The 140,692-nt window shown below is 40.7% G+C and overlaps 10 protein-coding genes and 2 long non-coding RNA genes across 26 annotated transcripts in view; 6 read left to right on the forward strand and 6 right to left on the reverse strand.

Annotated features, from left to right (window-relative positions):
* Positions 1 to 1,509: 1,509 nt before the first annotated feature.
* Positions 1,510 to 6,610, forward strand: LOC120740433 (tubulin beta-4B chain). The gene is made up of 7 exons (XM_040042831.1): positions 1,510 to 1,702; positions 1,862 to 1,970; positions 4,059 to 4,169; positions 4,439 to 4,683; positions 4,765 to 5,087; positions 5,170 to 5,514; positions 5,596 to 6,610. Exons 1-7 carry the CDS (start codon positions 1,646 to 1,648, stop codon positions 5,741 to 5,743), a joined length of 1,338 nt encoding a protein of 445 aa, XP_039898765.1. The 5' UTR covers positions 1,510 to 1,645; the 3' UTR covers positions 5,744 to 6,610.
* A 5,464-nt stretch (positions 6,611 to 12,074) lies between these two features.
* On the reverse strand, positions 12,075 to 40,378 carry LOC120740417 (zinc finger MYM-type protein 4-like). 3 transcript variants are annotated; one of them, XM_040042802.1, is made up of 29 exons: positions 40,108 to 40,378; positions 34,497 to 35,127; positions 32,211 to 32,263; positions 31,987 to 32,136; positions 31,421 to 31,484; positions 30,912 to 31,108; positions 30,657 to 30,781; positions 29,400 to 29,634; positions 29,076 to 29,291; positions 28,277 to 28,427; positions 27,982 to 28,097; positions 27,529 to 27,882; positions 27,294 to 27,444; positions 26,767 to 26,942; positions 26,498 to 26,669; positions 26,196 to 26,309; positions 25,835 to 25,878; positions 24,472 to 24,604; positions 18,803 to 18,918; positions 18,601 to 18,712; positions 18,263 to 18,514; positions 17,799 to 17,875; positions 17,236 to 17,368; positions 17,003 to 17,154; positions 16,793 to 16,907; positions 16,348 to 16,605; positions 16,142 to 16,253; positions 15,992 to 16,060; positions 12,075 to 15,668 (listed from the first exon to the last, which is right to left on the reverse strand). In XM_040042802.1, the coding sequence occupies exons 1-29, from the start codon at positions 40,144 to 40,146 to the stop codon at positions 15,518 to 15,520; spliced, it is 4,668 nt and encodes a 1,555-aa protein (XP_039898736.1). In that variant the 5' UTR covers positions 40,147 to 40,378; the 3' UTR covers positions 12,075 to 15,517. The 3 variants fall into 3 exon arrangements, with proteins under 3 accessions (XP_039898736.1, XP_039898735.1, XP_039898734.1); XM_040042801.1 differs by having other exon boundaries at positions 18,803 to 18,915; positions 26,196 to 26,315; positions 40,108 to 40,377; XM_040042800.1 differs by having other exon boundaries at positions 26,196 to 26,315; positions 40,108 to 40,377.
* Positions 40,379 to 41,591: 1,213 nt separating this feature from the next.
* adprs (ADP-ribosylserine hydrolase) lies at positions 41,592 to 47,234 on the forward strand. Of its 2 annotated transcripts, none has more exons than XM_040042833.1 (6): positions 41,592 to 41,619; positions 44,257 to 44,353; positions 44,963 to 45,170; positions 45,260 to 45,447; positions 45,772 to 45,872; positions 46,546 to 47,234. In XM_040042833.1, exons 1-6 carry the CDS (start codon positions 41,607 to 41,609, stop codon positions 46,923 to 46,925), a joined length of 987 nt encoding a protein of 328 aa, XP_039898767.1. In that variant the 5' UTR covers positions 41,592 to 41,606; the 3' UTR covers positions 46,926 to 47,234. The 2 variants fall into 2 exon arrangements, with proteins under 2 accessions (XP_039898767.1, XP_039898766.1); XM_040042832.1 differs by lacking the exon at positions 41,592 to 41,619 and adding an exon at positions 42,243 to 42,602.
* A 698-nt stretch (positions 47,235 to 47,932) lies between these two features.
* Positions 47,933 to 74,924, reverse strand: zmp:0000001267 (b(0,+)-type amino acid transporter 1). 6 transcript variants are annotated; one of them, XM_040042828.1, is made up of 7 exons: positions 70,045 to 70,908; positions 59,989 to 60,529; positions 54,686 to 54,819; positions 48,718 to 48,847; positions 48,500 to 48,624; positions 48,295 to 48,382; positions 47,933 to 48,218 (listed from the first exon to the last, which is right to left on the reverse strand). In XM_040042828.1, exons 1-7 carry the CDS (start codon positions 70,200 to 70,202, stop codon positions 47,988 to 47,990), a joined length of 1,407 nt encoding a protein of 468 aa, XP_039898762.1. In that variant the 5' UTR covers positions 70,203 to 70,908; the 3' UTR covers positions 47,933 to 47,987. The 6 variants fall into 6 exon arrangements, with proteins under 6 accessions (XP_039898762.1, XP_039898757.1, XP_039898761.1 ...); XM_040042823.1 differs by lacking the exons at positions 59,989 to 60,529; positions 70,045 to 70,908 and adding exons at positions 64,519 to 65,219; positions 65,475 to 65,650; XM_040042827.1 differs by lacking the exons at positions 59,989 to 60,529; positions 70,045 to 70,908 and adding an exon at positions 73,118 to 74,924.
* On the forward strand, positions 49,215 to 51,193 carry LOC120740444. Its single transcript, XR_005697366.1, has 3 exons — positions 49,215 to 49,457; positions 50,643 to 50,737; positions 50,870 to 51,193. It is a non-coding gene; the product is annotated as an uncharacterized LOC120740444 (long non-coding RNA).
* On the reverse strand, positions 52,208 to 53,402 carry LOC120740446. Its single transcript, XR_005697368.1, has 2 exons — positions 53,025 to 53,402; positions 52,208 to 52,349 (listed from the first exon to the last, which is right to left on the reverse strand). It is a non-coding gene; the product is annotated as an uncharacterized LOC120740446 (long non-coding RNA).
* A 115-nt stretch (positions 74,925 to 75,039) lies between the features above and the next one.
* On the reverse strand, positions 75,040 to 89,339 carry utp25 (UTP25 small subunit processor component). Of its 2 annotated transcripts, none has more exons than XM_040042813.1 (12): positions 89,157 to 89,339; positions 86,464 to 86,503; positions 84,976 to 85,183; positions 84,666 to 84,893; positions 84,418 to 84,506; positions 83,285 to 83,695; positions 82,954 to 83,170; positions 82,670 to 82,872; positions 79,355 to 79,537; positions 79,074 to 79,183; positions 78,700 to 78,945; positions 75,040 to 75,517 (listed from the first exon to the last, which is right to left on the reverse strand). In XM_040042813.1, the coding sequence occupies exons 1-12, from the start codon at positions 89,255 to 89,257 to the stop codon at positions 75,262 to 75,264; spliced, it is 2,292 nt and encodes a 763-aa protein (XP_039898747.1). In that variant the 5' UTR covers positions 89,258 to 89,339; the 3' UTR covers positions 75,040 to 75,261. The 2 variants fall into 2 exon arrangements, with proteins under 2 accessions (XP_039898747.1, XP_039898748.1); XM_040042814.1 differs by lacking the exon at positions 89,157 to 89,339 and adding an exon at positions 88,636 to 89,123.
* A 5,414-nt stretch (positions 89,340 to 94,753) lies between these two features.
* Positions 94,754 to 99,258, forward strand: LOC120740499 (transmembrane protein 151B-like). Its single transcript, XM_040042902.1, has 2 exons — positions 94,754 to 94,906; positions 96,403 to 99,258. Exons 1-2 carry the CDS (start codon positions 94,829 to 94,831, stop codon positions 97,531 to 97,533), a joined length of 1,209 nt encoding a protein of 402 aa, XP_039898836.1. The 5' UTR covers positions 94,754 to 94,828; the 3' UTR covers positions 97,534 to 99,258.
* A 1,990-nt stretch (positions 99,259 to 101,248) lies between these two features.
* On the forward strand, positions 101,249 to 106,089 carry tmem151bb (transmembrane protein 151Bb). Its single transcript, XM_040042201.1, has 2 exons — positions 101,249 to 101,462; positions 104,648 to 106,089. The coding sequence occupies exons 1-2, from the start codon at positions 101,385 to 101,387 to the stop codon at positions 106,055 to 106,057; spliced, it is 1,488 nt and encodes a 495-aa protein (XP_039898135.1). The 5' UTR covers positions 101,249 to 101,384; the 3' UTR covers positions 106,058 to 106,089.
* Positions 106,090 to 109,028: 2,939 nt separating this feature from the next.
* On the forward strand, positions 109,029 to 112,542 carry mtres1 (mitochondrial transcription rescue factor 1). 5 transcript variants are annotated; one of them, XM_040042202.1, is made up of 4 exons: positions 109,029 to 109,264; positions 110,951 to 111,395; positions 112,013 to 112,085; positions 112,159 to 112,542. In XM_040042202.1, the coding sequence occupies exons 1-4, from the start codon at positions 109,198 to 109,200 to the stop codon at positions 112,339 to 112,341; spliced, it is 768 nt and encodes a 255-aa protein (XP_039898136.1). In that variant the 5' UTR covers positions 109,029 to 109,197; the 3' UTR covers positions 112,342 to 112,542. The 5 variants fall into 5 exon arrangements, with proteins under 5 accessions (XP_039898136.1, XP_039898137.1, XP_039898138.1 ...); XM_040042203.1 differs by lacking the exon at positions 109,029 to 109,264 and adding an exon at positions 109,918 to 110,034; XM_040042204.1 differs by lacking the exon at positions 109,029 to 109,264 and adding an exon at positions 110,041 to 110,275.
* A 194-nt stretch (positions 112,543 to 112,736) lies between these two features.
* On the reverse strand, positions 112,737 to 119,134 carry bend3 (BEN domain containing 3). Its single transcript, XM_040042200.1, has 4 exons — positions 118,968 to 119,134; positions 116,742 to 116,796; positions 116,445 to 116,623; positions 112,737 to 116,365 (listed from the first exon to the last, which is right to left on the reverse strand). Exons 2-4 carry the CDS (start codon positions 116,791 to 116,793, stop codon positions 114,140 to 114,142), a joined length of 2,457 nt encoding a protein of 818 aa, XP_039898134.1. The 5' UTR covers positions 116,794 to 116,796; positions 118,968 to 119,134; the 3' UTR covers positions 112,737 to 114,139.
* Positions 119,135 to 129,785: 10,651 nt separating this feature from the next.
* The window catches only part of pdss2 (prenyl (decaprenyl) diphosphate synthase, subunit 2), a 33,549-nt gene continuing 22,642 nt past the window's right edge, over positions 129,786 to 140,692 (reverse strand). The window contains exons 4-9 of one of the 2 annotated variants that reach the window (XR_005697293.1): positions 139,142 to 139,216; positions 136,272 to 136,445; positions 134,497 to 134,628; positions 133,419 to 133,454; positions 130,963 to 131,094; positions 130,005 to 130,113 (exon numbers count right to left, since the gene is read on the reverse strand). Coding sequence is in view for 1 of the 2 variants with exons in the window: in XM_040041807.1 (XP_039897741.1) it covers positions 129,958 to 130,113; positions 133,419 to 133,454; positions 134,497 to 134,628; positions 136,272 to 136,445; positions 139,142 to 139,216 (573 nt within the window). In the remaining variant the exon portion in view is untranslated. Of the gene's footprint in view, positions 130,114 to 130,962; positions 131,095 to 133,418; positions 133,455 to 134,496; positions 134,629 to 136,271; positions 136,446 to 139,141; positions 139,217 to 140,692 lie in introns of both variants that reach the window. The other variant, XM_040041807.1, reaches the window with a different exon arrangement.

Raw genomic sequence — 140,692 nt, forward strand, 5'->3', positions numbered from 1 at the left:
TCCTGTTACTAAATAATGTGGTAAATTATGGCTTCTCTGGCACTTCATTGAAATTGTTACAAAGCTATTTGACAAATCATAGGCAGACTATCAATGATAAGGCATTTAACATGTGGAGTACCTAGCTGTTTGGGGGAATTATTATTTTCAGGTCGTTTTTATGAGCTTTCATTTGTTTTAAAAACTGGCTCAGATTCTTATGTATACTGATGACTCAACAGTATATGGATCTGAAACCTCAACTGATCAATTAAGCTTATTAATGCTTAATGAGTGACTGAACGCTGTAAAAGATGCGTTTATAATATTCCTACTAAAAAAAGAGGAGGCAAAACTGTTATTATTATTAGTGTATTAGTTGCTTTTAAAATAAAATACGTATATTGATAATACTGTAAGTAAAATAGGTAAAGGTCTGTCAGTGATTAGAAGAAGTGTACAATTAATGACACCAGAGTTTATAAAGGAGGTTCTAAATGCATTAGTGTGATTATTGCTATGTAATCCATTCCAGTGCTTAGGCAAAAGAAATTTTAAAAAATGAAATAGGTTGGCACTTTTTACAGTTTATATTGCACATCCGATAACTAAAGAAACATATCTGTTAAAACCGTATTAGCAAAATCAGTATGAACTTGGCTGAAAATTGTTTGGATAGTGAAGACAGCTGACAGGCAGTCTGTAAAAAAAAGTATTTGCCCCTTTCCAGATTTTTAAGTTACCAGTTTTTTTCTTTTTGTATTTTCTTTTATTTTTTGCATATTTGTCACATTTAAATGTTTCAAATGCTTATCCTATTTTTAATATTAGAAAAAGCTAAAACTCAGTAAATACAAAATGCAGTTTTTAAATGATCAGTTTCACTGACTCGTCTGAAACTGAGTGAAAAAAGAGCCAAAGTCCAAATAAAATTTCCTCCAGAAAGCCTGGAAATGTAATGCTCAAGATGACTTTTAGAAACACACAAATGCCTGGCTCCTTGGAAGCAAAGTATAAAGAAATGAGGGATGACTCAACACCTTTCCACAGTACTGTCAAAAATAAAATTAGAAATGCTCCCACATCGTCATAAAACCTGGTATTTAAATTTGAATTACTTCCGATTGAATGACTGAATGCACATCGCACTGTAATTTTATATGTAAGCCAGAAGTTAGAAAGTGCTCTCGCTGACTCTAAAATATAACGACTATGTCACATGGTAACTACAAACGATCGCCTCCTTTGGCGTTAAGATTCAGTCTCCATATTAGGTTTCATGTCGTGAGCTCGTGTATCGGGTAGAAAATGAAGTTGATTCTGAAAAGTCTTTCCTGGGTTTGTTATTCAAACCTGAGTGACGCGCACGCAGAGCTTTTGCGCGTCTCCAAGAGACGCGTGGTGTGCTGAATGTGTGCGCCGTTCTCTCCGTGTTACCGAGGTAACGGACCTCCTGGGATCGCTATCCAATCAAAACCCGAAACCAAGGTGTTTGGGCCAATCCGATTCCCAGTCTGTTTTGTTTGACACTTAGTTCCTCCAATTGCTTTCTTGGTGTCTCTATAGCTGGCAACGCTCCTACCTTCTCAGGTTAGTCCGTTGTTGGTTGAGCGCTGGATCAGTGTCTACGCTTGGCTGTTCAGAAGTTTTTCATTTCGACCAAAAAATGAGGGAAATAGTTCATCTGCAGGCCGGCCAGTGCGGCAACCAGATCGGCGCGAAGGTGAGAGTGATAGTGGTTTTAAAGTTGAGTTTGAGTGTTTGAAGTTCGAGTACGCGGGCCGCTAAATTAAATTAGCGCCAGAGCTAATCATAGCGCAGCTGAGTTTGACTGAGCCGACTGATTTAATCGTTTTATTCCGTCCCTGTGTGTGTGTTCTAGTTCTGGGAGGTTATAAGTGACGAACATGGCATCGATCCCACCGGGACTTACCACGGAGACAGCGACCTACAGCTGGAGCGAATCAACGTGTACTACAACGAGGCTACAGGTTAACTTCACACTGCACAGTCTGATCTAATTTCTGGGTGAGCTGAGGTAATTCAATAGCCAGCAGAAACCTGGTTAATACAGCCACCGTCCAGTAGGGGGGGCATTAATCAACCCCCCCTTTCAGAGTCAGGGGGCTTTTTCTTGGCTCTCCTTCCTGGTTACCGTCACTCAGTTTCCAAGACAAAACAACAAAAACAAACCCTCGCCTAGCAATGGTGCCCACAAATTAGACTGTTCCCGCTTTAAGTCACACTTCGGACTGGGATAATATTATCACTAAGTTAAAGAGTCAAAGCATTAAGTATGTTCATGCAGTTTATGACAAAGTAAAGTTTTTATAGTTAAGTACAGTAAGTATGTGTATACTAGTTTCTGCAGTGGGTTTGCTCATGTCATAGTCTGGGTCATTCTACGGTGACGTCTGTCTCTACCCCACCCCCGGCCTTTGCAGAAACATTTTAGGGTTGCAGTTTGTTTCTGTGTTTAAAATAAACATGTTATTTAAACAGTTCCTGTGCTATCAGTTTGGCAGTGTTCGTTTTTAATCTGTCATAGAGTGGCCAGAGCACCACAGTCAGCTATAGCGGCTAAGCACTGTGATTTCACATAGTTCAGAAGTGAATGAATGAATAAATAAATAAATAAGTTATACAATAGACACAATACACACATAGAAATGTAAGATATGTAGAACAAATATAAAATGTATAAAGAAAGTAATGATCCTATGAAGTTGCCTCACCGGTGTTACTGTGGAAAAACTGCCTATTATGAGTTCACTTCCTATTACTAATTTCCTTAAGCTCTGTAAAGAATTCATCATACCACCTCCCAATTTTGTGAGCACAATATGACAACGTGGATTTTATGAAAGGGACTATTAAAAACAGCCATTACTTACTCAGTAACACCAGTGGCTCCTATGTTCAGAGGAACTTTTTGCATAAAATATTTGTATTTTATGCAAATGCTAAGTTTTTTTTATCATAATGAATCCTCTTTTTGTCTGGTATGGCTTAACTGAGTAGCATGATGATTAATACGTTACTGGTGTTACCGTATGGGGTTTATTATTTCTGTCACATCAAACTGATATGATAATAATTTCACATCAATTGAATTTTGTTACAAGTAAGAGTTAAGATATAAAGGATTACATCACTTCTCATTTTTAATTGTTCTTCAAATTATTTTTATTGTTATAGCAAATAAACAATTCCATGAATGGACAAATATTGGGTCACATTTTAACAAACAAAACTGATAATAATAATAATGATAATACTAAGAGATAATCCCCAGATCCATTATTATTGACATTCTTCTGTCTGAAGAGAATTGGGACCAAGTATTTAATTAAAGCGTTTTAAAGCAGTCCAAAGAAATGTTCACATACCTTCAGAAAACCTGGAAAATTTAAACCGCTTTTACCAAAGTTGCTCCTTTGGCAAACACCACTTACAAAAGAATTCAAGTAGATGTAGATAAAAAAAAAAAAAAAATTTTTAAATCATTAAACTGTCTTTTGATTTTTTTTTTAAAAATTCATAAATGAGCAAGTTCTATAATGTGGTTTAGGGTTAAATATTTTAAAATAAATCAATTTTAAGATCTTGCGCTATCTCAACATCAGACCTTTCTGTAGAAGGACCCCTCTGTTTCTTTTTACTTTTTTCTTTTTTTAAAAAGATTACACCAAAAGAAGCGTTTTCTGGGTTGAAGATTTGAGAAATTTAGATGGTTACTGGTAATTAAACATATCTGTCTTGATTTGAAAAAACAAATTAACAAATTGAAACTGAACATGTTTTGGTTTTTTTTTTAGTTTTTCTAAATCATAATATCTTCTGGTTGTTTTTGGTGTGATTTTCACCTCTTGTTAAAGTTTTTTTTCCTCTGTAGTTACCTGTGATAATTTGGGCTTTATTAGTTTTTGTATTTATTTGCACTTCGCGTAGTTTGCTGATGGAGCTCGGAGGATTATTAAGGATTTATAACTGATATTAAACAGGTGCCCTATCCCTAAACCAATTATATAATCTTGAAGTTAAAAGTGTGGCTTTTTTTGGTCATCTGTCTTCACCAGGTGGGAAGTATGTCCCTCGTGCGGTCCTGGTGGACTTGGAGCCGGGCACAATGGACTCTGTGAGGTCCGGCCCCTTCGGTCAGGTGTTCAGACCTGACAACTTTGTCTTTGGTGAGCCTTTGAAAGCTGAACATTCATTCATTCATCATCCTGGCTGTAGAAAAGTAAAATGGAAAGTATTTTGACCAAAGAAAAAAAAAATCTGTTTGTTTGTTTTAATTTGTCTGTATGTACTTATTTGTTTGTTCAAAAAAAACCAGTGGAATAGTACGTTTTCAAGTGATGTTTCATGTTTGGCTGCTCACTGTAAGTAAATTGTGTTTTAAATATGGAAATGGAGTCAGTGGTGTCAGATGCCTATATTTGCTTGTGACACACAGGTCAGAGCGGGGCAGGGAACAACTGGGCTAAAGGCCACTACACTGAGGGGGCGGAGCTGGTGGACTCAGTCCTGGATGTGGTGAGGAAGGAGGCAGAGAGCTGCGACTGCCTCCAGGGCTTCCAACTCACGCACTCCCTGGGCGGAGGTACGGGCTCCGGCATGGGCACGCTGCTCATCAGCAAGATCCGCGAGGAATACCCGGATCGCATCATGAACACTTTCAGCGTGGTTCCCTCCCCCAAGGTCCGTATTCGACATCCACATCATTCCAGATTAACTGTGTGGGGCCCTGCCCGCCCTTAATGGCGCCTTCTCCTTCTTCAGGTGTCCGACACGGTGGTGGAACCATACAACGCCACCCTCTCCGTCCACCAGCTGGTGGAGAACACGGACGAGACTTACTGCATCGATAACGAGGCCCTGTACGACATCTGCTTCCGCACGCTGAAGCTCACAACGCCCACCTACGGCGACCTTAACCATCTCGTCTCGGCCACGATGAGCGGCGTTACTACCTGCCTCCGCTTTCCAGGCCAGCTCAATGCAGACCTGAGAAAACTGGCCGTGAACATGGTGCCGTTTCCCAGGCTGCACTTCTTCATGCCGGGCTTCGCACCCCTGACCAGCCGTGGCAGCCAGCAGTACAGGTTAGAGCAGCCGAATGCTGTTAGCAATGCCTATTTCGAGTTTGAATTAAATCTCAACTAAAGTATCTGTTCATTTTCCTAGGGCGTTGACCGTTCCCGAGCTAACCCAGCAGATGTTCGACGCCAAGAACATGATGGCAGCATGCGACCCACGCCACGGGCGCTATCTCACAGTTGCTGCCATCTTCCGAGGCCGCATGTCCATGAAGGAGGTGGACGAGCAGATGCTGAACGTGCAGAACAAGAACAGCAGCTACTTCGTGGAGTGGATCCCCAACAACGTCAAGACGGCCGTCTGCGACATCCCGCCGCGCGGCCTCAAGATGGCTGCCACATTCATTGGCAACAGCACGGCCATCCAGGAGCTGTTCAAGCGCATCTCTGAGCAGTTCACCGCCATGTTCCGCCGCAAGGCCTTCCTTCACTGGTGAGAGACACCCCGGTCCGTTTGTAGCCTGAGTGCATGCCCTCATGCGACGTGTTAATCACCTCACCGCTTCTGTTTCAGGTACACGGGCGAGGGCATGGACGAGATGGAGTTCACGGAGGCCGAGAGCAACATGAACGACCTGGTGTCCGAGTACCAGCAGTACCAGGAGGCCACGGCCGAGGAGGAGGGAGAGTTCGAGGAGGAGGGTGAAGAGGACATGGCCTAAAAATCAGCACGGCTCTTCTTTTTCTCCCTTTTCTTCTTTCTATGCAACAGTTTCAGGTCAATGCGGTTCAGACGTCAAGAAGTTAAATAACTTTTTTCTTTTCTTTTTTTTTTTAAGAACAAAAGTTGTCATATAACACCAAGTTATTTAGAGCGTACAGGTGATCTCCACGCTTTTATGTGTTACATGTTGGTTTTTGTTCCCCATCTTTAAATATGAATGTTTTCAGCCTGTTCTTTCTTTTCTGGTTAGTATCACCTCATCATTGCGCTGTTTCTAAATGGATGGTGTTATTAAAGGGAGCCTGACGCTTATTACAGGAGGTGTGATCAAAAAAACTCCATTTAAAAAAGATGTAGCAGTAAATAGAACATTAAATGTCCTGTTTGTGTAGATCACTTACCCTTTGCACTGTTTGATGTCACCACAGATTTTGAACATGACCCAGCTCCAGCTTTAACATGTACTAATGAGAGAATGTAACACTGACTAATTCATGGCACTTTCTCGCGATTTTTAACACTTAATGTTTAATGTAGAATATAATTATTTTTGTTTTAAGTGAAATTAAATATTTAAGATTTATTCTAAATGAAAGAAAACACTGAGAGCGTCAGGAACTCATCACTCCCACCTAACTTTGTGTGCTTGTTCTGATTTTGTAGAAGAATTTAAATAAAGTTTGTCTTTTTTTTTTTTTTTTTTTTTGTAGAGGGGTTCAGTACAGCCATGATATTTTTACATTATCATGAGCCATCTTTCTGCTCATATCCCTTCTATCCTAGCGTGTGACATCCAAAACTTCCTCAATCTGAAATTGCGAATTCCCTGTTGGGGTTAATAAAGTTTGGTGCTACATATGGTGGATTACTTCTACTTTTGTCTTTTTGTCTACTTAAAAACAAATGAGTCAGATGTGCTCTTGGCATGATGAGTGCAGGTGTTTGTGCAGTAGTACAGTGGGGGTAAAGATGAGCCATATTTGACTTCACTTTTAGCAAAGAAAACATTTAATATTCCGAGTTTTTATACACACATGGCTGCTGACTAAATTCCCTTTTTTAAAAAGGAAAAAGCTAAGTTAAATTTAAGGTCCAATGTGAAATATGTGTGTATTTGATTCTGGCCTCTCTAATTACTGGTGGCTCGTTTTGAATCATAGAACTAAAAACAATGGATATATTTTACAGATGGATATATTTATGATTTAGCATTACCTTTCGCTAATTTTTAACAAATTTCATCATTTTCACAGAATGCTGGATAATTGTAGTTAAATGTTTATATCTGAATCACTGGTTAGTCTGATGTGGCCAAGTCTGCTCATCTCCTGCTGTCAAACTTAAGGGGTGGAGTGAGGAACAAAATGCAGACGGGGGAACAAAGTGGATGTAATTAAGAGGAGATGATAGCAGCAGTGAATGAGGAAAGAAGCAGAGAGCTTGGACATAACCAGAAAATGCAATGAGTTGAAAGCTCTCTATGTAACATCTTACCTAGCCTTTCCAAGGCAGAAACACCTTCCCGTCTGCTGTGCTCTGGGAGTTGGACACTCACACACATCCTGAGCTGCTATGTCAAGGCCCTTGGGGACGGTTGCTATGGGTCGCTCCCCAGCTGTGACAATAAACAGGCTCTGCTGTCCCCTTAGGAAACACGTAACATTTGTCAAAGTGGGAGAGCAACTGAAACTGCTGCAGGTCTACTTTCCATCATGAACACTGGCAGGTAATGGTAGACTTGAGCCAGGGACTTCAAAACAGCTTGCTCTGACAGCAATCTGGGAAGATTGTACAGAGCAGGCGTTTCAAGAGGAAGCTGGCCAAGTACCAGGGGCTTCTGGAAGATCGCAGGAGACAGAACAACTAGAAAACCCACAGATCAAAACACCTGGTGCAGCAGGTGTAACTTAAATGAGACATTTCATCCTGTCTGTGTAAATGTGGTCAGAAGTTTATATCATGAGTGTTTAACAACTGCAGATTTTTGCATCATCAGTTCAACCAACTGTACATAATTTGATGTTATCCCTGCCATGAACTGGAAACTGCTGGAACTCCTGCATCTCTGTCCACAGAGAAGCGAGTTTAAAATCTCCATTGATGGAGAGGATGCTGGAGAAAGGTTTTATGATCAGGCGAGACAGAGAGCTTTTTGGCCACTGTGCCAAGTGATATCTTTGGAGGCGTAAGTGAGGCTTTCAAATCTAAGAACACTGTGAACTGTCAGGCATGGTGGTGGTAGCATCATGCCAGTGGTACTGGTACATTACACAAAAGGTATGGAATAATGAAGGAGGATTACCTTGTAATTCTTCTGTTTCACTTTAAATCAACAGCTAGAAATAAAATCTTGTTTTACATCATGTATGTTTTATAACATGTATGCTGCACAATCGTTACAGAAATCTGTAAAATCCCCAAAATAACACAACATTCACGCTCATGACAAGTGGATGTAAACTTCAGACCACAGCTTTATATATGTCAGTCAGTTTTGGTGCAAAAGATTTCCCTGCAACATTCAGAGGTCTTTTTTTGTTCTAAACTACGGCTTGACCCATGTTTTTAGATGCATACTCAGATATTTTACATCAGGGGGAATTTTGCATTTGGCGATAACCTCTGGTTCAGATCTGTTCATGCAAAATAAAAGCTGCTTATGTGAAGTTTGTTTCCTCGTCCTGTCCGGACATGCCACAGATTTGATCTTTATCCACCTTCATCAGTATAATGGCTACTTTCCTTTAACCCTTGTCCAGCTGCACAGCCACACAGCTAACAATAGCATGTTTTTGTGTGTGTTTGAATAAAGCTCAGTGCAAACACTCATCCATGTCGGTATTTGACTTCATCTCTCAGTCTGCTTAACCTGCTATAATTATCATGGCCAGAATAATGCAGCATTGTGAAAAGTTTACAGGAAATTTTGCAGTGTGTCGGGTAAATTAGAGTAAATATAATGAAAGACTGAAGAGAACAAGACAAAATTCAGATTTGCAAACTGTTTCTTTTGAAAACTGGGGGAATCTAACTGCATTTGATCATGAGAAGATTTTACATCTAACTAATTCAAAGGGATTTATCAGAAGCCACTGGAGAGAACAAGATACCTGCCGATTGCAGATGAAGGGAAATAATCCTGAATATTTAAATGACAGATAACAAACAAATGTCATTATGATTGGACACTTCCTGGTCCTGTTTCTTTCCTTTACATGGAACTAAAAAAAGAAAATCAGCAGCATGCACATCATTTACAAAGTTCTCAGCTCTCAGTCCACAAACTGCTCCCCTTTTTTCCTCTGGTGTGCCTGTAGTTTCTGCTTTTTATTCATATATACACAGGAATGATCATGAATGCTTTCAAACCTATACAGTGGGGCAAAAAAGTATTTAGTCAGCCACCGATTGTGCAAGTTCCCCCACCTAAAATGATGACAGAGGTCAGTAATTTGCACCAGAGGTACACTTCAACTGTGAGAGACAGAATGTGGAAAAAAAAAAATCCATGAATCCACATGGTAGGATTTGTAGAGAATTTATTCGTAAATCAGGGTGGAAAATAAGTATTTGGTCAATAACAAAAATACAACTCAATACTTTGTAACATAACCTTTGTTGGCAATAACAGAGGTCAAACGTTTACTATAGGTCTTTACCAGGTTTGCACACACAGTAGCTGGTATTTTGGCCCATTCCTCCATGCAGATCTTCTCGAGAGCAGTGATGTTTTGGGGCTGTCGCTGAGCAACACGGACTTTAAACTCCCGCCACAGATTTTCTATGGGGTTGAGGTCTGGACTGGCTAGGCCACTCCAGGACTTTCAAATGCTTCTTACGGAGCCACTCCTTTGTTGCCCGGGCGGTGTGTTTTGGATCATTGTCATGTTGGAAGACCCAGCCTCGTTTCATCTTCAAAGTTCTCACTGATGGAAGGAGGTTTTGGCTCAAAATCTCACGATACATGGCCCCATTCATTCTGTCCTTAACACGGATCAGTCGTCCTGTCCCCTTGGCAGAAAAACAGCCCCATAGCATGATGTTTCCACCCCCATGCTTCACAGTAGGTATGGTGTTCTTGGGATGCAACTCAGTATTCTTCTTCCTCCAAACACGACGAGTTGAGTTTATACCAAAAAGTTCTACTTTGGTTTCATCTGACCACATGACATTCTCCCAATCCTCTGCTGTATCATCCATGTGCTCTCTGGCAAACTTCAGACGGGCCTGGACATGCACTGGCTTCAGCAGCGGAACACGTCTGGCACTGCGGGATGTGATTCCCTGCCGTTGTAGTGTGTTACTGATGGTGACCTTTGTTACTTTGGTCCCAGCTCTCTGCAGGTCATTCACCAGGTCCCCCCGTGTGGTTCTGGGATCTTTGCTCACCGTTCTCATGATCATTTTGACCCCACGGGATGAGATCTTGCGTGGAGCCCCAGATCGAGGGGGATTATCAGTGGTCTTGTATGTCTTCCATTTTCTGATGATTGCTCCCACAGTTGATTTTTTCACACCAAGCTGCTTGCCTATTGTAGATTCACTCTTCCCAGTCTGGTGCAGGTCTACAATACTTTTCCTGGTGTCCTTCGAAAGCTCTTTGGTCTTGGCCATGGCGGAGTTTGGAGTCTGACTGTTTGAGGCTGTGGACAGGTGTCTTTTATACAGATGATGAGTTCAAACAGGTGCCATTCATACAGGTAATGAGTGGGGGACAGAAAAGCTTCTTAGGGAAGACGTTACAGGTCTGTGAGGGCCAGAGATTTTCCTTGTTTGAGGTGACCAAATACTTATTTTCCACCCTAATTTACGAATAAATTCTTTACAAATCCTACCATGTGAATTCATGGATTTTTTTTTCACATTCTGTCTCTCACAGTTGAAGTGTACCTCTGGTGCAAATTACTGACCTCTGTCATCATTTTAAGTGGGGGAACTTGCACAATCGGTGGCTGACTAAATACTTTTTTGCCCCACTGTATAAGATGATATAAAGATAAGTTAGAGCATTGTTTTTGAAGTCAAAGTAAAGCTGACTGTTTGTTATCTAATGCACTGAGTTTATTTGATCTTTTTTCCTCTCGTCTGTTTTTTTTTTTAAATCCAGTTTTGGGATTTATCAGCCGTTAAGGTGTCTGCCTCCTCTTGAATAGCAGGAATGCCTGTTTTCCAGAAGTCATGAAACCGCGACTCCATTATGCAGCTGACCCATGACACAAGGATTTAGTAAACATTAATCGACCTTCTGTGCCTTACCTTATTTCCTGCCGTGTGTATACCAAACAAACTTGAAGCAGCTGTTTCACATACAGACACTACTAGTCGTGCCTGTTTTGTTTTTCCATATAAACCACACTGATAAGCCACATATGTACGCTCACCACTCACTTTCTAGTACTTGCTTGGACACTGTTTTGCCAGGGCCACCTTAATTATTTGCGACATAGATTCAACAACGTGCTTTTTGGTCCATGTTGGCACAACAGTGTCACACAGTTGCTGCAGACTTGTCAGCTGCTCGTCCATGATGGGAATCTCCTGTTCCACCACATTCCAAAGTTTCTCTATTAGATTGAGATCTGGTGACTGTGGATGAAATTTGAGTACAGTGAACTCATTGTCATGTTGAATGAACCAGTTTGAGATGAGTTGAGCTTGAGTTTTCCCACCGGGTGCAGCTATCAGAAGATGTGTACACTGTGGTCATAAAGGGATGGTCATGTTCAGCAGCAATACTCGGGTAGGGTGTGGCGTTTGAATGATGCTCAGCTGATACACAGCGTGCCAAGAAAATAGCATTACACCAGGCAGGATGGATCCATGCTTTCATGTTGTTCACATCAAACTCTGACCCTACTGTCTGAATCCGTCCATCCATCCATCCAGCAGAAATCAAGACCCATCAGCTCCGGTAACATTTTTCTAATTTCCTAGAGTCCAATTTTGGTGAGGTCATGTGAAGTCTCACCTCAGCTTATATTTCTTAGCTGACAAGAGCACTGTAGCGTGGTCTTCTGCTGCTGTAGCTCATCTGCTTCAAGGTTGACGTGTTTTGTGCATCAGAGATTCTTCTGCATACTTAAGTTGAGTCGAGTTACTCCTCTGACCTCTGGCATCAACAAGAGATTTTCACCCAGAGAACCGCCTCTCACTGGGTATTTTCTCTTATACAGACCATAAAACCATGGAGACTGTAGAGCCAACACGTCCCAGCAGATCAGCTGTTTCTAAAATACTTAAATAAAAATAAAAATACTTGCATCCACCTGGGACCAACACCCAAGTCACATGTCCAAAGTCACTTAAAGAAATAAGAATAAGTAAGAAACATGATGGATTTTGTTTTATTTGTTGTCATTTTTTAAATACTTAATGGCAGTTCAGCATTTTGTGCATGACATAAAACATCACACCATCTTTGGGCCTCTTCTCACTGAAAAATCATGAGGAAAGAAAAAGAAATAAAAAAAAGGAGGTTTCAGACAGCAGCTGTAATATTGAGACAGTAATATTTCATTTACACCAGCAATGGTGACAGTTATGCTGTGTGTGTGTTAATTCACCATCAGTAAACACTGTAAGTGCTGGAAAATGTCAGCGAGTGGCTAGTTTACACCGCAACATCCATCCATCCATTAACAAAAAGAACATGAGTAACAACGAAGGCTGTACGAACGCAACTGCTCCCCGACGTCCACAACGAGAACGAACAAATTCATATTTTCATTAGGTCAACAGAGCAACACACCCCAGTTTATCCCAGAGGTTTTCCCTAAGTTCCTGCTCAAACAGCAGAACTGTGAACTGCTCATGAAAGGAAGAAGCAAAATACAATCAAAACAATTGGGTTTAGGCCTAATAACGTCCAGCATGTGGGGACACGCCTGGGTGTGGCAACAAAGATAAAACAACCACAGAGTTCATTCCTCATCAAAAGTCTCTCACAGAAAACCGGAATGACTCCAAACAAAGAAAAGCACACATAGAGTTTAAAATACAGAAAACCTCTGGTTTAGGAGTTAGTAAGAGTACTTTTGATTTGTCTGCTGCTCTTCTAAAATCTGCCAACTCCTTAAGTTGGGAACCAGCTGGTGGGAGTGAAAAACAAGAAGGACAGAGGGGATAAAGTGGAGAGGAAAGAAAGGAGACAAGGGAAAGTCAGCCTCGGGGTTTGAGAATTTAGCCGATTATATACTCGTAGTGAGCCGTTCACTACAAGAAGGAGACAGAAAATATCAACGGATTCTCCTACAGCACGGAAAATGGAAAGTTCATAGCAGTGAAATAAGGCCACATGGGACATATATATGAATAAATAAAGAAATGGGGGAACTATATCATATCTGATAATTCATTAAAAAAAGAAGAAAAGATGAGAGGCACTGTGCATTTTTTGCTGTTAACAGAAGGATTACACTGATCAATATTAAAGGGGACCTATTGTGCTCTTATAGGGTTTTACAGTAGCGGGTTATTATTTTAACGATGGCCAGTCTGTGTGTGCAAGATTACGAACCCAGTGAGAGCAGAAAGCTCTGACACAAGCTTCCGGCTGTGAAAACAGAAACTCCGCCCACTTTCTCTTTACAAGGAGCTGCCAATGAGAAGATAGCTGGGCTAAAGGGGGAGGGGCTACTTGAGCAAGACAGAGATGGCTTATTTCAACCTGATATCACGGTCCACCATTTCTCGCTTTTCCTCTCCAAAAAATGAAATGTACACGCATGCAGAAGTTGCAGTAACAGCAGAGGGAGATATTTTATTTCAACCAACATGAAAATAATCATGAGAAAGTTTTTAAACAGACATTATTAACACATTTACATGTATATACATATTAGCCCCCGAGCTAAATCGATTCTAAAGATTAAGGATCCTGGTATGTACTTCATACTTTTCTTGCTCACTACCGACGTTGTGGATTTAAATACATTATCTCCCCCTGCTGGTAATGCAACTTCTGCAGGTGTGTCCATTTCACATTTTGGAGAGGCAAAGCGAGAAATGATCAAGGTGGTCCAGCGTCTCTATTACATGTTTTGCTTTGAAACTGGGTTGCTTACTTTGAACCACGAATCATGCAAAGCTATTTTAGTAAAGGAGCAGAATAGGTTCACTTTAAAGTTTTAATCAGATCTCAACCATTAAGAGTCATCCACATCCAAAGTGATGGGTATGATGCGGGATTTACACTCGACATGTAATGCAGTTTAACGGATTAAAATACAAGGTGTGAGTAGAAGGTCTGTCCATAAAATATATTAAAAAAACCACACCTGACATTTGGCCCATCTGCCCTTCAAAGTTTGAATTTTGGCTTTTCTTGGATCTCTCCCTGGAAGTCCCGTTATTAGCTTTGGGAGACCTCGAAACTTTTGTGTCAAAATGAGTTGTTGAGGAGAGCTCGGTGTTCAGGTACAGCCAATTTTCAGCTGAAAACTGAACGCATCAGGTCAGGAGCGAGTTGGACTTTTTAAGGCAGAGATATTCACTGTGAACTGCGAATAGTTCACACGGCTGCTGTAGACTTGTGGAGGTGTTTGCAATGGGCCTAAATTTCATTTATTTTCTCTAAATTTTGCTATTTTTAGTATAGCACATTTAGTACATTTCACAATTTCTTCTGGAAATTTTTCCATTTTTGGGACATTAGGGGCTGAAATAATGCATAAAATTAAATTTTAATCCTAATAATCACCTTTCTGTGAGTATTTGGGATGTCAAGGTAACACCTCCTAGGTGAGGTGCGCCAGGCATGTCCTATTGGGACGAGGCTGTGGGATGGACCCAGAACACGCCCCAACTCCAGTTAAGCTGGAGGAAGTGGCTGGAGAGAGGGAGGTCTGGGTTTCTCTGCTTAGGCTGTTCCCGCCACAACCCGGCCCTGGATAAGAAGAAGAACGACAGATGGCACTACAACCAGCTGCTTTGAATACGGCGAGTATGTTTTTTTTGTCTAGCAGCAGGTGTAAATAATTATTTTAGGGATTTAGCATGTGCACCTCCAACCAGTTTCTGTACAAATGGATAAACACTTTCCAGGTGGACTGAGACCATCTTTTTGCTGTAGATCTGTATCAGATGTGGTAAAAATATACCTCATAACGAGAAGAAACAGTTGCAGAAACTTCTGGATAAATCTGAAAGCGAGTGGCATCATTCACCAGTCACGCCAGCACAAGCTTTGCTCAGCATCCGCCCTTGTCGTCACACCCAGCGCTCTGTGACTTCATCATCTTCCTCAAAATTAAGTTGTAGGGTCACTGAGGGACAGAACGGGGCTTCCAGGGAATGATCTGGAAAAAGCAGCCCCTTTAACTGAGGGGCAGCAGTGCACAAACACACAACAGTATCTGCTCAAAATGCTGTTATCGATCATGTGACGTGTTGCCAGAAAGGCAACCTTCTGCGTCGGGTTCACTATTCTCCACAAAAAGGGTTGAAGCAAAAAAAGGTGACACTAATAAGACAACTCAGATGGGCGTCACCTTTCACCAGTCTGTATCTGAAATAAAAAGCACATCTGACGTCCCGGGCACTGAAAGCTGTGTGAGAGATTCTCTTTGTCCTGCCTAATAACATCAGATGTTTGTAAACTCGTTGTGCGTTTCTGTGACTGCTGCTGAGGTAACAAACCCGAAGCGTCCGTTCATCGCGTCTCTGTTCGCTCCGTTTCCCTGTCAGCCTCCGTCCGATGTGACCGATGAGCACAGTTTTAATTCAGGGAACAGGTCCCAGAGGGGACTCTGAGCGGGATGAACGCCGCTTGGCATCACTGTAATCCGCCACATTCGGCAGGCGCAGACGAGGATGCGAGAACCACTGCTTCCTCTTCCTGCTGAACCTCTCTGACAGCCAAGATGCGAGTGAGCATGCTCTGTAGAGTGGCGGCATCCAATGGCTGAGAAGTGTACCAGTGGGGACTGTTGAGGTTAAAATGGAAATGATAAAAAACATTATTTTCACTTTACAGTGTCAACATAAAGTCTTTTCTGTTTTCTGATCTTTGTGAAATTTTATGGACAGAAAATTTCGCATTTTTCACCTCAAAAAAATTATGGGAAATGACAAGGAAATTCTGTGTCGTTAGCTTGTGTTGATCACACAGCATTGAAATGCTTGCTGAAGTGTTACTTTTGTAGAAAATACAGAAACAAAAATAACAAGACACCCATAACCAATTCAAGAAGCAACGCCTACACGTATGGTTTCACAGCTAAGCTCGGGGTAATAACGACGCTCTGACCTGTGTGTGTGGACGTTCTGTTCGGGCTGCAGGTAAAACATGTTGGTCTTTTTCTTCACAGACTCTGGGCTGTGGTGCACAAAGAAAGTAATGCGCTCAGTTTTCATTCCTGCAGCAGTGATTGCAAGTTTGTCTGTGTGTGAGTCTCACCATCTGGAGAGGTAGAACTCATAGAGTCGGACAGGACAGTGCAGAGGGTTGGTGACGTTCTCCATCATCTCCAGGTCCCCCTCGTTCTCCGTCTGCCTTTTTCTGAGTCGTTCTGGACATAACGGGACACAAAAACCCAGCTGATCTCTACTTCTGTGCATACTTTAGTTAAAGTCATTCACATGATTTCAGTCAACGACGCCCACCTGTCTCTTCAGAGCTGGGCGCACTGGCACTGCTTCTCTGGAATTGGAGGTAGTAGACTTTGCCGGCTCGGCTGCAGGGTTTAGAGTGGCGGGTGAAGTTGGAAAAAGACAGGCGCTGGTGCTTCTCCACGGTGTTGAAGTGGAAGTATTTGGTGCAGAAGAAGAGCAGCGTGTTGAGCAACACTATGGGTGAATAGGCGCCCAGCTGCTTACACTCCCACAGGTAGGACTCCTCGACACGGGAGGAAACAACGCCACCTGGAGGAAGAGAGATGTCTGGATCTTTTTGTTTGCTGGTTGGTGCTTAAAGCAAGATAAACATACTGTAAATATGTATCAAGATAATACCCTAGAGTGAATTAATTCTTATTTTTGCTACAATGCTATGTCTATTAAAGAAAATAGATTAGGAATAATTGAATAAAATCTATTTTATTCATCGTACCACTAGGTAGTAGTTTTGGTTTCCAGAGTTGAAGCATCCCAGAGATCTCGGAGGCAAACTGATTGTACAGCTGGTCGGTGAAGATGTTCTCTATGCGACCCATCATAAACAGATGCTGTCCAAACAGAGAGGGTGGGGGACAGAGAGGGTTGTTTTAGGAGAAAAATAAAGAAACATGATGGAAACCAGTTGTGCAGTTTTTGTGGGCACCTGTTGTATCCCCAGACAGAGGTAGAAGATGCTGTCCGGGCTGTAGGGCGCTCCGTTGGGCCGTCGCACTTCTTTGATGAAGCAAGACAGACCGAAGCTCAGCTCAGCGGAGTTGCAGTCAAGGACGTCTTCTTTCACTTCAACTGGATCGGCTGTTACGGGGAGAATGAAGGTAAAGCGCAGGCAGTGCAGATTAAACAGAAAATTAATCAAGAACGAGGAAAAAAACTCACATTTTTGTGGCTGCTTGTTGCGTTGCTGGACCCAACTTCTCCAGGCTTTAACCCCATACAGGTGGTTCAGTTTGGAGGTGGCGGAAAGTGCCATGGTTGTGCCACGCTCCAGAGAACCAGTCCTCCTCCGACCCTGGATAGTTGATGGGAAAAAAGCTTTTTATGGCCAAATTAGGTGCATTTTAAACATCATAACAACATAACATGGAAGTACAGGGAAGCATTCTTTGTTTTGAGTCCTGGTTTTTGGATCAGTAGGAGTTTTCAGCAACATAATCAGACAGGGTATGGGGAAATAAACCCCGCCCCCATCCTGATGGGTTCTCTGCCCAGTGCCTCCACATTTAAAACAATTCCCTAAGCACCCTTGACTGGCAATAGTGGAAATAGAAGCGTGGAAGATTTGTTATGCTCTTACAGTATAATTCAAAACATACATGATTAAACATAGCTTAGGTGATTTTTTTGTTGTCTTTTAAAATATACAAGTAATAAAATAAGCTGGCAAATTCCAAAGTCCATCATAGGGGGAAAAAAGAGACTCGTGATCAATTATGTCGTACCCGTTTCCGGCCGGACGAGCCCTCTCTGGGTCTCTTCACTCCTCGCTGTGGAGCACATGACTTCTGATCCAACGACTCTGCAAAAACAAACATTTCCAATTATCCTGCTTCTGTTGTTAGTGGATGATTTTCATCTTTCTTCTGTATTAATTCTATTCTTTTATTAATATCTATTAATCATCCACAATTTCTAGTGGCTTAATGTTCACCTAACAAGCACAGGATTCCTGGTTTGAGTCTGGAAGGAGAAGCAGCTTAAAAAACATAAGAAAAAACCCTCCAAAATCAAACTTATGGAGCTATCATACTGAGAATTTCTGTTTTTATTTTTTTTGCTGTGCTTTTTATATTTTATCTTGTCTGTCTGGATTTCTTCTTGAACTTAGAATATACTGCTAAAGCAAATCTGAATCAAGTATATGTTATGCTTTCTTCAGCTGACTATCAGTGATGTCACATCTCACTAGAAGGGAAGTCATTTTCCAAGTCCATCATCGGGGAGGTTGGTGGTTGATCGTCGGCACAGCTGGCAGGAGGGTCGGTTGTCATTTGGCTCGTCTCTGGCTCTGGATCAGCTGCCTCTGGATTCTTCTCTGAAGTCTGAGTAAGTGGTAGGTCAGCTCGGTCTTCTTCTTCCCTCAGAGTTTCCCCGTGATGAGGGATTGTGGGAGCGACCACTTCAGACTTCATGTCTCCACTCTCAGAGGTGTTCTGGTCTAGAGCAGTCACATACAAACCCAGAGGATCATGAAAACACTGCTGGAAGTGTTACATCTATTAAACCCAGGATCAGAACGCTCACCTGCACCGGACTCATCTCTCTGCTTTTCTTCCTCCACCAAAGAAGCCTCTGACTGGACAGCTGCATCTTTCGTGTCCTTGTTCAGTGGTGGAACCATCATGGGTACTGGAACCTTAAAGAAAAAACATGGAAAGAAGTGTTTGATTTACTGAAACGATTATTTAAACCTTATAGATTGTGAATATAAAGTAAGAGGACCTACAGGAATGGGCATAGGCAGTGGAACAGGTGTGTGCTGGGAATACATGTTCATAGGCACTGGAATGAAGACCGGCACTGGGACTGGAACCATTAACACCTTCACATTCTCCTCTCCTGCTGCCAGAGGAGGATGAAAGGGAGAAAAAGAAAGAGTTAATCCTGTTTTTATGTGAAGAAAATGATTTGAAGAAGAGGAAAATTAAAGGTGAGACAGAGGAGTGGGTCACTGTGACATCACAGGTCAATTAAACAAACTTTACAAGAGACCAAAAAGTGACAGTTTGGGGTTAGCCAAGAGGAATAAAAGTGGACCTCTTAATACTTCCCAGCTCCACATTTTTATTCCTGCACTCTACTCGAGTAGTTTTCCCATGATTCAGGGTTTGTAATAATCATTTTTAATCTTAGTCGGGGCCTCATCTTAACCAGCTGTTTGTGCTCCTGTCTGATGAAATTGATAAAAAAAAGCTACCATTAATTTTTACTGTTTCCCCATACGATACTCATTGCACAACTAATAAAAATTAATCCTCTGAGATTACTGAGCTTACAGTCACAGTCAGACTCTAAGGAGCAGCTGTTATTAATTCACTCCAGAAAGGGATCAGAAGTAGGTGTATGTGTGCAAAAAGGTGGCATTTATTAATAAAAACATGTGAATGAAATAAAAGGAAATCCTGCTGGTGCCAACATTACTAGCTCCTCTGGACCTAACCAAACTGTCTTTGCTACTAGCTGATCATTAGGATTATAGGTGACCCACAGAAACCAACAGCAAAAACCACCCAACTGACGGAGTCGGCTACAAAAATAACAGAGAAAATCTGGGATGTGGACACAGGGAAAAGCGGAAAGAGAGATTCCTTTCACAGTCTTATGGTAAAAGGTAAAATGCTACCAATGTGACACCAAAAGATCTGCTGTTTGCAGAGTCTTCTGATTTATTGGAACAGCAGTTTTTTGATTTTTCTGATAAACGCAATAACAAACACGTGGCCAGCAGATGTCGCCACTGAGATGTGACTAACTTTTCTGATGGAGTGTCAGGTCACTCCATCAGAAAAATTTGATTTCTCATCACTGCTCCTGCATTTTTGAACCATCAGGGATGGCAAATAAAGCCAGCTGCCTCATGTCAGGACTCAGCTGACATGCATTTATCATCAGACTGAAAAAAATCCCAGACAGCAATAAACCTTCACATAATCACAATAAATGTAAGACTTTAAAACCTTTCTTAATATCACTTCAATGATTAAATTGATTTGGAAATAAACATCAAATGTTGATGTCAGTTCAAAATGATCATTCTTTTGGTTTCATTTCAGAAAAATGTCCAAATGTTTTTATTTTTATTAAGAAAATAAGACCATCGTGAAGTCCCACCGCTTATTAAAAAAACCTCTGGCGTGCATGGTTTGCTTCACTGACATTTATCATTATTTTGGCATCCTCACATATATGCAGACTGTACTTTTTAGATGTTTAAGATGCATATTTTATCAAGACACTGTTACTGTTGATTGTTTTATACCTGAAAAACAGCCGAGAGGACCCAAATGTGCCGAAAGGACGAAAACAAGAGACCTGTAAGTCACCTGCAGCCACCTCATTAGGTGGAGAGGAGTCTAGGTATTTCACCTGAGTCAAATATCAGATGCTTTGTGGCATTTGGGCCACAAAACACCTCCTGTAACACATGTCGATCCCAGCAGAAGACTTTGGGCTCTTAAAACTATTAACTGCCTTAACTGAGCCACAATGTTAAGAGTCTGAGCTCCATCCTGATCATTTTGTCAGCATTTGTTGGCAAGAGGCCGAGGTGAGGGTCAAATATGTCTGTCATCTTAAATTTGTACATGTCAATAAAAAAAAATAAAAAGAAGTAATAAACCATCACAACTGGGCTTTTTTTTTTTTTTCGCAAATATAATTTATTTGCAGTCCTTGCTTTCAACCAAAACTTTCAAAAAACAGAGAAAATGAGGAGGAAATGAAACATGCAGATGCACATACAGCAAAGTGGAATAAATATTAAAAATAAAACAGTGTACAATGGGTCATTAAATAAAGTTCAGTAATGTTACACACAGCTGGAATCAGTTCGACTTCAACTCAAGTCAGAATTGAAACCAAACTTGGTTCGCGAGACTGCATCAGTAGTGAGGTAATTTTCATGAATCACACATTCATATCAAACAAAGTGTAACAGGATATAAAGTTAGACTGACATCAAATAAACGAATGAATGAGGTTTGCCAGACTCGAGACCGGTCAGACATTGAAGTGAGCGCAAGTTTTACCCTCAAAGATGAACGCCTACCTGAGGTTTCAGTTGGGGATTTACCAACCTTCAACTGCTCACATACTCCAGCTGGATTTTAATAGATTTCCTCACCTGTAAAAGGGGGATCTGTTGTTTTTATAATTCAAGTATTTAATGCCAATGCTTTAAAGCAGATGGTTGTAGATTTTTACTCCGGGACTCTACCAAAGTAGCTTTGCATGATTCACAGTTGAAACTAATCCCCATTTATCTTTTACTTGGCCTGGCTGCAGCCCCTCGCTCTAGCATCCCTCAGAATGTAGCCGCTTTAGCCCCTCCCCCTCCCCTCTGATCTTAACAACAGATGGGTGGGGTCTGTACAGAGCTGAGAGTTACAAAAAAAAAAAAAAAAAAAAAAAAAAAGCCTGAAACTTAATGTTTCTTAAGAGCAGTCTGAAGCCGGATGTTTTACTTGCAAATAAACTGAAGTCACGGGCTGTTTTAATTGTGAGCATCCACAGTTGTTACAGTATATATAGAAAAGGGTAATAGGTCCTCTTTAATGCAGTCACCATCCTACACAATAAAACCACATGCCTCCAAATGGGGTATCATCTTCATGAGAAGCTTATTGAGAAGCTAGAAGAGTTTAAAAAAAAAAAAAAAGACCTTTCAGCTTATAAAGAAGAAAAAAAACTCTCACATCACAGGAAATGGAGGAATAGTAGTATGGATGAGGGGCCATCATGAATAATAATTAAAAAGGATGAAATTAAAATTAATAACAGGTTTTAATTATTTGACACAATTCTTCTTCTTTCTTTTTTTTTTTTTTTTTTAAACGAGTAAGGTCAGTGACTTGTCTTTTGTTGATCTCTTGCAAACACCCACCATACAAACTAAATACTCATAGCGGAAAGAAAATACTCAGCCATGTGATTAGGTCATAAATATTGCTGTCTTTACTTCATATAAAAATACACAGAAAGCCCCTTTAAGTGCATCGTTTCTTTGTAGTGCCAGATTACAAGTATGAATTCACAAAAGTACTGAAATGAGGTTTTTTTGCCTTTGTTCTTAAGGCTCTGGAGGTAATCATAAACAACAAAACAATATATATATGAAGTAGTGTGGAAACATCAGTTAAACCCTGTAGTTTTCAATCTGTGTCCGAGCTCGGGGGGGAAAGGGGAGGAGGCGGAGGAAGAGGAGGAGAGCGTCTCACGTTGGCAGATCAGGAGGCTGTGGAGAGAAAAACTCGGGTGACACACTCGACCCTCTCAAGAAGTCAGCTGGAAAATGCAAATTCATTTCAACAAATCGCGCAAGCACAACATTAACAGGTTTAAAAAACAAACATACAAAAAGGGCTGTAAGTTGTTGTAAGACTCACAAACATTCACACATGCTGAATGCACAAGCTTTATTCTTTACATGTTATAAAGCAGAAGGGAATTTGTGTATGCTCGGAAAACTCACCTTCAGTTTCCAGTTCGGGAATCACTTTGTAGATCAGTCGGGTGTGATAGAGCTCGAAACAGGGCACGGGGCAGAGGCTGGGCTCTCCTGAACACGTCTTACAGTAATACGACGTCTGCCTGCCCGACAGCTCGCTCCTGCTCTCACAATCTGTCTTTTCAAGCTGCTCCTCCTCCTCCTCCTCGTCTTCTTCTTTTTTCTCCGTCTCCTCATCCTCTGCCCTCTTCTGCTTCTTCTCCGCTCCCTCTTCTTCCTCCACCCTCTTCCTCTTATGCTGTCTGCAAACCTTGCAGTCTGAGTAAGTCTCTCTCTTGCCCAGGAAATGGCGCCCGGTTAGACGCGCTGGCAAGCCATCACACGGTTGCGTTTCTTCCTGACATTTTGGGCACGGTTGCAGTGGCGTGGAAGCTTGAGCTGACGGTTGGTCAGACTGCGAGGAGCTATCTAGCAGAGCTGGTGCAATTGTTAAAAACAGCTAATTGTGAGCAAAGATTGAAGAACAAAAAAATATCAAAAAAGAAACACCAGCTGTGGACTGCGGGAACGCTGCTGCTGAGCATAGGATTCATTTTTATTTTAGGTGCATGGTGTTTAGATGGAGCAGTGACTGATACACATAAAATGCCAAATCTTAGTGAATGATGGCACAAATGGTAGCAAGTCTATCAGAATATTAGCCCACTGAGCTAAACTTTAAATAAATCTAAATAAATTAAAAACAAAGAGGAAACTATAATAGTTTTAGTCTGTCTGATGATGCTTCAGGGAAAGTGTTTGTTGAGACTTGTCTCAATGTCTACAACACTTTCAGTTCAGTGTTTTTATTATAATGTCTGTGCCGCCTCTCATACACTGAAGGACTGAAACTGAAACAATAAAAACTAAACCCAAACTAAATATTTACAACAATAAAATCTATAAGAAAATCAGCCAACCTACAGTGGCCCTGAGAGGTCGAACAGGAACTTAAGAAAACACCAGCAAACAAAAATGTTGCAAAACAACAATACACAGAAAAAAATAGAAAAAAAAATTCACATTGGGTTTTTCTATTTCCATTGTGTTTTATGTGATTCTGCGCCATTTGCTGGTGTTTTCTTAACTTGCAGTGTATTTGACGCCTCAAAGCCACTGTACGGATCCACTATGGAAAACTTGCAGAAATGAAATAAAACTGAAAGCACAAAGTCAAAAACATAAGAGTAAAAACTAATTAGAAAAAACCTTGGTGCACTCACAGTAACAGCATTAAAAGAACATGATTATTTTTAATATTGTGAATAACTTTTATATTATTTATCTTGATTCCCTTTTTTAAGTTTCACTAGGAAAAACAATTTTATTGAGTCATACTGGTTTCTCTTTTTTGTTAACATTTCATCTTACAAAGTTGAGAAAATTAAGCTGAGACCCTGATGTTGACTTATATAAAATATTCGTTTTATGTGAGGCAGACGTTTAATACATAAAATATTGATTCTCTGTCTGTTGTTGGCTGACAGGAGGAATAATGCTGATAAATTTAACACTGGTAATGCTAATGGAACAGTTTTCCAGTAAGAAGTAAGGACACTGGGATTCATAAATATTTAAATATATGGAAAAACATCTTTTAAATTATCTAATCATTGCTGTTGACACAAACATGCAAAGCTGTGACTTGTAAAACACCCGAAATAAAGACAATGTAGTAGGTTTGTGTAAAAATAAACATATGTCCATTTAAAAACTTCCAGAAATTTTTTTTTTTTTTTTTAAAGGTACATTACCGGTACATGTTTGTTAGTGCACTGTGTATTCACCAGGTGTTTGTTGCTGTGCTGTACTGAGTTTTACTGTCAGGAAGTTACTGAAAGTGGTGCAGCTCAGCTCCCAAATCTCACTAATCAACAGGCAAAACATGTTGAGGTGATTCCTGCAATTACCTCCTGATTCAGTGGAAGGCAGCTGGCACATGCTCTCTTGGTCCATGGTGAAGGGCCTGCAGAGAACGGACTTGTTCTTCATCTGACGCCGACGGGATGAAGGCACACGCATGGCATCGGTCTGGGTACTGGCCTGCATATTAAGTATCAAACAGTAACAATAAACGAGGCGGATCTGACTCATAATCATACATTTGTTACAGTGGACAGTTTCTCCAACAGGAATCATTTGAATGTCAAAAAGGGTGCCATTTTTTTTTAGCAGTCTGTGCTGTTTGACATCAGATGTAAATCTTGAGGCCACCTTAATGTGAAACTGCTCTCTGCAAGTCCAAAGATCAGGTTTCAGCCTTTCTGAACTACAGCTCTATTAAGAATAACAATGGATACTGGGGCACCAGTTTAGCTCACAGGTTGAGCAGATGATCCTCTGCGTGTCTTCCCCACTCTCTCCCCCCTCTTCACTCACTGCATCATTAAGAATAGGAATGGATACTGGAGTCACTCGGACTGCATACTGACACTTAGTTGTACAGTGTGAATACATATTGTTTGATCTCTGTGGACTCTCTTTACACAGCATGCTTGAAATATGATTACAAATTTTGGGTGAAGTATCTAAGATGCACCATTTGGAGAAAATCTTCAGGTAGTTTCAACAAAACAGTTTTTTTTTAATTTATTCTTTTTTAGATCTCTGAGGTCAATGAAAAATGCAAGTGACAGGTGATGTCGCCGTGGCTACAGCCATTTTTCATACAGAGTCTGCTGAGGTTAATTGCGATCTTTGCAACGTGCTCGGGAAGTTGACACTTGAGTACAGAATGCCACAGAGTAAAGAAAATAAATGAAAATGGACCCAGTAATATACTGTGGAGATTAGGAAATTATTTTACTGTTACTATTCACAACCATTATCATTACTATTGCATTAATTGTCATTTCATCAACGCATTTATTGAAGCTGTTGAAGTTACATTAAAGTCTGTATTTCAGGTGTTAGCATAATCACATAATAATCTTTCATTGCAGGTGCAACTGTAATCATTTTATGCATTATACACATTGCATTTTTGTGCTTATTAAAGAGTTGAAGCTCGGTCAGTTAATTGATGGTCAGAAGCTTCGGGCAGCGTGATGTCCGGCCGATCTATTGAGTAAAGTGGCTTAGAGCTATGAAAAGAATATGCTTACAATGCATATACACCACATATAATCTAGAAACAGAATAGAGGCCTGTGTGTATTTAGCAACCTGCTGCGTTGGAGTTTGCCTGGTAACAGATGACAATTGATCCTCTCTAATAATGTCAGGCAAAATCATCTAACCTGAGAGAACAAATACACACAGAAACAGTACATACGTGGTCGAGATTCTTGCCGTCTACATTGGAGGTCGGTAGAGCTCCTAAAACAAACAAACAAACAACAAAACCCCAATAATATGGTTATAATTAATAATATGATAATATGAGATCTGACATCACAAACACAAACCTAAATGACTTTAAATATTATCAGTTGCTTTAGCGGTAGCTATCTTTATTAAATATCTGTACTGTGCTTATTATAGAGAAAACATTTACATAAGAGAGCTTCTCACTTATTGCAAATACTCACTCTAGAAAGGATAAAATGTTTAAACACCAAATCTAAAGACACTAAATACACAAAAAATATTAGAATATTAGGACACTGGTTTTATGGATGTGTGCATGTACTAACCAGTCAGAGTGGTATCTGCTGACACGCTGGGCTGTGTGGCGGAGCCGTTGGCCAATGAAACGACGTCAGCTATGACTGGATTCATCTTTGAGGAGTGGTGGGGTTGGGTTGGAGCTGGAAGTAGAGAGTGAATGCAATCCCTTCACCCAGATGCTTCAGTGTTTACCACGCAGACCTTACTTGGTTTGTTTTGATTTAAACACCATTTGAGAAGCAGCTCTGTAGCTTTCTAAATTTTTGCAGATTTGAAATAATTACTGCGCGTGTTCATGTGCAGCTTTACAGTTTTGAACATTGTTTACCATATGGTGTCTGTGGCGCCGTCCCGTTACTGCTGCTGTGTTGGCTCGTCTCAAAGTGAAGGTGGCAGTACTGCTGTAGGCAGGGCAGGTTGCAGAAGTTACGCACCGAACCCAAACACTGCAGCTTCTCCGTCATGTAGCCCTGCTTCCTGCAACTGTCACACCGACCCATCTGCACCAAGACATAGGAAGACACGACCACATTCAACACGCTGCAAGAGGCATTGTGTGGTTCGGTGTATAGTGCAGTGGGGCAGCCGTATTCTCACCCCGTAGTAGAGTACAGTGTACTGGGACATGCAGTGGGGTCTGCAGAACTCCTCCAGCTTGCCTCCGTAGTGACTGTGCAGCATCTTCTGTGCAATGCCAGAGCAGTAGGTGCAGGGACGCCAGACATGCTCCTTGCTACGAGAAGTCAGGTCATGCTTGAAGAGCAGCTTACAGTCTGGAAAACACAGCAGGAGGGGTATTACCTCAGCACTACTGCAAACACAATTAAGCAATCAAATCTGGAAATTAAAACAGAGAGAAAAGCTAGAGAGAAAATTCAGATAGTTCCTAAGAGATAAGAATTATCTTGTACTTTCAAAATTACAAAAAAAGTCCAAGTAGATTGTGAGTTAGAGTTTGAGGGTTAAAAATAATAACCGAGATGACCTCTGATGAGAAGGATTTGCAAAGGATCACAGCAATAGAGCGGCACATGGCTGAATTATGTTTAGTAACCAACATGACGAAACTTGACTAGCATCAACAGTGTAGAACAGGATGAGGGCCATCTTTGAGCATTACTCACTTTCACTGCAGAAGACCAGGTCCTGCTGGTTGTAGACGATGGTGTCAAAGATCACCTTGTCCTGCTTACACCACTCGCACACAGCAAGGATATTTTTCTGGGTTTTATACTGCTCACAGCACATCTTACTGCAGAACACAGAAATTCGACCCTGCAGGCAAAAACAACAACTAGTATATTCCTTTTTTATGGTCCGGCACTGGTCATGCAGAAGGATATGAGTGAGTTTACTTACCTGGTGGCTGAATAATAGTGGCTTGGTGTTGAACTGTTTGCTGCACTGGTGACAGGTCAGTTTGGAGGTGTCACCTAGCCGGCCCTCTGCCAGTTTCATTGGCTGACCGGCCTGCGTTTGTCCTGGCACAGAAGGGGAGGAGGAGATGGCCGGATGGGGAGGCACTAGTGGGGGCACTGAGGTATGACTGGGATGATTGCCTGGATAGGGAACTGAGGATGGGTAATCCTGAGGGACGGGAGGGACTGAGCTGGCTCCGGCAGAAGGCCCCGGTTTGGGGGCATCTCTGACGGAGGGGTCCCTGAGAGAAGAGGCTCCATTGGTCAGGTCTGGCTGGGATATGTGGCCAGATTTCTATGAGACATTAAGGGAAAAGAAAAAAAAAAATTACAAGACGGCTTAGACCACCAATGTGTGCCATCTTTAATTTTATTAATGCCACTGTTGCTTTACCCTGAAGATAGTCACACAGGTGTAGGAGCAGAAGTTACGTATAGTGCCATCCACCATAGCAAGGTGATACTGAGGAACGGCGGTCACTTTACACAGGGAACATGGGAATGGAGTACCTGCAAAAAAATAAAACAGTCATTAAAAACAAAAACTTGAGATTTTTCCTCCAATGGAGCCAGGAGGCTAACTAATTATTTTCTATTCTGCATGGTATCTTAATTTGTAATAAATATACTGCTGTAAACCCTGTGCTTGTGACATGACCCTGACACATGTGGACGCGTGTGTGTCATACCAGTGAGATTATGCTGAGGTGGTCGACTCTGTTCCACGCAGACCACAGAACAGTAAAGCTGAACTTTTCCCTTCTGGTCTCGTTCCATGATGGTTGTGGACACGACCACTGTCTTGTGACAGTACGCGCACTCTGTTGTCTTTCTACAGGTCTGTGGAGGAAACGATACGAGGGTGCCGAGCATGATTTTTCTGACATAATGAATAATGAGAACAGATGCATGCATATATGCACACAGAAGCAGCAGCTGTGCTTGCGAGGCGAGTCTGTGCTGCTCCCATTTTGCTCAAAGAGACTGACTATAAAACATTTTGTTATGAAAAACACTTTTTTTTTTTTCTTTAAAACTAAGAAGTTGGATCGATTATTGTAACTCCCGAAAAAACTTCACACTGCCCAGGATAGATCCCCCTTTATATGATACGACAGGGCAAACCACTGAACCACCCAAGTACGCCAAAACATCAATTCAAGTCTAGCATTCATAAAGCATATATCTTCAAAATTCAGCAGGTTCTGATAATTTGGACACATATGAGAGGGCACAGCTGCCCCTGAGCAATAAGGTGGCAAAAAAACAAAAACAGGTTTTGTTATAAATAAACAACATGCCTCTAAAAAGTTAAATGTATAGAACTGTATCTTATTCTTATCTTATTCCAGTGTTTTTTTTCCTAATTTTTCTATTTGACATTGCACTGTCCACTTTCTGCTGTAACAAAAACAAATTTCCCACGTGTGGGACTAATAAAGGTTATCTTATTTTATCTCATCTTAACTGATACAAGGATATTAATACCTGTTTGTAGGTGCTAATGCAGGTGGGACCACAGAAGTTGAGCTGAGACTTCTCGATCGTGAGCGTCTGACAGGAACCTGATTTGGTGTTACAGTAAAGACCGCAGCCTTCGCAGCAGTTCATAGCTAACTGACGTATCTTGCGCCAGGTTACAAAGCAAGCATCGCTGCAGAGTCTGTGTAGGCGGCCTTGATGGGTGACCTCATGCTCAATTGGCTGTAGAGATGATCACAATCAAAACGTGGAGAAGCAATAAATACAACCAAAATGAAGAGACGCTGACCTAAAATTGGATCTTCATGTTACACACGTGAAGTCTTTTACCTTGTTGGAGACTTTACAGACACTACAGAAGGGTCTGTCAGTCTGGAGCTCTGCCGGTTTCTCTGGCGGCTTCTCTGGCTTTCTCTCCACTTGTTTATCAGCCCATTTGTCAGGAACCTTGTCAGTCTGTTTCTTCTTGTGTCTAAAGACGGACAAACAGAACTGGCCGCAAAAGTGCATGAAGGTGCGGTCGTCTGCTGGGATCGTGATCATGTCCCTGGGCTGAACAATCTCCCTGCAAAGAGTAAAATAAGAACTAAAAACAACACAGACTCAAAATATCACCCACTGTCATAGGGCCTGAGTAGTCCTGCCATTGTGGATTGCTAACAGGAAGTTTAAGCTGTTTTGAAGGTCAGTGCATGAGCTGGACAAAGCATACAAAATATACAAACAAATTGCATAAAATATAACAGCATTCATATGTAACCCTCAAAAACTACTGCTTATGACGCTGCAGAAAAATGAGGATTCAAAATTCTGACATGTGGATCCCTGTGCTGGTTTAAATGGAATAAATCAAATCTTTTGATTCACAGGTAGCACCGGAAGCCCTTTTTTTTGCAGGCTTGCTGTCCAAATCAGAACAAGGACCATCACTGCCACCTAAAATCATAGATTGAGTTTTAAGTTTGTCCGATAGCTGAATGACATCAAATGAAACTGGAGTAGCAGACCCACAAAGACCAATGAGACTGGACGGAGCAACAACTGAAATTTTAAAATAAAAGTGAGGGGGCTATCTTTTTAGTAAGATGATCATGTTGCTATCGCTAAACCCCCTGCCGCCGCCCTTCTGAAAGATGCTACACAGGCTGTGTAGCATACAATAGTGTAGTGTACAATCCTCCATCAGGGCTTTGGAGAATATCAGGAGGTGCAGCTGCAGCTCTGTTTTCAAAAATCTGACTGGAAAAAAAAAAAAAAGCTCAAGTAAGCACCTAGTTTAAATCTGCTTACTACAAATTTGACTGTTAGGTGACAAATTTGGCATTTTTTTAAACAGTTGTTTACATTTATGTTGGTTGTTTAAGAAAACCAGCTGCTCCAAAGCAATGTGAAAATAGAGGCAAAGGGAGAAAGTTATGCTATGCACTAAATGGTCTCACATTTCAGCGACATTTAAAAAATTTAAAAGTAGATCATGTAAAATAAAGTAGCATTTCGTTAGACTCTCAAGTGACCATCCGTATACGGTTTTCATAGCACCACAAGGCAGTGAGTTCATATCGATGCCCAGTGGAAACAAGTGTGTACCTGTTGCACTGGAAACAGCATCGGTTTTTAATGGGCAGAGGAATATGGCCCGTCAGACATACAGTGGAGCAGAAGAGCTGCGTCGATCCTTTTCTCTGGAAAGCCGTTTGGCCTTTCAGCAGAACCTGAAAATGTAAAGTCACATCATTGTACATATTCTCAGCAAATAACAGCATTAATAAGCTAAATACAGAGTTACGTGAAACTTTTCAAATTGTAGTTTTCCTTTAACAATGTGCATTTTTGCATTAATACCTTAGAGCAACCGCTGCAGCGAACGCTACCAGGAACTGGGGGTTGTGGTGGGCGCGGCGGTATTGGTGTCAAAGCTGGTATTGAAGTTGGGACTGGAACTGGAGGTCTGACGGGGAGGGAAGCCATGGCTTGTATGACAGCTCCTCTACCAGGGATAAAAATGGCAGTCGGAGTCGGGGCTGGAACCGCTGCTGGCACTGAGGTGGACAAGAGGTTAACAAAGCCATCAGGCAGATTTATTAACCCTTAGATAATTTGCAGATTTTTCCTTTCTGCCACTAATCCGTGGTTTATCATTAGGTCCAATTTCAGGCCAATTTTCAGACCAAGATCTTCTTTGGTTCACTGAAACTCTATGGTGCATTATTACCAGGACTAATAATAATAATAATAACAATAATAATAATAATAATAACACAATTTGAATTCTTGTTATTACAGTTAAAATCAAATAAACTACAACATAGTGTATAAGACATCACCACTAATGTTAAAACAAATGCACTCACTGGTAGGAGAGGTGAAGGTGTTGCCTCCACCTACGGAGAAGACAGAGCTGATCCTCAGCTCCTCCTGCAACAATAAAACAATAAGAAATCAGACTGCACATTTCTGTCTGTCTTTCATACTGCTATAAATCACATCAAAAAGGTCAAAAGATCATTTATTTAAAAAGACCCTCAGAATCAGCCATTTTTGGTACAATAACTTCAGTATATTTAATCAAGGCAGGTAAAATTTGATCTTCATGCTGTGACTATATAAGAGGATAGCATATTGCTCGTATGCTCCAAAATGCTGAAAAACATGACTTAAATTTAAAAGCACACAATTTTGAACCCATGTCACTGCACTTCAAAGGCCTGCAACTGTGAAAATATTAACATAGTGTGAAAATAAAATTTGACATGTTATTGTGCAAAAGCAATCGGCTGATTCTGAGGGGACTGGGTGGGATATTTTTAAACTTGACGACCGAAATAATGAGTCTATGTACTGTTATGAAACAATTTAGTCTGTTAGCAGCTTCAATCCAAATACAGTGAGGTAATCTTTAACTTCTCTCTATACCAACCTCCTGGTGTTCGAGCTCCTCTTTGATCTGTCTGATGGAGCTCTGAGGCAATAACGCAGCATCGTAGCCTTCATCAATAGGCTCCTCTTTTATATTCACACTCGGAGAAATCGGGGGATTGCTGTCCTCCACCGGAGCTGCCTCTGACGTCTGAAATAATAGAAAGCGTCCATAACTACCCAAGCTGAAAAGGCAGTTAACTGACAGTGTTTTCCAACCCTCACCTCTCCCTGCTGACTGTCTTCCGTCTCCTCTGTTTGGTTCAGGACGCCTGCATCTAAACATGGATAGGGGAAAAAAGCAAAACAAAAACGGCATGTATTATTGTTTTCGTTATTTTTCTTTAGTAAACACTTTAAATAAGTTGGAACAAATATGATCTGCAGAGGAAATAGATGCAAATCAAGATCCTTTCCAGATGGTATTACATCCCTTTCTGCTTTTGTAATCAGTCCCAACACCACTGTCTGACAAGCAGCCTCAGACCATGACGGAGCCTCCACTGTGTTTCACAGATGGCTGTAGACGCTCTGCTGTACCCGTCTGATGATTTGAGCTAAAAACTTCAAATGTGGATTCATGACAGGTTCTTGTTTAACTTCTCTTCTTTCAGAATGGCTTGTTGACCGGCAGTACTTCCACTGAGAGCTTCTGTCAGTGCATTACCCGATACCAACAGATGCTAAATTCTAAGATTTTCTGAGAAAAAAAAAAAAAAAAAAACCAAAAAGGAAAAAAAAACAAATTGAACAATAAAATGCATGCTAAGATTTTCATTAAACCCCTGGAACTTCACAAAAATAACAAATTCTGATTCATGTGGTATTAACATTGATATTACATTAAATCGATATGTTGTTGGTCACACACAGGAACTGACTGCCACTTATTCTAATTGTAGCATGGGCATGCACTTGTTAAATTAATGTTTTTGCACTTTTTTACTCTCTATAAGGTTACATTTAATTCAACTGAATTATGGCACCAAATCACAACGAGTCAGCTCCCCGGGCGCTTTATATTGTAAGGTAAATACACAATAACACAAAGAGAAGCCCAACAATCAGACAACTCTTTTTAACAGGAAGAAAAGTCTGGCAGAACCAGGCTCAGGGAGGGGCAGCCATCTGTTGCAACGGAGTGGGTTTGATTGTAAGAAGGAATTCAGTATTCATATTTTTCATATGTACGTATTTGCACTGTGTGTACTTCACAGGTTTTTTTTTTTTTTTTTTAAATCTGTGACACCTTTTGAAACCATTTTCACTTTTCTTTCAGGACATGTGCAGGTTACAACTTCTAATGGCTCAGTGGATCTTAAATGATGATCCAAGCAGATGGTAAACATCTTTATTTTAGTCCTTTACCTCACTGCACAGACATTTCCCAAATTCTAAATCATTTAGTAGAATTAGAAAATAAAGTGAGTCTGAGCTAACCTCATTCCTGTCTTCACATTTCTGAGGTACATCTGCAGAGCAGCTCGCCGGGATTCAAATCATTTGTCTCTTGGACTAAAAGAAGTAGGCTTCAAGGAGAACATCCTGCACTTATAAGGCTTCTCTTCATGCTGTCCTCTTTAAAGAAATAGCTGGTGTTTCACTCCTGTTAGCTGCAGACCTGCAGGCTTAACAGACTTTTCTGTGCTGGTAACACGTAACCTCTGTTGCTTTCGCCACTTTTCGGCCTCAAAAGTCCCCAAATCACTCCAAGTTAGTGAAGGTTATGAAAGTTGGCTGCTTCTACACTTGAGAAGCCCCATCTATGTGCTGTTAAAACCGTCAGTCTGCAAGTAAAATGTTTTGATTTCAAATAGTCAATCTATTAAATTTCAAATGCTGCCATTCATTCTTTTTTAATTGTCAAGTTTTGTGACGTAATCAGACAGTGCTGCCAGATTGTGAGCTTTTCCCTCCCCTTGTTATTAGAAATGTGTGTGACATGACATGAGCCTACACATCACTGTATTTTTATTTATATTCTTCTAAAAAGTATTTATTTAGGACTGCCTTTTTAAATTTTTAATGCAAATACTACAGCCTCACTTTAATGTTACTATTTTTCTTGTTTGTTTTTTTTTAAGTTTCTCGTTTTTACTAAGCATACTATTTATATGGTATTTTAAATTACTGAATATTTGTTTGCTTTTCTTACTTTTTCTTCTAATCATCTGCTTATAATTGCTTCACGGATGAAAGACATCTAAACTGACCTGCATATGCAGTAATAACATATTGTTATTGTACCTTACACTATTAAGTGCCTTCAGGCGACGATTGTTGTTATTTGGCGTTCCACAGATAAAGCGGAATTAAATTGACACCATTGTGCCTTCATGAGGGTTGTTTTTACTTTTATTAAGCTCCACCCTTGACTCAAAGACCGTTTTATGAGCTGAATGGTACGCTCTGTGACTAACTGTATAAAAACAGTGGAGTAGAAATTAAAAAAAAAATAAGCAAACAGATGAGTCACTAATTATCGTGTCCTTCAAAAATAAGCAGCGTTACCTCTGCTGTTGTCTTGTGACGAGTGAAAGGTGTTGGCGGAACCGGTGCTCCCTGCCCTCTCTTCTTGCTCCTCCTCCTCTTCCTCCTCCTCAGCCTCCCCTACTTTTGGCTCAGAACCAAAGGTATTGCTCGGAGCTTCGCTGTTCTCCTGCTGCCTACCTTTCCTGCCGGCCTTATCCACGTCTACATCCTCCAGGGTGCCCATGGGCAGGGCAAAGTGCCAGTCTTCATCATCTTCCTCCTGCCCAAATGAAGGAAGGCCATCCAGCGCGTCATCAAAAGCCGCTGCCCCGCTTCCTCCTCGTCCACCTCCCCCTTCGCTGGTCCCCATTTTAAAAGAATCCTGTGGGTTAGAGGTGGGCGAGGCAATGCGAGGAGGTGATGACTCGGCCGCCCCTTTGTCTGTCCTTTCTTCTTTCCTGCTGCTGTTGCTATCCTCCTCCTCTTCCTCCTCCTCCTCCTCCTCCTCCTCCTCCATTGGTTGTTGTTCCTCTTGTCCTGAGGTTTGGTCCACTCCCTTCGTCTCATCCTGTCCACCACTCTTGGAAGATGCATTGGAGCCCCTGGAGGAGTCGGCGAAGTCTCCCAACCCCATCACCTCGTCAAACACCCTGGACATGTGCTCCTCATGCTGCAGAGGAGAGAGATCATTATTATTTCTCATTTCACATCCATATACAACACAACTTTTGACAGATAAGGGCCAAATATGTTCAGTGGAAACATAAAATACATCCTGGATACAACCCCAAATTGGATAATTAGTTAAGAAACTTGATACACACAATCAAAGATATAATTAAGGCATCAAGTGCCATTTTAGTTTAACATACACCAGTTTTCTGACTAAAAACACATATTCTAGAGATAACCAAACACGTAGCATGACTGCCTGCTGGTGTCTTACTCGAGTTAATGCATTTTTCTGTTATTTCTGCCAATCTTGAATAAAGCACAAAGATGTTTTTAATAATTCATTAATCTAAAAACATCTAGCAGGGAGTCAGTCCCCAGAGACTCCCATGGTAAGAAAATAAACTCTTGATTATGACTTTAAAAAAGTATGAATTTCTATACAATAGACAATAAAACATCCAAGCAAATAACAATCATTTTAAAGAAAAATACAAAAAAAATCAACGAAAACCTGCCTAAGATGATAACACAGACACATAGGTCAAAATTAAGACCCAAAAAGCATATGGACACCCAGTGGGACCCTCAGAAAACCTGGCCATGAAATCAAAAGTTATCAGACCCGTGGAGCTGTAGCCCAAATCTGATAATTTTACCTTGTAACTGGGACGAAATGTAAAGCTTGATTTTCAGACTTCGCTGGTTTTGTTGGTAAAGACCATAAGACACTTTACAGCACCCACTGAGCCAGCGACCTCTTGACAGCAGTATCTTACATTCACCACAACCAGTGGCCTCTGTGCGCACACACAGGAGCTTCTGTTGTAGTTTGACTATGCCTCAAAGATCTACCTATTGTATGGAAACACACATCGTCAAGGCAGCATGTCCCATTTTTAACCGAGTGTTATGGGTTTGTGGGGAAAAAAACAAAACAGCCTTCCCTGCAAGACGAGCTTAAGGACACGTGCCGTTTTATTTCAATTACATATTATCAAAACTATTTTTCGTAAAAATTTACATTTCAACTTTTTAACTAGAATCAAGAGTAAATCATTATATTCTGGAATGAGGATTATGTTGAGCACACCCTCTGCTGGGCTCCAGGCTGAATTGTGGCACATTTCTGTAAATAAAATAACAGGAACTGAAATGGCTCCCCTACACTGGCAGACGTTTTATCTAATCACTCTTAAAAATGCAACCTTCTCATCACTCTCTCTCTGTGAGTGGAGATGTGACGCTCTGAGGGTTTTCTTGATGTTACTCACAGTTATGGACCTTGTCCTGGTCTTTCTGGGTCTGCCCGAGCGTCTTCTGTTCTCAATAATGAGGCCATCATTTTTGAACTTTCTGATAATATATTGAATTTTGGGAGGACGGGACATTGATTTGTTTGCTAATCTGACGAACAGAGTGTCCCAGTGTGTGCAAATAAACAATGCTTATTCGTTTCTCTGCGCACACCTCACTCATCTTTACCATAATTTTCTTTTTGTTAAATGGGAGTTGCTTACCAGTTTCATGGTAGTTTATAATGGATGAACAAGGCCAATTAGCACAGAGTATAAATACCTGGCTCTTGCAGAACAACCACGGGTGAAGATGATCACACTGATGATGGACCACACAAACAAAACTTGTTCAAATACTTTTTCCAAACTGAGATCATGTTTCTTTTGTTCCTAAAAGAGGAGGAAACGTCTTCACCTTAATTTAAAAGGTATTATTTAAAAGCAGTCTTAAATATTCAAAAAATAAGCCTTAACAGCAGCTTTTTGAAAAAGCATTTAACTACAGTAGGGGAGTTTACATCCACTCATCATGGGTGTGACTATCATGGTAATTTGGGGGATATTAATGATTTCTTATTTTTGACAGGGTTGAATAATTGTACAGCATACATCTTTAATGACTTGAATGAACAAGAACACAGAGTGCACAGTTTTGAATGAATTTTTGATTTTTTTCTTAGATACACATCCACTGGAATGTGTTTAAACGTCTCTTGGCAAGCTGCAGTTCTAGTAGATGCTTTAGGTAGTCAACCACAAGCTTTTTTATCTGACCTCTCTTCTTAGCAGAATTGGTAGAGTTAATTTAAATGTGCTGATTTGCTGGCACAAACTCTGCTTTTTAAGTGTAGTCCACAAATTTCCAATAGGATTGAGCTCGAGGCTTTGGGAAGGCCATTCCGAAGTTTAATATTAGCCAGTTTTATCAATTCTAAAACCAGTTTTGATATGTTTAGGATTGTTGTCCTGTTGGAGTTTGAGCTGTCTAGCTGTTGAGTTGAGGTGAAGTTGAAGACTTTGGAGATAGTTCTCCTTCATCCACTGTTTATGTAATGTAGAAGTAACTATATAATTAATTGGGTTAAAGCACTTAATTAAAAGTAGTCTAACATAAATGTAAATGCTGTAATTTGATTATTTTAATAAACCATGTAACTTGGATGGATTAGATGCTGGCGTGACCACAGTGCACACGTCTACTGTTGCTCACAGTGGTCCAAGGGACCTCTCAGGGAGTTTGTGTGTTCGCTCAGACATGTGAAAATTAGAGGGAACATCGCACCGGAGTATATTCTCGAGCATCTCACACTTCTGATAATCAGTTGTCTGCTTAATGTTTATTCAGCTGTGTAAAAACTATAACTTTAATCTCAGCCAAACCGATTTACTCAGGAGCAAATAAAATACTGAAGAAAGCCAAACTTATTGTTTTTTAAGATAACTTAAAAATGAATAACATTTTTAAGTTATCTAAGTGACTTATATATCATGTTTAACCTGAGTAGCGAAAGACAGCGGTTGGTTTGAAAACGATTTGCCGGGAGTCCGGTGTTCTCACGGGCTCTAGTGAGCCTTAAACCCCGGCTAGCTATCGAGCTGGTGGGTAACAGACGTCTCCGAAAATGTCGGGGGGGCTTTTGAAAATATGTGGTGTCTTGATAAACTGAGCAGATATTTGAGATTTACACAGCTACATTCTTGCCTGAAAATATGTTAAACGTTTATTTTGTGACCCAGAAAGTATAATAAGAGTAATATTAAAACTAACTAGCTTCCGCCATTGTTGGAAACCGAGCAGGGCTGTGCTATGAATTCTGGGACACAGCTTCTTCTTCTTCGGGGTTTAACGGCAGCTGGCATCCTTGTACATGCAGTGCTGCCATCTTCTGTTTTAGTCCGTTATTACACTCCTAAATCCTACTACTTATTCAAGCGTCTTTTTGGATTTTACAAAGCTTCAAACGACGCGTCGACTATTAAATTAGTCGTCGACGATTTTGGTAGTCGACGTAATCGTGACTAGTCGGCTAATCGTGGCAGCCCTAGCTGCCACACAGTTGTAGTCAATCATGTATACTAATGAGAAGTTAACAAACATTGGCCATGTCAAGATAAGAACCTTCATTTATAGAACCTTCAGCACCACTCACTTAAAAGATGGAAGTGAGTATATGTATAAATTTGACCCTGAATGGATTAGAAAAAAATCCAAAATACATTAAGCTTGTGCACCCAATTCTTGGTTTTTAAAGTCATTAAAGATGTGTGCTGTACAGTCATTACATGCTGGAAAAAGAACAGTTCAAAGAAATACTTAAAAATCCCCAAAATATCATGAAATTTATGCCCATGATGAGTCTATGAAAACTTGTGACCACAATTGTATATGTGGAGTTTACAGGTTGTAGGGCTAACTTAAGTCAGCTAACTTGGGCTACATCCACGTTCGAAGCCATTTGCTCTGTGTTTGTAGTTTTGAAGCCTACGCCTGGTTGCTTGTGGACCTCCCCCTAGATTTCGATTGATTAGGCATCCATCAAATGTAACAACCAGGTCACTCTTCAAACAGGAGTATCCTGCACTCACTGGTTGTCACTTCAATCGCTCGCCGGGAAGTTGATTTAAGTCAGTTTTGGATTGTGCCTACAACGTATAGTCAGTGGTTATTTCTCCTGCAGTCATGAATGTCATTCAAATTCCTGCTGCAAACTTCTTCCAGTTTAGACATAGCTTTAGTTAACAAGCTGCATTTATATCACATAACTGCTAATGACCAGTTCAATAACTCTGGTTAGCTAAACCTGTTGGGTGGCTATACCCTTAACTCCAGTATCCAGGTGGAAAAATACTCTGTTGCACTTTCTTTATTGAGGGGCAAACTATGTACAGTTGCAAAAAAAACATGGAGTTCATGGCTCTTTCGAAGGCGGCCTCAAGTGGCCATTAGAGGAACTACATTTTTTGTCATGTGGCAATCAAAAAAAATGTACCAGAAAATCCCCGAAGAGTACCAATGCTATAACTCTGGTACCTGTATATAAATGTAATAATATTTTCCTGCTTCTAATCTGTTAATTATACAAATATCATTAAGACCAATGTGAGTTAAACGTTAGCTTTCACGTTTTAGTGCCTTTTTAAAGGCTCCAGGCCTCATGTCTAATTATTAGTTGTATGAAAGAAGGGGGGGTCCCACCAAACTCCATTTAAAATTCAGCCATATTCTGAACTCACTCATACTTTTGAGTTCAGACACACCCCAAAAAATAATGTTGGTGATGGCTACACTCCTCACGCAAAAAACGGCTTTAATGTAGCCACAGATAATTTCAATACACCCCCCACTTCTCATTATTCTCAGCAGTCCTGGCCGATGCTACGTGGACACTGCTGCAACCCAAAAGTTGGTCTGCGGCTGGCTTAATAACAAGCTCCCGAGGTGCACATCAAAGGCTCGTGGACACAATGTTCTCAACATGTTCGTTTGCTGCTCTGCAAATTCTCGGCATGCATCAGCACTGAATAGCAAAGCAGCAAGCTAGCCGCTAACACTAGCCTGAATGTGCGAATCTCGACCGGCCCACAACAACTAAACAACACAGTGTGTAGCTGGATCAGCTAATCCGTTTAGCGTCCAGTTGAGTGCCGCTATAACTACAGCCTGGTTGTGAATGCCTTACCTTTAATCGTTTAAGTCTATATTCCTCCGAGTCCGCCATGTTTTAATTATGCTGCAGACGCCGCGCTTCGCACCCAGCCGCCTACCTCCTCTCGGGGTTATGGGTCATGTATGTATGCAGAGGATGCTGCAGTTCACCGAGGAAACGAGCGGACCGACAACAGACGCAGAGGAGTTCACTTCGTAGGGAAAAAACTTGTATATTAGGCTACTTTTAAAGTGAATCCAAAGACTACTACAGAAGAAACAAAAGTACTTTCATAGAAGAGATGTGGGTTAAGATTACCTTAATGACTAGATAAGCGTTCCCTTCTTTTTACTCCTGAAACTGTAAGCATCATAAATGTCAAGTAGCGCTGCGCAGTCTTTTCTTATAAGCACGTCTTGAACTTTACTTTTTAATACTCAAACTCACACATCAAGCACTTGCTTTTTAAAAAAGCAGTCTCCATGGCCAATTTTTTTATTGCTGCTATTTTGTGGTGATTACGGTAAACCCTGTTTGTAAGTGACTATGAAATGCTGCATTTCTTACTGAAGATAAATGACAAGCGTTTGTTTCATCATTCCTACGCATCCTCCATATTCCTTTCCCCGAGTTTGGTAACACAGTGGATATTTATGTGCATGTGTCAGTATACTGTCAGGTGGGTGACAAATTAAAGAACCTGATCCTTACAGTGCAAATCAGCGCAGAGTCGTTTTGATTGATCACCTATTATTAATGGAGAATCACTCCCAGGATTACATAAACATGATGTGAATGATGTGCCACGGCCTTCAGTCTCCAGCTGTCAACCCAGTTTTACATTAATAAGAGATTTTGTTAGAAAGCCCTTTCGACCACCATCATCAAAACACCAAAATAAGGAGATATCTGTGGAGGAATGGCGTGAAATCACTCAGATAATTCTCCACAGACTTGGACAGTCAGTCCCCAAAGGAGCACCGAGGCTTATCTGGAGGTGCACACCTTACTATAACAGTTCTTTCCTTAAAGTTGCCCTCTGCAGTTCATCCTTTCAGAGGTCGCATCTCCTGTCCGACAGGGGCGAGCTATTTAAATGTACGACCCTACCGTAAGTATTAGTGTGTTTGCGCAATATATATATATATATATATATATATATATATATATACTGTAAAAATAATAACGGTCCTTCCATCTGGTAAAGAACAGCTGAGATTGTGTAGGAGTATGATATTTTAAAGTGTGGATGTGGAGTTGTACAGTCTAATAGCCACAAGTAGAAAATATCTCATGGGCTAGAGTGAATTGTTCGTGATGCTGAGGAGATTCTTCAGCATCCTCCGCTCAGACACCTCTACCATCTCAGGTACCACTCTCAGAACTAAACCAGAACCTTCCTAATCGTTTTGTCTATGTGTACTTCTAGATTTCAACCTCCATCAGTGATACAGCCAACAACAGCAGAGCTGTCCAGAAATCTTTGTAGGTGGCACAAGTCTGATCTGTACCTTGAGTCTGAGGTGTAGAAGATGAAGAGAAAAGGTGATTAGACAATTCTCAGTGGTGCTCCTGTGCTGTTCAGTATGCTGCCTGAGCATACTGATGCAATCTTATTATACAAATGCATTTTTAAAGCGGTATTTATCAGGAAAACTAATAAATAAAATAACTGTAATAAATTAAATGAAAAAGAAAAGTGAGCAGAGAAAATGTTTTTGTAGCTATAACTCAGGGCAAAGCCTGTAAACTTTCAAAGCATTTTAATAATTAGATCTAGCTTTTATGTCCTGGTGAGCCCCAATAAGTATCTAGAAGTTTTATTTAAAATTTTGATTTGATTATGATTTTCACTGTTGTTAATTTCTGTATTTTTAAAAAGGCCAGTTCTACTATTGTTAATGTCTCGCTCATGTGGCTGTTGTCGGTAGTGTCAGGTGTCTCTTCTGTGAAGTAAATTGCGAGCAAAAAGACACGGACCAATTCTTTGTGAATACATGCTTGGTCAATAAACCTGATGCCGATTAAGAAAAATACTGTATAAAGTTCATGCGCATTTATTATAGCAGTTTCGGTATACGTTGCATAGAAATATGTGAACTAGATCAGACTCAATGCTGTCGTCTAATGGAGGTTTTCTCTGCTTGGCTGCACTTCTATGTGCGAACTTTCACCGGGGGTCAAACGGTGATCTGAACGTTTTCCGGAAGCCGTGCAGAGAGAGCTTCAGGTCGACGTTTGTTGTTGTTGTGGATTGCTTTGGATCCGCTCGCCAGCTGTCTGGGAGTAGGGTCAGCGGAGAAACGAGCAGGCGGAAGTCATTTTCCCCGTCGGATGAATGGCAGTCACGGCGGTGAGAGCGGCGGCAGCCGCGGGAGGTCCGGCGTCTTTGTCCCGCTTCAGGGGAGCGCTGGTCGCGGGTGTGCTAGGAGACTGTATCGGAGGAGAGTTTGAAGGGGCGGAGGAGGTTCCCATGGAGAGTGTGCTGCAGCACCTCAGCAGCCTGGACGACGAAACTAAAGGAACAAGTCAGTGAGAGGAGGAGGTGGTTTCATAACAAGCCCACTGCACCGTGAAGCAAAGCTGACATGCAGAGTAGCTTAAAGGGATCAAAATGGTTTGAAATTACCAAAGACAGAAAGAAAGGGAAAAAAAAGATCACGTCTCAAACCGGCAGGGGTCTCTCCAAGGGGGGGATGGGGAGGCACTAGCCCCCTGAAATGAAAGTTGCTCTATAAGACACATTTGCTCTTACATTGTTTTACCATGTTTTGTGTATGATTATGGTTCATAAAATAAATCCAACCTATTCTGGCTAACTTGTCAACCAATCAGCATTCAACTGATAAATAGGTCATCTGTGTTTACCAATGTGCAGTTGGAATTTTGGAGGACTGCATGAGGGCATGTTTGGGGAAGCTGTCCATGTAGAAATCTGTATGGAAACTCGCATACCCAATACCGTAAAATATGCATAAGGTACCACCAGAAGCAAGAGCCATTTCCCGCAACCTTCTATAGAATAAGAAGTCTTTTGGAAACTCCAGGTATTGCCCCTGGTGGCTGTTAAATAGAGTGCAGGGTTAAGGCTGGGTTAAGGTGTCTCTTTTTAGACATGGAACCTAATCTTTGTGCAGACAGATAGGTGGTTAACTGTCAATTGAATTAGCTTGCTATCCTATCTGCTGCTTCACCATTTCATCTGTCATTACTGTGAAGATAAGGTGAAGAATGAGACTTTGAGATATTCCTCAAGCTTCTGAAACCAATAATGCATAGCTTAATTATAACAATTTTCACAAAAATCAGATCTGGACTGGCTGGGATGGGCTGGGAACAAACAAACTACAAAAATAATAATAAAAAAAAATTACAGGGTGTAAATTGTGCCGGATAAATCTTCTTGTCCTTAGCGGGCGACCAGCGGCGGTGGTCTGCCGCGCAACCAGAACGCTGCTGTAGGTGCCGCAGGTTCTCTTGCTTGACCAACGATTATCTTCCACGCTTTTCGATCTAAGGCGATGGTTCTTGCCTGCTCGAGGTCAAGTCGAAGGGCCTTCAAATCATCCTGGATTTGTTTCATCCATGTCTTCTTTGGTGCATTTCGATGCACCCTCCAATCGGTGGGGCGGGTCAACTAGAGTAGGCCATGGGGGTAGCGGCTTGGCAGCTAAATAGTTACTTAAAATAACTTCAATGTTATACCGTGTAACATTCAGATGAATATGCTGCGGTTAGATTGGAAAAGAACACTTTAAATACCCCAGCTCCCTTCAGAAAAAGGCCTAAATGTTGGCAGACATGACTTTAAGTAATTAAATAATCTATATTTCCAGCAACAAGTGATATACACATTAATGAATCTATAATTACATCCACACTGTATTTCTATAAATATGCTTGGTTATAGTTCATTTAAATCTTATATGAGTAACAGGGGGAAGTAAATTAAACTATTAATTTTTCCTGTGTAAACAATCACCATCTGTAGATATGTTCATTTTATTATCCGCAAATTATATTGGTGTCTTTGTTGGCTAACGATTCCAGCCAGTCCACTAGATTAGGCGATAAAGTGATTACAATTTCAGGATGATTAAATTGGTGTTAGCTGTTTATTTCCAGTGCGGAATTACTGTTATTATTTGTTAAAATGTGTGTATTTATGTTTTTGTGTTTTAGGTATCCTTGAATACAGTGATGACACAGCCATGGCACGCTGTGTGGCTCAGTCTCTACTCACCAGGACTGGCTTTGATGAGCACGACATGGCTCGCAGGTAGAGGAATCATCATCATCTTTATCTAAAATAAGCCTAAAATCACTTCACCATCATCTTCTTCCTTCCTTCTCCTGCATTAAGCCAATTTTCCTCTGATTGGTTGTTCCTTGTAAACCAGGGGTAGGCAACTCCAGGCCTCGCGTGCCTGTGTCCTGCAGGTTTTAGATCTCACCCTGGGTCAACACACCTGAATCCAATGATTAGTTGATTACCAGGCCTCTGGAGAACTTCAAGACATGTTGAGGAGGTAATTTAGCCATTTGAATCAGCTGTGTTGGATCAAGGATGCATCTAAAACCTGTAGGACACCGGCTCTCGAGGCCTGGAGTTCCCTACCCCTGTTGTAAACAAAAGGTTTAAACAGCAGAAGGGTGGGTCTTCTGTATACACAGCCAAGAGTAGAAAAATTGTCTCACAGGCGTTATTTGTATTGCAACAAATAAATTTTTGGAAACTTTGCACATGTTTAATGTGAGGCTCCACATTTGGAGCAGTGTGTATATATGATAGAAAATAAGGAAAAGGATTTAAGGAGTTAAATATGGATCCAAAGGCTCTTCGGGTAAGCTGATGATGGTTCCTACCTCGGTGACTCACCATTTTTAGGTTTGCAAAGGAGTACAGTGCATCCCCACATCGTGGTTATGGTGCTGGAGTGATCCAGGTGTTGAAGAAGCTCTCATCCCCCCAGTTAAATGACGTGTATCAGCCAGCGAGGGACCAGTTTAACGGTCGGGGCTCCTTTGGAAATGGAGGGGCCATGAGAGCAGCTCCCTTTGCCCTGGCCTTTCCGGACTTGTCTGATGTTAAAAGGGTGAGCAGGGGTCTTTTGAATGTTGAGTTTTCTCTCTCCAATGGATCGGATAGAAACAACATCTTTAAATTTGCTCTTTTTCTCTGCAGTTTGCCCATCTGGGCGCCATGCTGACGCACTCCTGCTCTCTGGGTTATAATGGGGCGGTGCTGCAAGCGTTAGCTGTGCACCTGTCTCTGCAGGGGGCACTGGACTTGCCTCACCAGTTCATCAGCAGGCTAATTAAAGAGATGGAGGAAGTGGAAGGTGATGAGACTGCACGCAATGATGCAAGAATGTGAGTAGACCGGTCAGAGGCAGCGAAAGCGAACAGGGTTTTTCCTCCAAAGGAAAACATTGTAGTTTTTCTGTAATTTATGTTTTTTATTTGAGGTTTTATTCCCTGAAGCATAATAGACATTTATCTTACAAGTCTTTGTCATACAAGGTAACTCAGACTCAATTACTTTTTAAATTAAACTTTCACATCAAAAGGCTAATTCTGAGTCAGAAAAAACAACCTTAGGAGGGATTTATGTCTTGCAAAATGTGTTTTTAAAGGTTGAAACATCCCTTTTCATGCTGTGTGAGATGTATATATTTTTAATGTATGCTTTTGCAGTTTAAAAGAAGCAGAGAAGCCATTCTGTGAACGTCTCCACCGAATCAGAGACCTGATGGACAGGAGCAAAGTTAGCATAGAGGAAGTCATCTCTGAACTGGGTCAGTATGATTATTTATCGCTGATGAGGAGGGGTTTGTGATCGGGTTTGTTTGTTTTCAGGATTACGGAAATGTTTATTTAAAGAATTCCATAAGAAAGGTTTATTGACAGATTTTGGGTTTGATCTAAAATTAGAGGTGACTTTAAGAGTCAATCTGAATCTGGATCTGGGTTTTTTAGGAAGTGTACATGCAAAATTACATTTAGATTCATGAAGCCTGCCCAGTTTTGTTCATACCACCGTGCCCCTGTTACAGAATCAGTCATTCAAAACCACCACTCTGACTATTACTGCCATCTGCCACGCCCACAGTGAGACGGTGTTGGGAGCTGAATATCAGAGGGGGAGCAAAATTTAATACAGAGGGGTTATTACCAACTTGGTTGAATAAGCCATCATCAAATAAACACTATAAAGACAAAGAACATGATAAAAAAAAAAAACACCATTACTATATATTTTTTAAATTTTAGATATATTTCTCCTGATTTATTCTAAGTAAATTTCCCCATCTTATTTATCTTTTAGTATATGAGGAAGTATTAATGGGGGTTAGGGAGCAAGCCACATGTGCAATAAGGCCCCGATCCACTTCCTTTTTTACATGACATTTCCTGTTTCTCTTGACTGCCACCACAAAAACACGCCCCTCTCTTTGTGACTTTTACCAGGTAATGGCATTGCAGCTCTTCACTCCGTCCCCACTGCAATTTTCTGTGTGCTCCACTGCCTGCAACCCCGGGAATGTCTCCCAGAGAGCTACGGCGGCGTGGAGAGGACGATAGCGTACAGCCTGGCGCTGGGAGGGGACACTGATACCATAGCCTGCATGGCTGGGGCCATCGCGGGGGCCCACTACGGCATCGAGACCGTCCCTCAGTCCTGGATAAGGTGCTGTGAGGGGGTGGAGGATGCAGACCAGTATGCAGAGAGGCTTTACAAGCTGTACCACCAGTCACCACTGGGGGGCAAAGGCGAGACAGGCGAGCAGAGTGGCGAAAACAGGTCAACTGCTGCTAATGGCACAGAGAAGAAAACTGGAGTAGAGTGATGGATCAGTCAGATTGTCATTAAAAGACTTTCACACACATAAAGAACGCGTAAAAAAGACTTTAAATTTTGTTTTGTTTGGAAAAGCTTTTTTTTTTTTGGATCTTGATGGTATTAAATAATTTAAGCTTTGAGGAAGAAAGTGATTTTTCCAAACTGTCAACATGAAATTTATTAAGTATCTGAAAATTAGAGCTGAAGAAAATTTCCAGTCTTAATTTTGAGAATGTGGCTTTTACACAAACTGCCAAACTTCTCTGAACGCCAATCCAAAAGTGGTCTAAATATGAATAAACAGCATATTCATAAACGCTCTCTTTTCCTTGCTTTCCCCTGATTTATGTCCTGTCTCGTGAAAGTTGCACTATAAATTGACAATGTCTTGTTTTAGCAATTTGGTGAAAAATATTTAATAAACTTTTTATTTTCTTTTTAAGTCACACATCTGTACGAGTGTTCTCAGACCCAAAAAGCACATCTACTTCATGAAGATCTGCTCCATTCAGATGCTTTTGTGATGCTTATTCACGCAAACTTGTAGCGAGTACAGACGAATACAAACAGAATCTGAATATTGCAAGAAATCAGGAAATGTCAGGAGCACTAAGTTCACTGATATGTTTGAAATACTTTATTTTTTTGTCGATTATAAAGTGACAGCAAGGTATGACTGACATGCAGTAAATGGCAGAGCTGTAAGGTCCCCTGCAATGCTGAATTATAGCGTGTTTTAGTGTTTATTGTATTAAAAAAAGATAATCAATGTTTTTCAATGACAAATATGGATTTGTGTCCCCCTGTAAATCTTAATGAATTTTGAACTTAAACATCTTGCAAACGATCTTTTACAATGAGCTTAAATGAAAGTTGTGAATTTACAATAACATCAATTTAAAAATGCAAGTAAAACACTTTAAATGCACCTTTAAATAAAACAGCAACACTGCATTATCAGATGTAATTTAACATGTAAGGATAATTCATGGAAAAAGGCTTATTTTATTGGTAGCTTTCAGTTATCTGCATGTTATCAAAGATGCTATCCATGTGTGTTCAGTAGAAATTACAGGTTTTTGTCTGCAGGGGCGACCTCTAAGAAGAGCTGCAAGAACACTGTTAACTTGTCCAGCACTCTTGGGCAGAGCTTGTAATGAATGAAGGGTATGTAGACTACAATGCCACTTAAGATAAATAAAGCCACGTAGAGGTACTCAATCTGAGGATTGTCTATGATGGGTGCCAGCACGAGGAATATCGCTGCAATGAGGACCAGTATAGGAATTACAATGGGAACCTGTGGGGAGAGGAATAACCAGGTGTGAGGACAAGATGTTATTGTCATGTAATGTGAAAACAATGATGACACTAACCTTGTACGACCTTGGGAGGTCCTTCTTCTTGATTTTGAGATAGATGAGCCCAGACAGGACAATGGCATAGAAAAACCAGGCGCTAAAACTGAAAACGGCAGAGGAAGAGAAATTAAAGACAAACAAAAAAAAGCAATGTGTGCTAAAAAAAAAAAAAAACCCTCAAACAAAGTAGAAATGGAGCAGAAACAGAGTCAGCCTTCACCTGAAGTAGTTGACGATACTCTGAAAGTCTCCAGGAATCAGCACCACCAGAGAGATTATTGTGGTGAAGATCAGCGCCGGAGATGGAGTCAGTCTGTGGACGTGGGCCATGGACAGAATATCTGGCTGCAAAACCAGCACTGGTCTGTGTGAAAATCTGCACGTAGCTTTATTTTAAACAGGTGTGTGTGTGTTCTTATAAGACAGAGAGACTGTTACCATGTGTCCTTCCCGGGCAGCAACAAAGCACACACGGCCGCCGCTGAAGAACGTCCCGTTTAGAGAACCGAAAGCTGACAAGGCTGCGGCCACAGACATGACCCAGCCCCAGCTGCCCAGCACCTTATTCCTGCAGGAAAACTGTTTGTATTATAAAAAAATCTTGTAGTGCATATCAATCAACCCTTTTCTATATACATTTCAGTAATTTAACAAATTAAATCAAAAACATCTTCTGTGGACCTATTTAGGAATAAACCTCTTGGACAGGATGTGATGTCACCTCAATGTAATATTTGTCTTGAAAGGTGTTGAATGGGGCCTTTGCTGGTGTGACCAGGTTTAACACTACAAACATCTGTTCTGAGGCCCCTTCTGTATGGAATCAGAACGATGCCACCTTGAAACGAAACCGAAAAAAATATTGAAACCGAAATAAATGTACTGAAAAATCTTGTATTGAAACCGAAAAAAAAATTGATAGTGAAAAACAATTAATTGAAACTGTAATTTTTTTGTTTTCGCTTACAATTTTTTTTTTTTTCGGTTTCAAACCATTTTTCAGTTTCAATCTGCTGACACTGTTTTGGCGTCCGGGGGCGCGCTGGGGGGGCGGGGTTTCCGGCCCGCATGTATTTGCATACATTATAGAGGCCACTAGTGCTGACCAAGCTGCCATCTTTCTCTCTTCCCGTCCTTCAATGGCTGCTTCAATTTGAGCTTGAACCTCCAAACCGCAAGTAAGTAATCATTTTTTGTCATCTTTTCTTGCTGTCCCACTGGGCTGGACATTAGTTTAGTTTTTTTTAGCTACATCTGGTGAAGTTGTGGTAAAATGCTGGTATTAGCCTATTCGTCGTAGCAAGCTAGCCTGAAGCTAATATTTGCTAAATTTAGGGACACCTGTGTCTCTTCAGGAGTTGGAGGCCGGTGTTCTAGGAGCGGATCTCAGGATCTCAACAGGCAGTGTTGGGCAGTAACGTAATACATGCACCGGCGTTACGTATTTAAAATACAAAATATGAGTAAATGTATTCGTTACAGTTACTGTTCAATAGGTGATATTGAGAATACAGTTAGTTTGTTGAAATAAATGGATTACATGGCGGTATTTACCTGTTTCATATGTTAGGCTATGGTCTCTCTATTTTTTGGTAATTCCACGCCGGTGGAAACCCAAACAAAACACGCAATAAGAGCCTCTAAAAATTATTATACAAAAATGATTTAATATGAAGGCAATAGCAGAGTGTTACAGGCATCGCCCTAAACAATGTAGCCTCATGGGCAGTGTAGTCTGTGCTGCAGGGAGAATGGACTGCCATACCCGTTATGTGTCTGTGAGCGAGGGAGGGAGAGAAAGGACAAGTATGAGCTGTCACGGAGCAGAAACGGGAGCTGGAAGCATGTAAATATAATAATAACCACTGCAGCCAAAAAAGAGTGCCTGACGAGCCCAGCTGTAATTAAGCTGTTAAGACTCGACTGTACACCGTGTTCGTGTTTTCCTCCGAAACAATAAGCAGCCTTTCAACGCCTCTCTCTGTCTCTCGCTAGCAAACTTGACCCAGACAACAAAGTAAAGCTAGTTTTCAGCTACGAGCCCGACACGAACCCGACGTATTAGCCAGAGGTCCCTTTACTACGGTTCGGAGCCGCTGACCTGTTTTATATACGCGCTGAATAGTTTTCTACACGAGATCGCTGCAAAAAGTGCAGCCTTACCTAATGTCCACCTACTGTTACTCATTTATATTAAGATTTTAACATCTAGTTGGTATTGGTATGGCGAGTAGCCTTCAGTAATAGTAATAAAGCACACAGCAATAGCACATTCATGTAGTTGTAAAGTATTCAGAATACATTACTCCTATAATCTTTGGTGGAATACATTTTAAAATGAACCTTCCCAACACTGTCAACAGGTTAGCACCTCATACCACAGTGCATCAAAGCAGTCTCATGAGCGCTGGGAAGGACGAGCCCAGAGCCCAAAACAGACAGTGCAGGAGATGACAAGGTTAGTAATTGTATGGTGAAAATTATACTTTGTTATCTTGATTGGCAAAAGAAAAGTAAATACAAAATCTGCTTCTCACATTTAGGGCATTTCCAAGATTTTTTTTCAAAACTTCAATTTCTTTCATTACAGCTGTCCTGTGCCAGAAGTTCTGTTGACCCACAGTGAGAGGCATCATTTCAGAAACACCAGGAAGACTGAAACCCGTCGCCAGGATCAAGCAGGGCTCGTGATCTTCACCAGCAGCTCCCTCACAAGAAGGATAAACCCAGCATTTCATGAACACTGATGGAGACCTTTGCTTTGTGTAATGTTAGAAGTACTCAGATAATCCTCAGAGGGTCTGGACTTTTACATAATATAATAGAATAGAATTCAACTTTGTTGTCATTGCACATGCACAGGTACAGGGCAATGAAATGCAGTTTGCATCCATCCAGAAGTGCTTTAGCCATGATATAGATATATTACAATATATTAGCAATAATATAGATATGTAAGTATATTACAGAAATGGGTCTATTATGGTATGTTACAATGTACACGGTATGAAGTATGTTAAGAATATTCTATAAGTATGTACAGGCTGTAGTGAGTACAAAACTATGTACAGGCTATGAACAGGATATAAATATGAAAAACTATACAGAAATCTGAGATATACAGTTATACAGAAATGTGAACTATGCAAGTTATAAACAGTTGTAGGATTAAAAATCATCATATGTACAGAATGATTATTTACACAGAACTATACAGTAGTGCAGGTAAGTAATAGCTATAGCTATAAGCTATAGCAATAGCTTTAAGTCCTGTAGAAAGTTAAATATATGTTGTGCTCACTGGTTACTCTGGTATGAATGACTCTGAATTACTTTATGATAAATAACACATTGTCAAAAAACAGTGAAAGAATTCCAGATCACAAGTTTTTAGTTCAAATACAAGTAATAACCTTTGACTTTAATCAGGTTTTATTTAATTGTGTCAGAGAAAACATGTGCTCTTCATGTAGCTGAGTACATTCAGTGTTTAAAACAGAAGTTGTGCAGGTCTGAGATCAGCAGTTTTCTGAAACACCAAACTGAGGTACTGTTAATGCTGATGTATAGTGACACAGTTACAGGGGTGATTAATCCTTTTGACTTTTTGTCTTTAAATGTATCAATAAAACAGCTGCAGCTTTCACTGACAGCACATGTGGTACTTTAACCTTTGTACTGTTTTCTTCAGTTAATTTTGGAGTTACTACAAAGATTGAAGATATAGGACGATCTGTCTGCTGTCACTGGGTGGTGCTGAGGTCTGAACCTGACAGCAGCTCCTGTAATCACAAACAGAATCATCACAAACTGAAATATAAAGTTTATCTCTCAAATCTGAAATAGAGCTGATCCTTCTCAGTCCTCACACACTCGGGATCTGAAGTTGTTCAGTCCTACAGTTCTGCCGACAGCTGTTTATTATTTATTTTTTATTTGTTTTAAAGGCCTTACTAACACATTTTTTAATATCATGTTTACCTTTGAGTTGTTGATGCTTTATAAATCGACATCTGCAAAGATGAGACGATGGAGCAGGTTTCAGCTGAGGTTCAGTCTGCTGCTGCATCCTGGTCACAACATACAGAGGTGTTAACAGTTCAGTATTGAACAAGAAATATTAATGTTTCAAATTATTTGTCCTAAAGGATGCAAGCTGTACAGAGTACTGCACATGTGACTTTGTGAACATAATTCATTAAAAATAATTTGGACAGTTTAACCTGAATATTTGTAACAAACTCAGTTAAAAAAAAAAAAAAGCTAAAAAAATAATCAGGGGAAAAATGTAACATTTTAACTTAAGCTGACAAGCGGAAGTAGTTGGTTTCAGTACATAAGTATCGGGCTTTGCTATTTAATCCGTAGCTATTGACTAATGAGTGGAATTTAAAAGTTGGCGTTAATGTCCTTCCACATGTGGAAAGCGACAGAAAACATGCTGCTGTTTGCACATATTTAATAATCAGCTCTGCACAGGCGCAGAAGCAGAGTCCAGCCCGTTGCTCTTACAGTATAATACTCATAATAAAAGTACAGTAACCGTGGTTAGTCACTGAGCAGCCCGGTGCGTTTCTCTTGATTTCTTTAGTCAGGGTAAATTCATTCACCTGCACTGGTTAGCTAAACGAACTTTACAAAACAAGTTTCCCCGACAGCCGAGTGCTCATTTTAGCTAGCTAGGTCCTTAGGTAGCTAGCTAAGGACCTAAATTACGGATTAGCTTACAAACACATTTAACTTACCAAAAATAATGCGGTGGGGCCTCAGGTCCTCCTGTCCGGTAGTCCAATTTACTGAAGAACACCTCAGGCTGTCACTTTGAAATAGTCGGTAATGTAAACGCTGGACCTCTCGGCATCTGCCATCCCTGAACAGACACGTGCGAGTTTGTCCGTGACCGCAGCCGCGTCGTCAGTGTTTTCTCCAGTCATTGGTCAGCATTATAATATATGCAAATACATGCGGGTCGGAATCCCCGCCCCCCAGCGCGCCCCCGTACGCCAAAACAGTGCCAGCAGAGTGAAACTGAAAAATGGTTTGAAACCGAAAAGTGGATTGAAACAGAAAAATGGATTGAAACAGAAAAAAAATGGATTGAAACCGAAAAATAAAAAATTGTAAGCGAAAACAAAAAAAAAAAATACAGTTTCAATTAATTGTTTTTCACTATCAATTTTTTTTCGGTTTCAATACAAGATTTTTCAGTACATTTATTTCAGTTACAATATTTTTTTTCGGTTTCAATATTTTTTTCGGTTTCGTTTCAAGGTGGCATCGTTCTGATTCCATACCAGTGACGGGTTGTTGAGAAGTTCATATGGGAGAGAGTTCCAAAATGACACCCAGATTGCAAACATTGAAGGAAGGCCAGATGAGGAAACCATCTATATCAGGGGTAGGCAACTCCAGGCCTCACGTGCCTGTGTCCTGCAGGTTTTAGATATCACCCTGGGTTAGCACACCTGAATCAAATGATTAGTTGATTACCAGGCCTCTGGAGAACTTCAAGACATGTTTAGGAGGCAATGTAGCCATTTAAATCAGTTGTGCTGGGTCAAGGACAAATCTAAAACCTGCAGGAAACTGGCACGCGAGGCCTGCAGTTGCCTACCCCTGGTCTATATCAATAAGTAGATGGCCAGTCTTCTGGAGTAGGGCTTTGGGGGCCTCAACCAAGACCTCTGCGTTATTACTGTTGAGCTTGAGTAGGTTAATTGACATCCATATTTCTATTTCATGCAGACAGTTGAGAAGTGATCATGGGGAAGCAGGGTAGAGGGTTTAGTACAGAGATAAAGTTGTGTATCATCAGCATAGGAATGGAAGCAGAGACCATGGCGGTGGATGATCTGACCAAGGAGGAACATAGAGACGGTGACGAGAAGGGGTCCAATATCTCTTGGTATTTGTGTGACACCAGAAGTGAGCACCTAACTGTAGTGATGCTCTTTGCTGCCATTTTGTGTTTGAAGTGTTTGGAGGTGACTCTTAAGTAATTTTCCTTACAGTGGATTGATGAGTCTTGTGAGAAATCACATCAACTGTGCAAGATAAGTTTCATAATTACTTGTACAGTGGGCAGATTTAAATTGCCTATTAATCACCTATTAATCCCACTGGATGATTTAATCTCTGGTATCAACATGGCAGGGAGCTAAAATGCTAATACAGAGGATTAAAAATGGAGACAGGATTGCAACATCCATCTTTAAATACAGTCTGTATTTTCAACTTACAAAAACCCCATTTGTTTGACCATCAGTAATTTTAATGCACATATCAAATGATTGTACAGAGAAGAGGATTTCTTCAGGTTTGCTTCCTGTTCTATGGGAGAAGTAATAATAATAATAATAATAAAAAAAAAAAGATCTTATCAGGTTGAGAACAGGTGTTGTCTTACCCCCAGGTAACTGCTACCGCGCTTGAGGACACGAGCTCTTTAGGTGTCATTACTGCCAGATAGCTCACATTCACCAGCAGGTACAAAGTAGTCACAAGAGAAATGGCTATCAGCACCGCCCGAGGAAGATTCACCTGTACAAAAAAAAGATATGACATGGTTGTAAAGTTTGGCTAAACCTTGATTACACATATTAACAAAGCAGTCTCTCATGACAAAACAAAGCCTCATTGAACATTTACTTTTTTAATACTTTGCCAAACCGTGGAGGGGGGGGAAAAGCTCCCCAAGCAACACCAAGCACCAAGTTTCATGCAGTCAGGACAAGCTGGAACTGCAATTACAACAATCCTAACAATGCCAACTCGTGTACCTCTTTAGTCACCTCAGACACTTTAAACACTGATTTAAGCATTGTAGGGGTATATGTTGGTACAAAGTCAATGAATTACCTGAAACACAAATTCAGAGTTTAGGGGGGGAAAAGGTAAGTGGTCATTTTTCTCAGGATAGCAGCAAGAAAACAATCATATTTCCCAGCAGAATCTTTATCAAAGATTATAAGCTGTATTTAAAAAAATTTAGCATGAACAAATGCTACTATTTCAGGTCACTTCAGACCCTTTCAGCCTCACCTCTGGTTTGTTCAGCTCCTCAGTCACATAATTCAAGTTGCTCCAGCCAGAGTAAGACCAGAGGCCTTGATAGAAAGCCCTTCCCAGAGTGTTCAAAGAAAACTGAGTTCCTTGAAAAGCATTCTCAATGTTAAAATTTTCCTCGATCACAGTGCTGCTCCTCATCACTTCCACTAGCCCTCCAATTACAATGAAAGTGAGTGAAAACACTTTGGCCACCAAGAAGATCACCTGCACTCTCAGAGCAAATCGGACATTCAGGATGTTGGTAATGGCAACTACCAGAATACTAAAAGCTGCAAAGCATTTCACAGCCAGCTGAGGAGGTGGGCAGCCTGGGTAAAAGGGAGCCATTGCATACTGTGCAATGGTCATTGACATTGCTGCAATGCTGGAAGGTTTCAAAAGCAGGATGAAAGTGATTGCTGCAAAGAAGGCTGGGAATGAACCATAGATCCTCAGGATGTAAGTAAATTCCCCACCGGATTCAGGAATAATGGTCCCAAGCTCAGTGTAGGAGAGAGCTGCAAGCAAAGCTACAACACCTGAAAAAAACCAGATTAACATGCTGGCCCCATGACTTCCCACATATGCCAGGACATACTGTGGGGACATGAAGATACCGGATCCAATCATGGTTCCAGAAACTATTGCTACTCCACCAATCAATCCAATTTCCCTCTTCAGTTGCAGGCCTTCGTTTTTTGGGGTTTTGTCCGCCATGGTGAGAGAGAGCAGGGAGCACAAAACGACACGTCTACAGAGCAGACTGAGAAAGATCACAAAGAATTCAGACGCTACAAACTGCGTAGAAAAAACTTTCAAAAGAAATCACGTGGTGTAAAATATTGTGTTGCCTTCTTTTCTTAGGTTTCACATAAAACAGTGATTTATTTTAGGTTCTGCTCTATAAAACACAGTTGGAGAAATGAAAAATTCAAAATAGAGACTGTTTTGAATATTTCCAGTCTCTTGGAAATGTCCCTGCAAGCCAAGTGGATTCTTCTGGTGTCCTCAATTCTTTCTCTGGTGTTTGTTCATATTATGTATACTTGTGTCTGGATCTACGTGACCTACATGAAGATTAAAAAAAAAAACCTTGTACTTTCAGTAAAAGATTAGACAGGGCCTCATCTGAGTGAAGAAAGTAACAGAGTATCTGCATAACAATGTTATCAGAGGAAGGACATGACTTGACCTGGTTCTCCCTTGTGCCAGTTTAACTCTTGTATGGTGTTCGGGTCTGTGAGACCCGTTTTCAGTTTTTTTCAAAAGAAAAATTAAACAATTAATTATTTTTTCAACCGGAAATTCATTGGCTTTGGCTTATTTTCTGTGAAGAACATAAATCCGAACTAATTTTCAATGACCTCATACTGTACCTCCCCCCACGCATTTACATTACATACAAGGTGTTCGGGTCCACTGGACCCAGGTCTAATAAAAGTGTTGAAAGTGTAGGTCCTGTGTTCCCACACTCTGTCTTCCTCCTTTCTGGTGCTGCTGATAGTGTTTTCTTCCCCTCCTGCTCCTGCACAAAGTTGCAACATTGTTGAAAATTCAACTATCGACACCGTCTGCTCTTACATTCCCACACATTTTACCCTCTTTCTTGAGGGATCCAAATGTTATGTTCTCATACCCTGTCCCACCTGCAAATTAGGGGCATAATACTATAAATAAGACTTTGCCAGTGTGGTTCTTTATCACAACTGATCAAGATGGCAAAAGATTATCTGCTGCGAGGGCCATCCAATTGATTTTGGAAGAGAGAGGGGCTTCGGATGATGATGTTGACAAAGAGGTTTCACAATATTTCACATTTCTGAAAATTCAGAGTCTGACAGTGACTTTGAAGAAGAGGACGAGGTCGAGCACCATTTAGTAACAAAACGAAGATGAGTACCCCATCTGCAGCCAGCTCCAGGACCAGAACAAGCCCACCAGACAGCAAGTGAAGAAATATGGATGTCAATAACTGGTGACATTGAATGGTCTTCTTGCCCAAGAAATGAGCCACCCTGCAGAGCTGTTACTGTGATAAGCCAGGGCCAACACGGCTGACAGTTACTCATGTGCAGGACATCAAGTCTTCATTTGAGCTTTTCATCCCAGATTCCATCCAGAAAATTATTCTGGATTGCAGTAATCTAGAAGGAAGGTGTGTTTTTGGAGAGAGGTGGAAGGAGATGGACCAAATTCATCTAAGAACCCCAAAGGCCTACTTTGGGGTTTTTATCCTTTCAGGAGTTTTCAGGTCCAAAGGGGAATCCACAGAATCCCTGTGGGATGCAGAAACCGGCAAGAACCTTTCCGTGCATCAATGTCTCTGGAAAACTTCCACAAAATTTCCAGGATTATCCGTTTTGATAACCGAGACGACAGACCAGCTCGACGGCAGAGAGACAAGCTAGCTGCCATCAGGACAGTGTGGGATAAGTGGGTGCACCACCTTCCCCTGTTTTACAACCCTGGGCCTAATGTCACCATTGATGAGCAGCTGATCACATTTAGTTGTGAAACATATTGCTTCACGTGTAAATGTGTTGTGTCTTTCCACTCACTCCACTTGATTATAACTGATTTATTTTTTTTATAACATTTTATAAAAACAAAAAAACAAAAAACGAGAAGCACATTAATTCATAAATGTGATCTAACAAAGGTAAAGGGAAAAAATTAACCATGTTTGCTGTTCATATGGCTTGTAATTGGGATGAAGTAAATATCTGTTGAGTAATTTAACATAAAATTGTTTGATAGTGTTAATTTGGAAAGCCAATACTCTAGCGGGTCCACCAGACCCATGAACACTGGCTGAGTAACAAAAATATGAACCACACATACCACACAAGGGTTAAGCAGTCCAACAGAATAACATAAAACTAAGTTGAATATTTACTTTCTTTAATGCTTTGCTAAACCATTTAGTTAAAAATGCTCTCCAAAGTTGAACTCTACTTATAATTAAATAGGACTCGAGTCTAAAATAATAGAAAAGAACACCAAGCACCAAGTTGCAAAATGCAGTCAGTGGAAATGGGTTAATTATTATGAAATGGCGTGAACAATAAGGACAATCACACTGAAGTTTTAACCATTTAAGATGAGGATAAATTAAGTTTGTCATAAGTTGAGGTATTTTTAAAGACTTTACCAAGTCTTTAAAAATATAAAATTCCTATTTAAACAGTCATATTATTATTGGTGCTGTCAGCGTTAATCTCGTTAAAATGACGTTAATGCCATAACTGCATTAACGTGGCAAATCTCCATTACCGCCGTGTGCGTGGGGCTGCATGGTGTCAAACATTAACAAGCTAACTGCACTGATTTACAGAGTGTTATAGACATCCTGTGTTAGGACAAAGTCAATAAATGACCTGAAATACAAATTCAGAGTTAAGGAAGAAAATATAGCAGCATATAGGCATCTTTTAGAGTAAAGAATTAAATCATTCTTGACAGGTTTTAAGCTGTATTTGAAAAATTTAGCATGAACAAATGCTACTATTTCAGGTCATTTCTGACCCTTTCAGCCTCACCTCTGGTTTGTTCAGCTCCTCAGTCACATAATTCAAATTGCTCCAGCCAGAGTAAGACCAGAGGCCTTGAAGTAAAGCCTTTCCCAGAGTGTTCAAAGAAAACTGAGTTCCTTGAAAAGCATTCTCAACGTTAAAATTTTCCTCGATCACAGTGCTGCTTTGTATGACTTTCACTAGCCCTCCAATTACAATGAAAGTGAGTGAAAACACTTTGGCCACCAAGAAGATCACCTGCACTCTCAGAGCAAATCGGACATTCAGGATGTTGGTAATGGCAACTACCAGAATACTAAAAGCTGCAAAGCATTTCACAGCCAGCTGAGGAGGTGGGCAGCCTGGGTAAAAGGGAGCCATGGCATACTGTGCAATGGTCATTGACATTGCTGTAATGCTGGAAGGTTTCAAAAGCAGGATGAAAGTGATTGCTGCAAAGAAGGCTGGGAATGAACCATAGATCCTCAGGATGTAAGTAAATTCCCCACCGGATTCAGGAATAATGGTCCCAAGCTCAGTGTAGGAGAGAGCTGCAAGCAAAGCCACAACACCTGAAAAAAACCAGATTAACATGCTGGCCCCAGGACTTCCCACATACGCCAGGATATACTGTGGGGACATGAAGATACCGGATCCAATCATGGTTCCAGAAACTATTGCTACACCACCAATCAATCCAATCTGCCTCTTCAGTTGCAGGCCTTCGTTTTTTGGGGTTTTGTCCGCCATGGTGAGAGAGAGCAGGGAGCACAAAACGACACGTCTACAGAGCAGACTGAGAAAGATCACAAAGAATTCAGACGCTACAAACTGCGTAGAAAAAGCTTTCAAAAGAAATCACGTGGTGTAAAATATTGTGTTGCCTTCAATTAAATATTAACTCGTCAGTTTTCTAGCTGTGGAAAAAGTGCTAACCACTGCACCAATGAGCCACTAGTTGGTTTGGATTATTATATCCTAAACCAATATCAGTTCTCAGGTTACTACAGTTTGTCCTGGCCTACTCATCTAAATTAGTAAGAAGATAAAAAAAAATGCACAATCATGAGTGAAGTCGCACAGTGTTGGCATGCTTCATCTTTATTTTGACTTTCTATAAACTACTAATAGTAAATTTTGAAAATCTCACTTCTGGATGTTTCACCTCCTCAGTTAAATAATTTAAAGTGTTCCAGCCATCATACGACCACAAGCCCTGATAGAAAGCAATGCCAATGGAGCTGACCCCTGCATTGGTTCCCTCAAAGGAGTCCTCAAAGTTCTCAGTGCGGCCCTGGAAAAGCATCACAATGCCTCCCAGGATGATCACCACCAGGGCCACCACCTTCACTGCCATGGTGACCACCTGGATGCCTGTGGCCAAGCGGACGCTCAGACAGTTGATTATAGCCAGCACCAAGATTGATACAGCAGCCATTAACTTCACTGCCAGCTGTGGAGGAGTGCAGCCGCTGTAAAAGGGGGCCACAGCATATTCAGCAAAGCTGAGAGCGACTCCTGTGCCACTAGCCGGCCTCATGACCACGATGAAGCTGAAGACGAACATGAAGGCCACCACTTTCCCTGCAGTCCGCAGTATGTAAATGTACTCAGCTCCAGACTCTGGTATGATAGTGCCCAGCTCAGCATAGCACAGACCCCCCAGCATGGCTATCAGTCCACAGCAGGACCATATAATGAAGCTGGCCCCTGGGCTCTGTAGGAATGTTTAGCTTATTTTAAAGTTTAGAAATGTGTTAACATAGAATGTAGAATTATTGTAGATACACTGACACTGCCCTCAATGTAATAAAGGCCTGACTGTGTCATGAACTTAGGAGTAGATTGTAGGAGACCCCTCCCCCAGTTGAACTGTGAAAGGTCTCAATATCTGTAACTGGATAACTGTGGTCTGGAAGGGAGATGGGTTTTTATGACCTCTAGGGAGTCACCTACACCCACAGTGTTTTAACTGTCACGCACACTCACTCACGTGCACACACATACACACAGGTATGCGTACACAGTCACTCACGAGCACTCACATAGACACGCGGAAACGCGCACATGTAGGCACTCACGTGCTCGTGCACATAGACACAGACAGAGTTTGCAGCACACCGTGGGGGGGGGGCTTATGATGGGGTCGCTTCTATAAAGTTGGCTGTAACTAACAAAGGGGTGAAGATTTTGCAGAGGGACACACCGGCCTCGTCTTCCCTTCTAGAAGATGCATGCTTAAATGAAGATGAATAAAGGTTTTGTGAAATAACTACTGAGTTCCGGTGCCGTCTCTGGATGCCTCGACGAATAAAAGAACCGGGGTCAAACTGATTTCGCAATAGCTCCCAATAGTGGAAAAGACGTACTGGGGAGAAATGAAGATCCCAGATCCAATCATGGTTCCACCAATGAAGGAAACTGCTACTATGATCCCCACTTCCCTCTGCAGATTGAGTCCATGTGTATCATCTCCCATGTTCAGAAAGTTTTTGTCTTCCTAAAAGCAGCGGACAAGAACACCTGAAGCGTTGTCTGTTACATAAGAGGCGGAGCACACTTAATTATACAGCTACGAAATGAGGCTACTTTTAAGCAGATTTTAAGAATGTCTGCTTGTCCAGAGTTGGTTTTTTCTTAGGTTTCACGTTAACAATGATTTATTTTAGGTTCTGCTCTATAAAACACAGTTGGAGAAACGAAAAATTCAAAATAGAGACTATTTTGAATATTTCCAGTCTACTGGAAATGTCCCTGCAAGCCAAGTTGATTCTTCTGGTGTCCTCAATTCTTTCTCTGGTGTTTGTTCATATTATGTATACTTGTGTCTGGATCTGAGTGAAGAAATGAACAGAGTATCTGCATAACAATGTTATCAGAGGAAAGACATGACTTGACCTGGTTCTCCCTTGTGCCAGGTTAAGCAGTCCAACAGAATAACATAAAACTAAGTTGAATATTTACTTTCTTTAATGCTTTGCTAAACCATTTAGTTAAAAATGCTCTCCAAAGTTGAACTCTACTTATAATTAAATAGGACTCGAGTCTAAAATAATAGAAAAGAACACCAAGCACCAAGTTGCAAAATGCAGTCAGTGGAAATGGGTTAATTATTATGAACTGGCGTGAACAATAAGGACAATCACACTGAAGTTTTAACCATTTAAGATGAGGATAAATTAAGTTTGTCATAAGTTGAGGTATTTTTAAAGAATTTACCAAGTCTTTAAAAATATTTAAACAGTCATATTATTATTGGTGCTGTCAGCGTTAATCTCGTTAAAATGACGTTAATGCCATAACTGCATTAACGCGGCAAATCTCCGTTACCGCCGTGTGCGTGGGGCTGCATGGTGTCAAACATTAACAAGCTAACTGCACTGATTTACAGAGTGTTATAGACATCCTGTGTTAGGACAAAGTCAATAAATGACCTGAAATACAAATTCAGAGTTAAGGAAGAAAATATAGCAGCATATAGGCATCTTTTAGAGTAAAGAATCAAATCATTCTTGACAGGTTTTAAGCTGTATTTGAAAAATTTAGCATGAACAAATGCTACTATTTCAGGTCATTTCAGACCCTTTCAGCCTCACCTCTGGTTTGTTCAGCTCCTCAGTCACATAATTCAAGTTGCTCCAGCCACCGTAAGACCAGAGGCCTTGAAGTAAAGCCTTTCCCAGAGTGTTCAAAGAAAACTGAGTTCCTTGAAAAGCATTCTCAACGTTAAAATTTTCCTCGATCACAGTGCTGCTCCTCATCACTTCCACTAGCCCTCCAATTACAATGAAAGTGAGTGAAAACACTTTGGCCACCAAGAAGATCACCTGCACTCTCAGAGCAAATCGGACATTCAGGATGTTGGTAATGGCAACTACCAGAATACTAAAAGCTGCAAAGCATTTCACAGCCAGCTGAGGAGGTGGGCAGCCTGGGTAAAAGGGAGCCATGACGTAATGTGCGATGGTCATTGATTTTGCTGTAATGCTGGAAGGTTTCAAAAGCAGGATGAAAGTGATTGCTGCAAAGAAGGCTGGGAATGAACCATAGATCCTCAGGATGTAAGTAAATTCCCCACCGGATTCAGGAATAATGGTCCCAAGCTCAGTGTAGGAGAGAGCTGCAAGCAAAGCCACAACACCTGAAAAAAACCAGATTAACATGCTGGCCCCAGGACTTCCCACATACGCCAGGATATACTGTGGGGACATGAAGATACCGGATCCAATCATGGTTCCAGAAACTATTGCTACTCCACCAATCAATCCAATCTGCCTCTTCAGTTGCAGGCCTTCATTTTTTGGGGTTTTGTCTGCCATGGTGAGAGAGAGCAGGGAGCACAAAACGACACGTCTACAGAGCAGACTGAGAAAGATCACAAAGAATTCAGACGCTACAAACTGCGTAGAAAAAGCTTTCAAAAGAAATCACGTGGTGTAAAATGTACTTGTTTTGCCTTCAATTAAATATTAACTCGTCAGTTTTCTAGCTGTGGAAAAAGTGCTAACCACTGCACCAATGAGCCACTAGTTGGTTTGGATTATTATATCCTAAACCAATATCAGTTCTCAGGTTACTACAGTTTGTCCTGGCCTACTCATCTAAATTAGTAAGAAGATAAAAAAAATGCACAATCATGAGTGAAGTCGCACAGTGTTGGCATGCTTCATCTTTATTTTGACTTTCTATAAACTACTAATAGTAAATATTGAAATTCTTACTTCTGGATGTTTCACCTCCTCAGTTAAATAATTTAAAGTGTTCCAGCCATCATACGACCACAAGCCCTGATAGAAAGCAATGCCAATGGAGCTGACCCCTGCATTGGTTCCCTCAAATGAGTCCTCAAAGTTCTCAGTGCGGCCCTGGAAAAGCATCACAATGCCTCCCAGGATGATCACCACCAGGGCCACCACCTTCACTGCCATGGTGACCACCTGGATGCCTGTGGCCAAGCAGACGCTCAGACAGTTGATTATAGCCAGCACCAAGATTGATACAGCAGCCAAAATTCAAAATAGAGACTGTTTTGAATATTTCCAGTCTACTGGAAATGTCCCTGCAAGCCAAGTGGATTCTTCTGGTGTCCTCAATTCTTTCTCTGGTGTTTGTTCGTTTTATGTATACTTGTGTCTGGATCTACGTGACCTACATGAAGATAAAAACAAAACAAAACACTGAACTTCCAGTAAAAGATTAGACAGGGCCTCATCTGAGTGAAGAAATGAACAGAGTATCTGCATAACAATGTTATCAGAGGAAGGACATGACTTGACCTGGTTCTCCCTTGTGCCAGGTTAAGCAGTCCAACAGAATAACATAAAACTAAGTTGAATATTTACTTTCTTTAATGCTTTGCTAAACCATTTAGTTGTATGGATGTAAGTCCCAAAAAAATGAATTTTGGAACTGAATCTGAATGATAGAAGTGAAACTGAAATTATTCGAGAGCTATACTTTTAAAGGATAAAATACAGTTTCAGACATCCTGTGTTAGGACAAAGTCAATAAATTACCTGAGGTACAAATTCAGAGTTAAGGAAGAAAATATAGCAGCATATAGGCATCTTTTGCACTAATGCATCAAATCATTCTTGACAGGTTTTAAGCTGTATTTTAAAAAAAATTAGCATGAACAAATGCTACTATTTCAGGTCATTTCTGACCCTTTCAGCCTCACCTCTGGTTTGTTCAGCTCCTCGGTCACATAGTTTAAGTTGTACCAGCCAGCGTAAGACCAGAGGCCTTGATAGAAAGCCATTCCCAGAGTGCCCACAGAATACTCTGTGCCTTGAAAAGCATTCTCAACATTAAAATTTTCCTCGATCACAGTGCTGCTCTGTATGACTTTCACTAGCCCTCCAATTACAATGAAAGTGAGTGAAAACACTTTGGCCACCAAGAAGATCACCTGCACTCTCAGAGCAAATCGGACATTCAGGATGTTGGTAATGGCAACTACCAGAATACTAAAAGCTGCAAAGCATTTCACAGCCAGCTGAGGAGGTGGGCAGCCTGGGTAAAAGGGAGCCATGGCATACTGTGCAATGCCCATTGCCATTGCTGCAATGCTGGAAGGTTTTAAAAGCAGGATGAAAGTGATTGCTGCAAAGAAGGCTGGGAATGAACCATAGATCCTCAGGATGTAAGTAAATTCCCCACCGGATTCAGGAATAATGGTCCCAAGCTCAGTGTAGGAGAGAGCTGCAAGCAAAGCCACAACACCTGAAAAAAACCAGATTAACATGCTGGCCCCAGGACTTCCCACATACGCCAGGATATACTGTGGGGACATGAAGATACCGGATCCAATCATGGTTCCAGAAACTATTGCGACACCACCAATCAATCCAATCTGCCTCTTCAGTTGCAGGCCTTCGTTTTTTGGGGTTTTGTCCGCCATGTTGAGAGAGAGCAGGGAGCACAAAACGACACGTCTACAGAGCAGACTGAGAAAGATCACAAAGAATTCAGATGCTACAAACTGCGTAGAAAAAACTTTCAGTGTTATCAAGGGATTGTAAAACCTAGTTGTTATCCTCATTTAAATATTAACTCTACCTTTTTATTTTTTTTTTGCTCTATAGCAAAAGTGCTAACCACTGCACCAAAGGGCCAACAGGCTTGGGTTATCATATCTAAAAGTAATATCAGTTTTCTTGTTACTTTGTCCAGTCCACTCATCACTCATAAGAAGATAAATTATATACAATCCTGACTAAAAAGCCAAAGTCTTGGATCGATCTGTCTCCTTTTTTTTGTATAATATTAACCACAAACAGTAAATGTTCAAATTCTGACTTTTTTGATGTCTTAAGAACATTTTACCTGTCATCCCTGAGGCTTCTAACGTTCTAAAAACAAAATGTGAAGAGTTCCAGGTATTTAAACCACAGTTGTTGATCTACTATTAATCATGTGTGTCATCACATGAACCATATTGTTAAAAAAAGTACCAGTTTTTGAAGCTCTTAAGACTACCATGACTTAGATTACTGCAAACCCACGCAGACTTACTTCTGGATGTTTCACCTCCTCAGTTAAATAATTTAAAGTGTTCCAGCCATCATACGACCACAAGCCCTGATAGAAAGCAATGCCAATGGAGCTGACCCCTGCATTGGTTCCCTCAAAGGAGTCCTCAAAGTTCTCAGTGCGGCCCTGGAAAAGCATCACAATGCCTCCCAGGATGATCACCACCAGGGCCACCACCTTCACTGCCATGGTGACCACCTGGATGCCTGTGGCCAAGCGGACGCTCAGACAGTTGATTATAGCCAGCACCAAGATTGATACAGCAGCCATTAACTTCACTGCCAGCTGTGGAGGAGTGCAGCCGCTGTAAAAGGGGGCCACAGCATATTCAGCAAAGCTGAGAGCAACTCCTGTGCCACTAGCCGGCCTCATGACCATGATGAAGCTGAAGACGAACATGAAGGCCACCACTTTCCCTGCAGTCCGCAGTATGTAAATGTACTCAGCTCCAGACTCTGGTATGATAGTGCCCAGCTCAGCATAGCACAGACCCCCCAGCATGGCTATCAGTCCACAGCAGGACCATATAATGAAGCTGGCCCCTGGGCTCCCAATAGTGGAAAGGACGTACTGGGGAGAAATGAAGATCCCAGATCCAATCATGGTTCCACCAATGAAGGAAACTGCTCCTATGAGCCCCACTTCCCTCTGCAGATTGAGTCCATGTGTGTCATGTCCCATGGTCAGAAAGCTTTTGTCTTCTCTGAAGCAGCAGCGAAGAACAGACGTGCAGTTACAAAACGCTGCCTGTTGCCCAATAGGAGGAGTGCACAAAATTAAACTGCTATGAAATTAAAATGAGGCTACTTTTAAGCAGACTTTAAGAATGTCTGCTTGTCCAGAGTTGGTTTTTTCTTAGGTTTCACGTTAACAATGATTTATTTTAGGTTCTGCTCTATAAAACACAGTTGGAGAAACGGAAAATTCAAAATAGAGACTGTTTTGAATATTTCCAGTCTACTGGAAATGTCCCTGCAAGCCAAGTGGATTCTTCTGGTGTCCTCAATTCTTTCTCTGGTGTTTGTTCGTTTTATGCATACTTGTGTCTGGATCTACGTGACCTACATGAAGATAAAAAAAAAAACCAAAACACTGAACTTCCAGTAAAAGATTAGACAGGGCCTCATCTGAGTGAAGAAATGAACAGAGTATCTGCATAACAATGTTATCAGAGGAAGGACATGACTTGACCTGGTTCTCCCTTGTGCCAGTTTAAGCAGTCCAACAGAATAACATAAAACTAAGTTGAATATTTACTTTCTTTAATACTTTGCTAAACCATTTAGTTGTATGGATGTAAGTCCCAAAAAAATGAATTTTGGAACTGAATCTGAATGATAGAAGTGAAACTGAAATTATTCGAGAGCTACACTTTTAAAAGATAAAATACAGTTTCAAAGTAAATGAATTCATTTTCAAAATATAAAATTCAATTTCAATTTAGTGACGATAATTTTCAAAACTGTACATTGAATTTCAAATTAGACTGATTCAAATTCAGTTTTTAAAAGCATTTATTCAAGTTACAATTCAGGTTCAGTTTCTGATGGCACAAAGTTCTGCCCATACTCTTCTTTTAATTAAATTGGACTCCAGTATGATATAACAGAAAAGAACACCAAGCACCAAGCTGCAAAAAGCAGTCAGTGGAAATGGGTTAATTATTATGAACTGGCGTGAACAAAAAGGGACGATCACACTGAAGTTTCAGTCATTTAAGATAAGGATAAATTAAGTTTGTCATAAGTTGAGAAATTCTTTAAAAATATTAAATTCCTATTTAAACAGTAATATTATTATATAAAATGCTGTAAGGAGCTGCAACTAAAAACAAAGTATATGTTCTGGAAAAGCTGGAGATACAGAAAAATGTTGGTCAAAATGCTTCTTGTTGTCAAAATATATTCTGATACTTGATCCTCATATATTATATTCACCAAACACCTTTATATACAGTCTTTGAGATCTAGGAGTCACACCTCATTGGAGTTAGGACCGAAATAATAGCAAAGCAAACATACTCCACTCTCGTGTACATTTATTATCGCCATACAACACCTCAGACACTTTGATCACTGATTTACAGAGTGTTATAGACATCCTGTGTTAGGACAAAGTCAATAAATTACCTGAGGTACAAATTCAGAGTTAAGGAAGAAAATATAGCAGCATATAGGCATCTTTTGCACTAATGCATCAAATCATTCTTGACAGGTTTTAAGCTGTATTTTAAAAAAAATTAGCATGAACAAATGCTACTATTTCAGGTCATTTCTGACCCTTTCAGCCTCACCTCTGGTTTGTTCAGCTCCTCGGTCACATAGTTTAAGTTGTACCAGCCAGCGTAAGACCAGAGGCCTTGATAGAAAGCCATTCCCAGAGTGCCCACAGAATACTCTGTGCCTTGAAAAGCATTCTCAACGTTAAAATTTTCCTCGATCACAGTGCTGCTTTGTATGACTTTCACTAGCCCTCCAATTACAATGAAAGTGAGTGAAAACACTTTGGCCACCAAGAAGATCACCTGCACTCTCAGAGCAAATCGGACATTCAGGATGTTGGTAATGGCAACTACCAGAATACTAAAAGCTGCAAAGCATTTCACAGCCAGCTGAGGAGGTGGGCAGCCTGGGTAAAAGGGAGCCATGGCATACTGTGCAATGGTCATTGCCATTGCTGCAATGCTGGAAGGTTTCAAAAGCAGGATGAAAGTGATTGCTGCAAAGAAGGCTGGGAATGAACCATAGATCCTCAGGATGTAAGTAAATTCCCCACCGGATTCAGGAATAATGGTCCCAAGCTCAGTGTAGGAGAGAGCTGCAAGCAAAGCCACAACACCTGAAAAAAACCAGATTAACATGCTGGCCCCAGGACTTCCCACATACGCCAGGACATACTGTGGGGACATGAAGATACCGGATCCAATCATGGTTCCAGAAACTATTGCGACACCACCAATCAATCCAATTTCCCTCTTCAGTTGCAGGCCTTCGTTTTTTGGGGTTTTGTCCGCCATGGTGAGAGAGAGCAGGGAGCACAAAACGACACGTCTACAGAGCAGACTGAGAAAGATCACAAAGAATTCAGACGCTACAAACTGCGTAGAAAAAACTTTCAGTGTTATCAAGGGATTGTAAAACCTAGTCGTTACCCTCATTTAAATATTAACTCTACCTTTTTATTTTTTTTTTGCTCTATAGCAAAAGTGCTAACCACTGCACCAAAGGGCCAACAGGCTTGGGTTATCATATCTAAAAGTAATATCAGTTTTCTTGTTACTTTGTCCAGTCCACTCATCACTCATAAGAAGATAAATTATATACAATCCTGACTAAAAAGCCAAAGTCTTGGATCGATCTGTCTCCTTTTTTTTGTATAATATTAACCACAAACAGTAAATGTTCAAATTCTGACTTTTTTGATGTCTTAAGAACATTTTACCTGTCATCCCTGAGGCTTCTAACGTTCTAAAAACAAAAGGTGAAGAGTTCCAGGTATTTAAACCACAGTTGTTGATCTACTATTAATCATGTGTGTCATCACATGAACCATATTGTTAAAAAAAGTACCAGTTTTTGAAGCTCTTAAGACTACCATGACTTAGATTACTGCAAACCCACGCAGACTTACTTCTGGATGTTTCACCTCCTCAGTTAAATAATTTAAAGTGTTCCAGCCATCATACGACCACAAGCCCTGATAGAAAGCAATGCCAATGGAGCTGACCCCTGCATTGGTTCCCTCAAATGAGTCCTCAAAGTTCTCAGTGCGGCCCTGGAAAAGCATCACAATGCCTCCCAGGATGATCACCACCAGGGCCACCACCTTCACTGCCATGGTGACCACCTGGATGCCTGTGGCCAAGCGGACGCTCAGACAGTTGATTATAGCCAGCACCAAGATTGATACAGCAGCCATTAACTTCACTGCCAGCTGTGGAGGAGTGCAGCCGCTGTAAAAGGGGGCCACAGCATATTCAGCAAAGCTGAGAGCGACTCCTGTGCCACTAGCCGGCCTCATGACCATGATGAAGCTGAAGACGAACATGAAGGCCACCACTTTCCCTGCAGTCCGCAGTATGTAAATGTACTCAGCTCCAGACTCTGGTATGATAGTGCCCAGCTCAGCATAGCACAGACCCCCCAGCATGGCTATCAGTCCACAGCAGGACCATATAATGAAGCTGGCCCCTGGGCTCCCAATAGTGGAAAGGACGTACTGGGGAGAAATGAAGATCCCAGATCCAATCATGGTTCCACCAATGAAGGAAACTGCTCCTATGAGCCCCACTTCCCTCTGCAGATTGAGTCCATGTGTGTCATGTCCCATGGTCAGAAAGCTTTTGTCTTCCTAGAAGCAGTGGACAAGAACACCTGTAGCTGTAAAGCGTTGTCTGTTACATAAGAGGCGGAGCACACTTAATTATACAGCTACAAAAGTAAGGTGAGGTTATCATCAGCATGGCTGTCATATACATGGCTGTTTAAAGTTCTTCTTTTCTCTTAGGTTTCACGTAAGCAGTAATTTATTTTAGGTTTTGTATAAAACACTGACAAGGAAGTAAAGCATTAAAAATATACATGTTTTAAATCATTTCAGTCTTGCTTTTCTACAGTAAAAGTCCCTGCAAACCGAATGCATTCTACTAGTGTCCTCAAAGTCAGAGAAAGACTGTCTTCAGTCCTCGATATAATGTTTTCTTGTTTCTGGACCTACATGAATAGTTTGGAGAGCTGTACTGGCAGCAGAAAAATACCTAATCTGAGAGAAGACATGAACATCTGCTTAACAATGTTAACAATGTTATCATAGAAAGGACATGGCCAAGTAAAGACGTCAAGTTATTCTTTGCATCACAGCTCAGTCTGTCCTCAGTGTACTTTCAGAACTGATAAAACCTGGTCAATAAAAAGCAGAGTGCACATTTAATGCAGTTACTCTGTGTTTTTTCTCTCATTACTCAACTACTTAAACATAAGCTTTTCAAAATAAAACAACTTATAAATAAAATACAGGCGGTCGGTATCACCATCTGTATATGAAGAAATGACTTCAATGTTCAGTTCTGAATTATAGGTGTTTAATTCACGTGTTTTACCTAGCTCCGCGTTATTAGGGCAGGGATAGCTCAGTAGATAGCTTGGTGGCCCCATGATCGGAAGGTCGGGGGTTCAACTCCGCTGAACGGCTACCCTGAGGTACCCCTGAGCAAGGTACCGTCCCTACACACTGCTCCCCAGGCGCTGCATTGGTGGCTGCCCACTGCTTCACTGGGTGAATGGGTTAAATGCAGAGGAACTATTTCCCTATGGGGACTAACACATACACACATTAGTTATAGTTTCAAAAATATTTTAGTAGTTACTATGTACTTTAGAAAAATATAAAAACTAACTAAATATTTTGGGGGTACAAAAATATATGTATATATACTAGAAATACCCATACATTTGTAATAAGACAGTAACATTAAATGGTAAAAATGGTAAATGGCCTGTATTTTTACAGCGCTTTACTTAGTCCCTAAGGACCCCAAAGCGCTTTACACTACATTCAGTCATTCACCCATTCACACACACACATTCACACACTGGTGATGGCAAGCTACACTGTAGCTTAACAAAAATAAATGTATAACTATGCAATGAATGAATAAGTGAGAATCTTAAATAACCACTGCCACTCCAGAAACTAAAAAGCTAAAAATAAAAATACGAGAAAAATAAAACTGCTTAGCAATATGCTCTCATGAACAGCACGAGCAGTTCTGCATGACTTAGCACAATCCTAACTACCAGGTTATAGCGCTGTAAATCCTGCAAAACCACAAACTCTCCAGTGCAAACTGTGGGTTGAGATGAGATTTTTGCATTATGAACCGTTTAAAGGCACTCAATTTCTTGCTGCGAGATGCCCCAACTAACACGCAAAACACCAGATTTAAAGTTGCCGTTGCACTCAAAAATATTTATTTGGGGATTTTAATCCTGAGCCACATCTTATCAGGAAACCTGATAAATATAAATATTTGTCTACTCTGGGATAAACTAGTGTGGACCAATAGATTAGGAAAATGAGTAACTATTATTCTGTTATATTCTGAAAGGGAAAATAGATTTTCTTTTTATAGGGGAAAAATAATGTATTCGATCCCCTGCTGAATGTTTAGAAAGAAAAGAACAGCCTCTAATATTGTTAGAGCAAGATTCTTGTTCATTGTCTGATGTTGTGTTAAATGTCTTTTCTATTGCTTTTGCTTGACTTGCTGTTTGGCTAACTCTGACATATTTACATAAAGATGCACTGTCCATTTAAATAAATACATTAAAAATATAATAGAGCCGAATAAACTAAATAGATAAATGCAAACGGATCTAAGCCTGAACACAGGAGCACAGAGTGAATCTGGACTTCAGGAGAAAAACCCAATAATCATTTAATGGGCTCATGTTACCAAATAAATGAATCTATCATTCAGCATCTGGGCTACATCCATCTTTGTCAGACATTAAATCATTAAATTATCCTCAAGGTCAACTTAATAATTTCTCTATAACAGCTTATAACCGTTTAAATACAGAACAATGTGATACATGTACAATGTTCCTTAATAAGAGAAAAAAAAATATAAAAGTGATCATATTCTTTTTCACTTGGTCTTTATTACTAAACAGAGATTAATTTGACCAAATCATTAAATCAACGCCTACTCCGACGTATTGCATTTACAAACTTGGGCGTCTACGTCGCCTGCCCGCCTGTGTGATGAATACCTCATCTGCATTTTATGGCTGAAAGGAAAAAAAAAAAGTAGTTATACTCAAATAATGTTGTTTATTAAAATGGGTTTCAACAGAACAAGTTTTATGATAAGAAACTATTGATTTAAGTGTAGGGTCTTATTATGCTGCCGGAAGATTAGAAATAGGAAGAATATCAACAGAAAAAAACACCATTTTTCTTTATGTGATGTTATAATGCACACTAGTAACAGATAATCTTTCTGTTAGATCTAAAATTAAACCGTTTATTTATTTATTACCTCTGTCGCTACTGTACTTCTGTGGCCTCAACATAAAAGTCTCAGCCGGTTATAGCTCAAAATTCACGTTAAACATTTGTAAATTTCTCAGCAATAAAAATAAATTATTTTCTCCCTGCAGAGAACCCATTACTTATTTATTCGGGGTGATTGTGTTTTACAGTCAGGGCATGGGTCAGCCTCTGAAGGCCCTCCCACTTACCTCGGGACGTTTTAACTCTTCAGTCACTGAGTTCAGATTGTTCCAGCCGTCGTATGACCACAGCCCCTGGTAGAAAGCAATTCCTATTGAATTGACGCCAACATTTGTGTTCTCAAAGGAGTTTTCAAAATTCTCAGTGTGGCCTTTGATAAGCATCACCACACCTCCTATGATAATCCCTGCCAGAGCCAAGACTTTGACTACAGTAAAGAAAACTTGGATTGACATTGCAAAGCGAACTTTCATGCAGTTCACGATGGCGAGCGTGATAATTGCCGCTGCGGCCACGCACTTCACCACCAGCACCGGAGGGGGGCAGTCTCCGTAGAAAGGAGTCACAACATAGGCAGCAAAACTCAGTCCTATGCCAGCAATGCCTGCAGGTCTCACAAAGAGCACAGAGCTAAAGATGAACATGAAGGCAAGCGCTGGACATGAAGTCCTCAGAATGTAGATGTACTCGCCCCCTGATTCTTTTATAACTGTGCCGAGCTCGGCGTAGCAGAAAGACGCCAGAATCGCCAGCAGGCCGCAAGACGCCCATATAACCAGGCTGGCACCGGGGCTCCCGATGGAGCTGATCACCGTCTGTGGGGTCATGAAGATCCCAGATCCGACCGCCGTCCCCACGATGAGGGACACGGCTCCCAGCATCCCCAGCTCCCGCTTTAGTTTGAGCTTCTGCGGCTTTTCTTCCGTCATCACTGCAGTTAAACAGCTGCCTACAACCTGACACCTTTAACAGCGGAGAAAACACTATAATAGCGTGACCAAAGTCACTATTGCATCAACACAAGGAGTTAATAATTATGTGGGCGGCTCATACAACCACCTGTTTTGCTTGGTATTCTCACATGTTTGCTGGGCTTTACTGATTGGCTGCTTCAGGGACGACAGGGATGCACAGCACCTAAGCAGCCCTGAGTCAGAAATATGTAAATCAGACCGCAAAGACTCTCTTGTACTCCTCCATTGGCCTTGAGATGTTATGTTACCCGCTAATAACATATTATCCCAATAGAGCATATCACGATGAGACTGCAAAATAGGAGGTAGAGCCTTCCGCTTTCAGTGTCCTCTAGACAAGGATTGGTTTCACAAACACACTCTAGATCAATTTTTAGGGTAAGACTAGACGTCATTTTGTGCATTTGTTATTCGAATGGAAGTTAGACTGTTTTACAAAAAGACCAATTCAAAGCCCTAAAATAGTCTCCTTACCCGCAGGACAGCTTAAGCCTTGGACTTATCAGCGCTTTGATCAGCTGCATTTAATAAAAAGAGGAGAAAAAATGGCTCATAATCTATGGTTCACCAGTATTTTTACACATTTCTGCATGCATTATCTTTTGTGTTGTCTCTTTAATGTATTGTTTCAATTAATAGTGGCCTCTATATACTCCGCCAGCTCTCTTTGTTTCCCTCATGCCCCAAACCTGATGTAATAGATTGTTACCCCTCCACTAGCCTTGCTTTGCTGGGGTTTCTTGATGCTTAAAGACAGTTATTATCTCCCCACCTTTGCTTGTTTAGTAGTCATAAAACAGGAGCAAAATGGAATTAAATAAACAACCTGTAAAAATAGTGTCACCTTCAATGACCTGTCTGAAATGGGGGTCTTCTCCTAGCTTTGAACCCTCAACATCAACATTTACATGTTGAGTTTTTGAGTTTTAGTCTCTCCACATTTATATCCATGACGGTCATGGTGACATTAAGGTTTTAATCTACACTGTTCTTGTTTGAGTTTTATGAGGATTAATCTGAACTATAAATCATGCAAAGCTACTCTCGCAGGTTGTTTTGGCTTTAAATTCTCATAAGATTACTGCATTATCACCTCATGAAAACTATTATGCAATTATTTTGGCACTTCATGGCCGTGTTAGGTCACATTTTGCTACGCATGAACTTTAATCAAGTAAAAGATAAGGAAAGTTTTTAATAATAAACATCCAACTCTTCTTATCAGTGACAAGTTAATAATCTCTTTACAAATGAAAGGAATGTTGTTGCAGGAGACCATAAAACAAAGCCAATAAACATGTTTTCTGGTGCATTTGGAAACTTTCCTGATTATTAAGCATGGTAAACACCTATGCTCAATTTACTCCAGTGGTCCTTTTCATATTCATCCAGTGTCATCACACATTTTTGTCTTCCCCTCCCGTGACAAAGAGGTGAACAGCCTTGTTGGAGTTCAGCATCTGTCCTGCTCGCTGTGCTCCGGTGATGGCGGCCAGTTTGTGAGCGTCGTAGCGCGAGTAGAGTGCCGTGCAGGTCCAGCTGGCCTCCTCCCCCTGAGTTGCTGTTGCCAGCATGTTACACACCTCGCTATAGAAGTGTGGGAAGGAGGGCAATCCGTAAAATATCAGGTTCTGGATCCCTTTGATTGTGTACCTAAAAGAAGCATGTCAGAGATCAGACTCTTTTAAACCAAGGACAACATGGTCCATCATCTTCTCATGTTTTTTCCAGCTAAAAACCCTGGCTTTATACTTGGAGGAGCTGACTGTCATCCAATCTGCAAGCTGGATTTCTGATGCTGATGCAAACCAAGCTATGGTAATACAAGGACCAAATTCCCTGCAATAATAGGCCAGTTCCCTTAAAGTCCACAAAACACATGTAGACTGGTTGGATAAACTTCAACACACATTTGAATGGCCTTGAGAAGATAAAGGCCTGGTCCAGTGATGAAAAAAAGCAGTGAAACAGTTTTACCTAGAAAGAAGCCAAACTGAGGGAAGCAACCTGGGTTAGACTAGTAAGATTTAGTAATAAGATTCTATTAAAATGAATAGTCAGCAGCTTGGATACCAAGTTGGTGCTGATCTTTCAAAGGTTTAAAAAACAAAAAACCTGACTAACTACGGACGAGCAATTGAAGTGTTGCTAAAGGCAACGGAAAGTGCATTAAAGTAGTCCAGGTGCTTTATAAAAGCATGACTAAGACATTCGTTTAAAAAAGAAAAAGAAAAAAAAAAGAAGAAGCTTAGAGCCACCAGCAGTGCTTTAAGGGAGCTGACATAGTTTCTCTTTATTGGCACATAAATTACGGTGTCATCTGCAATTAGTCCCATAGGGAAAAAATAAAGAGAGAAGAGAATTGGCCCAAGAATTAAACCCACATTGGACTCCACATGCAAGAGTGGCTGAGGAAGAAGTCGGTCACCAAGACGAGCCGAGAAGGTTCTCTGTGTTTAAACCACCCTCGATGCCTTAGTGTTCTACACGGGACATGAGACTTGTGTGGTTCACAGCGTCAGAAGCATCAGTAAGATTTAAAAGCACAATAATAGTGAAGTCATGCAATTCACAAAAACATGGATGATTTTCAGAACAGACTAGAAAACTTCCAAAATACTGTGAGTGCCTAAAAAGAACTGCCGTTTTAAAAGTACAGTTTTCTCTAAAACTTTAGGTATATATGGCAGTTTTTAAATAAGTCTAAAATTAGAGAAAACCAAAGCATTAGGATTTGTGTTTTCATCGGCAGGAGTACCACAGCTTATTAACATCAGTCTGAACGGCCTATTTATTTTAAACAGTGGTCTGAACGATTGGTCCAATAGTCTTCCAGAGCTCTTTAAAACGGATCAAGGGGAGCAAATTAATGGGACAAGAAACTGGCTAAAGCCGAGTGATTATTTTCTTTAAGCGAGAGGATAGAACTGATATAAACTGTCCTTTATTATCTCCTACAGCAGAGGATATACTAAACCAGTTTCTATAACAAGAAACATTATAAGTACATGCATTGCTGATGCGATTTGACTTTTCAACAGCCTGTTTAACCCCCAGCTGAACTATCACGCCGAACGGATTACACTATCACGCTGGTGTAATAAAATCTTATCAAGGTGTTACCTTGAGAGCATAGATTTATATAAGCTTCCTAAATTGAGATCGTGAGCTGTATTAATTGATCAAAGTGCATTCAAGGATTTAATGTAACTGAATTTGCTTAGTAATAACTGTTGGAGTAGCTGCAACCTTTACTTTAAATAATTTTCATTTCGGATCGGCTGGGATAAGCCATGAATGCAAGGCTCTTTTTTTTTACGTTGCAGTAATTCTAAACAAGGAGGAAATTAGTTGGATAAATCTAGCAGAAAAATTCCTTCATCTTTTCTTTTGAAATATTTAGGAGTTATTCCATGATTAGACATTTATGTGCTCTAAATTACAAAAAAAAGAAAGAAAAGAAGCATCAAAGCAACAACAAGATGAAAACACCTGACAGTACTACAATTCTTCTTCTGACTGCTCCCCTAAGAGGTTACCACAGCAGATAATCTGGCTCCATTTCAGCCCAGCCCAAGAATCCTCTGTTACACCAAACCTCTGCATGTCCTCCTTCACTTTATTCACAATTCTTCTCGAGGTCTTCCTCTTTGCCTCCTGCCTGGCTTCTCCATCCTTTGTCGAATATATCTCATATTCTTTCTCTTCACATTTCCAAACAAGCTCAGCATTGGCTCTCTAACGTTGTTTTCAAACTGAGCTGTCCCTCAGATTACTTATTTCCACTCTTGTCCAGGTCACTCCCAATGAAAATCCTACCATCTTCAGCTCAGCCTCCTGTCTTTTTGTCAGTACCACCACCTCACAAACCACACATCATAGCAGCTCTCACTACCATCTTGTAAAACTTTCCTTTCACTCTGTCTGCTATTCTTCTATCAGGTATTTAAAATCTGCCTGTTCACCTCTTCACCTGTCTCCCCCAGAACAGACTAGAAAACTTCCAAAATCTCCCCCTTATTCACACACACATTCTGTCCTGTCATCTGCAAACATCACAATCTGCAGAGACTCATGCTTGACCCCGTCTGTCAACCTGTTCATCGCCAATGCAAACAACAGGGGGCTCAGAGATGATCCCTGATGCAATCCCACCCCCACATTCATGCCCTGTACCAGGCTCACATACTTCTCTGCCACTTGTGACTTCATCATACAGTACCACAGTTTCTCTCTTGGCAACTTGTCATATGCAGCTATCAGGTGAGTGCAATAAAATGGATTACAAATATATCAGTTATCTGGTGACGTTAACTCTAAAGATTAGTGCCTTTAAAGCCTTCACAGCCGACAGAAGCGACGGTTATAAGTTCTCTTACAGTTGAATCTCTAAAGTTTAGTAAAGCCAAAAGAAAAGTGTTACAAACTGAACAGGTAATAAGAGACCAATTGGTAAAAGCTGGTACAGTCTTGTTATTGAAACTCCCACAACAGGGATGTTTTTTTGGCTTTAGATTGTGACACTTTGAGTGGGTATAAAATTTATTTGGTTGCTGTTTGAAAAAAACAAACAAACAAATAAAAAATCCAAACCAGATCTTAAATGTCTTTTTAAGGCCCCGGAAAACATGCAGATTAAACAAAGCTACATTTTGACCACCCTTTGCACCCTGAGGGTCTTTAACTTAGGAAATTCCCACCATATTTAACATACCAAAGTTATTGTACAAAATAAATCAGATGACTCAGAGGTGGTCAGGTGGGTTTTTTTTCTTCAGATTTGTTTGATTTACTATGGAAAAGGCCCACATGACAGGGCATTACAAAGAACTGACCTCTTGTAGAAGTGAAAGCGCTCCGTAAAGAGCATGAACTGTTTCTCCCCCTTTTGGAAAAAGTGGCGTGCTCGGGACACCTCGGATTTGCTGGAGTACTCGCAGACGCTGGCAAAGTTCATCTCCTCTTTCTTCATGTAGTTACGCAGCCGAACGTAGTCGAAGTAAGACGGGATGTAGATCAGAGTGTGTGACATAACCGAATCCTTGTACTGCGGCAGCACTTTGTCTATAAAGAACTGAAACCTATACACAAAATCGGAGAAAACAACCAATCAGCTGCCAGGAACTATATCGTAGAATGCTGTGAGAGAGAAAAAAAGAGCACTGATGTCAGGAGACAGTTTAGGGTGAAGGTACACGCTGGACTTTACCGAGCATCGTGGTCGATGAAGCTGGCGGAGGAAAACATCTGGAAGACATGAGGCAGCTGGACCAAGACCTGGCAGATGGAACCAGTTTTTGGTATGTTCTTTATGACAATCTGAGCCAAAAAACACACAAAGGAAACAAAAGAATTAGCACCTTAGTTAAAACCAAATCAATATGAACCTGCAGATATTTCCGAGCCTTGTTCTGAAAATGTTACACGATAAAGGGTTTACATCCACCACCTCTCTCTCTCAGCAATAGTAAAGTGTGAAGTGTGGCCTACCTGCCCGCGGTAGTTGGCGCAGTGCTTGGTGAGGATGTTGTTGATCTGTGGGTCCTGAATGGAGCTGAAAACCAGCGTCTGCCTGTAGTGTCGGGCCCAGTTGTTCAGATTCCACATCCTCACTCTGGAAAAGTCGACACCGTGGGAGTCCAGCGGCTGCAGGTTCATGTGCTTCATCACATGCTGGTGACCATAACGGGGAAAAACAAAAGGAAGGAAATAATAACATTATGAGGAATTATGGAAGATAAAAGCTCAGAATTTTCCTGCTATTCATTTAAATCAGATCTGAAAAAATACATTTAGAGGAAGGATGATGAATGAATGATTATTATTGTTATTACATCCAGAGTACTTTGTAAGCAGCATCTGCTAATAGCTGATCCAACATAGTTTTAATGGTACCAACTTGTTAAAATGTTAAATACTAAGGACAGTCACCATGTTTGAATGCTCGACTAGTCATTAAATTAAAAGCAAAACTTTTTTCAACCATTTCCGGAATTACTATGCTACTATGTGCCAGACACTAATAAACAGAAGTGAAGAACACATTAAAAGCATTAAAATGAAAATCAGGGCTTGTATAAAGCTAACATGTCATAACTTTATAACAGCTATACATACTGATTTAAAGTGAGGGTGCAGGGGAAGTTATGCTTAAGAACGGGTGAAAAGGTCTTAGTAAATACTAAATAATGTTGACGCCTATCCCTACATAAAGGCTTAAAAGAAAGCTTAACTCAGCTCATGAATTATTCTACAGGTTGGCATTCTCGTAATCAGGGGCGGAGCGTGGGGGTGGCTTACTGGGCTTAAGCCCGGGTTGTTTTGTCAGAAGCCCGGGGTCTTTTGGAGTGTAATTTTTTCATAGTTAGATGTCTGGCTGACAACTGTATAAAACAAAAAGTACACACAATATTCGAAGCACATAGTGCACACTGTGGGAATTTACGACTGTGCGTGAATCCCCCCTGATATTGGTATGATCCGAGCTCAGGCACTAAGCGACGGAGCCAGGGGGCGGGACAGCTGCTGCCTGTGAGTCCGCTGTTGGAGAAACGGAGCCAGCCATACTAAGGAGAGCCTAAGTTCGACCAGGTACCAAAGGAAATCATTCATACCATACAAATAATGTAAATATGACGGTGAATCACGAAAGATTGATATCAAACTGATCACTTGACCAATATTACGTTACTTGCTCTTCAAGTGAATCAACAAATGGCGAAATGAAAAGCCGAACAAATGCTATTTTTTTTAGAGAGTCTTAGCTTACGTGTGTTTATTTCATATTTTCAGTTGTTACCCTCCCCGACTAAATCGGTTTCAGTTATGTACTGAAATATAAGAATGGACATTAGAGGCTTCTTTCAAAGAAAAAACTCAGGTAAATGTTATCTTATATATTATGCTTTGTATGTTGTTCAGTATATTTCTATGCAAAATAAGAGGGATTTCAGTACACAGCAGGATATTCACAGTTTAAACCAGATATTTACACTTTAGGGAGAAAATATAAAACATTTTTACTGTACAACATCAATTTAGAGTAAACTTTTGTTTTAGATAAATATTGAAATATATTTTGAATTAGTTAAATGTCAGAATAAAGAGAGACAGAGCTGTCTATTTTTATCACTTTCATCAAATGTAGGAGTACATGTACACTAAGTTTATTGTTAATTAATAAGAAACTCCAGAGGATTCCATTCTGAGCTGAAGAAGCTTCTGATAGGTTAGTAGAGTCCATGTGAGTAAACTGGTGGCACACCTGTGGATGCATATAAGGCAAAACACAGAGCCTGTTTCTGTGACATGGGAACATCAAGAGATGTCAACCAAAACACCAGGAACAGAATTGTGGAGCTCCATAAGTGTGGCTCAATTTTGAATACAATTTGGTGCCATTTACAATTAAGAAATACAGATAGTTTCTCTCTTTACTCTTAAAGTTAACAAATATGTTTTTTATATTTATCAATCTAAAAAAATAAACATTTAGTCTGATTTGATGTTACAATAAAAAAGTGTTTGTGTTTTTATCTGAAGAGTACATAAATATCTGGTTTCAACTGTATATTTGATGATTGTCAGCACAAAGAGGGAGAGAGAGGAACAGAGAGGGAGAGAGAGGAACAGAGAGGGAGAGAGAGGAACAGAGAGGGAGAGAGAGGAACAGAGAGGGAGAGAGAGGAACAGAGAGGGAGAGGGAGAATGAGGACAGAACAGAGATGGAACAAGAGCAGGTGAGACACACATGTTAGTCAAATGGTTGTTTACCAAAAGTATCACCGTATCATAGGTCCTCATGTATCTCGTACCTAGTGTTTCTTTTTAGGTTTGGTATTTTTCAAACTCTATATTAAGTTATGCAGGCTTGTTTGCACAACAAGGCTAAACAATTATATAAACTTTTCTCAATGTAAATAGTGGACTTTGGTAGAATTAAAAAAATAAGTGTAGTGCAGGTCTATGATGATTTTTAGTGCTACTATCATCTAGTTCTGATTCTGGTTCTGTCTTGGTTAAATCCTCAGTAGTCCTGATTTTGAACTGTTGTAGTCCTGTTTTAATTCCGGATCAGTTCTTGGTCTGGTTGAATTGGGGTTTAGTCCTCATGTCTTGATACAGCCCTGATTTTGTTCTGTCTTGCTGCTTAATTAAAAAACTAGTTTAAGGTGTCCTGCACATGTGATATATATTCTTCCCTATATGAAGTCATTCTTTTTTGAACAAAACTCAAAACAGAGCCAATTAATCTTTCAGTCATTTCTAACCCCCCCCCCAAAAAAAAAAAAAATCCCACATGCATACTACCCTTTAGGGCTAAGCCCCGGGTGTTTCAAATGTCTGGCTCCGCCTCTGCTCGTAATGGCTTTTGTTTCCTTTATAATCACTCAATTAGGTCTGTAAGCTTTCTGTTTCCATCAAATCTGTAAAAAAACATAATGAACTTCCTCCATTATCACACTGAAGTTTAATTATTACACTGCGCGGATAAGAAACAGGATAAAGCAAGATAATTTTCCAACTAAGATTAAAAAGTACATTTCATCACTCTGGATGGGATTTAAATTGCAGCAGTAATAATAATAATAATAATAATAATAATAATAATAACTCAAATGCACTTTGGACTTTGATTGTGATAAATGAGTACAGCAGGTAGCAGTAAAAGCATGAGTGAAGTAAATCTGGTCAGAATGAGTCTTAAATGAAGCTTTCATCTCATGTTTGCATTTAAAATGCAAACACGTTTGTTGTTTATGCCCAAAATTGCTTCCTAGACAGCAGAGGGCGCTACGTTCTTACCAGCACATGCTCCCAGTTCTGCATGAGGAAGACGTCTGCCTGATCCACCACTAGCAGCTCGATAGAGGACAAGAAATCAAAGTCTCTCTTGCGTTCTCCTTCTGCTCCCAGCACAGTGCGAAGGCCCAGAGGAGACGTGATGATGATGTCGGATGAGTAGAAGGGGGCATAGAGGCGCATGCTGCCCTTCAAAATGGAGACACCTGGAGAGGACAGAGCAGGAGAAGGTCAAAGAGACAAACTCGGGTTTTTAAAGAAGCTAGGGTTCTTTTTTCAGAGCGTACCTATCCTGAAGTGATCGTCCACGTTGCCTGTAAAGATAGCGTTATAGTCGTCTGGTCTCTGCAAATTGGGCGGCTTCTCATCCTCGTCCTCTCCAAATTCTTCCTTGAACTTCTTCTTGTTGCTCACCATCACTTTCTTGCCTTTAGTCTCCAGCAGGCTGATGAGCGTATGGACGACCTGCAGCGCGCTTCCCCGAAATGGAACGAGGATCAGGACCTGACAGATTCATCAGGGCGATGACAGCAGGTTAGCAGATACTCAGCAATACTGATATGTAAGTAAAAAGAACAAGAACAAAAAGAAGAATAAATGAACATTTCTGTGGATTACTTTTGGCCTGGTGAGTCCTTGGTCTCGGAGTTCATCCTGTGGCTCGGCTCCGGCTTTAGTCCGACTCTTCTGCTCTTTCAACTGTGAGTTATGAGCCAGGACCTGAGAATTAGCCTTCAGTACATGGTTAAGCACATGGAGGCAATATGCACTGCGCACATGTGGTCCCTGCTTGACAGGGCATGTCTCCGGGTAGTACAGATCTTTATAGGAGCCCATTAGGGCCAGCAACTCCAGCTGGAGAGGGCTGATCTCTTCGGCCTGCCCTTTATGATTGAACGTCTGGTTCAGATCCCTCCAGCGTGTCTCCACAAGTTTATGGAAAACTGGGAGGTTTGTGTCTGTCTGGGGGCCGATAGGGCCAAACTTCTCCAGGGGATTGGTGCAAAGCAGAGTTCCCAGCTTTGGCCACTAAGAAAGAGAAAGGCAAAGACTGAAACTTTACGTTTTGTAATATGATAAGAGCGGCACTTCAATTTCAACTTTTATATTCCAATTCTTGGGAATATTTCTGGATATTTATATATTAGAGTTATTTGTATTAGAGCTATTCTTTAACGTATTATTTGTATTTTAATTTGTTTGTTAATGTTCTTATTGTCATGGAGCAACTGAGACCACACAACTTCCTCTGGGATTAATAAAGCATTTCTGATTCAGATTTTATGACCTATCATGCTTTTACTTCTTTTATGTGATATATATACACGTATACAATAATGGATGCCAATATTAAACATGCCCAGAACATGTGCAAGTTGCTCCTGTGAGCCAGAACCTCAGTTTTAGGCTTCATATTTTACTTATGGCTCCGTGTGATGTCACTGAGCACAAATACTCTTAACACAATCACCTTAGGCACATGGCTTGGGACTAAAAGCACATAAAGTCCACCCCTCCTTGCTAATCAAACCCTATGTTTTAGAGGTGGAACCAATCAGAAGAAAGTTTGGGGGGGGGGGGGGCTTAAAGGAGAAGGGGCTAACACGGTTTTTGTCAGACAGAGGAATATAAAATGAGGGGCTGCACCAAGGATCAGCAACATAAAGCTACTCTACGACTAAAAAAATGCAGCTGTCGATGAGCATTAGAAGTCTCCTTTAATGAAGATGTATTTAATGAGACTGGTGTACCGTAATCTGAGTCTTTGATTTGCAGCCCGATGTTATCTTCTGCACGTCCTCTTCGTCAAGCTCTGTGTCCAAATGCTGGACAAACATGTCTGTAAACAAAGAGCAAAACTATAAGACACACCATACTCGTATCTAGAGCTGATAAAACAAATGTACAAGAAAACATTTAAAAATCTGTTTTTTAAGATACTAAATAATTCTGCTAAAGAATTCAGGAGATCTTTTTTCCCCTCCAACCCTTTAAGTACCTTTTCTATCTTCGTCCCGTGTTTCCTCCTGTTCCCCTTTTCCCGTGAAGTTGGTCTCCAGACAGAACTGGGACTCATGCTCTTTGTCTACAAACTCATCTCCCGGCTCCTTCCTGTCATCCTCCCCATCTCCTGCTTCCATCAAAGCTTCCTCTCCATCTGCAGGTTCTCCTTCTCCCTTTTCATCTTCATCACCACCCTCACTTCCCTCCTCAGCATCAATCTCATCTGAGATGGAAAAAACACAAACACATTCAGTGAAATCCAAAGTGGTTGTTGAAATAAAGAGCTCTGGAAACAAACAGCTCACCTTCACCAAGAAGCTCCTCCTCTTCTTCCTCCTCCTCCTCCTCCTCATCATCATCTGTGCTGTCCTCCTCTTCGCTCTGAGCTTCACCTCTTGGTTGGCTGAGAGTTGAAAGAAGTTTCTGATAGGCTGTTTTCTGCTCTGGTTCCTCCTCTTCTTCTTCTGGTTCCAGCTCATCGGCCTCTGACTCAGATTGTTCTGGACTTGACGGCTAAAAATTAAAAAAGGTAGCTCATGAATCCATTTATTATCGCTGTGTTGATGCTGTTCACAATTATTGCTGTTCACTGAATGTGGCATCATCGCTTTGTGTATAATAGTGAATACTGAACCTAAATCTAACCTCAAAACTGGATCAAATGTGATGGTTTATGCAAGGATGGGGTGTCATAGATATTAAAAAAAGTATATTACAGATTAATTATTTTAAAAGTAACTATTTATTTACTCACTTTACTGTCTGAAGAAGGTAATTTGATACACGACATTACTTGTTCATTACTTCAGATGACCTGAGATGCTTGGAATGACAAATTAACAATGTAAACCTTAGGCTAAAGCAGCCACTCCCCAAGTCAAGAGTGTGCAGCCCACTTACTCTTGTTAAAAATGCAACAGAAATATTGTATTTCATTAAAACATGTACTCAGAACCCATAAACCACACAGGTTTTAGGTTATACAGTCATATGCGAACACTAACGCAAGTGACCCACCTGCCACTGGGACACAAACTTACTTATTTACTAAATTTAGGTCACAGTAATGTCACAAACTACCACCTCATACTACCAGTTTTGTTTCCCTTTTTATATAAATAAATACATTTATACAAGTCTGTAACTGAACATACTAGTAAGTAATTTCAAACTGAATTTCTGTTATTACTCTGGCCCACCTACAGTTCCTTAGGCAGCCCACCAGGGGGGCCCTAGCCCACCCTTTGGGGATCAGTACTAAAAAGCTTTGATTTTGTTCCGTGGTCTTTCCTGTTACACTTCTTTGAAGACCACCACCTGGAGCGCATGCATAGCTGATCACAAAAAACAGGCAGGCATGCAGCCGTCCGCACGGACCCTCGGGCTTGCCGTGTTACGATAAAACTTAAATCAGTCTAACCTGAGAGGACTCATCAATGTGGAAAGTATAATCGAGGCTTTATTGGGAGACACTCACACAAGACATTAAGTTTTAAAACAAGTCTGACAGCAGCGTTGGTAAAAACGAGCCCAAACTGATAAAATAAGACATTTTTCAATTTCATGTATTAGAGGAGCCAAAACAATAAATACCACCTATTATTACATACTTTAAGTAAAGCATTACAGTGCGATACAATGTAAAAAAGGAAAAACAAAGGCAAAAAATGAAACAGAATTATTTTTCCAAACTGTATTTATAGAATCATATACAGGAAGTCGGGGAGGAAAAGTAGACTTTGACAAGCCACACACTTTTTACAGCACTAAACTGTTTAGGACTTTCTACTCACCAGTTCCATTACTTGAGTTTTTTCAGGTCTTTCATTAACTCTGTAAAAAAAAAAAAGACAGAGAGAAAAAGAGAGAGAAAATTAAATGAAGCTGCTCAGAAAACATATTTGTAAAAATATTGAAATTATTAGGACAAAGTAAAGCTTTGTACTAGTTTTACAACAATGATTAATAATCTGCCACTTATTGTAACCAGTAAGTGCAGTTTATTATATATATATATTAACGCATTGTTCTTTTGGCCTGCACCACTGCATATGTAGATCAGAGATGGCACCAGAGCTGACCCACCAAAGGATAGAATTCAACCCACTGGATGGCTTTCAGAATTACATGTAAAAACTAGGGGTGCAACGATATTCGTATCGATATTGAACCGTTCGATACAGTGCTTTCGGTTCGGTACGCATATGTATCGAACAATACAACATTTGTAATTTATTTTATCAACTTTCCTTCTGACGATGCTGTCTGTGTTGAGCGCTCAGTGAATCTGCGTTCGACTACTCCGCCTAGGCTGCACTGTCGAGTGCAGATCCACTGAGCGCTCAACACAGACAGCATAGTCAGAAGGAAGAGCGCAGGGCAAGCTAGCAAGACAGAAGTTAAGCTCTACTTGCAACATTCAGATCTGGCGTTTGGAATTATTTTGGTTTTCATGTGACGTATGACCCTGAAGGTAAGCGAGTCATGGACTAAAGTAAAACAGTATGTTGGATGTGCCATGTGCCATCTCAATTACATGGGTGGGAACTAGTGTGTTAGCGCAGTTAGCTCGTTAACGTGTTGGCCGTCTAGCCCCATGCACGGGGCGATCGGCGGTAGCTCGTTAACGGAGATTTGCCGTGTTGTGGCGTTAAGGTCATTTCAACGAGATCAACTTGAAAGCACTAGTGGGAACACAACGAATATGACTGCACATTTACGCCGACATCATCCTAGTGCAAAGACAAAAACAACAAGCATGCTACTAACTTTAGCCGAGTCATTTAGACAGCTGTTAGCACATGATTCTCCTTATGCTGCTGAGAATATAGCCCAGAAGAAGCGTATAGTATAGCTTTTATTTTGGAAAGAGACATTTCTCTGTAATAAACTCTCTTTTCCAAAGATGAGTGATTCCTCAATCAGATACAGGGCTTGCAATATTGCTAGCCCGACGTCCCGGGGCTAGCGATTTTTTCAGTCGGGCTACCAAAATCTATCTCTTCCCTGCCCGTCGGGCTATTGTAGGAAGGAAAAATATATGTCAATGCTTTTGCATTCTTTCAGAAATGTAGCTGGGTAATTATGTCATTGGCATTGGTGAGCCACTGTCAATATGTGACATATTGAAATCGCGTTTGAATTTGCGCTTGTTTTTTTGCTTTCACTTTGCAATCGTGCGAACTGTGTATAGAGAGCAACAGCACTGAACTGTGAGTGATGATAATTTGTGCACCAATTCCTCTGACATTGTCTTATTAATCGTTAGCTTACTATGCAAACATGACAAGTGAAATCTCCCGCAGCAAGCTTAAACATGTGAGAGGTTGATCGCGCAGAGAATCGCTGAGCTTATGTGAGTGAGCGTGTAAAAGCAGGATTATATTCAGTTCTGCTGAGCCAAATAAGACAGGTCAGGGTGAAGAAGTGACAGCCAAAGAAAAGCTTACCGCAAAACGGAGAAGTTATGACAAATCAGACTATAAGGCAAAAAGAAAGTGCAGCTTTATGGTTTCATGGACAAAATAATTTCTGTGGCTGCAATATGATGAGCTAAATAACCAGGGCTGCACATAAGTGGTCCGCAGGTGCGCATTCGCTGTCAAAATAAAAAACACGCACAAGGGTTAGGGTTAAATTTAAAAACTGTACTTTTGAGTTAAAATATATATTTATAATTTTAATAAATGACAAATTAAAAAGGCATGAACATTTTTTTGGTATCGAAAAAATATCGAACCGTGACACCAAAGTATCGAACCGAACCGAACCGTGAATTTTGTGTATCGTTGCACCCCTAGTAAAAACAGCAGTCTGACAGCTCCTACAAGATGTGAGCTCCTCCTGCCGTCCGCATGGAGTCTTATTCACAGTTTAGGCAGAAAATAAACGAGGTCATCATTTAGAGCTTTAGCGGTGCTCCACCAGTTTCTAATCACACAGAGGAGCAGATAGCAGTGCTGTACCGGTGCCGATGCCTTTCTGTGGCTCTGTCCAGCTCTCCTTGTGTAACAGCCCATCTCCTGAGCTACCAGTAGAAAAAAGTACCACCAAATGCAAACCTATAGAACGATCAGCCAGGAGGTATTAGAAGCGACGTTGTGCTGTTGTTGCCTCTCCGGCGTACCTGCGTCACTTTCCCCAGGGCAGAAGAAACGGTTCTTACTGAAGTTAAAGTGTTAAAGTGTCCCCTTAAAATGCGCCATTCTTCTTCTCTTGTTTCGGCTTTACTAGGGGCTTAACTCACTGATAGTTTCTAATATTAAAAATCCATATCATCAGGTAAACATCAGCACATTGCCCTCCTTAGAAAAAGTAAATTTAAGCTGTTTGCTACATTTCTGTTTGTACTTTACACCGAGATAATACGGGAAAAACTACAGTTACATTTAAAAAATGGAATGAAAAACTAGAAATTAGCAGCCTTGCTAATATAAAGCAGCTTCTTCCTTTAAACCAGACCGGAAGTTGCTGTCGTTCTGCTTACACATCGTGAAAAGGATGTTCCTCTCCAAACTCCTTCAAGTGCTTCTTCTGTTTTTTGGATAAAGTAGTTAGAAACTGCTTATTTTGTTTTCTTTTGCCCATGTTGACACTCTGGTGCAGGAACACGTGTGAGGTCTGCTTCTTCCTCCTCTTGCTGTGCGCCAGCAGCGGGCGCTTCCTGCCATCTACAGGAGCGGGGTGGAATTACAGGCTGGCGGATCGACATTTAGAGGGAACTTTATGATCCGTATATTTTATTTGGCCACGAATTTGCCCGATCCTTGCATTAGGATCAACATTAGGAAATGCACTCGCTAATGAGTTGCATGAGAAGAATGGAGAAGAACTCAACTAGTACTTATTTTCCTTTGATCCTAGCAACACTTAAATGACTGGAAAGTTGTTTAGTACAATAAAAAAAGCAAAACAAAAAACAAAACCCTCACAAACACCTGATTGATGAAAAACATGGTTAGGTATAAAAACAACCTGCCAGAGAGGCTTTCAGAGGCAAAGATGAGAATTTTGTTACCATTGATAGTTTAAAGACAAGCAGCTACATTCTCAGAAAAATAAAATAAAACTGCAGTTCCTGTTGTGGTCACTTGAGGCTGGCTCGAAAAGTCGGTGAATCGCCACAGATTCTAATTCTAAAATAATCAACTTTGTAGTCGATATAAACATGATTACAGCCGAATACCAATAATAATAATAATAAAAAAAACTAATCCTGGTCTCTGTGGATAGCTTCCCATCTTATTTAATAATAACATAACATAAAAAAAACCTCACCATCTTCAAATCAAATCAGTTTATTTCTATAGCACATTTTAAAAGATTAGTGTAGATCAAAGTGCTTCACAATAATACTGCAAAGCGGGCAGAAACAAGAAACAAATAGTACAATTGCAATTAAAATGTACAATTACATGGTGTAGTGCAGGCCAAGTGAAAGTCAAACTAATTTGCTTCAAAAGCTAAGTTGAACAGGTGGGCTTTTACAATTGAAACAATTGAATAGATTCCGATGTACGGATATCAACTAGGAGATTATTCCAGAGTCTAGATGCAGGAATAGCAAAGGCACGGTCACCTCTGGCTTTTAAACGAGACCTTGGTTGTATTAGGAGCAGTTGGCTGGAGGATCTTTGTGCTCTTTTTGGGTTATACAGGTCAAGGAGATCAGTTAAGTACCCACTAGCTAACTTGATGGTGGTAAGGCTTAAAGTTTTGCCTCTGGCTCTGTTCATTACTTTGTGTGACTTAACTGAACCTACTGTGTTTTACTCTGACAAATAAATTAGCCTGCTGCAAAGTGCAGAGGTTGCAAAAAGTTGGAAATAAAACTAGGACAAGACACAAAGGAAAAGTCAACCTTCAAAATAAAACACGAAGTAACTAAAAGGCAAACAACACTGAAACTGAAAACAAAGAAACACAACAAAACAAGCTATCACAACAAGAACCAAAATACAAAGCAATAACCTTCCACACTGACTGAAAGGACACACAGTGTATTTATGAGCATGTCATGATTTGTCATGACTCCCACTGCTGACTTGTATCAGTGGAAGCGTGAGTTACAATACAGTGGTCCTTTTCCAGGTGTAGGGAGAGAGAGGAGACAGGGGTTAATCCTAGTGGTCCAGATTTTTCCAAGAAAATATTTATGAGATGAATTGAAAGAGTGAGCTTACTGAGGTTCCAGCGGAGAGGCTCTCTGGAGAACCACCAGCCGTCATGCCATTTGTTCTTTCTTCATCTTGATCATGTCTACATGCCTAAATGCACTGAGCTGCTGCCATGTGATTAGCTGATTGGATATTTGTGAGCAGTTGAACAGATGCATATAATAAAGTGGCCAACACAGAAAAGAACAATCTGCCTACTTTGGTTTTCGAGTCTGCGCTCTCGTGATAACCTCGGGGTCAGACAAACAAAACGGGGGCCACAGATAAGGTCACCGGAGGTTGTCTGGTGTTTCCTGGGTAATTCATCCTTGTTGCTGGCCCAGTGGACCATAAAGGATCACACACTTCTGTAGCTGTTTGAAAACTAACCTTGATTATTTATTGAACATGGTAATATCAGTTTACTGTTTACCTGTTTTAGCGGTTACCATGGCAGAAGCTCATTAATTATTAACCATTTGGGTGTCTAGTTTTTGTACTCAGCTCATTTTGACACATCAATGAGGATATTATTGTTTGATAATTGCGCAGCACTGAGAGAGCGCGTCTGGCTTTTCTGAATGGGATGTAAAACATGTGAGACATTCTTGTATTTCAATGGAGAGGCCAAAACTGAAACAGGAGAACGAGAAGGCTGGGAAAACAGTCAGGTTTAGAGTAGCGTCTGCCAACAGTGGCCGGGTCTTGGCGGAGGTGTTCAAGGATGAGAGAGCCTGGTGCAGCTCGGTGGAGGACTCGGTGGAGGACTCGGTGGAGTCTGACTCGACCAGCAGCCCAGAGGCAGAGCAGCAGGGTGGCTCTCTCCCCACCAGCGAGGCCAACCGCCACCTGAACGGTTTGGTGGTGGAAGCAGCCGCGGACGAGAACGGCTGTGAACCCGATGACCTGCTTTTGTACGCCAGTGCCAAGAGAGAGATGCTGTTTAGCAACAAGCGGATCAATATCTGCAGCAAGAATGGGACCGTGAGAGGAGTGAGGAACAAAGTGAGCGCAGGCCAAGTGCTTTTCAACAACCTCTCCAACATGTACTCCGTAAGTAGCTGAGTGCATCATCAGAAACAATTTTAAATAAAGCTTTATCCTCTTTTATTAACATGTATGAAGTCAGACTGAAAGGTTATGGAATATATCTGATCATGAAGAGATTTTCATGCACTCATAACCCTTATTTACTTTTCCTTTTAGGGTTCCCTTCGTCACCAGAAAAGGAGACCCTGGGAAAAGCAGTGAACAGCGTGGGATTTCACACCGTGGGCACATCAGGGAGGAGCAGTCCTGAGGAAGAAGATTGTCTTACAGCTTTGCCTCCACCCTGAATCCCTTTCAGTGACTTCTGTTTCTTCACGTGACGTGGAGTCATTCATGATCCCAGCCTCATATTTACATGTGCCTTCAGGATATTTTTGACCACAAATATTTTGGATTTGACTTCTTGTACTACTTTTCACAGCTGTTTATGGGCAACTAGGAAACTAAACTGGATAGAGTTAATATATGTACAGACATTGAACACTACAGACGTTTATTTTATTGCAATTGGGAATTTATTGGCGTTTATTTCATTACAACTTGTTGAAAGTAACAACCTGTCCACATATGATTCTATCAAACAAATCTTAAGTTTTAAAAGTTTTCTGGTTTACTGACAGAGAACAGATGTTTTGTGTGAAGAAACAAAGAAGGATTGTCCAATTAAATGTGATTTTGTTCATACAATTTCATTTTTAACTCCTTTTTGCATTGAAAATGGAAAAAGTGATTGTTGAGGATTAAAAGAAAGTTTTAGTAGAGATTGATGCTTTGTTTGAATCCACCCTGTGGCCTTTCTTTGCGTGTTCTCCCCGAGTCTCTGTGGGTTATTGACTGTAGGCGTGATAGTGAAGATGGTTCTATGTCTCTGTCTTAGCCCTGCGGCAGACTGGCGACCTGTCCAGGGACCCCACATGCCTTCGAATCGAATATGAGCAGAATAAAATGGATGGATGAACAGCCCTTCAAAAATGTTCCACAATTTTCCGACATGTGCTTCATGTGTTTCAGTGCAGATTTAAACCAAACAGCTGATAAACAATTTTACTCACTGCTCTGGGATTTAGAGAGTTTCTGAGAAGTAAATTGTATTTTTTAAATTGTGAGTTTATTTGTGCCCTAGAATCTGACATGATTTTGATATTTCATGGAGTCTTTCATGAATGAAAAGGTCTTTTCTGTTTGTAAAGATTTTGCATTCATTTCTAGATTGAATGTGCTTCATATCATCTCTGAGACCAGATTCACACAAATACAGTGAACTGTAAATATAAAAGCCTTTATAATAGTTAAATGCATTTTCATACTGCAGGTTTTATGCTTGACAGTTTCTGGAAACCCTTGTTAACTAGATTTATTTTGGACTTATCAAGATTTTTGAAAACATTTGACATAATATATCATTTGCAACATAACTGATGTTACTGGTGGAATTCATGTTTAAAATTAAACAGGCAAATCAGTAAAAATGTATCTTTTACCAACTCTTTGTACTTCACTGTTCAGCAGGAAAACTTCTAGAGTTTCCAGACACAAAGAAACATGACTGTCAAAAATAACACAGGAGGTAACTAAACACAAAGGAAATGTTAAGAAAATTAAGAGTCTAAAATAAGTAACCTAAAGCAGAATCCTAACTGAAATAAGCTGAAAGTTTCAACCAAAAAATAAATATTAAATAATAAAATAATTAACAAAAATCCACAAATTGAAGAAACCTAAAACTTTTTTGTGGCTTTGTGTTTTTGTGGGTTTTATACTTTTGCTGATGTAACAGACTCTTTAATAAAGATGAAAACATGACTATAAATATCCAGAGGGCTGATCAGGGAATAGAAACAGAAGAGGAGGAAATAAAACCCAAAAGAAGCGAGAAGAGGAAACTATCAATATGAAAAAAGGAAATAACCAAACAAGGAGACATGAAACAAACATTCTAAATATTAATGAACTATTTCAGGAGGGAACATGGCAGGAAAACACCATACAGACCTACACAGGGAGAAGACAAAACGAGCTTTGTTATAATGGTGGAAAACAAAAACACAGAAATCTGAAATTCACAGGATCAAAACCCAATATAACAAAACTGGAAAATCATAAAGTTAAAAACAGGAAACAAAGACTTGATGATGTCTTAAACTCACTAGCAGAATGATAATAAATTTAAAAAATGAGTTTTTAAAAAAAGAACTCAAATGTATTAAGAATGAAAAACTCTCAAACAACACAAAAGCCCAAGACCGTGACTAAAAACCCTGAATCCATGAATCCAAAAACTTTAAAAAAAATAAAAAAATAAAAAAATAAAAAATCCTCCACAACGGCACTGAAATGAAAAGTCATGAATATGGAACAAAACCCTGGGACCATGACACCTTGACCAAGCGGATGAGCCGGCACATCGACAAGGAACCTTTAAGTGATTACTCAGTTAAAGCGAAAATCTCTGTTTTTCCTTCCCTGCATTGAAAATCAGCGGAGCTGCACATTTTAAGACTCGCTTATGGTCGGACTTTCCCTTTAAGTGATTTATGCAACAGCATCTCCCGGTACCTCAGTCTACCTCAGTCAGCACCATGGACAGCGACCCCGCCAGCTCTGCGGCCGCCTCCTGCGCACCCAGCGGGCCCCGAGGGGCAGGGCACGCTCCTTCAGTAACGACGACCAGCTAATATCTCCCATCATGTTACTGCGGCACTGACAGCTGAACCGTAGAAAGCAGGATGCGGGATTTCCCATAGAAACACCCTCGCGTATTGTTTTTCTTGTCTTAACCCGTTTCCCAGCAGCTGGAAGGTACAGATGCTCTTTTTTGGCCTGTAAATGCCTCTAAACGACAGCAGATGTGACGAGTCTCATTTGAGGGTCGCTGTGGAGCAAAGGTGGTGAAATCTCTCGCTCTTCCTCCTCCTTCACGCCCTGTCATCACTACCAGTAGCTGCCCAGCACCATGTCTTCTCCACCATCGGCTGCGACAGCGAGTGAAAGCAGCACCACCACCGTTTTCGAGGAGGACACCAGAGAGGAGGTAGAATTTTCTGGCAATCCTTTTTTTTCTTTTTCTTTTTTCTTACTCTCTCTGTGTTGCTGATTTTTATTGTGTCCGTGCGCGTGCTGTGCGTGCTGTGACACGCTGCAGGTGGATGATCTGACAGGTGTCATCGGTGTAAACTTGGACACGGGAGTGCGTGAGGCAGTGGCGATTCACTCTGCTTATCCTCCTGTTTATTTAGTTTTCCACTTAAGTTTCAATTTTATTTATTAATTTGTTCATTTTATTCAAAACATGTTTTAAGTAATGTTTTCTCACAGCTTCTCGTTTTTATGAATTCTTTTTGAGATATAGAAATAAAGGAAATGAGAGAAAATGTAGATCAAAAAGGGTAAACGTGAATACTTTTAATTTCCTATTTTGTTTTTTACGAAAAGAATTACAAAACAACTGACAGCATATTAATGTCTGTTCTCTTCAACCAAATTAATGTCTGCTTTTATGTATGTTAACTTTAAATCATAGTTTTACTACTCAAATTGAGCCATTTTTGTCCTCCATACCATGAAACTTGTCTTTACAGCAAGTACATATAGAAATACTTGTCATGTTCCTCATTTGAAACATGAAGTTTAGAGTTTTTTGAACTTTGAATTCTTCATTATTAATCTCTGTTTTTTTTTCTTACATTGTAGGATTATTGTGTTTTACTGTAGTAACGCCTCTGTGGCCAATTTCATTCTTTTCTAGTTTGTGTTTAGAGTCATGTTTGAGTCTTTGCTTGTTCCAGACTTCCTCTTCATCCTCTTGTATATTTTTGCCAAGTCTATTCTTCTTGGCTTTTGTGCCTTGCTTTTTAGTTTTTCTTTACCTTTACTATTCACACAGGACCACGCTGAAGTTTGTTTTTTTGCTTAATTTTGATTGGCTTTTAAAAAAAATTATATCTCATTGTTTTCACTGCCTTAATGAATTGTAAACCTACAAGGATTTCTGTTTTTTTCCTGTATTTTCTGTGCTATATAAATAAAATCGCCTTTATTTTTCTTACCTCGTTATCTAGATTCTGTTAACATGTGCCCAGTTTCCCCCCCAGCTGTGCTCACTTCCCCTGATTAGCCCTGATTAGTGTTTTTACCCTGTAAGATACCATTGCATTACTCTGGCCAGACTGTTGTTAAGTTTGTTTGAACTTTGGACTTTTGAAGTTTGCCTACCATGCCTGGAGTAAAAGTAGGTTTTACATCTGCCAGACTCATAATCCCGCATTTCAGTCCTAAACTCTGCAATGTTGTGCAGTCTGAATGAAAATACAAACTGTTCTTTAAAAAAGCAAACCTTCTCCTTCCAAAGTTGCATAATGCAGGCTGGATTAGTATTTGCAAAATGCTGAATTTTGTCCACGGGACCTGAGGACTTGTACAATACACCATGAGATTGTGGATACTAAGAGTTTATGTGGTTATAGGATTATAAATATGTCCTGATCAGTTTTTAAAATGTTTCTTCTTATGTGTGCTTTCACTCAACAGCAAAGACCGCTGAAGCAATCTCTAAGCAAGTCCTTATGTCGGGAGAGTTTCTGGAAATGCTTCCTCCTGTCCGTTCTCATGTATGGCTGCATGGGAGCCATGGTTTGGTGTCACATCACCAAAGTGACCCGTTTCACCTTCGACAGTGCCTTAAAAGGAAAATCCAAGATGTACCATGACAGCCCCTGTTCTGATGGCTACATCTACATCCCCTTGGCCCTACTGGGCATGCTCTATTTAGTCTACCTGTTGGAGTGCTGGCACTGTCATGTGAAGAATGAGTTGCTGCACAAAATGGACGTGGAGGGCATCTATGAGCACATCAAGAAGATGCAGCAGGCTAAGCCCTGCATCTGGTGGAAGGCCTTCAGCTATCACTATGTGCGCCGAACTCGACAAGTCACGCGCTACCGCCGTTATACTTGCACCCAGGTTTACCATGAGCGCCTCGACACCCACGTGGCAGAAGCAGAATTTGACTACAGCCACTGTGGTGTCAAAGATGTTTCCAAACAGCTGCTGGGCTTGGAGAAGTCTGTGCTTACAAAGATGCGCTTCACCAAGTGCTTCAGTTTCGCCAACGTAGAGTCCGAGAATTCTTATCTCACACAAAGGGCGAGGTTTTTCACCGACAACGAGGGCCTGGATGACTACATGGAAGCCAGAGAAGACATGAATCTGAAGAACAATGACCTGAAGGAGTATGTCTTGGTGCTCTGTGACCCAAAGCACCACCCTTGGTATCTGTCCCACTACGTCTTCTGGTTTGCCTCCTTCCTCACGTTCTCCTGGCCTCTCAGAGTCTTCACGGAGTATCGCACTGCATACGTCCACTATCGCGTTGAGAAGGTCTTCGGGCACGATTACCGACCTGTGTCGCCATGTGTTGATCGACGATACTGGTGTCGTATCCCTCGAGTTAAAAGCACTGATGTTACAGAACTGGAGTGGCACATTTGCTCCAACCAGCAGCTGCTTACCCAGAGGCTGACCTCATGGATCTGGCCCAGCGACCGTCCAACTTCAGCGAGATTCATCAGAACTGTGAGCGCTGCCACAGAGTCATCATCTGATCCTCAGTGTTCTTTAGAAGCCCCCTCAGCATCTGCACTTGTGCCAACATTCCTTTAAAGGATCCCAACATCACCAGAAAAAGAAATGCTGGAAAAAAGCAGTAACCATTACTGGGTTTCAGACAGTGTGGTCATCAGGGAGGAGGAGCCCCAAAGGTGAAGACTTTGTTGTAGTTTTGTCTCCGTCAAGAATCCTTTTCTGTGATTTTTGTTTCTTTAGCCTTCAGGTGACCTGTGTGGAGTCATTTATGACCCCAGCCTTATATTTATATGTGCCTTTGTGATATTTTTGACCATAGAACTATTTCTTGCCATGATTTTTTCCACCTTCTTCTTATTTTATCGTTATAGGCTTTGATTTTATTGTAGTTTGTGACTTGTTGGTAATAATGTCATATTTACGAGTTCAATTTTGACCATTATTATTTTTAGATATTTTAGTAATCTGGGAATTTTGAGTGTTTCTGCTGAAAGAATCATATAACACATTAACACGCAGATTGAGTTTGAGCCCGGGAGTAACAAAAGATGAAAAACAAACCTCCTGACTGTGATAATTTCACTGTAATTTGTCGGTGATCAAAGTATTATTGAGTCACCATTTCATAGTTCGGTGTTAAATGATACATAATCTGCTTAAAAGTATATTACATATACTTACATACATATTTTTCTAGTGTTATTGAAACAAAGAAAATTGGTTTTGTGAGAAAAATCATAGGATTGTCTAAATAAAATGTCATTTTATTTGTGCAACTCCTCTTTGCAGTGAAAATAGTAATAGACGAGTTGATTGAGAGTTAAAATGAAGACTATTTTACTAAAGACTGATGCACAGTTACATTTATTCAGTATCAAGTAAGGAAATAATGTACTGCAATGCTGTTATCAGTGCATTAAAGTACATTTTAATAGCACATTTAGTCATTTAGTAACACCACAACCCTTCCAAATGACCCATAAGATTTTCCAACATCCTGCTGAACTGATGTTCTCCTCGTTTCAGTAAAGAGAAATTAGAACCAAACAGCTGAACAGGCAGCTTTAGATCATACATGACACAAACATTACTTTTGTTGTGAGTTGTAAGTTTAATTGTGACCCAGAATGTGATATAATTTTGATGTTTCATGTATCCCAATTATGTGAAGAAATGTGCTTTTTGGTAATAATGCCAGCATTAAATGTGCTTCATATCATGTATGACACATGACTCGCACACAGGATGAGCTCTACTTACAAATATCTTTATTAGACATAAAGAAATAAGAGTTTTCATGCAGTAGATTTGATGCTTGATGGTTTCTGGAAACTTTTGCTCCCGTGTTCACTACATTTCTTGAACGCTTATTGAGGTTCTGGAAAACATTTTACACATTGTATAACAGATGTAACATTAGTAATGTGACTGATGGTATTCATGTTTAAATTTAAATATGTAAATCAATAATAAAAAGTATTTTATTTTTACCATTTCTCTTTGATGACTCCAGAATAGAACAAAGAAACAGAAGTGAAAATAAAAGTGGGGAAAAACCACATCAAAAAGACATAAATTAGTTAAACAGAAAAAAGAAGTGCCCTAGTAAAGATAAATTTAATGAAGCTGAATATACAAAAGTTGAGAAAAGCTACAAATGGAACTAATTTCTTTTCAAAGAATGTTTAATGTTTAGAGGGTCCTGGAAAAAAGTAGGTATACACTTATATATATACATATACATAGTAGGTTATCTACAAAGAACAATGATTAAAAATACACAGAATAATAGTGAAACATGACACAGAGGGAAACAATCACAAAGGAGGCAAAAGGCGGACACAACTACACACAGTAAAACAAGTAAATCAAGAAATAACCAAAGGAAAAATGAGACTGGACGAATAAACAGACACAGACACACTAAGGAAACAGAGGGTGTTTCAGTCTGTATAATAAAATCTACCTCATAACCCAGAATTAGAAAACCAAGACAAGGACCCAAAACACAACATCAGAAAACATCAGGTTGAATGTAGAAGTTAGGAGCCAAATACAAACACAGAAAGCAGAATATTTGTTTAACAAAAAAAAAAAAAAATCACTAATCCAAGCCAATTATAGGTTAGAAAGAGGAGGGGAACAAGACACAGGTGAGGATAATCAGACAGAGAGACACAGGGGAAAACGGTCAAAGTATAACAGGAAATGAAATAATTAGATATGAAGCATGTTGGAACTGTAATTAGGTCAAGTTGACAACTTCAAATACTGGAGTTTAATATCCCCAAACAACACAAAAACTAAAACACATCAACAGAATAACCATAAAAACAAAGCAGGAACCCAACTCAATTCAATTTTATTTATACAGAGACAAATCACCACAGGAGTTGCCTCAAGGCACTTTATATTGCAATGTTGACCATACAATAATACAACAGCGAAAACCCCAACAATCACATGACTCCCTATGAGCAAGCGCATTGGTGACAGTGGTAAGGAAAAACCCCTGTTTAACAGGAAGAAACCTCCAGCAGAAGTAGGCAGAGGGGCGGCCATCTGACCGGTTTGGGTGAGGGGAGGAAGACAGGATAAAAGACATGCAGTGGAAGAGAGCCAGAGATTAATAACAAGTATGATTCAATGCAGAGAGGTCTGTTAACACATAGTGAGTGAGAAAGGTGACTAAAGAAGAAGCACTCACTGCATGGGACTCCCCCAGCAGCCTACACCTATTGCAGCATAACTAAGGGAGGAGTCAAGGTCACCTGATCCAGCCCCAAAAATTAAAGTTTTAAGCCTTTGGAGATTGTGTCTGTCTCCTGAATCCAAACTGGAAGCTGGTTCCACAGAAGAGGGGCGTGAAAGCTTAAGGCTCTGCCTCCAATTCTACTTTTAAATACTTTAGGAACAACAAGCAAGCCTGCAGTTTGGAGGTCAAGGCAATGCAAACCAGGGCAAGTATCTTGTTAGAGGGCATATTACTAAGATTTTCAGGGCCAAGTACAATAACCTCAGTTTTAACTGAATTTATAAGCAGAAAATTAGTGGTCATCCAGGTCTTAGTGTCTTTAAGACATTCCTGCAGTTTAACAATTTGGGGTGTGTTACTTGGCTTCATGGATAGATAAAGTCGGGTGTCATCTGCATAGCAGTGCAAATGTATACTGTCTTCTAATGATACTGTTTATGTAAACATAATTATACATGGTTCCCTTAGGCAGTATCATCAACAAACAACAAATCAACAAACAGGAGAATCCAAAACTTCAATAAAATCAAAAGTCATTCATATTAAGTAACCAGAGATCATGACGTCACAACAACACTACGAACAATTAAGCCGTCCAAAGAAAACCGTTGGTTAAGCCTAAAGAGTGACCAGATTACTTTGTTAAAGTAAAAAGTAACTTTATTTTTGCTCCATATGTTGATAATCAGTGAGGCGGCACATTTTAGGTCGGACTTTCCCTTTAAGTGATTTATGCAACAGCATCTCCCGGTACCTCAGTCTACCTCAGTCAGCACCATGGACAGCGACCCCGCCAGCTCTGCGGCCGCCTCCTGCGCACCCAGCGGACCCCGAGGGGCAGGGCACGCTCCTTCAGTAACGACGACCAGCTAATACAGCACATCTCCCATCATGTTACTGCGGCACTGACAGCTGAACCGTAGACAGCAGGAGGTGGGAGTTCCTGTAGAAACACCCTCGCGTATCGATTTTCGTTTCTTACGGAAGGTACAGATGCTCTTATTTTGTCTTTCACCGATCAGCCGGTCCCCGTCGGCTCAGCTCTAAATGCCTCTAAATGACAGCAGATGTGACGAGTCTCATTTGAGGGTCGCTGTGGAGTAAAGGCGGTGAAATCTCTCGCTCTTCCTCCTCCTCCACGCCCTGTCATCACTACCAGTAGCTGCCCAGCACCATGTCTCCTCCAGCATCGGCTGCGACAGCGAGTGAAAGCAGCACCACCACCGTTTTCGAGGAGGACACCAGAGAGGAGGTAGAATTTTCTGGCAATCCTTTTTTTGGCACAGTAAATGCCTTTTGTTACGGTCTGTTTGTCAGAGCTTGTCGCGGAGCTTTAATTTGTCCATGTGCGTGCTGTGCAGGCTGTGACACGCTGCAGGTGGATAATCTGACGGGAATTTGGTGTTACAGATATGCCACTATTCCACAGTCTGATATAGAAAGGAATTCAATAATCTTGTAGCATGCATTGATTATTTTAGAGGAAAACTGCAGGATATGTGATTGGGAATCAGCCAGCCAGCGTCTGTACCTGTTTTTCACCTCCCGTGTGCCGCAGCGGGCCTGTGAACCTGACCATGGACGGAATATCCTGTTATTCTTATTGTTTGCAGATTGATTTTCTTTGCACAGAAATGTCTGATCCGTGTGTGTTTGACCGTTTTGGTAATACTTTTATGCAAAACATCCACAGACGTTGCAGTTATCAGTCAGCAGAGATGCAGGTCAGCTGCAAACGAGACAGTGACCTAATAACATCCATCAGTTTTGCTGGGATCCGTTTAGGGTTAGAGTTAACATCCATTCTTTCTTAAGGAATTTTCATCCAATGCAATAATTACATAATTGCAAGCCCAAATGCATGGACGCTCACAGAAATGAAAACACAAATTTCTGCCCCTAAAAGTATAATCAACACACATCTGCACCCATTAAGCTAATTATTAGACTTCAAGATAACTATATACCTTTTAAGGACCAAAAGGGTGCAGTACTGTTTAGTGGTTGGCCCCTCAATGGTTTCTTTTTCTATTTTTGAATGTCTCAGCTCAACAAATACATTTTAATATTAGACAAAAATAACCTGGCTAAATGCAAAACGCAGTAGTTTATAGATGATGATTTTATTTATTAAGAAAAATAAGCTATCCAAACCTGCATAGCCTTGTGTGAAAACTAAATCTTATGGCTGGCTGTGCCAGCTTGGCAGAATCAAGCATTTGTGATAACTGGCAATGAGTTTTTCATATCACTGTGGAGAAATTTTGGCACTGTTGTTTTAATTCAGCCACATTGAAGGGTTGTTTGAGGTGGACTTGCTGGTCTGTTGCAAATCACTGTCATGCTGGATAACCCAACGGTGATGGAGTTTCAGGGCATGAAGTCATGGCCGGACATTCTCCTTCAGCTTTTCTTGTTCCATCAATTACAACAAGTCTCGTTAGTCCAGAGAATAATTTTCCCCAAAGTCTTGGGGATCATTAATGGGTTTTTTTGTGAATGTGAAACAAGTCCTTGTGTTTTCTCAGTGCTTTTCTCCTTGGGCTCTCTCAATTTTTCCCAGTCTCTTTCTTATTGTTGATTCATGACCTCTGATCTTAACTGAGGAAAGTGAGACCTGCAGTTATTTCGATTTTCTTTTGGATTCTTTTGTGACCTCCTGGATGAGTCGTCACTGGACGCTGGAGGTTATTTTGGTATGCTGGCCACTCCTGGGAAGGTTCACCACTGTTCCAAATTCTCTCTATTTATCAATGATGGTCTTCACCGTGATTCACTGGAGTCCCAAAGCCTCAGAAATGACAATGTAACCATTGTCATTGTAACCATTTAAGACTCACACATGTCAATGATTTTTTTTCTCAGTTTCTTTAGATCGTGGCACAATGTATTGCTTTTTGTCAACTTTTAGCCTACTTTACTTTGTTGGACAGGTTCTGTTTAAGTAAATTCTTGATGCGACAGGTTGGACAGTAATCAGGTCTGGGTGTGATGAATGAAATTTAACTCTTCTTTATGTCTTTTTTCTGTGTGTCTTACTTGGGTTATCTTTGTCTAATAATAAAATCAGATAATTTGAAACGTGCTAGTGTGACTGTTTCAGAACTAGGTGAAATATATAATTTACTCTTCCATTTTAAGATTTAAGGTTAAAGGTGCAGAATCGCAGAGGACTGTCACCTGTTCTCCCTGTTTCTGGGAGCCTTATGTGCACTTATTGACACCAGATGTGCAAAGGGTGTAAAGAAGTCTCCCCCGCACTCTGCACCTCAGAGGATAAAGCCTCAATGATAAACCTCTGTACCACTAAAAGTAAAAAGCAAAAAGGCACTTTTATTGTCTGAAAGTGTGTGGCAACATTTTCTATATCATGTAAGTGCTGCATACTTCATCTGACAATTTACATAATTATCTTGTTGTTCTTTTCAACCATAACCCCAGTGCTGCTTGCAAGGGTTTGCGACTCCTTTGTTTATTTTGGTCTAATTATGCGAAAGATTGAACAATGTCGCAGTTATTAATCAGCAGCTGCAATCAAAGCATGCAAAAACACTGTAAAGCAGATCAACTGACAGGGGGCTACACAAAGGACTGACTGGGGGATCAAGACACAATTAGGAAACACGAAGGAGGAAAGAAGTGGAAAGGAAGGAAGGAAAAGCCACAATAATACACATGAGATAACTGAAAAAAGCACAAGCTGGCTAAAAGAGAAATAACTCACAGTGGCAACATAATTTATTTGTTGCCACACAAACCAGAAACACAAACCCAGCAGATACGGACGACGCCAGTCAGGTTCACTGAGGAACACAGTTAGAAATGATAAAGGCCAGGCTTTTACTTTATTTACACATTTTAATTTAATCAGAAATTCCTCTTTTCTAAAGCTTTTCACCTACGATTAAAAAATTATTAACGTTTCTGATATTTAATCTAACAAAATTAGTCAGATAGCAAACGACCAAAACACAATCCTGCATTTGACAGCTACTGGTAGTCTGTGGTGTTTACATATGGAGGACCTAAACTTCAACATAATATTACCGTATTGTGTGTGTATAACTTCTTTTTAAGTTTTGTGGATATTATACATGGTTATGCTGAGGATATGTCGGCCAGTTTCCACTGGAAATGCCTTTTGGTTAAACTGTCAGCAAGGAATTTGCATTTGCACTGTTAAATTTTTATATGACTTTAATGCACATAAAAAACAGCTGCTTGTTTAAGTGAAAATACATCGATGGTTTTTTTTTTTTGCACTAATAAAGTTATGGAGTTGTAAAGTATTTTGTCTAGTGTCAATTATATCGTCAGTTATATCGTTATTGCAAATTTTCAAATGTATATCGTGATAAATATTTTTGGTCATATCGCCCTGCTCTACTGATCAGTTTTTAAAACGTTTCTTCTTATGTTTGTTCTTTCACTCAACAGCAAAGACCGCTGAAGCAATCTCTAAGCAAGTCCTTATGTCGGGAGAGTTTCTGGAAATGCTTCCTCCTTTCCGTTCTCATGTATGGCTGCATGGGAACCATGGTTTGGTGTCACATCACCAAGGTGACCCGCCTCACCTTCGACAGCGACTTCAAAGGGAAATCCATGATGTACCATGACAGCCCCTGTTCTGATGGCTACATCTACATTCCCTTGGCCCTACTGGGCATGCTCTATTTAGTTTACCTAGTCGAGTGCTGGCACTGTCACGTGAAGAATGAGCTGCAGCACAAAGTGGACGTGGAGGGCATCTCCGAGCGCATCCAGAGGATGCAGCAGGCTAAGCCCTGCATCTGGTGGAAGGCCATCAGCTATCACTATGTGCGCCGAACTCGACAAGTCACGCGCTACCGCAATGGAGACGCCTACACGAGCACTCAGGTTTACCATGAGCGTGTCAACACCCACGTGGCAGAAGCAGAATTTGACTACAGCCACTGTGGTGTCAAAGATGTTTCCAAACAGCTGCTTGGCTTGGAGAAGTCTGCGTTGACAAAGATGCGCTTCACCAAGTGCTTCAGTTTTGCCAACGTGGAGTCCGAGAATTCTTATCTCACACAAAGGGCGAGGTTTTTCACCGACAATGAGGGCCTGGATGACTACATGGAAGCCAGAGAGGGCATGCACCTGAAGAACATTGAACTGAAGGAGTATGTCTTGGTGCTCTGTGACCCGGAGCACCACCCTTGGTATCTGTCCCACTACGTCTTTTGGTTTGCCTCCTTCCTCACGTTTTCTTGGCCTCTCAGAGTCTTCACAGAGTATCGCACTGCATACGTCCACTATCGTGTTGAAAAGCTCTTCGGTCACGATTACCTCCCTGTTACCCCTTGTGACGATCGGCCTTATTGGCGCCGTATCCCTCGAGTTAACACCATTGACAGCACAGAATTGGAGTGGCACATTCGCTCCAACCAGCAGCTGGTTCCCAGTTACTCAGAGGCTGGCCTCATGGACCTGGCCCAGTGCCCCTCCAGCTTCAGTGGGCTTCGTCAGAACTGCGAGCGCTGCCACAGAGCCATTAGCTGCTCCTCAGTGTTCTCCAGAAGCGCCCTCAGCATCTGCACCGGTGCCAGCTCCCGCATCCCCTTCAGCAGCAGCCGCTTCTCCTTGGCCCGGCGCTATGGCTCCCAGCGCAGCTGCTTCTGGAGGAGCGGCAGCCTAGACGACCAGGTGAGCCCCAGTGAAAATACCCGCTGCCTATCGGAACGCCTCACCACAGATGACGAGGAGCCCCCGGACTACGAGGATGCACTTTGTTACCCGGTGCTCATTGTCCACTGCAGTGAGAACTGCCACAACCACAGATCTTTCCACAGAAATGGCTCCTGCGTGGAGACCTCTTTATGATATGCAGTCACAGCGGCATTTCTGTAGCATTTCAAAAACAGGGCGTAGTGGATGCTGTAAGAAACAATTGCCTGAATCCTGAATGTGTGAATCACCAAAGCAATAACAGCGGTCAGTGAGCGGAGAACAAAGTGGCATCCCATGATAAGCTCACACACACAAACAAATCATATCTGCTTGGCTTCCAGGAAAAACCAAGAAGACGCAGACTGTTACAAAGCACACCATCGCTACAGCTTTTACAGTGCATGTGAAACTAAGGCTGCAGATACCTCATAGGAACTTTCTCAGAGGTCACACATGGACAGGTTTAAACATCTCACGTTCATTTAGTGAGTCATTATGGAGCAGCTTCTACAAATTTAACTTCTAACTACAGCAATAACTGTGAAAATAAATCTCAAATGGAGGATCGCCAGTTTGTGCTGGTGCACATCCCAAAGTGGAAACCTCTGACTTCAAGTGACAATTTAAATCTTGGACATTCTCACTTACTGTTAAACCATATCTGTAAATTCTTTTTAAATCATCTGTTTTTTCCTACATTATCCAGAATGCCTTTTATTAACTCCAGACAACAGGTATAAGCTTAATTTCAGCAGACAGTGACCTAAGGATGTTAGAAAGCGTGAGGCATTTGTTCAGACTGAGAGAAGTTCAGACTCATGCCCTACTAACAGCCAGTCCTGTGGTTTTGTTGCATCCTGGTGCATCTCTGCTTCTTTTTCTTCTTCTTTAGTGGATTTCTTTGTAATTGACTGTTGGGTGTTGGTGCTATGTGGCAGCTCCAGACTGTTGTGGATGTTGAGTGACTGACACATTAACATGATGTTTACAGTTGGTGCTTTCCTTCTAACCTCGGATGTAAATGTTGGAATTAATAGTTTGGCCATCTTGAAGAAAATAAGAGAGAAAACAGAATCAGGTGGACTTTTTTTTTTTCCTTTAGTGGCTTTAACATGCGATTAATTTGTCTTGACTGACCCAGAAAATGAAAAAATGTGGGCGCACTAACACTGTCTAGTCCTATGAGCCTTTACCTTGACAGACTAAAACGCATCATGAAAACTCAATCAAGCATTACGCATAAAATTGGACTTTTCTGCTGCCTACTGCCATGATGAAACCTGCCGGCAACTGTGGTACAAATACACATCATTACATCCATCATTGGGACATAAAAGATAGAGACTGGTTTATCACAGTACATGTGAGCAGGTGAGTGTGGATTTAGCTGCAAAAAAAGATCATAAGATCATCAAATCCATGCCTGTTTTCGCATGATTTCCTCCTGCTGAGACACTGTGGTAAAACCATATCCATGAATGTAAACCACCAGCATATACGATATACTCTGTACCATTATGTGTTGATAGTAAAGGAATAATGCTCCATTTTTCATCTGTAAAATGGTGATCTCGCTGTCCAGCATGTACTGATATGCCACCATGTTACTGAAAGACTTTGGATGTTGTCATGTGGAGGATATGTGACTCTTCTGAGTTTACAGTTAGTATATGCAAGGATGTAAATGCCCTTATGTTTACACATTATACAAACTTTATAATACATGCTTCATTTTTTTTAATATAAAAAATGTTGTATTCAATGTGCCACAATACAGCTAGTTCCCTATGGAGGACCAAAACAGCCAAAAATTTAAAATAAATTACTTTTTAAATAAATTCATATGCCATTAAATGCCTCTCAAATAGCACAAGTTACTTTAAGCATTAGTTGTGTTTTTTGTTTTTTTAACGACTGTATTGTTGTATTCTCTTTTCAAATTTCTTTCCACATTTCTGCTTTCTTTTGCAAATAAGTTGGCTATGAATCAAAATCAGTCATGAGGTGAACCTTTTACCTTTGTAAATAAATGTTTAAATAAGTCTTAGTCACTAAAGATTTAAAATAGGTCACCTAAGCCCTCTTATATGTACAATGAAGCAGAAATGCATAAAAAAATGTAAAAACACAAAATGAATGTATTTGGGGGGAAATAAACATATTAATGCATAAATTATTTTAATAAAGAAAATGTAAAATTAACATAGGATCAAATAAAAAAAATCAAAAATATAAAATTTATTTTTGTGGCATTTAGTGGCATATTTACTGATTTTTTTTATTTATTTATAATTTTAATCCTGTCAGTTTTGGCCCTCCATATTCATACATTGTTTTCAATAATGTAGTGACATTCATATTATTATGCACTTGATGGAAGTGACACTATAGACATTATGAATTGTAGTGGAGCTGAATGTTGGTGTAAATTACCTTGTAGAAAAAAGTGTCATAAATGTCACTATAACCAAATGGGCTGAATAAATAACTTAATTACTTTTTAGAATATGTATTTCAACTTATCTTATGCTGGAAAAATAAAAGTTGCAATAAATGTCTGGGTCATACCCATGTACAGTTAAACAAAATGTTGCTTTCTTGTATCCTCAGATCCATTTAATCCTTTGCCTGGCCCCCTCCTAGCTGTAGAGAGACAAAACTGTGAAAAATCAAGAAAAGAAAAAAGGTTTTGTTTCATTAACTACCTTCAAATCCTTTTAAAAGCTCCAGAAATAACAAATAATGTAGCTATTAACTAATTCATAAAGTGTAACAAATTGCTACTTATGTTTATCCATCCTTGTGATAAAACCCCTGTTTATTTAAAGTTGCTTCAGTTTCAATTTTATTTAATAATGTGTGAATTGCTGGCAAAGCAGACTGGCTGATAACCAAAAGATGGGCAAATTTCCAAAATGCAAAAGTTGAATCTTCAAAAATCTGGTTAACTTTAGAGAGACTACATCCACCTTGTACATACAATCACTACTACACCTGTTCAACTGCTTGTTAATGCAAATATCCAATCAACCAACCACATGACAATACCTCAGTGCATTTAGGCATGAAGACATGTTGAAAACGACCTGCTGAAGTTCACACTGAGCAACAAAATGGCGAAGAAAGCTGATTTAAGTGATTTTTACAGTAATTAGTGCCGAACAGCCTGCTCCGAGTATTCCAGAAACTGCTTATCTTTCCGCACAGTCATCTCCTGGGTTACAGAGAATGGTCTGAAAAAGAGAAAACATGCAGGAAGAAAACGCTTTGTTGGTGCCAGAAGATGGAGGACAATGGCCAAACTGCTTCGAGTTGAGAGGATGGCAACAGTGACTCAAATAACCGCTCATTGCAATAAAGGTTTGTAGAAAAGTAACTCTGAATGAACAATACATCAAAACCGGATAGGCTACAGCACCATAAGACCACACTAGAAACTAAGACTAATTCACACAGAATCACCAGAACTGAACATCAAAGACGGGAAAACCTGCCTGCTCTGATGAGCCAACAACTGCAACATTATGACAATGCCTTCTATTTATAAGAGACATCTAAGTTGTTGTGGTAAATTACACATTACTGTTATATTTTAGGAGAAGCTGGAATGTCTTTTACTGTTATTATATCAAAAAAGCCACTGAGAGTGGCTTCAGGGTTGATTAAATGGAGCATAAATGTCTTCCAACATGCCCAAATTTGAGTTTTGCAAGCAGTGGTGCACAGTGTTTGGTGAGTAATCAAATCCTCATTGGCCGAATTTAGGACAGAGCTGTATGGTCTACTTTAAGAATGCCACATATCACAAAACGATGTCTATATTCTTTTTATTAAATGAATAAAACTTTAATATTTAATTAATTTCATGGTTACTCATCCCAGAGTTGTTTGCCTAAGTTTTTCATTTTTAAAAAATAAATCTATAGATTCCTGAAAAAAAGGACACGTGATCTTTCCCAGATTGAACCATTTTGCGTTTAAATTCCTTCACTGCCATTTGCCTCGGCCATACATGTAATAATCCACCGGTGCCGTAGGAGGCAGTATATTTGAATCGGCGACCACACGTCTACTCCACGGCAGCGGAGACGACGAAGTACAGTAAGACGCTATGAAAGGTTATTCCATAGGTGAGTGTCCTGCAGCGCGTTAGGAAACTCGTAGTTAAGTTTTCATTCGATAAAAACTGTTTGTGCCACGTTTGATGGTCACGAAGCTCGGGCTGGGTCACGCTTAGGTTGAAGTAATGAGTCCACGAGCTCAGCGGAGAAAAGTAAAGCTAGCTAACGGCCCGTATCTGCGTCCGCTTGGCTTCAACTTTAACCTCAACATTGAGCGGAGACAGCAACCGGTAACAATTATGACATAAAAGTGTGTGAAAAGCAGGAGATGTATATAAAATCTGCCCGCTTTAGTGAGAACGTAACACATCCGAGGTCAGCAACGACCAAAGAACGTCCTTACTGAGTACTTCCGGAATAAACAAACGCATGTCGACTAAAATAGTAAAGCTTAACCATTGCCTTTAATCCGGTCAATTAGTTCAAGAAGAAGCATTTGATACTTTTCTTGTATTTATTAAACTAGAATAATTGAAATTGGTTTTGTTTTTTTAGCCGAGCCTGAAATAAATTGATGCTTTTATTCTGAAGATTACAGTAAATCCAGCTGATCTGAACTTATGTTCAGCAGTTTAAAAAAGTGTGTGTAAAATTATGGATCAGGTGAGGAGGCAGATGTTCTGCTGTGTGAAGATGATAACACAACATATGCAGCCTGTTAGCCTCCCTAAACTTGTCATTATTCTAACTGAATTTGCAAAGATGATCCAAAACACACAAAAAATAAAGATGAATTCAAAGTGGTTCTATTTTTGTTTTCTAAATTTAATAGATCTTGTGATATCACATGATCATGAAGTGAAAAGACAGAAATCGTGAGTCCTGTTCTTGAACCTTGGCTCTTTATATTGAATCCATATTAATTAATTAACTGAACCTTTTTTTTTGTTTGTTGTTGTTTTGACAATCTCCTCCTCCCTTTCAGTGACTGGGTGGAGCACAAACATGCAGAGTTTGGTGGTGCAAGCTCTTGCCATGAGGCAGCTTGGAAGGTTGAGCCCTCGCCACCTGCTAGCTACTGGATATGGTCTGAGGCAGACCGAATGGTGTCCCAGGACCATTCATACACGCCAGCTGTGCGGCTACTCGGTCTTCCCTGTGACACCTGGCTGTCACCGGCCTGCTTTCCGTGGAAGAGACGCTCTCAGGTGTTGGTCTGCTCATCATTTGAGGTTTAAAAGCAACAAGAAGAAAGGTGCTTCAAGTGCACATGATGAGGAGGAGGAAGATGAGGATGATAAAGACGCAGAGGACAGTGATTATGAAGATTCGGACCCAAATCTACCCAAGGACTATAAAGACATTGAGAAATATGTTCAGTCCTTTCGCTACGATGTCATTATAAAAGCTGGCCTGGATATGGCACGCAAGTGAGTCGGCATAAGAATCTAAGGCTGGGTGGGTGTTGATAAGTGATTAAGTTGCTGCTAAAGATAAACAGGATTTTGCACTCTTTCCTCCATACTTCATAATCAAAACAGGAAATAAGGAAATGGCATGGAGAATCAGTGCCAGGGTGCTCTCAGTGTGCCACAAGCTGTTCTAGTGGCCCACTGTGAGCTCATCAAGAAACTTTATGTTGTTTTTCCCCTTTAATCACTGTAGCAGGTTCTCCATAGTATCCACAAAGAGGGGACGACTTTAGTTCTACACAGTTAAGTTTGCTTCACCGATTGCCCAGCAATTGAGCATTACTGCCACTGTGCTTCACTCTTTGTCTTCCTCCTTCTCCAGTCTCACAACTACTATATAAGAAAAGAGAATAATTGGCAGCCACACGCCAGGTGTGCCTCTCTCCCCAAACTGGTCCCCCAATCTCAACCATCCAGCTCCACCTTTCCCTCGTGCATCTGAGGCACAGACCATACCTCGATGCCACAATCGCATAGAAAGAAGGCACACACACAAAAAAAACTGCAAACAGTAGGGACTTCACAACATTTGTCACCATTATACCAGAGTCTAACGTGCTTCTGTCTTGTCACAGTAAAATTGAAGATGCGTTCTACAACAACAAGCTCAGATTTAACGGACAGAAACTCATCAAGAAAAGTAAAACGGTGAGTGCTGCTTGCTTACGACAGTGCACGAATTAGGTAATCCAGTGTTCCTCATATTTTGTTCTTTTCTCAGGTAAAACTCGGGGACACCCTGGACCTGGTCCTGTCAGAGAACCCAGAAACGAACACTGTTACATTGATGAGAGTTATCCTCAGAAGGGTTTTTACTGACCCTGGTAACACTGAAAAGCACAAAGTTGCCATAAGGCGCTGGAAATGTCTTGAGCTTCCCAGGGAGGAGGCCTTTAAACCTTGAATCTGCCTAAGACCGTACTGACTGTAATGCCATTGGCCTGTGAGGTCAACAGCACTGAGTGGCTCTCCAATGAGGTGGATGTAGAATGGATTACAAAAATGTTGTGCAGAGCTAACAACCCTCACTGTGTTTAAATGTGTACTTCTCCCTTCTATAGTGTGACACTCCCCCAATAAAGGTGCACTGTGAGGGTTTAGACTTCACCATTTGTGTCCTCGTGGATTTTTTTTTTTTTAAATTTTTTGGAAAGCTGTGTGGTGTTTTCATGGTTTCAGAACTGAAACTGCCAACACTTAATATACAGGAATAAATAACTAACTTTAAATTTCTATTAAATATCCCCAGAAATTAATAAGGAAATGTTATTGTATATAATATTATATACAATAGATTTCTTATAAGCATGAGTAAGAAATATCCCGCTTTAATCCTGTTGGCTGGAAAAAAGCACTTTATATGATTCTTGAAATAGGACCCCTTATTTGTACTTTTGGAGCTCTAATTTATTCTCTCTAACCTGAAAAAAATGAGAACTAAAACTGTCTCATGCACATCTCAACATTAATTTAATGGAATAAAAGTGCAATTCATCTGATTCTCTTATGTTAATGATGGAACTAAGAGCTGGATGCCTGTGGCTCAGGAGATGGAGCACCACCTGTCGCTCACCAGTCAGAAGGTTGGTGGGCGATAAGTGGGCTGCAAATCAGTGTCCTGGGGCAATGTTGTGAACCCTAAATTGTCCCTGGTGCATCTGCATGTGATAGCACTTAAAGGTATAGAATAAAGCACTGTGTGAATGTGGCTTGCAGTAGAAAGTGCTTTTGAGTGCTAAGAGCAGAAATGCTCCATGTACCACCGTGTAGCCTGCTCAGTCCAAGACACTCAAGTCTATTAACTTATAAAGTTGACATTTTGCTAATGTTATTAATACAGCAAGTCTTTCTGACCAAAGCACTTAAAGTGCACACATTTAATAGCGCTCTCTCTCTCTCTCTCACACACACACACACTGCTAATTTGTCTGCAGAACTTGTGTTGCTTTCAATCTTAAATCACATTTTTATCTATAAAAATCAGTCATCTGCCAACAGACTTAAACATGTCTCCAATGTCATGTGATTGGGTTGATTTTTCAAGTTGATAATCACCTTCAAGGGACCTCTTAGCCTAACGGGTAAGTGAAACCAGATAAAGAAAGGCTATGCTCTGTATGTTGAACTTGCTCTGGTGCGATTATGTAAAACATTGTGATTGTATGTCACATTTATAACTGTGGTTTTATTAGAAACTGGTTATCATGAGCCATTGTCATGTTAAATTATCTTTATAATATAAACTTCTATAAGAAGGCTTAACATAAGCACATAGTTATTAAAACAGTGGTGGCACGATGCTACATCAGTAACTGCGATGGAAATATATCACGTCCTTGTGATTTGATTTCTGTTCATAGAGCAAATGTGTGATCTATGCTGTTAGCTACTATCATTATTATTGTTATAAGGCTACAACATTTATCAACAGAGTATGTTAGAGAAGCTATGACATGTTTGGCTTATAAATAGGAGCGGTTGTAACTTTTATCGAACAATAATAAAGACTACATAAACTAGAACATCTACTGCTGTAGCCAAAAAGGTAAAATATGAGTAAGAATACTACTAAAGAAACTCGCAACAGCTTGGCTTCTTCCTACAGAGGACAGTATGTAGAAGTTCAACAATGCGATTTCAGCTTATATACTGTGCAACTGTTTTTATGACAGAAAGTGTTGGGTAACTGCAGAGTACTGTAACTAGGACACAGTGCTTGACCTCTTGGCCTTTTTAAGAATGTCACACTTCTTGCGATTGGGGCGCCGGCAGCGTTCGTCAATGCTTGGCACACATTCGTAGTGCCACACCTCCTCCATCTTATCCACAGGATACACGGCTTCCACGTAGTGACGGATCAGTCTCAGTCGAACAGGGTCAAGCTGCTTCTTATTGCAGGCGCCTGAATGGTTGTACTGCAGCCGCAGGTTCTCGTGGGTGAAGAGCTCGGGGAAGAGGCGCACCAGCAAGCGGGCAGCAAAGTTCCCAACAGAGAGACTCTGCTGGACAATTTCCCGTACCTCGGTATCAGAGAGCAGGTAGACGGAGGGAACAGGGAAATCTGGTTTGGACACAGTCAGCTCATCAAGGGGGATTTTGCAGAAGTCTTTGCTACTTTTCTCGGGAGGTAAAGAGGGAATATCTGGATCCTGTCTGCCGTTATCAGGATGGAGCTGGTTCAGCTGGCAGAGAAAGTCCTGCTCTGTCTCCTGACCGTACACTTTGCGCTGCTGCAGGTAGGATCTCCTCTGCTCCGTGTCACGTCTCCTGCACCGCTCGTCAAGTTTGCCAACAAATTCCAACATCCACACTCTGTCGTTCTTGGCCCGGGGGTAGACCAACTGCACGTAATGACGGATCAGGTTTACGCGAACGGGGTCGAGTTGCTTTTTTCCAAGAGAACCGCTACAGTTATACTGCTTTCTAGCGTTCTCGTAGGTAAAGAGCTCAGGAAACATGAGCACCAGCAGCCGAGAGGCAAAGTTCCCAACGGACAAGCTACATTCATAGTTGCTCTTGAGCTGTTCCCTGGACAGGATGTATTCCTGGGGAACAGTAAAGTCAGGCAGAGGAATCTCCAGATTGTCAAAATCTACAGGCGTGAGCAGCGACTTTTTAGACTTGCGACTGGGTCTTTCATATTCACTCACTTCTGGAACCTTGATAATTGAAACATCTTCAGGAAAACTGGCCAGTTCGTAGCCCTCCTCATTGATGTTGTCCGGTTCACTCCCGTTGCCGTTACTGTGAGGACCCTCAAGTGCGTCTTCCATATGCTGAATGCACACCTGCAGCCAGCTGTCCTCAGGCACATCAGGGAAATTCGCTTCCATATACTTTCTAATTATGTCCATCTTGTCAGAGTCCAGAATTAGCTGTCCCACACTACTAAAATTGCCACAGTCTTCTGGTATTTTCCCCTCTTCAAAAACTTCAGGGAAGAGACGGTGAATTAGGAAAACAACAAAGTCTTCTGGGGAGGAGAACTCATCCAACTCCTCTGTGGCTTGTGTACCAAACCCGACATCTGAACCAGCCAGGCTGCCCTGTTGGTGATCTAGAGATATGTGCTCCTCCTGACCCTGTTCATTAATGAAACGAAAGGTTTGAGGCTGCTCAGCTTTTACGCCACCAGCTGTGACCGCCTGCTTCCTGAGCAGCCGGGCACTTTCCATGTCCCTCTGCGCCCAGAAGCGATTAAAAAAGTCATTAATCTGGAGGAGGCACTCTTCCTGCCACACGCTGTTGTTTTTAACCGTGGGGTAGCACACCTCGACATAGTTTCGAATAAGCTGCAGATGTAGAGACTCCAGCGTTCTCTTGCTCGCCATGCAGTCGTGAGAGCACTCCCTTGCTTTGAACAGCTCCGGGAACAGATGCACAAGCAGTCGACAGCCCAGTTCCCCAGCGCTTGACGTCTGCTCCATCAGCTGATTCAATTCATCGCTGGTTAGCAAATACTCGGGGGGAGGCTGGAACTCTGTCACCATCTCAGCCGGTTTGATCTGCTTCTTTATCCTCATGACTTCCAGCGTCAGCAAGTCCACTTTACTGTGCAGCTGCGTCATGCTTGAATTCAGAGTGTTGAGAATGAAAAACATTTTCTCAATCAGTGGATAAAGGCTGGAGTCCGCTGTGGAAGCTTGGCCTAAAGTGTCTGTGGAGGGGATGGGCTCTGCTGGGCCATTTTGCTCTGGATTTTGGAGCTTGGATGAGAGCATATTGTTGAGCTGATTCAAGCTGCCAAGACTTGCCTGCTGCTCCAGATTCGGGGTGTTCCTCTTCTCCGAGATTCGGTGGGAGATGCTGAAGAGAGGCTTTCTGTAGGAGACTCTAGATTTCTCCTGGATGCAGTCTCTCTTCTCTCCGGTTGTGGTGAGGCAAAGAGGTTCAATCCTGCTGCTCTCGTCTATCAAGTGCCGCCTCATCTAGACACAATGAATGTCAGTCAAGGATGTGTAATAACATATAAGGTATTGTTTTAATCATGAGTTGATCTTCATTTACCTCACTAGACACCCTGACTCTCTTGCTGCTAGTGGACTGGTCTGTGTCAGGTCCCATCTCTGCAGATGACCGTTTCCCAGCCTCAGCAGCTCCAGAAGATCCCCCTCCATGTACCTGAGGTTGTTCACTAATAGCAATGTCCTCTGTCTCCTCCTTACAATCTTGGACATGCTTGTGTTCTGCAAAATAATGCAGAATTTATTTTACTGCATACACTACAAAAATAAACCAAAACATACTTTGTTAATCTGTGAATTTTTATTGCTGTAGCTGCAAAGACAACAATGCAGAACTTGCCTTTTTCAAGCATTGCTTCATCTGAGATTTCCCCATGCTCACGGGAATTCATAGCCTAGATAAAAAATTCAGAAAGTTACTTAATATGCACACACTTAATACATCAATGCGAACAATGTGACAGTAATGTGTGTAATACACATATTCTTAGGTTTGGATAAATTACACGGAAAGGTTATTAACGCTAAAATTAGCTAATGTACCTGTCCAACTGTTGTTCATATCTTCTCTTTACAATTAGCAACTAATCAGATAAAAGTGTGCTAAAAGAGACAGGAAGATCTAAGGACAATTGTAGCTTTGCAGATGAGTAAATTGTACTGTACGATTGTTTAAACAATTTACTCATATGGGTTATCACTTTGCAAAGTCTGGAAGAAGGCCCAAACTGTCATCCAAAGATGAGAGAAAACTGGTCTGGATTTTCAGGAACAACCCAGAAAACACTGAGGCTTAAGCCTGCCATGAACTGCAAACACTAGCAACACTATCTACAGTGAAGCCACACGGACCGAGAGGGTACTGAACAAGAAAGAAGCCCCTCCTCCAAAAACGGACACCTTCAAGCTTGACTGTAACTTACAGCTGCCCAAAATATCTTCTGGAGAAAAAGTTTAATGATCTGACGAGACAAAGATTGAGCTATTTGGTCACAATGATAAGAGGTATGTTTGCAGGAGTAAAGGTGAGGCTTTCAAACCTAAGAGCACTGTACTAAATGTCAATTGGTGGTGATAGCATCATGCTGTGGGGCTGTTGTCCTGCCAGTGATACAGGTATTTCATTGAATTACACAAAGTGGATGGAATAATGAAAGAGGAGGACCATCTTCCAAATTCTTCAACTTCACATTTGTGTAATGAAAATCTTTGGATTGTGCTTCAAAGCTTGGTCCATGCCAGGAAACCAGTCTAAATTACCTCTACCGATCCCGCCAAAAAGACCAGTCAAATATGCAAAACCAGAACAAAACTATGCCAGACGCATATTAGTAGTGGTGTGTTTATATATTAGAGTCTGTATATGTATACTTTTTTTGTTTTGTGGGATACCATTCAAATAAATTCGAAGAGTTCAAAGAAATAATTGAAAGCCCAAAATTATCACGACATTCATGCCCATGATGACTGGCTCTAAACTAAAAAGCAAAACCATTAAACCACTGGCTCTGTCATTAATCTGCCCATTGCAGATCTTCAGTATGTTTTGTTAAATTTAAGAAAGCACCAGAAATGCTTTTGATGCACCTAAGCCATTTACAAGCTCCCTGAAAAGTTTTCATCACAAAATTGTTTTAAATACTTCAAACTCCATCTGGATGGTAAAACCCTTTAAGCTCCCCGTGGAGAAAATTAAAACAGAGGTGGTCCACCTTAGAAGAGAGCAATATTAAATGTAGTCTACTACAATGGACACTTGGTTACCTCTGCGGTTTCCTTACATGTAAACACAATGCTCTATAACTGGAGTAATTAACTATCTGTAACCATTCTTGCACATGCTTCTTTTTTAAAAATAAAAGATTTAATGATGATTTTTTGAGCTGTGAATCATGCACAGCTATGCTAGTAGAGTCAAAGACTACAAACATGACGCCTAAAATGAGCTTGATGATTACTACTTTGATAACTGCTTTATAAACTACTGCTTTTAGTTAAAATACATACATGTTGTGGCTGGCGTGTCACCCTCATAGCAAACACCATGTGACCGGTTGCAGCCTCGTAGCTAATCACACACACACACACACACACACACCTCTGGGTTTGCCTGAGTATTTTATCTCAGGCTCGTGAGGCTGATATAAACGCGTAGTTAATGCCCGCACAGCTTTGACCCCCCTGATACCTAAAGTCAGCCCGTTTTAGGTGCATGCCTCCATACAGAGTTTCCTCCCAGCTCCCCTCCAGCGTTCATACCCCGCTACTTCCTCATTCTTCCGCCCATGAACCCTTGAACCACAACACGAGCCGAAGCCGCCGTGTGGACCGAACTCTTCTACAAACTTGGTGTTTTTCAGAAACACTGCGCGTCTTTACGCTTCGTTTCTATAACACCGCCACATTTTGTTTGTGAATTTTAATGACGCGGCAACGTTTGCGTGGACGACTGCCTGCCTGCCTTACTGCCCCCACCTTCCCTCCTACCCCCGTCCTATTCCTCCTCCTGTGTCCCGACTCTCGCTAAATTAACCGAAAACCCGCGTGACCAGCGATTTGAGCTCACCTTCACTAGTCCATGCCTCCCCCCGGGACCGTCAGTGACATGTCCGCGGACTATCACGGCAGTTTGTTCCGCAGGTAATAAAAGAAGGTAATTCTTCTTGTTGGTGTTTTTTTTTTTCTCGCTCGGCTCCTGTGCTTTCTCGCGTGACGTGACGGGCGCGCGCCTGCTGTGTCACTTCCGCACAGCTGTGGAAGAAGAGACGGGTGAAAAAAAGAAAAAGGACCACAGTTACAGTTTTACATTGTAAATGCACAGGGCTGCCGTTACACCCTTTGAATTGTATTTAACTGAGAGTCCTCCAGCTAAAGAAGGGTTTGAATAAATAACCGAATAATAAAAAACAATTCTCAACATGCTGAGCAGCTGTTAGCCCACGCGAAGGACACAATCACGAAACGTTATAAAACATATTCCATGAATTAACACACACACACACACACACACACACACACACACACACACACACACTGGACACTTTTGTTCAACTGCTCTGAACTCATATTAGTTATAATAGTTTATAATATAATATTAGTTTTGCATTTTCTAATTAGTTTTTATTTTTCATTCATTTTGATTTTTTGTTTTTACTTCAGTATAGTTTCAGTTTTATTATTATTTTTTATTATTATTACTGTATGGAGGACATATGGCAGAGGGAAGATTTAGGAAAATGACTACATGCTTACAATAAAAAGACAAGTTTTTAAAGGCAGTTGTTTGTGGAAGAAATATGCTCATTTTGCAATTTCTTTTTTGCATCTAACTTAACTTTTTAGTTTAGTTTTAGTTAATTATAATAATCTTGCTAACCAGCTAATCACATAGCAGGAACTGAGTGCATTTAGATATGTAAACATGCTCAAAATGACCTATTGGAGTTCAAGCAGAGCTTGAATATGACATGGACTGGTCTGAATACTGGGATCTTCATACACAAGCATCTCCAGGGTTTCAGGAGAATGGTCTGAAAAAGAGAAAATTGGTGTATGAAAACAAGGGATCCATCCTGACTTATTTCAAAGGCCCAGGCTGTAAGCACATGCAAGAGTTTAAAAGAAATACAATCTATACAATAAATACATTAAGTCATATCAAAAAAGCCCCACATACAGCAAAGTACAAGGCCGAGGCTGTAGTACAATGAAGCATGAGAAAAAAGCTGCAGATTATTAATGACAGCAGTACTGATTCTTCTTTTAAAGGGATTCAGTTTAATTAAGTAAGAAATACTACAAGTTGAGCTCCTACATAGAAAGCTCTTGAGTTTTCTATTTCTCAAGAGGACAATGATCACCGAGAGAGACTAATTATATAAGCACTTATAAATACATTTAAGATGAGCAAATGTAATAAAATTATAGAACCTGGCACATGTAAATTCTGAAGTGCATGGGAACAATGTGTCTCATCAGCTTCCTCTCCAGAATGTTGATTGCATGATTGTATATCATCATAAGAGGCTTGATTGTTGTAGATGCAGCTTGTGACCGAGAGGTTAGACAATAACTTAAAATGTTTAAAAAAATAAAATAAATCACAGCATGCACACAACCCTTTCTTTTATTTAAAAAATACTTGTGAAGGCATGATTTGAAATATCCAGTTTGTAATAGCAAAGAATCCTTCAAATAGATCCTGCATCCAGAGCTGGATCAATTTATTATACGAATCTTTTCATCCAGACCAAAAACAAAGAAGACTGAATGAGTAAATGAGGGGCTATTCTCAGCACCACTTTGGCCACTAACAGCATTATTTGTCTGTTTCATCTTAACATAGGCTGCTTGCTCTCAGGAACCCTTCTGTTAAAGTAGTTTATTTTACTTACTGAGATTTTTTTCATCACACGTTTGTAAAATTTGTGTATTTTACACTTTTGCCAAACAACAATTTTTAATGCAGGACTTTTTTGAGTAATGTTTTTTAAAGCCAACTGTTTCTCCTCATTAGAACAAATTATCAGCACAATAACATGTGAGCACATACTGTGATAAAGGCTGCAACTAGCAAGAGAAGTCATGTTGTATTCAACTGTTGTATTTGTATGTTGTGGTGTCTCTTCAGTATTTTTATATTTTGTTCATAGATACATTTATTGTATTGTTCTATAGGTCAATACAAGATTTACTATTTTCATCTATCTATCTATCTATCTATCTATCTATCTATCTATCTATCTATCTATCTATCTATCTATCTATCTATCTATCTATCTTAATGTAACTAATCCTAGATTATACCGGGGGGATGGTTTTCTGCCTAATACTTCCTGTGTATTTGCAGTTCCTTAAGTAGCTGCCATATTGTTTTGCTAGCTATCAAAATTACTTTATGTTTAGTTCTAAAAACCTTGCCACCCATGCAGGCAGGATCTCTGTGAAAATAAAACTACAGAGCCAACATCATGTGGACAAGATCGCCCTCAAGTGGAAAAAAGCAGCAAAACCACGTGAATCCGCTCTGTGTGTAAAACGGGGACAACGTCATTGTTTAACTTAACATTACATTGTGTCGATGATACGGCTGCTTTCTCCTCCAAATATACTGATTTGTCTTGATTAGTCCTCCAACTTTCTTTTAAACGATTGCTGACTGTCATCTTGTGTACTCATAAATACTCTGTTTAATACCTGTTGACCTCTGATGGCTGCCATCATTCTGCATGTGATATGCACTGTGGCTTAACAATGTATGCTGGGTACACTTATGATGTCATGGAGTATACATAATATTAAAGAAATAGTGCAATATGCTGTTATTGGTTGTAATTTCCAGACAGAGAAAATGAGAAAAGCAATATCAATCTCTATGGCTTCTAAAAAAGCAGCTGGTTACAAGAAACAACTAAAACCAAAGGCCCAGCCGACAATTTTCCACCACATGAAGTATAAATGTCCTCAGAGAGTGAAAATGTAAGAAATGTGAAAGGTGAGGAGTATCAGATGCTCTCATGCCAGACAGAAAACCATCCCTCCCTAAAAGTGAACCAACTGTTAGATTGATGTAGGAAGCAACAATGTGCTCAGCAGTCTTTAAGCGTTCAGTGTTCTCTAAGTAAGATGATGAAGCTGCTCAGACCTATCAGATGCAGTCGTAGATGTGTGGCCAGCAGATCTGCATAGCGTGTAATTATGGACCATGTTTACGCGTGTGAACAGGAAATGTATTTGGACAAAAAGTGGAGTAGCACTACATGATTATAGTGGATGCTGAAACTACCGTTAGAGGAATATATTTACCCACGAAACGATAATTCGATCCACATGCTGAGCTCTTCACAACAAACTCTCTGCTTCTCAGTTGGCATAGAGAAGAAGTCACGCCAACAAGTTTGCCCCACTTTTTGCCTCTGTGATCAACTTCATTCTGAGCCACTGTTTGAAAAATGTCCCATGGTTTTTGTTTTTTTTCCCCCTTGGTTTTGTTTCACTCAGATTCAAGCTGAAAAAGTCATTGCATTCATTTGGCATCACTATCCAGACTGAATTCAGTCATAAACAGAAACTCTTTTTGCACACAAATGAAAGGGCAAATTTTATAAAAAAAAACAAAACAAAAGCAATTCAATTCAGTTCAGTTTACATAATGCCAAATCACAAAAGTTGCCTCAAAGTACTTTTTATTGTAAGGTAAAGACCCTACAACAATACAGAGAAAACCCCAACAGTCAAATGATTCCCTCTGAGCAAGCAATTGGTGACAGTGGGAAGGAAAAACTCCCTTTTAACAGAAAGGAACCTCAGAGAAAGAAGAAACCAGGAACAGGGAGGCGGCAGTTATCTGCGGTTGAAAGTCAGGTAGTTATGTTACGGTTAGAGATTGCTAGGTCTACTGCAGAGCTAACACAGTGACAGACAGCCATTCACATTTACACCTATAACCAATTTAGGGTCACCACTTAGATTGTTGGAGGGAGACTGATAAACCCAGCCAAACTACACTGTAGAGATGGCCTACTTGAAAAGAGAACTGATGTATGAGAACAAAATGCTGTGGTATCTAAAATACCGTTTTGCCTCATTCACTCTGTCTACCAATGAGATTCCAACAACAGTTTGTCCATCAGTAATAACAGAATCAAATGAAGGCCTGGGTTTAAGATTGCAAGGTCAAAACTGCAGAGAAATATTTGTAACACAGAGCTGGCGGCAACAGAAAGAAACTGTGGGAAATGATTAATAAGAGAGGGAAGACAAATGGAGGTATGCCATATTGTTGCAATCAGGAGAAGATTTTGATTTGTAACAGGCAGAAGCTGTTAAGCAGCACTGGCTTCCTCAGAAGTCACTCAGAGATGAACAGAAGACCTCACATAATTCTATCTTAATCATCGGCTCTTTCATGCACACAGTGGCACACAATGTTCTGTCCTCAGCCACAAATATGTCGATACCGAGATGATATAACAAGACAACGTGTGGCTGGTGTGGTTCTCATTATTCGACTAATGAGCTGTCTCCTTGGCAGTCTGATCTGTCAGCCAATGAAGCGAGTAGGCCCTGTGCAGGGGGAAGAGCACAGCCCAGGGTCAGCCAGGCGGCGGCTTGCGACGAGGGGCCGGCGTGCGGCACTTAACACGGGGAAGAGCTCGTTAAAGTGTCATTTTTGGTCAATATGCTCGTCTGTGTGGAAGAGGCCAATCAGCCATACTGTTCCCATCTCAGGAGAATGACTTTCATCCATCACCGTCAGCTATATGATGATATTAGCAGGTGTTTACTGATAGCCCATTCAGAGGAAGACAAATGGAGATTCTAACATCCTTCCACGCTTTCATTCACTCAGTCATTTTACATTCAGGCTCACTCGTAATAGGGTCACATAGAATCAATCCTGGTGTGGATAAAGAAGGGAGGCAGGGAAATATTAGGTCACAATCACTGGTGTGTAGCCAGAGACTCTGACATCTATGTCTGTGAAATTGAATCCCGTACTTAGAAACATGGAGACCAAATGAAGCCAAAAAGCTTGAAATATTTATGTCATTTTTATAGTGTAAACACCTACATTCATCAGCAGTATGAAGTGTGCACAAGTATTGGGTGTTATGTTACTCTCCTTAGCATCAGGCTACTTTTTCACTGTAACAAGTGTTACATTTCCATTTAAAGTAATTAATTATTTCTTCCTTTTATGGTTAAAAGAGAGAAACCCAGGAGATATTTATAGCGTTTCTGTCTCCAGCTTGCTTGCAGCCATGGACAACCTGTTGTTGTCAGTCAGGTTAAGGTTGTTAATTTTTGCTGTGAGTATTTTGAGGATTTTAACACCTGGGTTTATTGAGACTGATTCAATTTACAGTCAACATAAAATAGGCGTTTGAAGAACTGAAGTTTTTGGCACTTCTGCAATGGCTTCATGGCTTTTAGTTCATCTAAATCTGCTGATTTTAGGGCCACTTTTAATCCTTTTTGTGGCACCGATTTGAAAAGACGTCTGAACCCTTGCTCTGAGATTTCCATCTATATAGACCAGACAGTATTACATAGGTGTTACAGCTTTGTTGACAGGCTCTTCCTAAATGCACATCTCTGACTTCACGCCACTGTAAAGGTAACGGAGTCTTAATGTGCTATTAGATGATGGCTACACTGTGTTCATGACGGGATAGAGATGGTCAGTAACAATACTCGGGTAGGCTGTGGTGAAAACTGGCAAAAAAACAAGAAAAAAACCCCTTTGAAACATTCGTTTAAGTATTGAAATATAGTACATTTGGGGAAAAAAAAACACCCTGAGCTTATTGTACTGAAAACCTTTGAAACATGGTGTCTAAGCAGATATTTACTCTGGATGTCTTTAACCTGGCTTCTGGTAACACTGTCATTTATGACCAGGCTATGTCCTTCAACACTACATTAAACAAATGTGCTGCTGGACTGCTTTCTTTCATCTGAGGAATAAAAATGAGAAACATCCTGTTTCAGTGTGAGGTTGGAAACTAGTCCACACATTCGTTATTTCTAGGCTGGACTATTGCAATCCTTTATTATCTCCCTGAAAAGCTTCTAGTTGATTCAAAAATGGTGCAGTGAGAGTGCTAAGAGCAAGACCATTTGATCCTTTGGATCGGCTTATTAAACATACGTTTTAATAAACAGCTATCAGGTGTAATTATTAAATTTATGTATCAGAATTTAGAAACTAATTTCCACTTTAGGCCTAATGAAGATTTTTTTATGGTCAAACTCATGAATGTACAAAGCTTTTATCCTTTTTATTAATAGGCAATGAAGCTTGTGAATTCATGACAATCAAGAATTCATTATTGTTTAAAAATGAATTAACAAGAAATTAATGTATGTTATGTACGATAGCCCAAATCATTAAAATCCAACTGAGAACAACTAAGATCAAAGAAAGAATGACCAAACCTAAAACAGCTGCTACTACACTTCCCAAGATGCATTGTTGGCTACATCTTTAAGTAGGCGCTCACTGGTAAATACCCTAATCTTCCAAACTCTCCAGACTTGGTTTGTCACACAAGGATTCTCTTAAATGTTTAAAGGCTCCCCCACAGCTATAGCTGATGTGTTTTCCCCCCACAGGTTTGAATAATAATCCTCATTATAAGTAAACTGATCTTCACGTGTAAAGCAAACTCAGTTAAAAGTGTGGACGTGTGGACGTGAGAGTGTATGGTTCTCTGTATCTCTGTGATGAACTGGCAGGCTGTCCGGTCTGTGCCACGCCTCTCGTCCTGTGGTAAATGAGGCTCCAGCCTCCTGCAACCTTGAACTAAGTGATTAAGAAAATGGATGGATGGACGGTAAGAGGCAGGTTCTCTTCATCAAGTCAATGGAATTGCCTTCCCATTAAAAAAATACTGCATTTCTTTCCACAACAACAATTGGTTGTTGGTTGGTTGGTTGTAGTCTTTTAAAATATATTTATTCTGTTATGTTTATATTTACTAAATATATTCTATCAAATTCTGACCCTACCATCTGAAACTGGGCTTGGTTCATCTCCTGTTCTTCTAAAATGTGTAATAATGTATCCATCTAGCTTACTTTGGAGATATCAGCTGTAGAAATATCTGCCATCCTTTGAATATAATGGAAATATAACGAAAAGTGCTTTTGAAAATCAAAGCACAAGGACCAATCCATCACCTTTAATGTTTTATAAAGTACAGTGAATGCAGTAATGAATAATTAACCATTAATAAGGCATTTATATGTAATAGTAGGCCTCATAATTCAGTGTTGTAATTTGAAAGTTAATTTTCTCATGTCTTCTTGTGGCTTTAAATACTTTCCCTTCTGTTAGATTGACTCCCCCCTCCTGTTTAATTTCAGCTGTTTGATCACTTTGATCTTTCCATCAGCCAATAAAGATGCTTATGTCAACGTGCTGCATTTGAGCCTTCGCTCCAGCAATTCCTAATACTCCTAGGAATCGAAAATAAAGTTGTATTTCTTTTAACACTGCAAATCAGGGAATTTCTAATTTAACATTTATATCGTGTTTTAATTATTGAATTGGGCACTTAAAAAATCCAGAAATATGTTTTCAGACAACCGTAGATCTAACAGTCACCATTCCCAGCTTCCACAGCAGTGTTCGAGTGTGTAATGGAAATTTGTTGGGCTGCGCTGACCTGCTCTCTCCACTGGACTCTGCTGTAATTACACCACTCGTCGCCTGGGCTGGGCACACTAAGGCCTGTCTTTCACACTTCATGTTTTGGATGTAAACTTATAGCCTTGCCAAGTCTTCCTTTTCATGAAACCCAAGACTCCCAAATTGGAAACTGTAAGCAAACACAGCGTCAAGTTGCTGCAGTGCAGGATAGAAACTTGACAAAAGCCCCTCACCTTCCTCATTCTGCTCTTTGTTTGGGCTACGAGGTATCAGAAAGATTAATACTGGCAGCAACAATGTTGTCAGGGAAGGAAAAATGCTATGATTTCTGCTCGGCATTAAACATTCAGCTTTACCACTGAAAAAAAACTTCACCCATCAAGTCTTCTTCTGCTGTGCTTGGCTGATTTCTGCTGGGAATGTCTATGCAACAGTTTCATTGCTTAGGCCAGACCTCATCCTCTGAAATAAAGTTTTGTTTAGCAACTATATTTGTCATTCTGGCAGTGCCACGGCCTCTCTCCTTGTTTGGTCCTTTTAACTTTCCGTGTAACTTTCCTCATGTCTCCTCACGGCGAGGATAAATATTTCATGAAGCGCCTGAGGCTTTCCCTGGCACATGCAGTACCTCTCTGTACCCAGGAAGCCCAGGCAGCGGAAACCAAAACAGACGAGGAAGTGGACGAACAACCCAGCAACAGAAATGAGCTTGTTTTTCAAACAGTTCGCTCCACATCACCTCCTCTTGCACTTCAACCCCACCTTCTTCTTTTATATCCTATCATCTCCTATTCCCTGCTCCTCATCCACCACTCTGCTTCTTCTTCCTCACCTCAGGTCCCTTTCCCCACCAGTGCTACTCTGGTTTCAAAGCCGTTACTATCTGAAGTTTGAGATCAAATAATTACAACCAACATGTAAGCTCTAAAAAACACCACCACTCCCAGCAGGTAACCTTTGAATGTAGTTTTCTTCCCCCCACTCTAAATAGCTCACAGGTTTTTCAGATTAGACAGGACTAAATAACCATTTTCTCACTGATCGCGCTGCTGTGTTGGAGTTTTTTTTTCTTTAGGGAACCATCAAAGACTTTAGACTAGAAGCTCAGTGAGACTGTGTTTAAACACACTGGCGTGATGTTTACTATGTTCATATCACCGGCACCAAAACTGAGGAGCTGAAGTGTAAAAGCCAAAGGGTCCTAAAGGACATTTACAAATTCAGCCTCCACAGTTATTCCCACAAAAAAACAAAAAAAACAAACAAAACTATTTTGTCTAAATTATTCATTAATTTATTTGAATGTTTTAGTTTTTGTTAGCAGAAGTAGAAAATTTGCAACATCATTATAAAACTTTGTTACCTGTACGGAAGACCAAATCTGCCAATATAAAACAAATAAATACATGTAATTATATAAATACAACAAAAATAAATATAGATTAATTTATACAATTAATTAGTATCCCATTAGTTATTTAAAGTGAGAATAGATATCATGTTTGCCATTCATTTTTATTACAAAAACTGTTGTGTGTGTGTGTTGTCTTTAAAATGTTTTATATTATTAAATTCCTCATATAAAATAACAGGCATACAGACAAAAATCAATGACACTAGAACAGGAGTTTTTTTTTCTGTTTACTTCCATACCAACAAATACCTCTGCTGTGACCTTCATTTCAATATGTGAAAGCAATATAAATAATGGGAAAAACAACAGCTGTGCTTATTTCATAACACACTAAAAAACTGATGACATGGATAATGCTGGTGGTTGCTTAGTTACGAGGAAAACAGAACATGATTATGGTATCACAACTGGTCTTTGCCATTTCTTTTTCCCTTTAATTTTTGAGGTTGTCAATATTAGGCCTTTTTAAAAATGAATATGAGTCTCTCTCTCTCTGAGATTCATTTTACTAACTATCATTAATAGTAAAGTGATTTATCACCATTTCCATGACACGCGGGGTCCTCCATACATGAATTTCACAATTTGTTTTAAATAAAATGATTTCTTGTTTAATATTTAATTAATTTAAAATATTTGTGACGGGTATATAATTCCATGTTGGGATTATTAAAATTCTCCTGATTCCTGAGAAGCAAAAAAGGTCCTGAAAAGATGCAGCCTACAGGCCACCATTAAATAACATCACCAACAGGACTAATAGAAAGTCTTTTATTCATGATCTTTCGTAATATATTTTTTTAATTTAAAAGATGTAAAGGATGTGACTATAATACTCCTCCCAGTGTCTTCGGGTCCTCTCACATGATACGAAATTAATTTTGAGGTGGTGTTTGTGTATTTGTTAGTTAATTTTCAATTCCTCCTCGTCACAATCTGTGTACCTTCAGCCCCCTTTCTTTCTCGTCCCGTCTCCGGCTGTCTGTCCTTCAGGTGTGGCCTCGATGTGACAGACAGCTGCCAGTGGTGGCCTGGTTTCACACCTTGGCTGCCCCCCCGCCGCCTCCCTCTGCAGACAGCAGCCTGGGAAACCACAGGCCACCAGGCTGGCGCCAGCCTGTACGGCTTAGAGCAGGGCAGCCGGCCCAATCAATACCTCTGCATTTCCTGTCCATTTGCTCAGGTCTCTTCATTAATAATTACTGCTTGGCGGAGCTTCAATGCGCTCGCTGGCTGGGCCAAGGGGAGAGGCTGGGTGACCTTTCCCCGCCCCTGGCTTGACTTGGATCACACAGACAAACACGGGGAGAGACATAATAAGGCAACACAGATGACATTACCCCTGATTCATGCCGGTTCCTCCTCTGCAGCGAAGAGCACGCCAAATGCTATTAAAAAAAATAAATTTTTTTGCAGCTGTGCTTATCAGCAGTGGTACACACCAGGTAGAACATGACTTTGAGACATTTTTACAACCAGTTTGGTGCCGCTTTTCAACTTGGCAAACACCCACTAAATCCAGCAGCTATGATTTCACCATCATCTGTGCCGTGCAGCGGCAACCAGGAGGAAGCTATTCTTAAAAGTAATTTTTGAAAAAATAAGTGCCGCTCAGTGTATCATTTCCTGTTCATGGTACATTTTCCAGATGACAATAACAATTCTTCAAAACATCTTAAATTACGTTCTGCCTGGGATGTGCTTTCGCTGATAAGCAAAGCAACAATAAATGCCAGGTTTGAAACTGCAGCAGCCCGGTGTGATTATTTTCTCCAGGCATGAGAGAAAACAAAACGCATGACATGATGCTGAAGTAATGTGGGGTTTTTAAAAAACTTTTTTATTTAATGATGACCAGAGAGCAGAACAGTTTCTCAGCATCTGGATCGAGTAAAACAAAGTTAATCTGTTCTCGTTCTTTGGCCTCTGCAGACAAAGACCCCTCCAGGCTGTACAGGAGTGTGTGTCTGTGTGTGTGTGTCCAGGTCAAAATTTGGTGACGGCAGAGGCGATGTTCTCCAAGGCGGATCGAGCCTCGGAGGAGGGGAAAGCCTGGATGGCCTCCAGAGCCTTGTTGCCATGGTAACAGCACAAGTCCATCGCCGTGCTCACGCCTTTCTCCGACTTAACCGCTGCCAAAAGCTGCAGACGGATGAAAACACACATTAGTTTGTCATGTTTGTGTCACTCTCGTTACTATCCAGCTGTCAACACAATAAACTGTTAAGAGGCAGCGAAAGTTAGCTCGCTGTTAAAGCGGGCCCGAGGGGTAAAAACGGGAGGAAAGATGCCTTTTAATAACCCCTCCCCAAAAAACCCCAATCACAATCACGTCTGTGCTGCCAGTGGTACCACTGAAGGCAGCTTCCCAAATTTAACTACAAGAGGAAATTTTCAGACTCATCACTGTGAGTTAGGCTTTAAAAATTTGGCATTTGACAATGAGAAAGGAAATGCCCCGAATCGTGTTTCTCTGCCAGTGCTAATTACGTAGCTCACAGCTTTTCTGTCTTTTCACTTTACTAATGAAGGCACCGGTTTTTCTGCACGCCAGGTAATGAACTGAACAAAGGATTTCCGTGAAGACTGTCAGTCACAAAGTTGCGGATTGTTGGATTTTTTTAACACATTGATTTCTGCTCCTATATTCCAGAGAGCACCTCATGCACCTTACACAACGTACACATTTCATGCATGAGGAAGCAGAGGCCATCAAATCAAATCAACTCTAACATCAGCTTTAAGTACACAGACTGAGTGAATTTGTGCACCTCCCTGTGCTTTACTGCTGCTGTGTTGGGACATCTTTTTGCTGGAGGCGTTTTACCTGATGAATTCTGGAGGTGGAAAACCCCGTAGGCCTTTCTTCTCTAAATCACCAGCCAGGGTGATGCTGAGTTCGACACCTGCAGTTCTTTATTATCATTTTTTTCCTTAAATTTAGAAAAGACTATATTTCCTGGAACATTTCACGCCATCTTCTCTGCTAACCTTGTTTAATTCGGCATTCGTTTTTAACGTTTCCTCCCTCCCTCCTCTGTTTGCGCGTTATGTTTGGTTCCACATCCTGTTCTTTCTTCATGCTCCGAACAAGATTTGTCTGTCTTTGCCGCCTTGAGTCTCCTGATCTCATCAATATTCACATGCAGCACGTGAGAAAAAATTAAACAGGAAAAGTGAGCATGATAGCTGACATAATTCAATAAAATATGATCAAGTTAATTCATTTTTCAAAAGTAATGTACACTGAATATATTAAACATCATTTAATAAAAGATGGAGTTAGTTTTTCATCTGAAAACGCCACTTTGTCAAGATTTAGTATGAAACGGTGAGTTACCCCCGTGTAATTAAATTAAAAGCCAATGAGAGACCCTGAGCAGCTCCTGAAGCACCTGTCCACGATATCGTGGCTCGCTCTGTGGCTCCTGATTACTGCTGCAACTTTCCACTGATTATAAGCCAGCCCATCTTCTAGAGTCCTTTTCTATGCTTTTCAGGTTCTGGTAAGTCTGTGGCACATAATGTAAATCGTGTAATGCCAAAAACATTACAATTTCTCTTGGCAACACAAAATAACTGCCCACAGGTGATACCAAGATGGCTGCTAAATGGCAAGACACCGAGGCCATGTCCACACTAATACGTTTTCGTTTGAAAACGCATCTTTTTCTCCCCGTTTTGACCTTCCGTTCACACTGAGACGGCGTTTTCGGTCAAGGAAAACGTGTTTTGAAAACAATCTCCAAAGCAGATACATTTGAAAACGCCGTTTTCGCATCGCAGTGTGGACAGCGAACCCGGAGCCTTTTCGAAAACGATGACACATTTTAGTAATGTGATGCAGTCATGTAACCAATGAAACTAAGATAGCGGAGGGCATTATACAGCAGTTGTTTTGTTTGCTCTCAATTTTGACAGCCCTATTAAAGATTAATATCATGCTCCAGATAGCTTTTCTTCAAATTTTTTAATTCTCACTTGCTTTTGCAACTTTGTACTTTTGTGTTACTCGCAGCAACAACTCCACCTCATTGTTAGTCAATTTAAAAAAACTCAGTGCTTTTCCTCGACCTTGTGCCGCGACGTTTCAAAGAGCCGAAAAGTAAATAAACGGCAGACAAAAATGAGGCAGGTCGAATCGTCTTGCGTTTCACGCATCCGCAGTACTGGAACGTAAACATTTTCGGCCGTTTCAGTGTGGACGGAGCGTTTCCAGACGAAAACGCCGTTTTCAAATTTATCCAGGCTAGTCTGGACGCAGCCTGAGAAACATTTAAATACTTGGAAAAATTGGAACTTACACAGAATAAAGTTGGTGTTTCTGCTTAATGTTTGTTTTTAATCTGGTCAAGATTTAACAACATAATAAACCCTGATCAATTTAGCAGACATGTTTAACTCTCCATATCTTCCTCCCTTGCTGCTCATCATCACTATTCAGCCAATCACACTCAAACTTTCTGCAGGGTCACCATCTAACAGCTACACAGCAATGACAAGTTATATGAAAAACAGACATTTCTCTTTATACAATCCACTGATTAAAACCTGACCATGCTTACTGAAGGTCACAATAAATTGTGCGCTGAATGGTGAGCACACCTCGTGAGTAGCTGAAGCAGCTCCTCAGGCTACAGTGAGTCATCCTCACTTCTTTTCTGTACTCAGATTTTCTTAGATGATTAAAACCAAAACATAAGTGCCTACAAATAACACTTCTGACTGATTTTGTGTGTGTAGAGCTACTGGGGAACAAAAGACTAACAGTCAACACAAAACTCTGCTTGTCATTTATCAGTTAATTCATGCTGGTTTTAGCTATTACAGGTTCCTAACTTTGTGCTGAATCCAAACTTTAACGTTTTCTCACCCCCGTGTGCTGCTCTTAGTTTCCCTCCTTGTGTCTCCTCACCTCTCCTTCCCCTCAAACTTCTCTCCCCTTTTCAGCAGCCCTGCTGAAGGAGATTCTCTCACAATGCCACTGTCTCAGAGTCTCGGTGTCTCCTCCGCAAATAGGCCTCGGTAACTAATCCTTCCTGCTCTTGTTTCAGGCGAGACCAGATAACACCCCCCTCCTCCCCTCTTCCAACACCATCGGACCCCCCCCTCCTCTGTAGCTTCGCTCTCTTTTTGCACCCCTATCGGTCCCCTTCTATGCCTCACACATTGACTTTGGAAAGCTTGTTTCCCAACTTTGATATAAGTTACAGTGAAAAGACATCCTGTTTCTCTTTGCCGTCTTTGAGGGCAGACAGTAAGGAGGTAAAAACTGAAATACGGCAAAGGAAAATTGTGGCCATCTAACAAACTTGTAACAAAAGTGCAACTCAAAGATAACAGAATAAAACTGAACTTTGTGTCACATTGTGAAATAACATTAAGAGTTCATATCTCACGGAACGGGCAGATTCTGGATAATGGCATTCGTAAAGCTGTGTGCTTACCTTTGAGTAATCCAGCTGGTTTCTCAAAGTTTTTGCCTTGAAGAATAAAAGAAAAAGAGATAAATCAGGCATGTATCTCTGGCTTCTAAGGGTAAGCTTTAGAAATTTCTCCAAGGCACAGGGAATATTTCACTGTCTATTTCCCCACCTACACCTACAATAGTCAGAGGACTGAAAGCGTGCTTCTTCGTTGTTACAATTTGCACAATAGCAAATACAAAATAAATGCATAAAACTAAAGCAAAGAGTCAAATTCTTAATTTAAAGAAAAAAAAAAACAAGCAAGCAAGTCAGATGCAATAACAACTGAAGCTGAATAGTGAAAAAGTGACACCTGGAGTAGTTGTTGCAGAATGTACTACAATAAAAACGACTTCCACTGATTCAGAGGGGGTCAGGGCAAAACTTTTTCAATAAGGAACAACCCTGAAGTTTTAACTTTCCCGATGATGCTCTGCCAGCCTCACTGCTATTGTTCTCTGCCTGTAGGGGAAGTTATTTTTACCTGAGGCCTGCAGAAGCACTAGAAGCACAGTGTTTTTAAATTATACTCAAAACAGCAGCAGTGTGAGGAGACGCTGGGGGTCTGCTTCTCTGGTTGCAAACCCTCTTTTGGCCAGGCCGTCCAATCACAGTGGAGCAGGGGTGGGGTAAACACTATTCTGACCAACCATCAGATCTTATTTGATAAGACTGCTGCGTATGGCTTTACCAAAACACATCCCCCAAACTTTTTCTGGACTCAGTGACTGAATTTGTTCATTCAGTCACTGAGTGAATGGAGGGCAGGTCAGTCGGACTGAGATCAGGTGAGTTTTGTTTCAGCAGTATGGAGAAATTTAACAGCTTTCTCTCTCTCACCTTTGTTTTAGACCTCAGTTTGATCTTCTTTACTCATCACAGTAACAGATACTGTGAATTATATTATAAAGTAAGATTCAGTCAACTTTTCAAGTGGTTGCACGCAGCTCTTTCAGATCTGATGCAAACCTATTTAAATTAAAGCTGATACTCCTGCTAGAAACATAAAGGCAGTGAATCCAGCTGGCCCTGGTGTCATGGACCATCCTTAGCGTACCTGCTGCAGCTGATGATGCCACGTCTCCCGGCCCATAATTTGACGGTGGAAAACGATCGGGGCGGCGCTCAGACTAAATGACAGCGGCTCTCCTACTCTGCTCTTCACAAACGGCTGCAGGTCAGAGTTCAGCTGCAGAAAGGCAGAGAACATTCGTCATTGCGGAGCTTCTACTTTGTAACTTTCAGCTTATCAATTAAACGAAGTCAGTGGTGAAAACAGTCAAGGTTGCATTTGCCTGTCTACACTCTGAGCTGACCCTGTTAATGAACAGACACAGCTAGCCTGATGAGGACGGTTCTCCTTCAAAGACCTCATTTTTGGTTCCTCCCATGCTGAGATTCCCTGTAGCCACTGAGGCCTGCAGGCAGGCAGCTACAGGGAGCCCCAGCAGGAGAGGACGCACTAAAGCAGCAATGAGAGTGGGATCATTATGAATGACTTCTACACCAGCGCCAATAATATTCAGCTGAAAATCTCTGAACCTTGGGAAAAATAACTGAGCAGCTGCATTATTTACATCTTAATGACATTCTAGCACATAACAAATCAACCTTCTTCCTGTTTCCACATTTTATGCCCCTCTCTGATACAAGAATAATAAGACAGACAGGCACTTAAGTCTAATGTTTCCTATGTTTCGTTTGCACTTTTTGTAGTGCCGATAAATCACTCTGCTCCCTTTAACGTCACGCTTTTATGTATCAATTCAGCTACAGTGTGAAGTATTTGATAAATAGACATAAAAACACTTTTGAAAAGAAGGGCAATTATTCATACCGAGGATGAGAGAGAAAGAAGTCAGACATTACTAGAAGCCAGATTTTTTTCTTTACTTTGAATTAACTTGATCACAGAAAGTATGTCAGTCAGGAGGTCCAAAACTTTGGCATTAAAAAAAGATCAAAGACTAAATTAGAACCGCCAGAAAACCTCCACATTTTTAATTTAGGTACTGACATAACTCTATTTTTTTTTCACTGCACATAACAAAATGCAACAATCTATGTTGCCTCTTCTCTCTAAAAAGAACACGGCTGCACGGCTTAGGTTTGCAATGTTACATCTGAAAAAAGCGCAAGACTTCTGGAACAATGTCTGAACAAAATGCACAGCTCCACATTTGGCAATAACCAAACACATCATATCAGCACGGCGGTGGAGGAGTGACGATTTGGGCTTAGTTTGCAGCCACAGGACATGGGTACCTTGCAGTCATTCACTCAACCACAAACTCCTCTGTATACCAACATATTCTAGAATGAGTCCTTCTACCCGACAGTTAAAGTTTGGCTGAAATTGGGTCAAGCACCAGGACAGCGATCGACACATAGCATGGCTGACAAAGAAAAGAATCAAGCTGCTGCAGCAGCCCACTCGAAGTCTAGACCTCATGCCTAAAAACTTCAACATACTGACATCCTTAAGCTGCTGAATTATGGAGGACTGGGACTATGCTCCTGAACCATCCATATTCATAGAGACAAAAATCCCGGGAATTACAATATTTTTTCTGTTTCCAAGGAACTAATGACAGGAGCGACTAGGATCTTTCTCTTGGCTTTTTTCTAAGACAGTCAGGCGTTTATTACATCTTTTTTTAAATCTCTTGTTTAAATTATCAAAAGAGTTTGTTCTTCTTGTATCTAATCCCTTGAAATCCAGTTGGTTTCCCGCTAAAAAAGGCATCGTGATGATACGCTGATCAACCATTATAGATTTATTGCTCAGACAACCTCCTTTCTTGTATATGTTACTTGCTGGATTCGCCTCACCTTGTGGCCCAGCGACAGGTGTTTGCCGTACTTGTAGGCCAGTCTTTGAGACTCTTTGTCGTGTTTGGCGAGCTCCATCGCAGCTTGACAGCTCTTGGCTAGCAGCGCCCCATGAGACAGGAACGTCTGCTCCTCCCACGCCGCCACGTCGATGCCGTCGTTGAGGCCGTTCTCCTGCAGAGCAAACAGAGGCAAAGAGCATGTGTGAGCAGGCCTGAGCTTCCTCCGCTTTTAAGTTCCCACAGAGCACCTCGCTGCTCCATCAAAACAAGCCTTCCTTGCTCTTTGACTTTATTTCTCAGTGTGTAATTCGTGAGGCCTCAGCGAGTAGCAGCACACCGTTATTTTCCACAAGTTCCTCAGTCATTTTAAAGGAAGAAGGAAACAGTAACAGCAGAAAAACAACTGAGGGCTTGCTTTTTTTAATTTGCAAATTTAAGTAAATCATAAGAAATATACACAAATGGAACCAGGTTGTTATTATTAGAAACTATTAAAAAAAAATCTAAATATCTGGAAAATAGAGAATAAAAAGCCATTGAAACACATCAATTATGTGTATGACATTTTCTAAAATATATAAAAGTAATAAAATAAGTAAATTGTGTCAGAGTTGGAGATGTTTTTTTAAACTACCTCAAATTAACTAGTTATAAACTCAGCACATAACCTACAGATTTAGATGAGTTAAAGGAAATTGTTGCTCACTGGTACCTCTGATTACTGTGGACTATTTAGGAAAGAAAGCTGCTTATTACTATTATTAGTCTTATTCAGGACGTCTGTTATTCTCATTATAGTTATTGTTGGCCACTTTCACACCGAAGCATTACTAACCTTTCTATGCTGCTCACAGTAGGTGTTAACTATTTAATCTAAAGGCAACCAAACATATTATCTTTGGTTTCTTGAAGCTTTTAACTGAATCTGAGTAAGCTTGTTTTTGCAATAGTATATTTCTTAAAATAAGGATGCTGGTGTTACTATATGAAAATAACCTAAAGCATTTTTCTCTGCTTCTCAGTACTTTCTGATTTTCTGACATTATACCCAAATTTTTTCTACGGATGATTCAGACATTTCAAAAGAGGCTATATGACGTTTTTCTTTGTTCCTAAAAAGGTCATTTCCATGAAGCAGTCAGGCACTAAAGCTGTAGCAGGCATTGTATTGGTGGAGGGAACCTACCCTTAAAAGGCTAAAGGTGGGGCATACCCTGGACAGTTTGCCACTATATCATCTAGAAACACCATTCACATAATGACATAATGACCAATTATAACCTTGTGCATGTCTTTGGACTCTGGCTGGAAATGTGGGTGTTTCATGAGAAGCTACTCAGGCACACGGAGAACATGCAAACTCCACTCAGAAAGGCCCCAGCCAGTGGATTCAAACCCCTGGACCTTCTTGCTATTAGGCAAATGTGCTAACAACTACACAGCCACAGCAATAGTTTACATTACTGAGCACATGTTCACCATAAACAAGTTGCCAATTAACCTCTTTATTAGTAGTAAATTAGCTGTTTGTGAGCAATTACAAAACCTGACCATGCTCTACTTCAACTGAGAATTTTCTGCTCAATAACCTCATAATTACTGCTTATTAATAAAGGTAGTTGCACATAAATCATGAGCTTGATGTCCTCTGCTCAGTATAGTCCTAATAATGTGGCAGTAACATAAAAACGGGCTTTAGTGAGGTCTACTAGAAGAGCTTTTACTGATTCACTGTTCAGATTCTGACCTTATTTATCTTTTCCTGGGCCTTGATGCTGCCCCTCAGTTCATCCTCTGTCTGAAATAAACAGTTTTAGCTCTTCAGCTCAGGTCATCATCACTTTAAGGCCAACTTTCTTCTGATTGGCTGCCCATTGTAACCACAAGGCTTGAACAGCAGGTAGGTGGGACTTCTGTGCTCACAGATGGAGCTGTGTGGCCAAGATGAGGATAGCAAGGATATCTTCTCTATTTTAAACTTTAACCATGTTTAAATTGGCATAAATGATTGGAATGGTAGTTCTCCCGCTGTTGAATGGCCTTCTTATGTATCTCTGGACCATTCCTAGTGCGTCAGTGTACGTTGTTTCATGTATTTGTGCCTTGTGTCTTAGCACTATGCCTCCTTCAATGTGTCAGAATTCTTCAACTTGATCTTTACTTTTGGGAAGCAGATGAAATCGCAGTGATGTAAAGTGAGCTGGGCAGGTCAAAAAAAGGTGTCATAATAATGTAATGAACTGAATGTTCTCTCAGACAGCTTAGGATGTTACAGCACAGAGAAGTTCACCCTGTCAGCGCTTACAGCCATACATCCTTCTCATCTGATCTCAGAAGCTAAGCAGGGTTGTCCCTGGATAGGACTTGGATGGGAGACCACCTGGGAATACCGGGTGGTGCGAAAATAGAGCAGGTTGGCTATTAATCGGAAGATTCCTGGTTCACCCAGTGTGCATGCCGAAGTATAGGCAAGATGCATTCATCAGCGTGTGTTTATGTCATGCATAGACAAAAAAAACCCCAAACCTGTTTATGTGTGAGGAGTGCTCAAAGTGAGAAAAAAGCACCATCTAAGTACAGTCCATTTAAGCCTTGTGAACAGAGGTCTCTTCAGCAGAAAACTGCTCAGTCATCATAGCTGGAGACTCATCTCTCATCACTAGACTGAAATGGCACATGCAAGTTTCTACAATTGCGAAATTGCAGAGAATGACGCTTCCACAGAGAGACCTAAACACTGCAGAGATACAGAGAAGATTACCTTGAACAGGAGATCAACCAAATTTAATTTGAGTAAGGCATTGGGATATTTCAAGGTCCAGAGAAGACGGATACGTATGCATTGTATGGGAAGAAAAGATGTTTTACCTCTGTGTTGTGGGAATTCTCATAATAGACTCCTTGAACCAAATCACCAATGGCACTGGAGATCAATTCAACGACCTGTCGAAGACAAAATGAAAGAAAAACACGTTGAAGATGTTTGTTTCAGATTAGGACCTGAAATGTTCGTATTCACGCTCATTTTACTTGATATCATTGACTCCAAAATATAATAACTGTATCAAAACAGGAATTAAAATCAACAATAAATCACTTAAAGACAGACAGGAATTTCATCAGAAAGCATGTTAAACTTTGCAAAAAAGATTTTTGATGACCAAGAAGAAAAGCACAAGAAATTCAACTGTGAAACCAAAGCTAGGACGCACAGGTGTCTGCATGCTTGGTCCCAACAGTGAAGCCTGAACCAGGAGCAGTGAAGACCTGCTTTATACTGAGTGGGATGACCTCAAATAAACCGCCAGCCGCTGTAACGGCCATCTCACCAAGAAGCAGAGTGCTGCATCAGTTTACTGGTCCCCCACAATCACCAAACCTAAACCCAGCTGAGTTGATTAGGGATGAGCTGGATCACACAGTGAGGGAAAAGCAGCCAACAAATCCTCAGCACATGTGGGAACTCCTTTCAGTACAGCTAAAAAAAAAAAAAAAAAAAGCTTCAGGTGACGACCTCATGAAGCCGCCTGAGAGGCCAAACAAAAAGCAAAAGGTGCCAAAAGGTGCATATCTGAGCCAGAGATTACAGGTTTGATTCACACAGCGGTCAATATGTGCAGCTACTTGACCTCTTCAAGTGTCCCCAGGTCAGGTACTGCACTTAGCCTCTCCCTCCTCATAAATCACTAAGGCTAACAGCGCTGATTAAACTCCTAAAATGTCGATGTAAATGAGGCTGATCACAACCGACACGCTATTCGGTTCATCTGTGACATTTGTAATTAAAAACCACAATCCCCCCCCCTCCCCCTTGACTGAAGAGCGAGGAAACGGTATCTGAACAGCTGGTTTGGAGAATTAATCGGAGGTGAGATGTGCTGGAAGCCAGGTGAACTGCAACTCGGCTGCTCATTTTCGCTCCGTAGGGGAGCTCCTGGCGATTTCATGAAGCACATCCAGGCTCGCCTTCGTTCATTATACTTTGTATTTATAGAGGAGTCCGGTTTGAGAGAGCCGGCTCGGGTGTCTGTCTGGTCTGAGGGGCTGAAATGGAGCTAAAAGGCAGATGGTGAGACAAAATAAGGTGGTGTCCAGAAAGCAGAGGGGTTAACAAGGTTTTGAAAGTGATGATCTGACCTCTGGGTTCTCTTTTCTCATATTCCCTCATTATTCAAAGATTTCTTACACTTTGTACCTCTGGGTTTGCCTCATTAGTATACAAGGTTAGGATTCTGCAAAAACATTGTGAGTCAAATGAAAAAGGAAAATGAGCCTTAAGTCTAAATAACCACTACATCTGCAATCAGTGAGCCATTAAATATGCTTTGTATACATTTTTAAAAATCAAACTAAGACAAAACTTAAAGATGAAGCTAAAACGGGCCTTATGTGTGCGTTTTGTTTGCTTAAGAGTGCAGT

The sequence above is a fragment of the Simochromis diagramma genome, unplaced genomic scaffold (assembly GCF_900408965.1).
Source record: "Simochromis diagramma unplaced genomic scaffold, fSimDia1.1 OVJJ01000304.1, whole genome shotgun sequence".
Taxonomy (NCBI): domain Eukaryota; kingdom Metazoa; phylum Chordata; class Actinopteri; order Cichliformes; family Cichlidae; genus Simochromis; species Simochromis diagramma.

Coding starts and splice junctions, on each gene's coding strand:
- adprs (XM_040042832.1), top strand. CDS start 42,413: ATGGCAGTCACGGCGGTGAGAGCGGCGGCAGCCGCGGGAGGTCCGGCG. Junction 42,603..44,256: donor CGACGAAACTAAAGGAACAA/GTCAGTGAGAGG, acceptor TTTGTGTTTTAG/GTATCCTTGAATACAGTGAT. Junction 45,171..45,259: donor ACTTGTCTGATGTTAAAAGG/GTGAGCAGGGGT, acceptor TTTTCTCTGCAG/TTTGCCCATCTGGGCGCCAT.
- LOC120740499 (XM_040042902.1), top strand. CDS start 94,829: ATGTCTTCTCCACCATCGGCTGCGACAGCGAGTGAAAGCAGCACCACC. Junction 94,907..96,402: donor AGGAGGACACCAGAGAGGAG/GTAGAATTTTCT, acceptor TTCACTCAACAG/CAAAGACCGCTGAAGCAATC.
- zmp:0000001267 (XM_040042823.1), bottom strand. CDS start 65,529: ATGAGTGATGAGTGGACTGGACAAAGTAACAAGAAAACTGATATTACT. Junction 65,220..65,474: donor AACTGATATTACTTTTAGAT/ATGATAACCCAA, acceptor AAACCCCAAAAA/ACGAAGGCCTGCAACTGAAG. Junction 48,625..48,717: donor CTGCCCGGGAAGGACACATG/GTAACAGTCTCT, acceptor CTGGTTTTGCAG/CCAGATATTCTGTCCATGGC.
- LOC120740417 (XM_040042800.1), bottom strand. CDS start 40,146: ATGGCGGACTCGGAGGAATATAGACTTAAACGATTAAAG. Junction 27,445..27,528: donor CACTATTATTCAGCCACCAG/GTAAGTAAACTC, acceptor TTTTGCCTGCAG/GGTCGAATTTCTGTGTTCTG. Junction 26,943..27,293: donor CCTGGTCTTCTGCAGTGAAA/GTGAGTAATGCT, acceptor TGTGTTTTCCAG/ACTGTAAGCTGCTCTTCAAG.
- LOC120740433 (XM_040042831.1), top strand. CDS start 1,646: ATGAGGGAAATAGTTCATCTGCAGGCCGGCCAGTGCGGCAACCAGATC. Junction 4,170..4,438: donor ACCTGACAACTTTGTCTTTG/GTGAGCCTTTGA, acceptor TGTGACACACAG/GTCAGAGCGGGGCAGGGAAC. Junction 5,515..5,595: donor CGCAAGGCCTTCCTTCACTG/GTGAGAGACACC, acceptor CTTCTGTTTCAG/GTACACGGGCGAGGGCATGG.
- tmem151bb (XM_040042201.1), top strand. CDS start 101,385: ATGTCTCCTCCAGCATCGGCTGCGACAGCGAGTGAAAGCAGCACCACC. Junction 101,463..104,647: donor AGGAGGACACCAGAGAGGAG/GTAGAATTTTCT, acceptor TTCACTCAACAG/CAAAGACCGCTGAAGCAATC.
- mtres1 (XM_040042202.1), top strand. CDS start 109,198: ATGGCCAAACTGCTTCGAGTTGAGAGGATGGCAACAGTGACTCAAATA. Junction 111,396..112,012: donor GGCCTGGATATGGCACGCAA/GTGAGTCGGCAT, acceptor GTCTTGTCACAG/TAAAATTGAAGATGCGTTCT. Junction 112,086..112,158: donor TCATCAAGAAAAGTAAAACG/GTGAGTGCTGCT, acceptor TTCTTTTCTCAG/GTAAAACTCGGGGACACCCT.
- bend3 (XM_040042200.1), bottom strand. CDS start 116,793: ATGAATTCCCGTGAGCATGGGGAAATCTCAGATGAAGCAATGCTTGAA. Junction 116,624..116,741: donor TGAAGCAATGCTTGAAAAAG/GCAAGTTCTGCA, acceptor ATTATTTTGCAG/AACACAAGCATGTCCAAGAT. Junction 116,366..116,444: donor GAGTCAGGGTGTCTAGTGAG/GTAAATGAAGAT, acceptor CATTGTGTCTAG/ATGAGGCGGCACTTGATAGA.
- utp25 (XM_040042813.1), bottom strand. CDS start 89,257: ATGGGCAAAAGAAAACAAAATAAGCAGTTTCTAACTACTTTATCCAAA. Junction 86,504..89,156: donor GAACATCCTTTTCACGATGT/GTAAGCAGAACG, acceptor TTTTTTTTACAG/AGTTAATGAAAGACCTGAAA. Junction 83,171..83,284: donor AAGGACTCACCAGGCCAAAA/GTAATCCACAGA, acceptor TGAATCTGTCAG/GTCCTGATCCTCGTTCCATT.